The 113,562-nt window shown below is 38.0% G+C and overlaps 9 protein-coding genes across 19 annotated transcripts; 4 read left to right on the top strand and 5 right to left on the bottom strand.

Moving 5' to 3' along the window:
• The first annotated feature begins 9,282 nt into the window (after positions 1 to 9,282).
• Positions 9,283 to 57,852, top strand: LOC124633437 (lethal(2) giant larvae protein). 7 transcript variants are annotated; one of them, XM_047168655.1, is made up of 25 exons: positions 9,283 to 9,367; positions 9,904 to 9,996; positions 36,806 to 36,983; positions 39,084 to 39,330; positions 39,646 to 39,833; positions 40,365 to 40,544; positions 40,941 to 41,029; positions 41,315 to 41,434; positions 41,729 to 41,891; positions 42,677 to 42,866; positions 44,634 to 44,751; positions 44,898 to 44,999; positions 45,077 to 45,181; positions 48,393 to 48,552; positions 49,069 to 49,208; positions 49,754 to 49,904; positions 50,142 to 50,347; positions 51,032 to 51,172; positions 51,705 to 51,868; positions 52,237 to 52,330; positions 52,744 to 52,839; positions 53,226 to 53,354; positions 54,754 to 54,871; positions 55,678 to 55,721; positions 56,130 to 57,852. In XM_047168655.1, the coding sequence occupies exons 2-25, from the start codon at positions 9,913 to 9,915 to the stop codon at positions 56,250 to 56,252; spliced, it is 3,330 nt and encodes a 1,109-aa protein (XP_047024611.1). In that variant the 5' UTR covers positions 9,283 to 9,367; positions 9,904 to 9,912; the 3' UTR covers positions 56,253 to 57,852. The 7 variants fall into 7 exon arrangements, with proteins under 7 accessions (XP_047024611.1, XP_047024610.1, XP_047024614.1 ...); XM_047168654.1 differs by having other exon boundaries at positions 9,322 to 9,476; XM_047168653.1 differs by lacking the exon at positions 9,283 to 9,367 and adding an exon at positions 9,689 to 9,831.
• On the top strand, positions 45,371 to 47,562 carry LOC124633441. The gene is made up of 2 exons (XM_047168665.1): positions 45,371 to 45,741; positions 46,659 to 47,562. The coding sequence occupies exons 1-2, from the start codon at positions 45,659 to 45,661 to the stop codon at positions 47,539 to 47,541; spliced, it is 966 nt and encodes a 321-aa protein (XP_047024621.1). The 5' UTR covers positions 45,371 to 45,658; the 3' UTR covers positions 47,542 to 47,562.
• An 868-nt stretch (positions 57,853 to 58,720) lies between the features above and the next one.
• LOC124633440 (oocyte zinc finger protein XlCOF6.1-like) lies at positions 58,721 to 63,505 on the top strand. Of its 2 annotated transcripts, XM_047168664.1 has the most exons (8): positions 58,721 to 58,935; positions 59,025 to 59,343; positions 59,433 to 59,687; positions 60,584 to 60,782; positions 60,909 to 60,998; positions 61,943 to 62,089; positions 62,500 to 62,687; positions 62,747 to 63,505. In XM_047168664.1, exons 1-7 carry the CDS (start codon positions 58,813 to 58,815, stop codon positions 62,636 to 62,638), a joined length of 1,272 nt encoding a protein of 423 aa, XP_047024620.1. In that variant the 5' UTR covers positions 58,721 to 58,812; the 3' UTR covers positions 62,639 to 62,687; positions 62,747 to 63,505. The 2 variants fall into 2 exon arrangements, with proteins under 2 accessions (XP_047024620.1, XP_047024619.1); XM_047168663.1 differs by having other exon boundaries at positions 62,500 to 63,505.
• Positions 63,494 to 71,771, bottom strand: LOC124633114 (coiled-coil domain-containing protein 40). The gene is made up of 19 exons (XM_047168211.1): positions 71,601 to 71,771; positions 71,232 to 71,344; positions 70,826 to 70,964; positions 70,362 to 70,448; positions 69,905 to 70,037; positions 68,993 to 69,150; positions 68,727 to 68,840; positions 68,462 to 68,592; positions 68,082 to 68,224; positions 67,811 to 67,911; positions 67,543 to 67,725; positions 67,036 to 67,281; positions 66,683 to 66,851; positions 66,191 to 66,399; positions 65,654 to 65,773; positions 65,137 to 65,232; positions 64,775 to 64,978; positions 64,260 to 64,418; positions 63,494 to 63,967 (listed from the first exon to the last, which is right to left on the bottom strand). Exons 1-19 carry the CDS (start codon positions 71,769 to 71,771, stop codon positions 63,602 to 63,604), a joined length of 3,042 nt encoding a protein of 1,013 aa, XP_047024167.1. The 3' UTR covers positions 63,494 to 63,601.
• Positions 70,930 to 79,096, top strand: LOC124633439 (intraflagellar transport protein 56). Of its 2 annotated transcripts, none has more exons than XM_047168661.1 (12): positions 70,930 to 70,990; positions 72,176 to 72,307; positions 72,710 to 72,893; positions 73,248 to 73,303; positions 73,399 to 73,574; positions 74,016 to 74,162; positions 74,394 to 74,517; positions 74,721 to 74,900; positions 75,432 to 75,629; positions 75,966 to 76,121; positions 76,491 to 76,597; positions 78,776 to 79,096. In XM_047168661.1, exons 2-12 carry the CDS (start codon positions 72,299 to 72,301, stop codon positions 78,978 to 78,980), a joined length of 1,542 nt encoding a protein of 513 aa, XP_047024617.1. In that variant the 5' UTR covers positions 70,930 to 70,990; positions 72,176 to 72,298; the 3' UTR covers positions 78,981 to 79,096. The 2 variants fall into 2 exon arrangements, with proteins under 2 accessions (XP_047024617.1, XP_047024616.1); XM_047168660.1 differs by lacking the exon at positions 70,930 to 70,990 and adding an exon at positions 71,969 to 72,065.
• A 1,609-nt stretch (positions 79,097 to 80,705) lies between these two features.
• On the bottom strand, positions 80,706 to 82,995 carry LOC124633210 (cuticle protein 21-like). The gene is made up of 4 exons (XM_047168367.1): positions 82,939 to 82,995; positions 82,123 to 82,347; positions 81,700 to 81,933; positions 80,706 to 81,519 (listed from the first exon to the last, which is right to left on the bottom strand). The coding sequence occupies exons 1-4, from the start codon at positions 82,948 to 82,950 to the stop codon at positions 81,385 to 81,387; spliced, it is 606 nt and encodes a 201-aa protein (XP_047024323.1). The 5' UTR covers positions 82,951 to 82,995; the 3' UTR covers positions 80,706 to 81,384.
• A 5,307-nt stretch (positions 82,996 to 88,302) lies between these two features.
• On the bottom strand, positions 88,303 to 91,371 carry LOC124633573 (sodium/potassium-transporting ATPase subunit alpha-like). The gene has a single exon (XM_047168855.1). The coding sequence runs from the start codon at positions 91,369 to 91,371 to the stop codon at positions 88,303 to 88,305; it is 3,069 nt and encodes a 1,022-aa protein (XP_047024811.1).
• A 450-nt stretch (positions 91,372 to 91,821) lies between these two features.
• LOC124633204 (WD repeat-containing protein 81) lies at positions 91,822 to 109,223 on the bottom strand. Of its 2 annotated transcripts, XR_006984709.1 has the most exons (20): positions 108,950 to 109,223; positions 107,970 to 108,864; positions 107,017 to 107,176; positions 106,577 to 106,736; positions 105,617 to 105,741; positions 105,241 to 105,419; positions 102,418 to 104,922; positions 101,949 to 102,124; positions 101,413 to 101,600; positions 100,156 to 100,231; positions 99,872 to 100,048; positions 99,209 to 99,369; positions 98,498 to 98,761; positions 97,874 to 98,081; positions 97,322 to 97,477; positions 96,409 to 96,543; positions 95,790 to 95,939; positions 95,448 to 95,554; positions 94,640 to 95,078; positions 91,822 to 94,390 (listed from the first exon to the last, which is right to left on the bottom strand). XR_006984709.1 is itself a non-coding variant. In XM_047168359.1 (19 exons), exons 1-19 carry the CDS (start codon positions 109,214 to 109,216, stop codon positions 94,847 to 94,849), a joined length of 6,321 nt encoding a protein of 2,106 aa, XP_047024315.1. In that variant the 5' UTR covers positions 109,217 to 109,223; the 3' UTR covers positions 91,822 to 94,846. The 2 variants fall into 2 exon arrangements, 1 of the variants encoding a protein (XP_047024315.1); XM_047168359.1 differs by having other exon boundaries at positions 91,822 to 95,078.
• A 454-nt stretch (positions 109,224 to 109,677) lies between these two features.
• LOC124633386 (uridine 5'-monophosphate synthase) lies at positions 109,678 to 111,788 on the bottom strand. 2 transcript variants are annotated; one of them, XM_047168581.1, is made up of 4 exons: positions 111,547 to 111,788; positions 110,911 to 111,382; positions 110,362 to 110,828; positions 109,678 to 110,270 (listed from the first exon to the last, which is right to left on the bottom strand). In XM_047168581.1, the coding sequence occupies exons 1-4, from the start codon at positions 111,694 to 111,696 to the stop codon at positions 109,938 to 109,940; spliced, it is 1,422 nt and encodes a 473-aa protein (XP_047024537.1). In that variant the 5' UTR covers positions 111,697 to 111,788; the 3' UTR covers positions 109,678 to 109,937. The 2 variants fall into 2 exon arrangements, with proteins under 2 accessions (XP_047024537.1, XP_047024536.1); XM_047168580.1 differs by having other exon boundaries at positions 110,911 to 111,385; positions 111,550 to 111,788.
• Between the last annotated feature and the right edge of the window lie 1,774 nt (positions 111,789 to 113,562).

The raw sequence follows: 113,562 nt of genomic DNA, 5'->3' as shown, positions 1-113,562 counted from the left end.
CGATATTTCTTTCTGAGAAAAGGCTTCTTATTAGGTAATTATATTTTCTGTTCCTTGTGTAATAATATTCCAAAAAGTTTCATTACTTCCCTGCTTAAGTACTTAATGGAGACTTCGCTAAGCCTTATTAAGTATTTTATAGTCAGCTTCCAGTGCTAAAACGGGACGTAAGTATGTAGGTACATACATCACCTTCTTTATTTACCCCTCACTCTACAAAAAGCTAGTAAAATGGAATACGTAGGAATATAATAGAATACCGATTTCTTTTGTATATTTTGTTGGTGAATATTTGTAGTCTTTGTTGCGTTTGCCTGCAGCGACAAAACTCAAGGGATATACAAATATGATCTATTCCTATGTCGCCACATTGTGTTCATTTAAATTCATCTGAAAATATGTAAAATTCACGCAGGGTGTGAGAGAAAAAATATATATATTTAAGAGTGATCATTACAATTTGCTAAGTCAAATTATGCTACGGACGTTAGTTTCATAAAATACAACTTAGGTATACCTTTGAATGATCGAATACCTAGTAATCAGTACTTACTTATTAACTATTTTCCTTTCCTGGAAATTTTCTAACAATCCAGTATTTCCACTCTTTGTCTTTTTGGTCTACATGAAACGTTCTCTAGAACGACCGACGACGGGTAGTTGGATACCAATTCTCACTTTACTGCGAGCTCTTCAAAGGCTGTAACTAGGAGACCATAAAGTCGTCGTGAAAACTTTTAACGATGCCAGCACACATATCGGAAATTCTATGAAAAGTAAATTTAAGTAAGTAGGTAGTCTTTTTATAGATTTCCTTGGATAAGGGTCTGGTTTATTTCTAACCTAGGAATAGATATAGATGTATATGAAATTAATTCAGGTGTATTCAAAAGCCAACTGTTACAGCCTTTTTTACCGTCCCACTGCTGGGCACAGGCCTCCTCTCACATGGAGAAGGATTGAGCTTTAATCATTTTTGCTATATTAGAATATCGTTTATCAAAACTAAAAGTTCTAACCACAGCCAAAAACAATATTAAACTAACTAAAATACCATCCCAAACGCTAATCCGAAATATTCAGTTCATAATTATTTTAAGCTTCGACGAATAAGATTTCCGTTGAGGGAATTATTCAAAACATCCAGAGGATCACAAGCCAACGAAATTAAATTCCAACATGGCAACCCCGGTGTCTCCGAATAGGCTGTATAAAAAAATATACCTACCTTTGTGTAATCCGGTTAAATTAAATAAAAAACTGTCAATCTTTTGTATGCTTCTCTGTTAGTTAAAAAAAAAATAATTTTGAATTCACATTCTATTTGAAGATCTCTCTAGGCGGCTGGTTGACGCTTCTCGTGACCAGAAGGCTGGCTATTACCTCGGACAAAGAATCAGCATGGCGATCCAACGAGGTAATGCTGCCAGCCTCTTGGGCACGCTCCCAGTTGACAGCGATGGGGACGAATTTTTTGACGCTTTTTAGTTGTTTGTTTTACTAGGATAGTTTTTGATTTTTATTGTAAATATGTATTGTAAATATCTATGTAAATAACCACCCAAGATAGGAAGTGCGTAAACAGCTTCAGTTGTAATATTTTGAATTATGTTAAATCTAGTAAGTATGAAAACATTTGAATACTAGCTGAAAAGGATTTCAACAGTTTAAAATTACTTCTTTTAAAACCAAGTTAACCAAGCGGAGCAAAAGAAACGTGGAATAACTGCGGGCGGTCTAGGAACAACATTTGCAAAGCTTTTACTTCATTTTCTTTTAAATCAAGTACAGCAATTTATTTAACTCAGTTTGTACCAAACGTGGAAGAGTGCTCTCGTGCTGATTGCATAACCCCTTAATTTGTTGCCACTCATAAAGGTACAGAAATTGTCCCCAAGTAATTTGTACTCTGTCCAAGAAGGTACAAAATTGTGTTCTGGCAAATGGACAAACCACATTGTTAGGCAGTCCATCCGGTGAAAGATTAGTGTCAATTATAATAGTGTAGGAACTTTAGAATTGCTTTTAAAACTTTTTCTTAAATAAAACAAAAAATGGAACGTACTTTATTCGCCAATTCGACGTATCCTCTGGATTTACTATCTAAATTCGCGTTGAAATAAGCAACAGTTAGCCGACGCAGGTAATCCATAAACTGAACTAGGTATCTTTAATTCTATCAAGCCACTGCAGCAAATTGGTATACCGAGAACCACATCGAACAGACGGAGGTATGGCAGTATAAAGCAGAGCATTGGAGACCTCCCTTCATTCGGTCCAACAAAGCCTTATTAGGTTGTGTTGCACGATGCAAGATGCGCCCGGCGTCAATCGATGTGGGTAACCATGGCAACGGCCGCCAACCCACAACCAGACAAGCATTTTATACCATACGATTTGGACACGATCGTTGAGACGATTCTAAAATTACAATATGTATTTTTTATGGGAACTATATTTTTTGTCACCAAAAGAAGATGGATCAAAATTGCCCCACGTCCTATAACAATGTGACGTATCTCAAAAAAAAGATAAAAATGTTTAAAAAAATATGGCATACTCTCTAATTCATTTTTTTTACACCTTCATACGAAAAAAATGCTTTAAAAATTGTTCAGGCGCTGTTATGAAAACGTCGTTCATAGAACTATTAATGGACTATTTTATTAAATTATTTTTTTGTTTCATAGAGTTATACCTCACAGGTGGTCCCATAGTCATCAGGTCAGGATCTGATGATGGAAACCCTGAGAAATTCAGGGCAACTTTTGAAAGTTGTAGACATGCGCAGAATAAAAACTTGACTATAAGGTGTATATCTTATAACAATATGCAACAGTGAAGATTTGGAGCTGACCTGATGATGGAAACGAAAGAAGGTCGAGGGAACTCGACAACTGAATATGTGAACTACCTCGTGTTTGGGCTTGTATTATTTGTATTGAATAGACCTTTGCAACAGTGAAGGTTTGGAGCTGATCTGATGATGGAGACCAGAGAAGGGCGAGGGAACTCGACAACTGAATATGTGAACTACCTCGTGTTTGGGCTTATATTATTCGTATTGATGAGAACTTTCCACTTATGCGGATAGTGACAACTGTGCTTGTCAATGAAAAGCCAAAAATAAAAAAAAACTTTTTACAATAAAATAAAACAGACTCCCAAAAAAAACTATTCTTAGGAGCATCGGCCTAGAAGTCGGTGGGGATATAAACTTAGGTACATCCATTAGACACCGACTTCTGAGGTAGTTTACATATTTTGTTGTCGAGTCCCCCCGACCTTCTCTGGTCTTCATCATCGGATCAGCTCCAAACCTTCACTGTTGCAAAGGTCTATTCAATACAAATAATACAAGCCCAAACACGAGGTAGTTTACATATTCAGTTGTCGAGTTCCCTCGACCTTCTTTCGTCTCCATCATTAGGTTAGCTCCGAATCTTTACTGTTGCATAGTGTTATAAGACATACATCTTATAGTCAAGTTTTTATCCTGCGCATGCCTACAACTTTCAAAAGTTGCCCTGAATTTCTCAGGGTTTCCATCATCTGATCCTGACCTGATGATTATGGGACCACCTGTGAGGTATACCCTATCAAACAAAAAAATAATTTAATAAAATAGTCCATTAATAGTTCTATGAATGATGTTTTCATAACAGCGCCTGAACAATTTTAAAAGCATTTTTTTCGTATGAAGTTGTAAAAAAATGAATTAGAGAGTATGCCATATTTTTTTAAATATTTTTATCTTTTTTTTGAGATACGTCACATTGTTATAGGACGTGGGGCAATTTTGTATGGATTGTGATCCGTCTTCTTTATATTTGTCATCAAGTTCTATTCTATTCTATTTTTGTATATGGCAATCCGTGTCGATGTCAATTTCGACGATTCTGCCAATGACAAGTGGGATGAGAAGCAAGAAGTGCTTTTAATTAAAATAAATTTAAAAAAATATATATATATTGATTTAAGATGGTGCTGTGGCCGATCTTGTGTAACTTAATGTGTTAGTAGGACGGCACTGAAACAAACAGAAATATATTTACATATATAAAAACAACAACAAAATGTTAGTAACACGTAACATATAATATATACCACAACCATACAAACTGTGGCCTAAATATAGGCCACAATTTATAATTTAATATTGTTTTGATTAATAAACATCAGCAGCATCTGGAACAGTTCTGGACAGGAGTGGGATAGGAGGGAACGGAAGTTAGTCGGGAGAGGAATTTTAAGTTTTTGGAGACGACCATATAAATCAAAGGATGAGTTGATAGGACAGTCAAAAAATATATGGTCCAGGGTAGCTTCATCCAGTCCACACTCGCAGAGGGATGAATCCTGCACCCGAATTTTGCGCAGAAAGACCGGTGTACAGCAGTGACCTAACCGAATTCTGCACAGGACTGAAATTACCCGTTTAGGGTATTTTTTGAAATTTGTAAACCACGGTTTTGGTTTTACAACCGGTTGAATGGCGAAATAAGAGCTACCCTTCTTTTTGCCTGAGATGTTCCACCATTCCTGCCACGAGGTCTCAAGACTCAATTTAGGGAGGTTTAGCAAGTCATGCCCTTGAAGGGAGAAGTGTGCAAGGTCAGCGGACTCAGATGAACACGCATCTTTGGCCAATGCATCGGCACATTCATTGCCCGCTATACCGCAGTGGCTAGGGATCCAGACTAAGTGTACTTCTTTCTCTTGCCTAGTGCAGGAGAAAAGGGACTTTTTAATATCCAGGACAATGGAGTTTAGTTCTAAAGGGATTCTGGGATAGGGCTTGGAGACAGTGAAAGTCATAAGTGTGTTCATAAGAAGAGTTCATAAGAGAGTATATAATAGAAGTACATAAGAGAGTACATAAGAGAAGTATATCGGTATATGTATATCATTAAATTAAATAAGTCGGACGCCGATCAATCGTAAGGTCTAAAAACTGACGGAGCCCACGCAAAATTGGCAAACTATACACAGATGAATGGGATCGTCGCTTCCAAAGTTCCTGGCTCTGACGTCATTGTTTATTTGACATGTTTCACTATGGTTTCCAGTGTTGTCTATGCGTCTGTTAATCAACAGTACCAGTATGTGGTTTAGAACTTTTAGATACGTTACAAACGTCCGTTTTGTTTTAAACAGTGATAATTATGCTATAAAAAGCACAAGGAACTGCATCTAGTATAACTTTTTTCGAGATCCGTTTATTGAACATTTTCTAAATTTGAAAAAAAATCTAACATTTAAAAAATATAAAACGCTCTGTTTACTTTGCAATCGCAATCAAACCGGAACGCAGCTTATTTTAACGTAGTATTATTTTATTAGTGTTCATTCCTGAATGCTGCTGAAACTACGAAAAACTTACCAAGGTTTTAGGTACTTTGAATGTAGGTAATAGGTATAGGTACCCTACAACAGATGTCACGTGCATGAACATCTACGGAAAATATTGGAATTATTCAACTGTTTTACCCACCAGGGTTCCATACACAAAAATCTAAACAACGAAAATATATCTAAAAGTGAGTCCCTGCATTCTGTTTGCATTTATCTTTCTTTATAACAATTGAGAAAACTTAGATGGAGTGCTTTACTCCTGCTATTATCGAATTACCAATATCATTTTGAACCCTATAAATTGTCGAAACTCATTGGGGGAAACACGTAGTCAAATCCACGCTTGTTCCCATTCCATCCAAATCCCAACGGAACCAGCTTTCAATGGAACGTTCTGGAAAATCTAAAACAATGTCTTCCTCCATCGTGATCATATCTGGAAGAGTCTAATTTGCAATAAAATTTTTAGTATCTTCGGAAAACGTGCACGGGAGTGTACTTTCAGATAAAATATGGCCACTGAAATGAACGGAAAGTCGATATTCTTTTGTAACGAAGAATCGTGTGCTCAGGCATTCATCATTCCGATTTGAGAACGCTAATTGTGACGAAGAGCTTTGAACGAAGGTCTCCAGAGCCTCGCCTATTTCCATTCCATATTTATTCGATACTTATTAACAAGCACAATAAAAATATGCTTTATACACCTAATATTTGTATTAAGAGATTTATTTGATTGGTAAAACATTGCATACCTTATACCTTACCTTCTATATACGGGGTTTATAGCCACAGAGAACATCACAACAACCCAATGAATTAAGTATTACTTTTTTCAAAAAATACTCATTAAGTAAGTTCTTACCTTACCTATTTCAATTTAGCAAACCAACCTCCCCCTGCTAGTAGTGATTTTCATTTGAATCCGTAATAAAGACAGCGTCATTTTACCCCAGTTTCGAATTTCACAATACAAGGGAGCTTTGTCCAACATCATTACTCTGATTACGGGGGTTGCAGAAACAAATTAAAGGGATATTTATTTCGTCTAATAAAATATAGAGAGTAGTCTATTTAGGATATGATTTTTATTTTATTTTAAGTATTTATCTATAGTTTTAATACCTAATTATGTATTTATTGTCATCGATGTGGTCGTAATTGGGGGCGCACACCTACGCTATCCCACTGATCTTTAAGTATATGTAGCTACATTCAATTGAGCAGCCTCTGTTGGCGATCTAAAGCTGATAAATAAGGATAAATTTTACACAGGCTATCTACCCAAATGTATACTTTATTTATTCTTACCTAAATGACAACCAACCTAAAACTAGTTGCTACACAAATTAGGAAACAACGTGAACAACGTGAAATTAATACAATACCTGCGCTACAACAAACGTAGATAAACCGACACAATACAGTGAGTTTACAGAAGAACAATGATAATGGAAAACCAGGAATTATTTCAACTGGAAATAAGTATGTAGGTATGTAGTGCCACTGTTATTTATTTAAATGTTCTCTTCTGAGGTTCAGACGGAATTTACACAAAGCCACCTATCTAGTCTGGTAGATAGCGATGTTACACTACACCGCCATTCCATGCTAAGCAGAAATCCAGGCTAATTTCTGAATTCAGTCGTTATTAAAAATAAAAGCAAACGACAAATGAGTCCGATTGAGTAAGTACCAAAACAAATATTGATTTACCAAGCTTTGCTGCATTCTTTTGCTAATCAAAACGTGAGCTTTCTTATAATTATCGGTCTTTTCTTGCTATTTATTTGGTTCGAAATTACTATCATTTATCCTCCTATACAGATTAAGTTCCTTCATAAATAATTAATTATCATCAAGAAGCAAGTTGAAATGTGGACGCGAAATATTCAAATGCAGGCTTGAAACCGTAGCCATACCGACTTAGGTAATTGTAAACCTCGCAGGTATTATGTTCGCTATAAATTGTTATTCATGAAATCAGTAATGAGCAATCTCGCCATCTGATCATATGTCTGGAAGTTTGGTACGTGGATCAATAAATACTTAACATCACATCACATGTACATGTCGAAATCATTCGGGAGATGTTATAGACTTACGGTCATCATCATTATCATCTTCCGAGCCTTTTCCCAACTATGTTGGGGTCCGCTTCCAGTCTAAACGGAAGTAGCTGAGTACCAATGTTTTAAAAGGAGCGACTGCCCTATCTGACCTCCTCTACCCATTTATTTTACGGTCTGTACTGAAAAACATTTGATATATACTTTTATTATCTCTATTTATTAATTTTAGACCATACTTTTAAGTTATTTCAGTATTATCATTCTCCAGATTGTTTTTTGATTGAAAAAAGAAGCTACAAACGTAGGTAGGTACCTAATGAATAATAAATTAATTAAGTGTTCACAATACCTGTCGTCTTTCTTTACCGTTGCCGTCGATTTACTATTATCGGAAACATCTAACTAAATAAAGTACTTAACAGTCTTCATTACAAGAAAAAGTGGATTTTATTTTTCCCGCGAAGACTTGGATCTTTGAACACGAGCATGTCAAAAAACTAAAAAACAAACCTAAGTAGGCATATAGTCTATACCTATCTATTTTGAAGACATAAATGGACCTTTTAATTCAATACCCGGCGTCAAATATATTTTTAACTTACTTGTAGATAAATACCGAAGCCCTCAAAAGGCAACAATACGCAGCGGATATTAAGAAAAAAAATAAAAGACCCACCCCTCGATATTTGCAGAGGGTGGCAACCACAGACTAACTAAATAGGGAGGATTACGCCGGCTGGCATCGATTGCTAGTGCCTGTCGTGTACATGTGACAAGAAACACCTCTCTTATTTCTCTCTTATTACAAGTTTAAAATGAGTGTAACATCTCTAGAAGAACAGCCTTCGGTGCGTTTAATTAAAAAAGTGCTATTTTCATGCTTTTCACGAATATATTTGGTTATAAAATTCGGTGATTACCACACACCGTGAGAATTGCAATTTGTGCAAGTGTGAGTGAAATATAAATGCAAATTAGTTCTACACATCAGTGACTGCAATTAATAGATTGAAGTATATCATTAATTGTGTGTAGTGTTGTTTGCAAAAGCGCCTGGTAAAAAATAAAAGCAACATGTCACGTTTCATTAAATTTTTCATCACACCGCTTGAACGCTTTGTTTTATTTGTCGCATACCATTACAAGTAAATAATTTCGCAAAATTATTGACATTATTTACAGACTTTTGGCTTTTTATCAGCAACAAAATTGCAAATACCTAATTTGAGCTAAATAAAAAATAGTTTTTAATGATTGGCAATTCTGAATATTGTATAAGCTGTGGGAGAACCGTTCAAATACTTATTATAAAAGTAGGATACTATCAATGCATACGATTAACTTACTAGAAAAATCTAATAATATACGTAATACCACAAATAATAGGTAATAAGTTTCATTGAAAGCTTATTAAAAATGTAAATTATGTAATCGATTTATTAACTCTGGCATTCACTTGACTTTAAAAATTCTACATTAGTTTTTGAACGCACCACAGCTGAATGTTGCATGGGTAAAAATATAAATAAAAATACGGTAGAATCAATCATATTTATATAACCTAAATATATTTTATACACATTCTGATGTGATATTTAAAATAAAAAAATGTTAGAATGTTGAATAGGTTTTTATGTACAAAAACATATAGCTATTTTTTATTCGAATTTACCATTTTACTTTTACAAGCTTGAATGCATTCTTTAAAACTCAGCTATAAACAGCTATTCATCAAAAAACTTAAAATGTAATGAAGTTAACAGTTACTATTGCAATCACAATAATTGAATTAAAGTACTTCTTTCAACTTCTGTAGACGGTTCTTAATTTAATTAGAACTTTGGGGAAAGTGCATTCAATATGTGGCAACACATAAAACCAGTCACGTCACTTCTCGACGTTAGTGTGGGTGCGTTGTGCGTGCGTGCGTTCATGAATTTGTGAGTGCTTTTTCATGTTTGTGTGTTTTTCTGACGCCGTTTGTGACTTGTCTGTCATCCCTCTAATTTTGGATTTTATCACTAAAACCCTTCAAACTGTCGTCTTTGGGTATGTAAACTTTACTTATCTACAGACATTCATTCATAGGTTACCCAAAACACTGTATTATTGTATTGTTAAACGTGTAACCTGTCGGTCAGGCGTTGTCTGCGGTCAGTGGCCATAATTCCAAATAGTGATAGAGTCACTTTAAATTGGGTGTTTTTCGGTATATTAGGCTATCGATCGTGTTATCTGCGAGGCGGTTATCTTGCGATTCTAAGTGTAGCTCGTGTTATTATCTCGGTGCGGGGGCTAGGCGATCGTATCGGCGGGTATGAGCTAACAGCCTATAAAACTCAGTCGGCTTTTTGATGCCGGTCGGTGTACTAGTGTTCGCGCGTCTAAGCATGAAATTATAATGGTGGGGGTAGTGTTGTCTGTCTGTTTGTTTTGTGTGGTGTGTGAAGTGAGCTAAGTGGTTGTTCTGTTGCAGGCCGGCAGGATGCTAAAGTTCATACGCGGCAAGGGCCAGCAGCCCTCTGCTGAGAGGCAGAAACTTCAGAATGAACTGTTTGCCTTCCGCAAGGTATGTACCTAGCATGCATTCATTTGTTTGTGCACAGATAATGCTGCACTTTAGAAAGTCCAATTCAAAAGTTGATTCAACTCTGACAAACTTTCTATCTGAAGCTGACAACAGGTTATTGTTTTGAAAATTAGCAACATAAGTTTCTATATTTATCAGTTCTCAAACAGTGATGCATTATGTCATTAGTTTGATAGCAGTGCATTTTTAAGCTTATCAACGCATACAAGAATGTACTTACTTCAAATCTTTTAGTATTAAAAATGTTACGTTTGTTATTTATCATTGAAAAACATAAAAACAAAAACTATTTTACTATTGAAGACAAGACATGGCTGTTCAAGTCATTTATAGAATTCTACTATTGATAAAATTAATTGATAGCCTAAATAATCCAACCATTGTAAAACAAAGATGAGTGTAGAACTTGAAGTGATAAAACTCTTCAATTAGTGTAAAACACAGCAATGTCTGTCTTAAGTTATTGTAGTGCTTTGTTAAAATGTACACAATAACAACAATGGTTCTTAAAGACATAAAAGTGTATTCACCTGTTGCACTCATATAGGTAATACTTTATTCTTAATTAACTTCTGTTTTATTAAAAAGAAAATAACTGCTTTATTATTTAAAAACAAAAACAATGTAAGTAAAAAACTGATATTAACTCAACTTTTGAAAATTGAAATTTTTATAAAAGAGCAACTTGTATAATCACAATTACCAATATTTTAACTGACTTTAAAATGGACAGAAAAACTTAATGAACTTTGAAAATTCAGAAAGTGCATACCTGACAACAACGTTGAGTCCTTAGTGCATTTTAGCTCGAGTTGCAGCATAAAACAAAAACTCCTATTTACTCTATGACATAATGATTGCACTGTGAGAATTCACGACAATGACCAATTATGACGCATTTCATATTCAATAAATAATACTCTTTGAATATCGAACTTTTTACAATAAGAAATGATTAATGTTTCATGTGTAGCTAATTGTAGTAGCTAATCTACTGTAAGCATGTCTGATTAGTTTGGGTATGTAGCTGTTTTAGCAAGGTCAAATAATTACGGCTTATGACCTTCTATGTACACACCCTGACTAGGTACTTTGTAAAGTTCCTTTCAGTAATCACAGTTACCGTTATAGATTTTAGTCGTGCAAATTAAATGATGCTTGAATTAAATGAACGTTGAAGAGACGAGTTGTGTTGTTGACTTCAGTTTATTGAAATAATTTTTGTACATGAAATAAAGTAAAAAAAAATTGACATTGTGCTTAAGGATACCTTATAGCATATTTATATTTCTAGCATTTTTTAAATAATTGTTTACTTGTAATTCTGTAACTCACAATAATGATAACTTAAAGAAATGAGTCACAAGTCACAGTTACCCATTTAGAATTTAATACTTTGTAAAAATACTAGGCCCCAAATATTACAAAGATAACAGGTCTGTTAGATTATAAAACTGTTTGTTCGTGTTATCGCCCTTTATTATTTGTTTTCTGATTAGATGTGGCACATAATTTTTACAGTTAAAGTACCTGAATTTTGGGCGACCAAAATGGGCCATGGTCGCAGTTACGACATATAGTTATCATGATTCATTAGGTTTGCAGAAACATGTTAGCTTAGGTTCCTATGTAGTAGATTATAGACATGTAAAGATAAGTGATAAGGTTCAGCAAATAATACATTTCAGTAACATTTATAACTATAAATGGCTTGGCTTGGTTTAATTAAAAAGTTATGTGAGAACAAATTCCTGAATTCAACTTGATTTTTTTTAGGGTTCCGTAGCCAAAATGGCAAAAACGGAACCCTTATAGTTTCGTCATGTCCGTCTGTCCGTCTGTCCGTCTGTCCGTCTGTCACAGCCGATTTACTCGGAAACTATAAGTACTACAGTGATGAAATTTGATGGGAATATGTGTTGTATGAACCGCTACAAAAATATGACACTAAATAGTAAAAAAAAGAATTGGGGGTGGGGCCCCCCATACATGTAACTGAGGGATGAAATTTTTTTTTTCGATGTACATACCCGTGTGGGGTATCAATGGAAAGGTCTTTTAAAATGATATAAAGTTTTCTAAAAAACATTTTTCTTAAAGTGAACGGTTTTTGAGATATCAGCTCTCAAAGTCGTAAAAAGTATGTCCCCCCCCCTCTATTTTTATAACTACGGGGTATAAAATTCTAAAAAAAATAGAGGTGATGCATGGTAATTAACTCTTTCAACGATTTTTGGTTTGATCAAAGTATCTCTTATAGTTTTTGAGATAGGTTGATTTAACTGTAATTTACGGAACCCTTCGTGCACGAGTCCGACTCGCACTTGGCCGGTTTTTAGTGATCATAAAATAAAGCGTGACCTACACATTGAACTATAGGTACTCCGATTAAACTAGATAACATAGATAAGAATAAGAATAACTTATTCATTTAGAAATATATTTTTATGCGTGTTTACTTCACGTCAGTTCTATCTTATTTTAAAAAAATGCTGTCTCGAGCAGTCGCTTTTTACCTACTAAAACTCCGGTAAGGACATCCGCGCCATTATTTTAACCGCAACCTCACATCAACAGCACGATCGCAATCGTCCAAAGACCATTCTAAAATGCACCATAACGTTGCAGATTCGCCATCACATACAAGGTCAAATCCAACATTCTTAATTTAAAATTATTACAAAACCAATCACAGTCCCGTTCGTATTGTTTACTACAATGACGAGCAATTCATAAAAGCCATCAGCATTAATAATATTGTCTATTGGACGTTCTCCGAAGCAAACCTCTTTCTTATTGGAATCTATTGATGATGACGGTCCCAATTGTGCGATGACACCATGAATATTGGAATCAAGGTCGACATATTGTTTCGAATTAACATTCAAGTGTTATGACGATAGACAATCTATAGCTTATAGGTAGCTAAACGGGTTTCATGAGTTAATGAACTCTCGAATTGTTTGCTGTGTTGTTATAGTTAGAAAATTTTGATATTATGCTAAAGTGCTGCTGGTTTGTTTTGAGTGTCTAGACTAAAACAGATGTTTAGATAATTGTTTTTTTTTATGTGTGTGTTAATAAAAGGTCGTTATCCGAGAGCATGTAAGTACACAAGTTTGGATGTGTGAAAGATGTTTCATTTAAGTGGTTATTTTTTAAATGACTATACAGTTCTCCTTAAGTAGCTGTTCTATTTAGAGTTCACACTAAATCCTAATCGTTTGTTAAGCGATGTCAACAACCCATTGAATGAGCATGTTAGGGTCAGATAGCAACCTCGTTTAATACGAGGCTATGAAGACTGTCAACAGCAAACCGGTGATGAAAGATTTTTTTGCCCAAAAATTATTCTTGAAATAAACTCTTATGTTCTAGAGCTTGTTACTAATAAATACATAACTAAACAATATAGTAGGGAGCGTTATCGTACTTTATCCGATAGCAGCAGATAATGTGGTACAATCGATATTGTGCCGTTTGTCACCAATGCAGTAGACTTAGTACTTACTACCTATGTATTTTCTTTAGAAGGAATATTTGTTGCTTTCGTTAGGGGCAAAGATATGCTGCTTATAGTTTTTGGCCCAAAATTGCCATCCAGCGACCCTGATCTACATCCTCTCACAGCTCTAGTCAAACGCTACCTTCGAATGTTCAGCACAAGCAATAAAAACGCCTACTACGTACGGAAAATTTACTACTACACGACAATGTTTGTCAACAAAGGAACAGAATCTGTCACTGTCTCAACATGCTGTGTACATAATGTACTATGTAGGTTTCTTTGCCAACAATCATACGTGTTTTCCATATAGAGGCCTCCCAGGTACTCTGTACTGGTATCCTTCGCCAAATGGTGTAAAAAATTAATTGCCTCATGAACCAAGCTTTTGATAACTTGAACACCTGGTCAATTTCGACGACTATTGATTAATGCGTGTGCAAAACGAGTAATGTTGTCCACAACAGTTTGTTTCTAAAATATAATCTGTTTTCATTGTTTGGTTCGGTGAATTTTGATTAGTTTGTTCTCGGAGTCGTGAAGCCTATATCTGAATAACTTTCAAAGTTCTAAAGCCTTATTTAATTAATCTAAAGGCCTTTTGTTTTTCAATTTTCTCTTAAGTGAAATGCCAGGCTTAATAAGACTCGATAGAATCTCTGAAGAATAAAGACATTTGAATTGATTAAATTTTTACCACAACAACATAGCTTGATAAGAACTATAATAATCGTTTAGCACCACTCAATCGTTTAATATCTCCATTATTTGTCCTGGCTTTGCAGTGTTTAGTCACTATCTGGATCGAAGTGCAATAAACGCCGCACCCTTCGCCTGGCCGTTAATTTTTATCGATAACTGATAATAAATATTTATCACCTTTCTAAGAAATGAATGTTCGGTAAATGGGCTGCGTTATTTATGGTGTGAATAATACTCGATATGTATGTGTATCGATATGTTGTGTGCATACCTATTCTTCTTCGTTGCAAGCTTGTTTTGTTTCGACTGCATTTTGTAAACAGTATGTAAATGTTGGAAAAAAATACCTTTTCAATCTGCAGATCCTTTTAAGAGTTGTGTACATTCATGCGTTGCATGCAATATTAATCTTAAGAGACGAATGGCATACATCAGAAATAAGACACCGCAAAATCTTGTTATAATGCATCCAATTTGCGAACATGCAACGCCAAATAAAGTCACATAAAATCCCATTCATAGGAAAACATTCTCCCTTATCGGGGAAGTAACAAGGCACTAGAACTTCCTCGGGATCTCGGAAGACGGAAATTTTAAGTGAATTTCTTCGTCGTACCCCAAGTTCTGTGCACCATCGTGTCCAACTTTGTTATCAGTGCCCGAGCCAGTTTACTTAAACTTGAATGCTAACCGTTGTAGACTTGCATTCACTAAATATAATGCTGAGAACTTTACGATAAGGGTTGCTACTTGTTATGCAGTTTGGAAGTTACTGGAATATATTGTTGTTGCTTAATGTATCGTTTATTTCGTGCGCTTGATCTACTTAAACATGGCAGTCTGCTCCTTTACCCAGTCTCTATGTGTATTGTAAGCCATTCCCATTTATTTTTGCATTACCTCACTGCAGTGTCTCTATGCGAATTCAAAAACATTTGTGCCGGCGTTCATTCAATTGGCTTCCAAATGATCATTTACATCAAAATCGTATATTCTATTAAAGTGAATAGCTCTCAATTTCGATGATACTGAACAAATGGAGTGCAAATTGTGGTTTTAATTAATTGCTGAAATTCCGGTCACGGGTATTAATAAAGCGCAGCTGCCAAAAGCTAGCTGAGCAACCGCAAACGATTTGCGGCCAGATGAAATTATTGACAGTACTTCTCTCAATTCTGTGGCTGTCATTTAGATTTGATTGTTCAGCATTTATTCATGGGGAATTAAATCGTGTTGTTCTTACTGGATCTCGAGTGTTGTGTTGTGTATAATCAGGGCAATACTCTTGTAGCTACAGAGATTAACTCCGTAATCCAATTGTTGACACGACATCGTCGACACCAATAGACATTACTGATATGAAGATAACGAAAGGTTTACTCTTGCAGAAAATACTACTAAACACGGTCGATTAGTTGTACAATGTAACTGAGGTTAGACAAAAGTTCGGAACATTAATGATGGAATTTGACCGAGGCTTTTCCTCAAATAGATGTGACGTAATTATGATAGCCGAATTACAGCTTTCACGAGATATTATAATGCAATTTAGTGTTATTATACCGCTAATGCTTGTTTAGTTGAAACTATAAAAATAATTCGATACGTTTATAACGATAAACAGTATTAACTATGTTTAAACACTTGCTCAGGTTAGCAACTAAGTACTTTTTTGCGCTTTAAATGTATGTTTCATTAGTGGTAACAATTTAGATTTTTTCTTCACGTGTTACCTATAGATTGAAAGCGTAGATTCTTACTGCTGATATTGACTCACCGTGAGAACTGGTTTGACATGCTCTGTACCTGTCACACGTTTAATAAAGGATTATATAATCGACAATCAGGTACATGAGTACTTTAGTTTTTCTACCGCTTCCATACAACCGATGTTTCTTGGAAGAGTAGGATTTGACGTAGTAATAATTTCGTAATTGTGCTATTTCGATGTTCAGAAATGCTGTCTTTTGTTAGCTCGTAATGAGAGCAAGTTACTGTAGGCATCGTTACGAATAAACCATTACGTATGGTGTAACTGAATGCCGATCTATAACGTCATCGAAAAAGGATTTATGCAAATGTCATTGGTCATAGGACTTCCCCTCGGTTTTGGTCCTTTAATTTTCCTTGTATTTTACGTATTTACATGTTATTTTAAATTTGGATTTTTTTATTGTCAAATAAGCGTAATGTCGATGGAAAATTGTATTAAGTACACGGGAACGTGACGTGTTATTTACTCTTGTCAGTGGATGCGAGCTGTAATTTTCATAATTTTGCATGCAAAGTGCCTTATATGAAGCATCAAGTTAATAGCAATTTGAGCTAACATTAGATTTACAACAGGTTCGAAAAACTTAAAAATAAATAACTCAAACACATTCTAACTTTCAAGTCTTGCCAACCTAATCATCGCTTTGCATGTAAGAATATTCACATAAAAGCGAGGTCAGACTACGGTAGACGGTTAGCAACAAACTCGTCCTAGGTGCCGCGCCCTCAAGCTGGGCTCAAGCAATTATGATTTATTATTATATCTAGGTACCTAGGTACGTACCTACGTTGTGTAGGAAAAGCTATGTCTAATTTGCATTGTGCAGCTCAGTAAACCAGTGCATACACGCCATTACAAATGCATTGATTAAAACGTTGTGAACCACGTGTAGCTATGAATTTTGTGTCATAACGAAAGCAGCGTGTTGTGTGGTTAATATGACAATTCTTGTCTGTCTCATGCATTCCATTTCTATAAAGTAATTCATTTACCACAACATTTTAATTTTATGGTTTACCCTAGGACATTATCGAGGTAAACTTACCTACTTGTATATCATAATAGGTACTGTGCAGTTGTATAAATCTGCTTATTCAAATGACCGGGTTTTTTGCCGTGAAATTTTCATTGCACAGATACTTGCATGCCTAATGTATTATTGCACTTCATTGAAGACACGAAAAGTTCTATCTGCCACACTAACCGCTAGCGATCATATCTCACGAAAATCTTTATCGGTCATTCCACGAATTTATTGCATCATTTCCAAATTTCATATTTCCAAAGTTTTTATTATTTTAGGGGATAGTAAGCTATTCATATTTTGAAAAGACTTCTGTCTTAAGGATAATCTTTCGCTATTCTTCACCAAACAATATTTCTACAAAGTTTCGGTCTAAGACAAAAAGCTTTTGACTTAAGGCCGCTATATTCAGGTCAGGCTGTACCCACGCCCCTTTCTTGGAAACCTCGTGGTAACCTTAGGCGAATCCCAAATAACAGGTAGACCCGTTTCGCAAATTCTGCGATCAATATCGCTATTCCTTTTATTTTACGGCTAATGTCTTCTCTTGGGCTTGCTAATTTTAGTACTTCATTTAATTCCGAAAAATATGCTGTTAAAAATGACTTCTTATCCTCCTTTTTTGTTTTTGTTGACACTGTCATCCATTCTTGAATGTATCTTCGATAAAAGGAAAGTCCTACATTTTTGTCGTCTACAGATTAACCTTTCAATGGTCAGGCGATTTTACATTATACTTATATAAAAACCAAGTCTTCTATCTAATCCTTAATTCAATTGGAACTATTAAATCTTTAAATCTCTACACCTCGTGCATCATGGTCAGAAATACTATTCTAATATGTTCAATTATGTTGAACTGACGAAACCACATTCCACGTGCCAGCACAGTTGTTAACCGATGGGCCACGACTTGCTTCTTTTGTACTGTCCGTATGTACTCTACTTACTACTCACTAAATACATGCGCCGGACTCGACCAGCAACATGCTTTCATAAAAAACAACTGTTCGAACAAATGCTTTATCCTATTTATAGGTTGGAAGATCAATATTAATGAGGAACCAATCGTTTGGTTTTTAATGCTCGTTTATGCACGATTTAACTCTTCAAGCAATTGTAAAGATGTATGTAAGTATCACACCAAATAAATAAGTAAAACAGAAGTGTTATGTTCACGATTAAATACCGGTAGTTATAGAGCAGTCAACAAAGTGTCTGATGAAAATATCCATCCACCAACCGGCTGCCAAGCTGGCTTCGGCCGATGATCTGTTCACCTTTCCGAAAGCCACAAATAAATATTTAAAAATAATGCCACGTAAGCTATTGTGTACTTTAGTAACATTTTATAGCTAACTATAGACTTGTGATGCTGTCCAGACGCCGACCATTTCATGATATAGCTTTTGGTATTTTAATTTGATGATATAAAAACTCCGAAGCAGCCACACGCTCGCGCAGGATTGAGTAACAGGCCGACGTCATTATTACATGCATTATTTTGTAAACCATCTCGGACATCCATCGTTTAATATCTCCATTCAATGTTTTTATTTTCAAATGCTTTCTCATGCATAGTATTACTACGTTGTGAATGTAGTATCGAACTGTTTTCCATTTCATTTGTAATAGCACCTTTTGAACTAGCGGCGAACTTTTTATGAACGTATCGTGATGGAACTCTCAATCTTTCTCCCCAGCATTCCACTGAGTGTTCACGTGATAGCAACTCATCCAATTTGCCTGTACATAGTTGGTCCAACAAGGCGCGATGCTCGTTACATGGGGGCACACATCTTAACCTCCATTAAGCCGCGTCATTGCCTGAAGTGCGCGCCTCCCACGGTTTCCTACTTGCTACAGACATCACCAATTCAGGCTAACTATTATAACACACATTTGGAGATATGTTCTTACGACCCGTTCAATTCCCGAGGGTGGCATTTCCTATTTTGGGCTTCCCGTTCTGTTTCTTGATTGGGCGAGCTCGCGAGATACTTCGCCAATTTAGTCTAGTAACCGCAAGTCATTTGAATGACTTCAGTGTATGTACACAGTTCATCTGGTGGGTATTTTTCTTACAATGGATTGACATCTAGATATCGGTGTAACAAATAGATAAAAACTTTTAACATCCGCCTGGAGGATCAACAATGCGCATTTTGGCTTACTTCGATTAAAAAAAATCTAATTCATTTCTACTTACTACAGATATATTATTGAAACATACATAACTCACTTAACTAACACTTAACAAGCTTGTAAGTAAATGTGTTTACTCTAACAGATTACACGTTCCTCATATTTGCATTGAGGAACGTTTCCGCGCCAAGTCTTTGCACGATAAGCTCAGATTTCTGGTTCATTCACCGACCAACCGCCATCGACATCATCGCATTATAATCGCAATATCTTATCATAATAAAACAAATTCTATAAAGCAAATTTACCATTTCATACATATGCAAATATAGAATTCAAATCAGTTTTCGTGGTTTCAATTCAAAAACTTTTTCTATCAATATGTTTTGCATTAAATAAACAATGTAAAATAGCTAACAGACAATTTCATCCCACAAAAATCCTTTTCTGAACCAATCTAAATAATTATCAGCTATGATTTATTCATAAATTCAGTAGAAACCAGGTTGCATATTGCAACAAAAAGTACCTTAAAAATCTATGAATGGATCAGCGTGTGGCACATCGAGCTTAGAATTAGTGTGGCATCTGTCAAATATGACAATTGACATAAAGGTAATGGCACATTGTTTAACCTTGTGTTCTGGCATCACGACGTGCTTATCATTTCACTCGTCAGTGGCAGAATCGTTGATATCGACATCGACAATCTGCCATAACCAAAAATAGAATAGAATAGAACCTTGTGTTCAGTGGAATTATTTGCAATGTTCAAATTCCTCACATTTTTGTTTCAATTGTGTGGTCGGGGCTTTTAGATACGGAATGCAATGCATGAAGTCATACATTTTAAAGTGGTCGAAAGTTTTGCTGTTTTTTTTTTTTTGAATGAGGTACTTTAGAAAAGGCGAGATAGTAACATCCATGGAGAAATAAAATACAACATTGGCTTTTAATGTATAAAGTTGTAAAATCTGCCTTTTAATGCCGAAATGATCGTAAAGATAGCTATTATGCTCATTTGATGCAGTAAAAGGCTTGTTCAAGTTGGTACGGCGCATTAAGTAAGCAATGACAATTACTGTGGGATGATCCCACAATGCCGAGGTTTTCGCATTGTGTTCGTGTATTAATGGTACGAGCGTTTCTCGTATTGCCTCTCTCCATTTTCTCTTGTTTTTTGTCAATGAATAACATTATACGTTTGGAATGTTGAGTATGGAAAATATCTTGTTAAGTAAGTAGCATTTTGGGACTTAAGATTTTTTTAGTTATAAAATATGGCAATTAAGGAAGTGTCTCAATTTGGGAAGTAGTTTTTATTATTTTTTCACAAGCTGAAGACGAGTGATGTTCTCAAAACATTACATTATAAGTAATAATTCGTTTCTTACACTGCCTATAACTATAGCTATACTCATCAAGTACATAAGATTATAAGTACATACGTTCATTGTACTATAATACGATTGATCAATGCGATGTCACGTACCAGACGTGTGGCTGGTTGATACAAAATGTATAAAAAAAATTAAAGCACTCTGAATGAGTTGCTTTTTTTAATAAAAATTGTTTCCTTTCTATATTCGAACACTGTAAGCTTGCCTGTCTAGCTAACGGATGAAACGTTAAATCGAATTATAGAAATTTGACACGGGGCTAAGCCTTTTCATGATTTTTTTCCGCATCAAAAATACTTTTTTTAAAGTCTTTATGGAAGCATTACGCCCAGGATGAAAGCCTAGAAAAATAACTAGTCCTAGTTATAGTTACTCAAATTAATAATTAACATGATTAAACAAGAATGTAAGTGCGTTTTTACAATGTAAAATACACAGTTTTGTTCAACACGCACATTTGCCGACTCATTTAAATTCAGCTCAATAGCATTGAATAACCTTTAGTAAAATGTTCAAAATAAAATGGGCACCTTACATACCATACCTTTCACAAAAAAAATGCTATATCAAATTCATACACTTGTGTATAATCACGTAGCCATCACTTCATACAAAAAATCATCCGTTACAATACATTTTTTACCACTTTATTGAACAAAAAGGTTCATAAGATTTTAACCTTTTTGTACCTCTATGCATAATGATTAAAAAAGAAGTTAGATTGTACTAGCTAGGCAGGCCTTTGTGGGCGGACGATCACCTCTGCGAAGGTCGAGCCTTTATTTATAGCCTAACAATGACATGCTCATCCTTAAACCTGTATGTCTGCACGCACTAATTTACTTCGATTTCGTATAACTGGGAAGTTTGACATATGTTCTTTTTATTTAATTTTAATAATTCTTATTATAACCTAAAGAAGACTCGGAATTTTGTGACATCATGCGTAACAAAGGACCAGAAATATATCTGAACACAATTTTAGTGTAAATCTCAGAGTGGAACAATCAAAACACAATTAAAAGCAAAGCACTTAAAAAACAAAACACTGTCTCAACAAATTGAATCACGTACTCGAACAGACAAAATTGCACCTGTTGTACAGTTGCACAATCTGCAAGGAAGCCTAACAGTAGCCGGGATATCAGGTCCACAGGCTTTAGAAGCCCTACACCAGGTTCGATGCACTCTATCGATTCTTCTGCTAATTACACTATGTAACCCTTGTAAGCACACACATTATAAAGAAAATTGTGTTGGCGCCATTAGACTTTGTTTGAACTGTAAACTTCTTTTAATTGAACCACTTAAAATATAGATTGAACTATCTAAACATTGCTCGAGCAGCGGATTTTGTAGAGGCTTGCCTATTGAACTAAATTGTGATGACTAGGCAATTGTGCTTCGGAGAAAAATTTTACAATTCTTCCATTGTAATGTTGAGTCTTTACAGAGAATTGAATCTGTAGAATTCTCTAATAAGTTCACGTGCAAGTCGTAAATAGAATTCAGGAAATGGTGTGTCCTACTGCAATTTGCTTGCAGTCGGCTAGCAGTCCAGTTTTTCTAGACAATACATTACTGCAAGCAGTAAAAGCTCACGTAGATAGCATTGTCTGGGAAGCTAGACAATGTATCTACATAAAGTGAGACTACCTTGGTAAGGTTCAGACTATATGGATGAGCATTTTATTTTCTCTCTTCATTTGAATAATCTGGGATTGAAGGTTTTGTTTTGTCTACCAGGGGAGCTTAAAATTGAAAAAAAAAATCTTCATACATTACTTTTTGGGTTTAAGGGCAGTCTGGGAAGAGCAGAGATTTTGCTACTTTAACAATCACATAAAACAGGCGTGCATTTCTTTGTATGTGTGCAGATTTATAGAGCTCTTGCATGATGTCATGAATGGGGAAAGTGTTAAACGAGGAAAGGTGCTGACTATCGAGTACAATCTAGACTTCTTTTATACGGATGCTAAAATAAAAGCTAAACATAGTCTAGACTTTGATAACTTTAATACTTTCTTTGATTTCATTGCTTCTCAGCAAACAAACCACAACTCTGAACATGAATTTGCCAACACAAATAAATCAATGTAGTAAAACGTTTGGAAGACTGCGATACCCAAGACCTTTGCGTTCCCTTCGCACAGTTAGATCAAATTCCTTTCATTTACGATTGTTTTACTGCCCGCTATTAGCTAATACGAGAATACACCTCGACCACCATAAAAGTTTTATTATTGACGTAGGAAAGCGTAATGAATGATGTTTCGTGCGTATTTTACTACGGCCTTATGGTGTAGGGGACGTAACATCGATTCCTTATTGGATGTTTGCGTGATACCCTTACAATAGTATTGTTTGTTTACTAAATATTTACCGTCTTATCACAAAAACTTTTAAACGTCAGTTTATGCCTTGTCTAAAAAAATGTCAAATTATGACGTTGACATATGGTTCATTTTGCAGCCAAAATTTTATTAGACAAGTGTAAAACAGGGTTTAAAGTTTTTGTAGTAAGGCCCTTAGGGGTGGTTAATTTGTTGTATCTGTGAAGGTTTGCTCCATTTATTCTTCCCAGATTTAACAATCCGGAACTGCTAAACATTTATGGCCTTACTACAAAAACTTTAACCACTGTTTTACACTTGTCTAAAAAAAATGTGGCTCCAAAATGAACCATATGTCAACGTCATAATTTGACATTTTTTTAAACAAGTCTTAAACTGACGTTTAAAAGTTTTTGTGGTAAGACGGTTATCGTTTTTGGGGTTTCTTCCATTTTGTAATTCCGTGAGCTTTACGAACTACATATTTTTTCTCAGCATTTCTATCACCGCTTAGGAGTATATTCAAAGTCTCTTTCTTCGATAAACCTGATGTACTTTATATTCAATTATAGTTCGGCCATTCAGAGAATGCGTTCCTGACACGTCGCGATTGAACTGACGACGTAACTTTGCAATGGCGTTGCAGTTACGATAAAAATATTTTTGCTGGTTGTTTACCGTTTTAACAATTGAGGAGCATTAAAACAACATTATTATATCAATAATCAATGAATGTTATTACGTCGTCAGTTCAATCGCGACGTGTCAGGAACGCATTCTCTGAATGGCCGAACTATATAGAATCCTTGACGGAACATTATCGTTTACAACATCCGTGAGTCATTTGACTAGAACAAGTGATGCGGCCAACAGTACATATGTACCTACTTCTAAAATTATTGATTGCATCGTTATCGGCCGGAGATAACACTATCGTGGTATAGTATCGACGATTACTCGCCCTTCTTGAAGGAGACCGAGGTTGTCTGGATAAAGGGTACCTTTGGATATAAATCTATTTGTTTCAGTTGTGGGCCTTGAAATCCCACGTCTAGTTCCATTCGTTATCAGAAAAATATAAAGGCATGGGTAAGGGAAAAGGTAAATTAATAACTTGAGGACAATATTTATATAGCCGTTTATCTCTCCAACTAAGCCGTGAAGGTAAAGGGACCGTAAAGAGGTAATTTTAGGGTCCATAAACGATGATGAAGTATTTCCTTAGATAATTTCTTCGGGCGAGCTCCTCATCACATCTTGTAGTTAATTGTAGTTATATATAAACTGGTGCTTACTACAGGTTAATCACGGTCGCTCTGGCCCCCTTAAATATGCTAATTGTTATCACGCTATAAGGACATCTACTGCAAACAATTTTATTTAAATATAATTGCGAGGAAATGGCGGCACAGCTATTGCTATGGACATTAAAATTCATAAAAACATTAACAAGTTCATAATCAACCTTAAATGATATTTTATTTAAAGGATTGTAGATATATAACCAGCTCTCGGTTGTGTAAAATTACCCTCTAGCGACACTGAAATCTGCATTAAAATATTCCACGTTTTCGCTCTGAAAATAAGAACGGGGGGAAAGACCAGCTTTAGAATTTTTGAACATGGAATATGTAAGCACGTAATTCTTACCCCTAGGTTAACAGACATTGCACCCTCGAGAACGCCTTCCAATAAATCTAAACTTGTCCAGTGTAAAATGTGCACGTGCAAACTGGTTTGCTTTACGTCTATTCCAATCTTTTACGCAGTATATCGTAGAACTAGATTTGACAGCACGTTAGTCTGGGCAAATAGGAAAATATTACTCAATATCAATATTTGGACTGTAAATAAAGATATGTTTGTGTAAGATTTTATGTCTAGTAACTTGTGGTAAATCACGCACTATTTGAATGAGTGGCTTTCAAACTTTCATTCTTCATTCAACGCTGTTATTGAATAACACAAATAAGGTCTAATCCACAAGCAATACCTCAAAAGAAGCTCCTCTGTTTGAAAGTTTTAACTCCAATAATTGTGTTCTAATTGAATAGCATTCCATGTACGAGTCCAAGTACGTTCATTAAACTGCCACTAACACTTTTACAACCGAGCATCTAACTCTTGTTCAAGTACACTGACTTAGGCATCGTTCACACCAAACGTATTGTCCGCCGCTGACTGTGAGCGCGCGTTACGCAGTTTATTGCTTTTCCATATATATTGAAATTGTCGTTCACACCGAACCGACTATACGCTGTTACGTCGTCTGTTGTAGCTGACTCTCAGTAGCCGATTATTTTACTACGCGACTATGCACGGCGGACGCGGATTGGCTACGCGGACGCAGTTGCCGAATAGCGCCGCTCCGCCGCGTACGCACCGCCGCTCCGCCGCGTCCGCACCGCCGCGCAGTGATGCCAGATTGGGGGGATTCCCCTCAAATTTGGGGGTATTTTCTGCCCATGGGGGATTTTTTGGGGGGAACAATCCTTTGGGGGGATCAGCGGGAAACTACACAAGAAACTGTAAGAATTTTCACTGTACATGAAATATTTTTATTGAGCCTAAGTTACTATGGACGTCTGACATTGTTCTTTTCGCAATTGTTTAAACGTGATTGATTTGATTATAATAAATAAGTGTTGATTACAGTACAAGTTGTTTTCCTCTTACCTTAAAGTAATTGTCAATCTTTCTTCTGGCTGAATAGCACGTCGATAATTAGTGTCCCTTTTATATAAACTTATACGTATTAAAGATAGTAACTCATCGAATGTTTTTACTGTCATACGAAAATATTTCTTGAACTTATTTGGATAAAGTCTATATTCGAAATATAAAGTATGAAATTGACCAAGAAAACATCTCTTCAAATTTAAGGGATGTACCCACAATCTCTTCTTTTTATTATTTTCGTCTTCCTCTAGAGCTTCGCAAATGGCAACTATCTGAATGCGCATCATTTAATTGAAATATCAGTAAACGTCCGATTTTTTTTTAAAATACACTAGTTTTATCGTATGGGAACCACGAGTGATCTCAGAGATCGTTTATAAAATACTACGAGCAACTTCAAATACTGAGCTCTTTTATGTGTAGAATAGTCGGCCGCTCAGCGTACGCATCTAGTGTGAACCTACACGAGCGTATTCTTTTGTTCACACATGTAGCGCATCGTACGCTATAGCCTATTGTCGGCTTGGTGAGTACGCGTACTGCAGATTGAGTCGACGTTCACACTGAGGCCGACTGTGAGTATACTCACAGTCAGCGGCGGACAATACGTTTGGTGTGAACAATCCCTTAGCCAGGACTACAGTGCTTTACAAAATGAAAAAGAGCTATCACATAAGTTCCCTTTTCCCAGCCTGAGTTGGATCGTTGAACTTTATTTCTGACTACATGTCTCCTTAGATGGCTCAGTACTTTGGAGCTTGCTGAGCCTGGAATGAAACTTCGCAAAGTTAAGCTTCGTAAATAAGAAAGCTATCTAAAATAAAGCTGAATAGGCTCGTAAGTTCTATTTCTTGGAAACTTTTTCGTTCATTTATTGACTAAAGGACTCACTTTATTGAGTCTTTATTAAGTTCCTTAGGATTATCTTTTAAAAGCTATAATGGTGATATAGCACTTGAAAAGATCTGGAGCATAACGCAATCCAAAAATTGGCAACATCTCTTATTAATGCGACTCTGTAAGTCTCACACATAGAAACTAAAAGCTTACCATGTGATTTTATATCATTCAAGATCAGTACCAATCAGACCAACTACATAAACTCGATTCATAGAATCTACATTCGTTTTCAAATGCCTGTCGGTATATACGTTACCCGTCTGCCCCCTCCGAAGGTCGGGCCCAGGTATGTTATCGTAACTCATAGCTGACAACGACCCGTGCCTGAATCTGCATGAATATTTATGATCGTTGCCATGCACCGTGTTTTGTTTGTAGTACGTGGGTGCTCGTGGTCTGATGTTACGAGTATGGGAGCCCGATTTGCAAGTTTGGAAATAGTCTTGCTGAATGATGAATATGACGATTTTCTTGATGGTAGAGGGGCTTGTCGGTAGCTACAGGGGAGTTTTATTGATCTTGCTATGGTTGCGTTTTTTGTAAGTAGTCCTGTGCTATATTAGGATTATACAACACAGAGGTTTCATAATTTGGTCTCATAAATATATGATTCTAGTTGACAATGTGTGCAGTATTCTCAATGACAACCGCGCCTATCGTTCCGCTAGGCGGTATCGAGATCACGCGGCGTGCTCCATTTCCTATTCATTGCATAATTCAATCGCATTGCATACGAGAATCGATTTTCACTTTCGCGTGCATTCGATTCTATAGAAATGTTTATTTTTAATACTTACCCAAGATCGAAACTGACAGTAGGTAATTGTTTATACTTTGTATCAGTAAGTTTATTACAATGTATTGAATTATTTCTGTGAAAATGCGTTGTTTTGCTAAACAGACCTTTTCTATTATGAATATTACGTCAGGTACATCCGTGGTAAATATTGGCACAGGCACATAGCCACATAAAACCATTCAGGAAGACCACCAAGTTGCCTGTCGTGATAGGGTTATTCGCGGTATATCGATTACGTTTCTAATTCGTTGACCCTTTGAGTAGGACGAGAATGAACAGCTGTCATCTCAAGAATTAATTAAACATACAATACTGTACCGTTAACTGTTCATTAACTTATTAAACCGTCAAGTCTTTATTTAGAGATACGTACGCAAACTTATTTACTGCTGTCTCACACTTCTGCCGTTCAAACTTAGGCCTTATTGTTGTAGCAACACGGTGTTCAGTGATTGCATGTATTAATGGTGCACGTTGGAAAGAGGTTGTGATCGGATGTAGGTTCAAATGTTAAAAGCAACGGTACTCCGCCTCCTTGCTGCACGAACTCACGAAGTTTCACCGTATTGAGATCGTTGCATTGTTGCCAGCCTTATATGGCTGGTGTCACCTTTGATGTTTAAGTGTTATACGTTTGTATATAGGAGTTTTAAGTTATTTATTGCTGGTTTAAATGCTATAAATTCTTCATCTAATAGATCCACCAGGTACATAAAATCGAATCTGTCTCCATGGTAATCACTGATGACGTAATACGCCCTTGGATAACGAGCGCATCAGACCCGCACGATCCAAATTGCAAATTTATAGGTTTTGTATCACGATGGGATTTATTTAAGGTCAAAAACATCTGTTTACACTTACAGTACGCAAAGAGCTTGTTCATTTCGAAAGAGCAAATCATAAGACTTTCACTGAGAAGTTGCATGCTAAAAATAGTAAGATAAAAAGTTGAATAAAAAACGTTGAAGGAATGTTGGCCTTATTTCTGAGACACGTAAAAAATCATTAGGCGGTTATGGTTGATGTGAGGTGTGATTAGGCGTAACATACTCTATGACAACCGCCTCACTTATTTTGTGGTTTCAGTTAAAATGCAAATAACCTATGCACCATATTATTCATTGACAGACTTCATTGCAAAAGCATTTGAAGGTACATTGCCTGTCAACAGAGAAGGTTAAGGATACATTTGTGTTTATATAACCTATTTTCCTTTGTTTACGTAATAGTTCTACGTCATTGCTGTACTAAATATATTCATCGTGCCTTCAATTCTTAATGATAAACAATTTCAAGGGAATTAATTCCTCCATTGTATTTGACAGTGATTTTCAAATCTGCTCAAAAACTTCAATTAGTTTTTTTTCCTCAACCGTTGTTGGAGGCAAAGGAAACACTGCAGTGAGCCGTGCACTCGTGCTGAATGTCAATAGGTGTCTGACTCATGCATTCTACGATCACCTGCACGGTCCTCTATGATTGCAGCCCATTATCTACGGCTGTTACACCACAAACTATTTACATTGACGACTTTGTTTGAACGGAAAAGTCAATCATCCCTATCTATCTGTAAACGTATCATGTTTTTTATTTATTTACGAGTGTTCTAGGATACTGTTGATTCACTAGTTTGGTGCTTTGATAATGATACAGGTTATCTTATCCGCAACCTGAATCATATTTCCAAGCATAATCCGTGTTGTATCATGAAGTCTAGGAAATATTGCGATTATGGTCTTCCGAGAAAATTATGAAAATGCCTCATAGTGGAATTTGCAAATATCACAAAAATATTTTACTTAGAAATTATGTGCAAGCCTATTGATTTGCGATACCTACCTGACGGAGTTTCAATGACAGTCGCTTTCTCAGAAAGTAAAGAATATAATATGGTTTTTGTGAATGTTTGCGTTTCGTTTCATTGTTCTTTAATTTTTTTATGACAAATCCCACGTATACCTTAAGTTCATGTATTTTCTGAAGTTAACTTGTAAGTAATTCCACAGTACATAGCGGAAAATAAACTGCATTATACATAAATCCAGCTATTTTTAATTCCAAGTGTGGTTGGGAACATCAATCGCTCCGTAATGCGTCACTATTTATCAATGGGCTCAGTTTACCTTGTAAATCACTGTCCACTTGAAATCTAGTTTGTATACACGCTAGCATTTCACTCACTACTAAAAAAGACTAAACATCCTTTCATTATATGAATGACATTTTGCGAAGCGCCGGCGCAACTCAATGGGGCAATCACCGGCGCATGCGCCCTCCCAGTATAGTCATCGATAAAGGAAATCACTCCATCCATATAAGGTGCGATGCCTATTACTGGTATTACTTAAGCTAATTGAACGCTTTATTATTCAAGCCCAGCCTAGATCGCCTTTAATCGCTATTTATTGCTAGTCAATGGAATTAGTGGATGGATCTTAATAAATCCTTACTTGGAACTACGGAGTATTTACTTGTCAATCTCTATAATTTGAATGGGAATTCTTATTTATATTTAAAGGAATTTTTTACTGTAAAGAAGTCCAGAGTTGTAAAATCTGGCATAACGTGCGGTTATCACGTACAATCGATTACTCACTGCGTACCGGTGGCAACAATGGCGACGCCTGCGCACTGTGGCTGCGGAAGTTGTGCAGGAAGCCAATGACTGACACCCAGACGTAACCCGTCCTACGTTGATAGTGACGTCATTCTCATTCAGTTAGCACGCTCATTTTTTTTGGTAATCAACACATTTCAGAGATACCATAAAGTTATAATTTATAATGTTTTACTTCATCGTATTGGGATTTATTGCAATGATATTGGGACATGTACAGAATTGTACCATTGATCCATAATAGTGGGACGCTATATCTACAATTGAGTGATTCGTAAATGGTTCACGGATTCATTGTTCCAAAGACGCACTTAATTCAAAATCATCCATTGAACCTACAATCTAATCGAATAACTTCAAACTTATCGACACACATCCATTCTGATTCATTGATGCAACAGCAAGGTTGCTGAACTCACATTGATCGATATTTTCCACCAGCCAAGCGAAAAATTACATGCCAACAATACGCAAAGCTCTACGAACATGAACTGATTCTATTTCTATGTCTCACAACGCTTAAAAACCAGACAACCTTTTTTATTGTAACCTCTAGTTTAATTTCTCAAGTGGTTTTGGTATAAAACATCAAACCTCTCGAACGAACAGTCCGTTTGTTTATTGGCACGCTGACAGACCGCTATAATAACAAGTCGGGCAGGAAAAGCTTATTAAAAAGTAATTTAGTAGCTGAGCTAAGCACTTACACGTGTCAGTCTATGGGATCTGTTTTGACAGACACACTAACACCTGCCTATCAAAGCGATTGGTCTACCATTCGCCGTTATGTAGAATCAGTTTTATTAATATCTGTGCTTGGTCCATTCGTAGACATGGCATCACTAATCTAGCTCAGATTTTGTTTCAGACTTACATAAAACGTAACAATAAGGCAACAGTCGATTAATATTTGGGTAATCAAAAACATTTACTAACCAGTAAATATCATCCGAGAATCTCGATTTCAATCATCTCTACTCAAATTCTATTTTTCTTCGTCTTTTCGTCGAAATGTTCATGTCTATCAAAACTGTTGATGGGTAAATACGAATTGACCGTCTCGTTGACCTTCATATTTCAGCTTCTGTAAATCAATCTCTTCCAATCAACTGATGGCTGATGTCATTACGTCGTTTCTTGATGATTTCAAACAAGCATCTAATCTAATTCATTTTCGCTACATTAACCAGAATTACTTCTTGAAAATCAAATTCTATAAGTCTATCAAGTCGAAAAACAATATTTTTATTTCTATTAATATTAGAAGTCGTTGACTTTATAATGCGTACGCTTGGATTCGCACTGCGTCGTCGACAAGGTTTCCGTTTCCTCCCCAAAGCCTTATAAGGACCGTGTGAAGTTCTACAATACATTTTAATATAGTACGGAATGCTACCGAATTTGTTACGAGTTTCACGGAATTTTTCAGACCCAATTTGGAACGTGAGATTTCTTTGCCAACGCTTCTTGCAATTCCATGAATTTTATATTTTAAAGCTCTGTCGGAAGATAGATCATAACATAAAGTTGTTATTAAGAAGTTACGTCCAATTATCTGTAGTAGGGGATAAAATAATTAAAAAACGTTATCTTGAATAAGTCGACTATATTCCCAAGAAAGCCAATTACTGACACCTCGGAATCATCAAATCATGTTGACTGAAAGTCCGACTTTGAATGTTTGTTTTCCAAATATCGTCTGGTAACACGAACATCACGAATATCTAAATAAACTAGCTCTTATCCGGAACAGAGTGATTCATGCGACATTATATAAATATTCCGGGCGTTAATTTATATTTACGCTATCGGCACTCCCGCGTTTACTGTCAAGGCCGCTGTTAGGGTCAGCACCTTTGACTATTTAATCACGATATGAACATAATTACTGCTTCAGCAGGTTATCAACTATCCCCTAAATGATAACGTGACATCTTCAAGGAAATCCCTTAAATCTTAGATGAACCTTTCGAAAAACTATTCTAAAGAGACTGTTACTCTAACCATTCGAAAGAAAAAAGGTTACAAATTCTTAGTCTTTTTGTAATGCTCCTCAATGGGCAATTAGTAATACTCTCGGGACAGCCGTGGCCCCTTATCCGATCGTTTTAAAGTAGCCTCCTAATTACTTCTGCAGTCTTTTTTTTTTATTTTTGTTTGTCTGCTAACTAAGCAACAGCGAGTAGTGCTGTAGTGTACTCAATTATTCTGTTACACTAACGTACTAAGAAGCAGTGTCTTATTATAGACTTATTAAATGCACAGTTTACCTATTTGCTACATACTGATTTGAAATCCCATTAATATTTGAGGTATATACTACTCTACTATCTGTTTCTGGTTTTGTGCCAATCAGGACACATAAGGCAAACACTCGTTGTTTATTGTAACAGAAAATCCACTTATGATATCTGAATCTTGCCAAAAATGTGATTGCGGAAGGACCAAATGTAGAGCGTTACAAACTAAAACAAAAAAATCGACAAAAAGTCCAACACTAGTGTTAATTCGTCCTCATAAAATGACGTCATTTGGCACGAAAGCCGCAGCTGGTATAATGGCACAGTGACATCATTGCAAGGTGCGTAGGCATATCAGTGCAATTTTATGTGAACAATCGCATTACTTCCAGTTAACCGCGGCTAATGTGATATGTAAGTTTACGAGCGAATTGTTCCTCGTAAACTGTGTGTCGGATCTCAAGTACTTGATCATCAAGTGCAGTTATGCCTAGATCTGGGTCTTGACTACGTTTTATTACTGCACCACCTGCACGTTGATTGTCTGATGAACGAGGAATGAAATCTTCTACTGTATCGGATCTTTCTTGATTACGCAGTCTGTTCATTCGTTTTGGTTGAAACTTTTTTAACTGGCATGGTTTGAGCTTTGTATGTTTTATACGTAACTACTTCACAAGATACAATTACTGTAATTGACTTTAACAATTTCTTTGACGTAAAAGTATCAAATTCCTGTATTCAACGTCAATGACATAAGTATCCAGCTCATCAAGCTAAGCCAACAGATAAACTCCCCAAATTACCCGTGTCCTGAGTGGCGTGTAATGACCACAGATATACAAACACACGCTCTAATTGCCCCACATGGTTGGCACATTGATTAAATTCCTCACCCATCATGAATATGAATGAACAATGTCATTTACATTCAAGTGATTATCCGTAATTGATCGATGAGTGACGCTCGTTATTAAATTATGAGCATCGGCTTGTATTATGACATTACAGTAATTTAATAGCCAGTGGGATGTGGATCGGTCCCTTGAGGAGTATTGACGCTTCCTAGCCATAGACACCTGCTTTATAAACATACATTCCTGTGGAAGTGAAGGTCGTTCCCAGAAGACAGTGTCAATAACACGTCACTTCCATTGATTGATATTCTACATAGCTCTTCCTCAGCGGATGTTTAAGGAATGAGGTTATATTAACCTCCGTTCAAACCCGTCGGAAGATTCGCGTAGGACCCTTAGTGTTGTACATTTGTAAACACACAATCATGCTTTCTTTTGACAAATAAGTCCCTTGCAATAACAGTTTCGCTCAAACAAAGATTATCAAAACCCCTTATAAAGCTACATGGAACCTACAAAGCGAATCTCGAATCTCGGAACATCTAAAACAACATCACGTTCATGAGGCGTTGCACGGCACCAAAAAAGCAAGATTTGAGCGATCACCGTGTTAGATCAACATTCCCAACAAGAATGGTCTTTCGTACATTGTAATAATGCCCATGGTTTGAGCTTTGTATCCTTTTAGTTGGTATGAAAGGCAAGCTAGACCCCATAACGGTGAAAACTGCAAAGGCGCTCAAGGTTTTGATTTTTGATCGTAGGAAGATACCTTTCGGCTAACTTTTTAGCTTCTGTCTCAAATGTATCTTGAGCGTCGCAGATGTCAATGTCAAAAACTGCATGATCTCTTGGTTGAAAGCATTTTTATGAAATCCATAATAAACCCTAGATGATGTGTAAGAAAACATGTACACATAGTATCATACATTTCGCAAGCATAAACGTTGTTGCTAGTTTGAGAATCACGGTTGTTATAAACCGGTTCAGTAAAGCTATCTATCGAACTTTGTGAGTGCACGTGCACCAAGCACAAGCGAGTACTGTTGTGCAAGCGGTCAAAACGCAGACAATAGACGGTGGACCCTGTTGTTCTGACTTCTGACCACGTTCAGAACACTGTTGCTATTGATTGCTATAGAAATATGAGTACATATGGTTACGAAATGCCGTAAGACTTGTTTACTTTAGAACGAAGCAGTATTCTCATGCCCGCGGCAATCGTTCATTAGTGGCTCTCCAAACACAGCTGTCATAGCTAATGCGTAAAATTTTCATTAATAAACAGAGACGGGAAAATTCCCACACAAGGAAACTATGCTGGTTCAACAAACATGACTGTTCTTAGAAAAAACCATATGTTTTTAACGAAGATGACAGAATAGTTGTGTGATAGATAACTACGGTTTTGAGGTCGACGGTCACGCCGACTGCCATCAGGAATGCGACAACATTCCGCATTGGCACCCATCGAACTGTGAACTTTTGTTATACTACATCGTTTGCAGTGCGAAAACGCACTGTGACTGTATACACATAGAGTATAATTTTCTATAGCCCATGTCTCTACTTAAAATAGAAATAAATTAGAACTGCACTATTAATAAATGTTGTCTATTAAGAAACGTTATGTTTACTTATTGTTTTTGATGATTCATTCGATAATGTGAACTTCAAACCGTTAATTGGTTTTGCTAGTGTTGTGATTCATCGATATTAATATTTATGTCTAAATGTTTGACAGCCGTGTCAGGAGGCGTCACTCCGTATGCCATTACTATTGTATACAGTCGCTTAAACTTTCACGTGGCCCGAATATACTTTAATGATGGGTTGCTACCTTCATGATAAATAGTCAAATATACAACAAAAGCGGTAATTACAGTTTAAGCTCTTTTGATTTTCGACAATAAAATGTGATGATACATTATGTATGTATGTAGAATCGTTCTCTTTACAATAATGTTCTAACCGTCTGACAGCCAGTTATAAAATTCTATAGATATCTCATACCGATGGCAAGCTCGATAGAAGCCTTTCAAAAATTAAATGGCAAGTTTCGAGAAAATTGCTCCCAAAATACACGCCTAAAATATCACTTTTACAAAGAAAACCTTTTTGCCTAATGGCAGATTTAATACGAATTTTCCTTGAATACCTGTCTGTCGATCATTTAGCACGTTCCATTACACAGGTTTTATAGGAGTTTTGCGTCCGTGTGTGTAATAGGAATTATTATAAGCACACACACTAGTGTATACGCTATAAGTGAATTGATCGTACGTGATTAATTTAAAATCGTTGATATTTGCTACGTTCCAACACTGCATGGCTACTTCGTTGAACCTGTGACAACAATATATAAAATAACATGATGCTTACTGATTTATTTTTGTTGTTATTTATTTTAAAATGACATTCGAAGTACCATTTTGTAATGCTTTACTTTTATTGCCACCAATAGTGTATTTTCATCATGTTTTACAAATAAAGCCTTTTAAAAAGATCTATGGAAGCTGCTTGAATCTTAAGTGGACGTTTAACTTCATTTACCCATTAAACCTATTACAAAATTAACGTTTTTTGCTCCCAGCAAGATGCAACAAGCTCTCGATGTAACTATACCCATGCAATTTACAAACACATAGACACGCGACACGTTTGTCCGTCCGTGTGAGTTCCCACGACCCTTTTCATAGCCAATAACTAAGTGTCATTAATTTTTATCGTCATCGTTTTGATAATAGACAAGTGTTTCTAATTATATGTTAGAACTTGGACATAAAGAGTTAGGTAAAACGCGATGACATCAAAAATAATAATGTAAATACAGATTGAATTGTTATGTATGACTCATTTTTTGTTGATAATTTGTTGTTCTCTAGTGCGGAAACCTGTTACCGTTGCATTGTAATTTGCACAAAATTCCATAGAAAAAGCTATAGAGTGCAGAATCATGCAACTAATAAACTTAGTCGTAAAAAGAAATACCATATTTTCTTTCGCAAAGGTCTCGGCAACAGTTCCCAGAAGCTAGTACTACATAACAAGTACTAGCATGAGTCAGACATCTTTGCACGTTCTCTGACGTCAGCCATTGTATTCGAGGTGTCAAAACGGCAACAAAAAGCCCATTCTATCACTTAATTACCTGCTTATTCACATTTGTCGGTAGTTCATGTCCTACAAATTGGCAATCCTTGGGATAACTTGGGTTTATAGTCTGATGATATTTTTATTCCGGGTAACCATGTAGTACCTAGTAACAAGATGATGAACAATAGTTATTTTTAAATTAAGGATAATACACATACTTGAAGATAAATTAGTTTTTTCCTGACAAATTCACGAGTGACTAAGATGCAATTGCACGCATTGCATCGTTATGAATAAGCATGACTGCATTTACCCGCTACTCGTCTCGCTTGTTCAATATAAAGAAAATGTCACGTGAATACTGAGTCCAAAATAAACAAGCGTTGCGTCCCAACCAAAACAAACATCAGTAATCAACTAATTCGAATATGCTTAAGAAATCAAATCATCATTTCTAATGAGACATATTTCTTTAAATAAGTCTCACCGCTCTCTGTCAGCTGATATTCAGAAACCTGCTCTCCTACTTAGATATGCATACATATCACAACTTTTTTAATCACAATAGCAAATTTTTACATTAAAAGTACAAACCTGCCTTACGACATTATGACTTAAGAAAGTTACTCTGTCGAATTTTAAGAATCCCAATACAACGGAACAAATAGATCCTTAAATACCAAGTCTAACCAACTATATCATCTTTGTCCACAGACAGTACAACACGGCTTTCCTCACAGAGCATCAGCGCTAGCATGGGACCCCCTCCTCAGGGTGGTAGCGCTTGGCACAGCCACCGGCGCCCTGAAGGTCTACGGAAGACCAGGCGTCGAGCTCTATGGACAGCACACAAACTCAGACTCTAGCGTCACACAGATACACTTTATTCCCGGTAAGTAAAGAAACGGATGCACACTTATACTCCATTCAAAATAACATTAGAAATTTAAGTAAACCTTTTTTACTGTTTGTTCAACCGATTTTGACTTCTATTGCGTTAGTAGTATGATTAATAGCGGCTGCAGTAAATACTTGGTATTGTAACCACTATTTTGCTTTCAATTCCGTTCTTTTGTCTACAGAATAGAAGTCAAAATCGGTTGAACAAACAGTAAAAAAGGTTTACTTAAATTTCTAATGTTATTTTGAATGGAGTATAAGTACCACGAAGGAGTAAAGAAAAAATAAATAAAACAGCTTTGCAAAATTGATTTGCATTTTATCGTCAGCTGAAAGATGTCCACTGCTGGGCAAAGGCCTATCCCCAAGGTTCGCCAAATCGCTCTATCTTCGGTAACCCGTATCCACTGCTTCCCGGCGAAATTGGCCAGATCGTCCGTCCGTCTAGTAGTCCATTTTGTGGTATTTATACTTTATCAAGTCAAGTTACGCACGAAAATATTACAAGTGTGCCAATGATGCAATATGCAAGATATCTGTATCATGCAGGAAATAAATTGATATTCCTTTAATAAAGGTCTTGATCTACATAATTAATTTCCCATGTGTCACATAGTTACCAAGAACGCACTAAATCTTAAGATCAGGGTCGTATATTTATAGAATTTAAGCATAAAATAACTTTAATACTTGCCTGAGAGATCAATACGGTAAGGCTCCTTACACCTCACCAAAGAAGATTTGGGGATATTTTAGTTTTGCTCACGGACTTCTTAAAAATGGATATATTCTGGAAATTATGTGTCACATTAATTGGCTGGTAAAAATACTGTATCATATTAATTAAGCACTGGCTAATCAGCAGCAGTTGGCTGAGAAATGCTAAATAAATAATTTTAGTAAATGTAATGTTAGGCATGTAAATAATTTTAAGGTGGGCCCAGGAATGCTTTTATTAGATTAATGATGACTAATTACAATGTGTTGTTATGCCCCTATCTTATGAGTACATCGACATTATGACTGATAAGCATTCAAATAAAATGCTACATGATACATAATTAAATTCAAACAGGTGCATTTAACTCCATAAAAACATCACAGTAATTTCTAAGAAACCATAAACAGTCTTATTAATTTCCAGTTTATTCGTCTTAAAATATAAACAGATAGAAATAAACAGTTCGTTAGGGATCCAGACTCCAGTGCGGTGTAGCTGCGCCCACGCATACGGTTTATTATGAAACGTTTAGTCACGCCCAGTGACTTTGATAACGTAGTATTTTTGGATATTATTCATCTGTGGCATACTTACGCCCTTTTTAGTTCATGGTATGCGAATATCAGACGTAATAGTATATTAACCGCTTTCATTATGGAATGGAAATTAATACCATTTATTTGAAACTATACTATACACTATTAAATTAACATACCTACGTATTTGGATAGACCTCAATAACTTTAAACATGGACATCCCTACTATTCGTTTATCAGAATAAGTTTCGACATTGAAACATAACTCTCGATGGCCAAATACTAGATAAAATATATGATTATGGAGTTTCAATTTTGGGAATGTATGTACCACAATCTATATTATACACATACTACCAATATGTGTAATCATCGATATTTGACTTCAGCCAATTTTATCGATAAGATAAAATAGGGCGGTGCTGATAAGAAAGCAATGAACTTACCATACATTTATGAAATAACTGAACCTGGTAATAATAATAACCTATCCTAAAGTTTGCTAATCTTTAAGTTACCGATTAGCAATATGATATTGCTGAAAAATTATCGTTATTTTATCAGGCGTTAGCAACTCCTAAATATAATATTTAGATGCCCGGAGCAAAATCCTATCTGAGATTGTTTAACATGTAATTCTGAACAAACCTAATTTATTTTGATCGGACACAATGAACAATGCGCCGAATTCAAATAATAAAACTAAGCTATCTGTGTGCAATTTCAAATACAGGTTTCACACGCATTTTTTTCACCTCTGAAAGAGTTAGTTGCCCTAGTCCTAGTTGTATGAACTCATGCACATTATAAAACCAAGCTCTACTTTCTTTCCAGGCACAGGCCGACTAGTATCACTATCAGACGACAACAGCCTCCACTTATGGGAGATAAACGAGAAATCCCTCGTGGAGCTGAAGACATACATATTCGAAGGCAAGAATAAGAAGATATCGTCCCTATGCGTCGAGTCTACGGGGAAGCACCTGTTGATCGGTACTGAGGGAGGGAACATATACAACCTGGACCTTAACACGTTCGCCGTCACCGAAGATGTGATATATCAGGATGTTGTTATGCAGAAGTGAGTGTGTTTTTCTAAAATTATTTTTTAAGATCATCCATCAATTCAAAATCGAACAATTTGAAAAATGAATTAAACTTTAACCACCTTAATATGCTGACTTTAGTGATAGGTTTAAACCATCCTCATCTCGAACAAACTTTTTAAAACAATGGCATGCGTTTAGGTAAAGATTATCGAAATTCAGTAAATTCCCTGGTAATTGTAGAAGATAATTCTAAACAGCTATAGCATTTTAATACTGACAGTTTATTCTATAAGTAAAGATTCTACAAAAAATTATGATCTCACTAACACATGAACTCTCACTTCCAGTTGTCCAGAAGACTTCAAAGTGAACCCCGGCGCAGTGGAAGCTCTCTGCGAGCACCCGAAGGTCCCGTCGCGACTGCTCATAGGCTACAACCGAGGCCTCGTCGTGTTATGGGACCGTTTGGCCGCGGCGCCAACGCACACATTCGTCTCCAACCAGCAGCTGGAGAGCTTGTGTTGGAATGATGAAGGTAATAAAATCTTATTTATTTATTAGCTACTCCAACGACTTTTCACTAGTAAATGGTATATGGAAGACTAATTAGTGGTATAGTTCTTGACAAACTTTTTGCTGTCACGAAACATTGTGCGAGTCGCTGCGCTGAATCCAATTTTAGGTACCAGCAGAGGTCGTTTTAAGCGCTATTGAGTTTTGCGAGAACTTTAACGATAAGAAAAAAAATCTGTACCTTAGACGTTTGGCATATGCGTCACCAGATAAAGAAGCGATAAAATTGCTTTTTCAACCCATATTTTTCAAAAAAATATATTTTAAAAATATTGTGTTTTGCTTCTTGCTGGCTCAGCTACTTTGGACCTTGTAAATACCACATGGAATACATTGAAAGAAGAAGAAGAAAATAAATTTCATTGCGCAACAATAAAACAAACATTCTACCTAAGTTGAAAATAATTACCGGAAACAAACATTAAACCTACTTTTTCCCCATCCAAACTTAAATATTTTTACCCACCAATGTAACACAAACTCTTCCCCCCAGGCGAGCACTTCACATCGTCCCACAACGACGGGTCCTACGTAACATGGGAGGTGGCCGGAGCCAACAGCGACCGGCCTCTGAAGGAACCCATCACGCCGTACGGACCCTACCCCTGCAAGGCCATCAACAAGATCTTGAACAGGACCAGCGTTGATGGCGATGAGATCACTATTTATGCGGGTAAGATGACAATTTTATCTTTATGAACATTAGGTTTTACATAAAAAGCCCGTGTAAACTTCTTCCCGGACCTTTGTAACATTGAGCTTATATCATCCGGGGTTACTTTATAAATGAAAGGAAATGCACAATATTTATTCAATTTGTAAATATGTAATCATTAGGTGCATTTGTATATAAGTAATCATTGAAAGCATTTTTAATCAAATAGGTAACCTACTTAGACGTCAGAAATCAGAAATTTTATTTGCTAGAAACATGGTATGGCATTCTATATCATTATATTCTATATCGTCTATATAATTTAGTTAATTTTAAAAAAATATGTACATCCTGGCTATCTCAAATGGAATTTCTTCAAAACTGAAACTTATCATCAAGACATTTTGTTTACAGGTGGTATGCCACGAGCTTCATACTCCGACAAATACACAGTCACAGTACAACAGGGAGAGAAACACGTCGCATTCGATTTTACTAGCCGAGTAAGTTATCGATTCTCTTAACAGCAATAAATCCATTCTTACAATCGATACTTTTATGACAATTTTAAAGCCCGGTTTCACAGTTTTCAGTTATCTGATGGTATATGCTGTCTGCCAGGGAAAGGATGCTTATATTTCTTTCAAATATTGCTATCCGACACCTGTGAAACCAAAAGTTTATCTGTCAGATAAGTTCCTAATTTATATATTAGGACCTTTATCAGTAACCGGTGACACTGTCCATAAGTATTGCTTCGTTTAATTTTATTTTCATATTATCACTAGGTAATCGATTTCTTCACAACGACCCCGGTGCCTCCGGACGGCGTGCCGCTACAGGAGGACCGGCCCGACACTCCCGCGCAGATGCAGTTGCAAACCGTCAACCAAGTCGCCGCTGCTTTGGTAAGTTTACAATAACATAATGTTACTCATTGAATAATTCTTATTGAAAGAGATTCTTGCCAATAAATTGAGAAAAATATATTGGACCTAAATTTTCCCCACCATCGATATCTTTCACGTAGGCATAGATTTCTCATATTATAATTGCATCGAACTAGCCATTTTTTTCAACAAATAAAAAATTATATCTATACTATAGTAACATGCTGTGCGAAAGCAATAAAAAACTAAGTAGTCTTATTCAAAATTTATATTTACAAACAAATAACATTTTGCTCTTCCCTTCGTCCCCAGGTTGTATTAGCAGAAGAAGAGTTAGTAGTAATAGACCTATGCGACGATCGCTGGCGTCCTCTCCGCCTACCGTACCTCGTGTCTATTCACGCGTCCGCCGTCACTACCGCACAGTTGGTCGACAATGTTGCATCCAATGTTTATGAGAATATCGTCGCTGCTGGTGAGAGATCTTATTTGTTTAAATGTTGATTTAAAATGAGAGAAATTGTGTAATATACAAACAACTGTGTTTTTGTTTCTGATAAAACTGGACGAGTATATTTTATATAGGAATCATGTCGGGTGTATGGTACGGTACAATAAACAAGAAATGAAATCCAACTAGAAAGGATCATGCGTATGTACCCTATAAAAGTAAAGCTATGCCATATGAAAGCTCTTGACGGTGGCTTCAGTACAAATGCTACCAAGATTACCTTTGTAATATTTTAATGTACTCCACCTGCAGTTTTACATCGGGTGCTCAAAAGCATACGCACAAAATACGATAAAACCATAAAATACTTAACTTCAGAATACTCATCATCATCCTCCGAGCCTTTTCCCAAACTATGTTGGGGTCGGCTTCCAGTCTAACCGGATTCAGCTGAGTACCATTGCTTTACAAGAAGCGACTGCCTATCTGACCTCCTCAACCCAGATACCCGGGCAACCCGATACCCCTTGGTTAGACTGGTGTCAGACTTACTGGCTTCTGACTACCCGTAACGACTGCCAAGGATGTTCAATGCCAGCCGGGACCTACAGTTTAACGTGCCATCCGAAACACAGTCATTGGTGTCTAAGATATACTTAGAAAGTACATACAAACTTGAAAAGTTGCATTGGTACTTGCCTGACCTGGAATCGAACCCGCGCCCTCCTACTCGAGAGGTCGGTTCTTTGCCCACTAGGCCACCACGACTATAACTTCAGAATACTAAATCTGTTATTTATCATACCCAGGTCAACAGCAAAGCGAAAACGTCTACTCTGAAAGCGCATGGCCGATCTCCGGCGGCGTCGCGGAGACTCCCGAGCACGCGGAGCGACAACTGCTACTCACGGGGCACGAAGACGGCTCCGTGAGGTTCTGGGACGTTAGCGGAGTCGCCATGACTCCTCTCTACAAGTATACTACGGCACAGCTGTTCAGGTGACCGACATTTTATTTATATACTTTTTATATTGATGATATAAGAGGTGATCATAAAAATAGTGGTGTAAAAGCTAGTTAAATAATAATTATCGTAGCAAACTAACACTTAAAGTCAACTTTTAAATATTTGAAAAAGCTATTTTTAAAGATTTCGAGTTTAGAATTTATAAGTGCAATCAAATTTTTCTAGAGGTAAATAATGGTTTACATAGCCTGCTAAAAGTCATTCATGGCTTGCAATGAAGGCCTCGACACATAGAGGCCATATGGGATAACCTTATACTAAAATACCCATTTATACATACAAGCTGTTGATTTGCATCCGTGCCATATTCAAGGACGTAATTATGCTAATGATTCTCGACCCAAATCAATAAAAAAATTGGTACGTAATTTTTTTTCTTTAATTTTTTTTCGGAATTCCGTAAATGTCATCTAGCCTTATTTAAACTTGTCGCGTATGTTACTGGCGTTAAAACCGTGCTGCACCCTCACACAAACGCAAACACAAAGCATTCGTAACGATCACTCATAAATTTCATTCATAAAATTGGATTACTTCGAAAATACCACGACATTACAATGACAAAAAAAGCAGTGCATATTAGTTATTTCCCATCTACTGTAATTCCAATCGATTATTTATGTATTGTATGTCCTCCTCCTGAACTATGGCACAAATGCAAATCAACACCTTGTATAGAGAATGTTTTGGAAAATAGACGCAAAAGTAGCCATTATTCCAGAGAAAAAAGATTGATGTCTCTTAAAGATATGAGTCTAAGCCAATGTTCACCGACAACATAAACGTGGGCTTTTTCTGAAAACAACTGTTTGCTTTGAAACTTGGAGCTTTCGATTAACTTGGGCCTTAACGAGTTTATAATCCAATATGTGAATGGTAATTTTAATCCAACATGTGAATGGTAATTTTAACGGTAATCTTTCTTTGATGAGTCATGTAAACTTTTTCTAAGTCTTCATCCTAATGCCCTCTGTGTGACGTCGCCTTTACCGTTCGCTAACAATTTGTTCCTCTGCTTATTGCTTGCTCATTACGAAGTGGGCTCAAACGGTCGACCACAAGGTAACAGTTAATGTTGTTAGCATGAAAAATTATTTTATTGCCAGCTGCATGAGTTTTTATTCATACATTTTTTTGTTATGGCAACTTTATGCCGTCATAAGTCATTCTTCAGTAATGCACGCAGAATGGAAGGAAATATTAATCACTTTTTTTTGTTCGTCTTATAAACTGTTACCTTCCTAATTTAATTTGTAGCGTCTCATTTTGCAATGATTTGCCAAAAATATACATAGAATAAAAACATTTAAATGTCTATCATATTCAACATATTCCGTCTTACCACAAAAACTTTTTAACGTCAGTTTAAGACTTGTCTAAAAAAATGTCAAATTATGACGTTGACATATGGTTCATTTTGGAGCCACAATCTTTTTAGACGAGTGTAAATCAGGTGTTTAAGTTTTTGTAGTAAGGCCAATTGTGTTTACCATAAGCTGAAATTACCTTGAATGAACTCACGTATTTTCATGAAACCCATCATGTTTATTCCCCCATATATTTTTGTTAACCAATCTACCGTGTGGTCCCCCCGATAAGGCCACTAATACTAACACATAAAATCAGTAACTTATTTAAATATGCGTTATTTATTTACCCTGGCAACATTATGACCAGCCAGAGACAACATCATTTTGTATTACATACATTTTTATAATGTTTTTTTTTTGTATAAATAGTGGTGAAGAAATAGGCGAGAACAATGACAGTCAGACCGACGAAGAGGAATGGCCTCCTTTCAGACGAGTGGGAACTTTCGACCCCTATAGTGACGATCCAAGACTTGCTGTCAAACGGGTAAGAAATACATACAAAATACAAATACATTTATTTATTTTATTAAATAGAACGGTCGAAGCCAATTTACACTATTTAACTTACACATAAAACAAGAAACATTTTCTTCATAAATTGGAAACTTTTCATGGTATAATTTTCATCAGGTAATCCTATGCCCACTTTCCGGAATGCTGACAATCGGTGGTGCCGCTGGTCACATTGTTATCGCGAGCCTCAAGACCTCATCAAACACTGCTGAAGTTAAGGTAACTATTATAAAAAATAATTATTTAATAATTGAAGTTAAATTATTGATTTATTAAATGGTATTATTCTGTTCCAGTCTGTGACAGTGAACATCGTATCAGATCGCGACGGCTTTGTGTGGAAGGGACACGATCAGCTGACTTTAAGATCAGGATCACTAACATTCCCACAAGGATATCAGGTGAGTGACGAAGTAACAATTCCAATCCTACGCTTGAGGAAATCCCCGCCAATCTTATAAAGATACTGTAGACCTACTTACAAAGATATAAAACTACTTCTTACAAAAGTCAGAGCATAAGGGTTCATACGCACTATGCGGGTAGCCGCATTACGGCTAGCCGCGCGGCTGACCGCAGGATGCGGTTGCGAATGCGGCCAGCCGGATCACGGGCAGCCGCATTCGCAACCGCAACGTGCGGTTGAAGAACCGTTGCGATTTGCGATCATGTCGATCCATTTCAAAGATGGACGTGGAAAAAGTTGCACGTAATGTGTGTAAATGTAGTAAATTTACACACGTTACGTAAAGAAGAAAAAACAAAAAAAGAAGTACTGGGTGCATCCTTATTTGCAAACACGAGATGAGAGCAACCATTTTGCAATATTTTTCGAAGAAGTAAAAAAATATGAAGATAAGTTTTTCGGATTTACTAGAATGAGCATAAAAACGTTTGAAGAATTATTGACACAATTTCGCAATAGTATTAAACCGGATGTAAAGTTAATAATAGTGCTACGGTAAGTAAAATAAATATTTATAATTCAATTTTTATTAAAATAATGTAGGTACACATTTCAAGCATCATCGTCAGTGATGGAATTAAAAAGTTCCAGATAATCACTCTCCTGAGAATTTTCGGAAATTGGCGATTGAGCATTCGTCGGATTCCTATAATCACTCTCCTGAGATTTTTCGGAAATTGGCGATTGTGCATTCGTCGGATTCCTCACAATTTCTTGAGACGTGTCTCGTCCAAACTCCGAAGACTGCACAGGCTGCGTGTAAACATTACTTCCTGAAAACTGTGCCGTTTGATATCCATGATGGGTATTACCTCGTCCAACCTCCGAGAAGTTTGTACGGTGAGAATAGGGACTATTACCAGAATAATGTGACATTTGATAACCCCGGTAAGAATTAGGCCTTGGATAATCAATGTTCGAATAATTGAAAATCTGCGCATCTTTAATTACCTTTAAAATATCTAATTTACTTTGCAATTGCATATGTTCTGGAATTTTTTTAAATTCCTTTACTAGAGACAAGAAAAAGAGGCGATCCGCGTCATCTTCAACACTCTTTCTTTCTAAATTTCTATTTAAGGCCCCGACTAACTCTCTACCGATAAGATCATCACTATTATTTTTCTTGTTTCTCTTTGGTGCCCATGAAGTATTTGATGGAAGTGTTTCTTCATTTTGCATAGCTGTGTTACCATCTTCATTTTCTGTAGTTACATTCCCCGTTGTGCTATTGACAGTTACAGTATCTTTTAAAAATAACAAACTATCGTAGAAAACATATGAAGTCTTTTTTTTTGCCGCTGATCCGCTCTTAGTCTCTTTCGCTTTATGGGCCTTCACAAAACAGTCGCGAATATTTCTCCATTTTTTTTGAATACTCAAACCTAAAAAAAAAAAAAACATTGTTTCAGATATTTGGCGTCAGGCTGTTCATTCGCAGAATTGCATTATATGTTTAAGATTGGAATTAGTACTATCGCCGAAATAGTTCGAGAAGTATGTGCAGCTATATGGTTTTGCTTAAAAAATATATGCCTACCACAACCAACCAAAGATATGTGGCTTCAAATTGCAAATGGTTTCTCTACTAGAGCACATTTTCCGAACTGTATAGGTGCTTGTGACGGAAAACATATTAGAATTATAGCACCTAACAATAGTGGATCAATGTGCTTCAATTATAAAGGATATTTTTCTTTGGTATTGCTAGCAATTTGTGACAGCAACTACAAATTTGTGATGATTGATGTTGGAGCATATGGAAGATTCGGTGACTCAGCAATATTTCAAAACTCAAACTTTTATAAAAAAATTCAAGAGAACCGCTTGAACATTCCTGAACCAGCACCTATTTCAGGAAACAATGCAACTTGTTTCCCCTTCGTTTTTGTAGGAGACGAGGCATTTGCTTTAAGTACGTGCATGATGCGCCCTTATCCGAGAAATAATTTAAATATTACAAAAAGAACATTCAATTATAGACTTTGTGTGGCTAGACGTTACATTGAATGTACTTTTGGCATACTTGCGAATAAGTGGCGCATTTTTCACAGACCAATTAATGTTCACATCGATTTAGTTAGTGATATTATTAAGTCTGCTTGCATTTTACACAACTTTGTAAGAGACAGAGACGGATATTCTTTTAGAGACTCATTAAGTAATCCACTAACTGAAACTATTACTCGAGATAACGTGCGAAGAAACAATAGAACTGCTTTCGGATATCGAGAATCATTTGCAGAATATTTTATGCATGAAGGGAGAGTAGAATGGCAGGATAATTACATTTAAATAAAATACCTATTTTGATAATTACCTAGTTTTTGTTTTTCCTCCTTTGTCAATTCCGTACCGTGATAAATATGCACTAACTCTTCCCATGCTCTTTGTTTTAATATTCTATCAGAATACTCTGGTTATTTGGTGTTCCAAATTGCTGGCCGACTCTGGATTTCGATGATAAATTTTTCGGTATCGAATTCCATTTTACCAGACGTACCACGTGCGTACCACGTACTCACTCAATGGCGGGCAGCCGCAGACTGAACCGCACAGTGCGTATAGCAACCGTCCGGCTGGCCGTCACTCGGGCCGCAGCCCTCCGAGCGACCGGAGCGGTCTGCGGGTAGCCGCATCGCAGTGCGCATAGAAATGAATATTACGTACATAATTGTGCTTGCGGTCAGCCGGACGGCTAGCCGCAATGCGGCTACCCGCATAGTGCGTATGAGCCCTAAGACTCAGGCTTTCTCCGGTTGTAAATACTACTGTGAGGGGGCGGAGACGAGATGTTTGATAAACAAAATTCAGTTGGTTGATAAACTGCTCCGCTCAGCTCCATTTTAGTGGAGTCTGAACTAATCACAAGTGAGGTCTATGATCCTTTACGGGGCGACGAGCCGCGCATAGTTTAAACGTGCCTTGAAGGGTGATAGTAGTGTGCCTAATCCGGGGTGCCGCACGATCTCCCGCTACGCGTGCTCGGCGTGTCCGCAAAAACTTCACTGCATGTTCCGTAAAGAATTGTAAGCTGTATGCAATTAAACTGGAAACTGACCCCATCAAAGTTGGGAAAAGGCTTGGCAGATAATGTTCTACAAAGAATTTTTTAATGTTAACGTTACGACTTATACGTTCTCCAGGCGAGCTCGGTGCTGCAGCTGGTCCCCCCGGCGGCGGTGACGGCGCTGGCGGCGCAGTGGGAGTGGGGCGTGGTGTGCGGCGGCACGGCGCACGGGCTGGCGCTGCTGGACGCGCTGGCCTGCCGCCCGCTGCTGCACAAGTGCACGCTCAACCCGCACGGTAACAACACTCTATATGAACTTCCTAAACTTAGGTACAGGCGGAATGGAGTGCTGGACTCTTACCAGCTAGTAACCGTCGCTGTGTCTCCCTGCACGTGCGCGCAGGGCCGCGGGAATCTGAATTCTTCCACACCTCATCTCCTGCACAGGTCGTGAAGTTTTGAGCTACCCCGTGCATCGCGTCAGGGGCTCGCGCCGACTCCCGTCCGATGTGGACGGGGACTTCCCCATCATCCGTACATGAGGGCAGAAGAAGGCGTTGCCTGCCCTTCTTCTCACTTATGCTCGGTGCCCTTTTTTCGGCCGGAATTGGGAGCCAAGATCTCCTTGTGTCTCAGTATAACTGTAACCTTCTAAAAACCAGACTCAATTTGTATTGTAAAACTGCTGGACATCCCATATGTATTACCCAAACATACCCTTGAATACTTTGATCTTCCAGTCAAGGAGGCAGACTTTTGAATCATCCAAAAGAAGAAAATCGATGTAACAATCCCTTTTATCTTTATAACAGATCATTCCGGTGCTGGCGACACGCCAATTTCAAGAAGAAAGTCGTTCAAGAAGTCCCTGAGGGAGTCGTTCAGAAGACTGCGGAAAGGAAGGTCACAGCGGCGACAGACTACCACGTCGAGCCCCACTTCACCCACACAAGTGAGTACACATAATTACACACATGCTTTTAAATAGCACAGATTACTACACTTGGCAGAAAAATTCCAATACCGATTGTTATAATAGCTCTTACACAAGCCTATGCAACAACGCCATGAAGAATCTCATGGGCATCATCAGCATGTCCACAGCTCTAATTTACTTGTGTCATCACCCTTATTGGTTCTTTATATATACCTACAGTGTCCCCCATGTACAGTGTATACCCTTATTTACTCCTACATACTCTGTTATATACTACCCCTATGTCCTCTTAAGTAATCTCCATAAATATATGCACTCTCATGTATTCCCATAATAAACTCTCTTGTGTACTACTACTATGTCCCATTTATTTACTTCCTCGGTCGCGTGTATAGTTACCGGCACGGATATTGAGCTCTCGGCGGAAGAGTGGGGATCGCTTTGCGCACTGCACACATAAGGCAATAAACCAATAAATCGCTTCTGCGCAGGTGAAGGTCAGGGCTCAATATCCCTGCCGATAACTATATCAGTAAAATCATATTGTTTCTTCCTTACAGCCAATCCCGAAAAAGCCCACAGACAAGGCGGCATCAGACACGGACGCGGAATTAAAGCCCGTAGAGCGGGCGATCGAAGCGAGACCTACGGATGACGGGTTCGGCTCTATGGTGCGCTGTCTATACTTCGCTAGGACATTCCTTATTAACAGTATGTATTACTTATTATTTTAGTTTCACGCAGTGCCTTCTTATTATTTAGTCATTGTTATAGTAGGTATTGATAAGAATCCCTGTAGGCTATAAATGTTTCATGCAAATAAGTAAGGTAATGTGAAAAATGTGTACCACAATTTTTTTTTATAGTCATATGTTTCACTTCGACAAGAACTGTGCACCATTAAAAATTCATCAATTTAGACTTTCATAAACTTCTACCTTTCTCCAGCACAAAACTCAACACCAACCCTATGGGCGGGCACAAACAACGGCACAGTGTACGCGTTCACGATAACCGTCCCCAACACGAACAAGAGGAAAGACGAGCCCGTCACCTGCCAGCTCGCCAAGGAGATACAGCTCAAGCACCGCGCCCCCGTCATCGGCATCACCGTGCTCGACGGAGCTGCCGTGCCGCTGCCTGAGCCGCTAGAGGTAACTATATCTGTGTATACAGCCCGGCACCTGCCAGCTCGCCAAGGAGATACAGCTCAAGCACCGCGCCCCCGTCATCGGCATCACCGTGCTCGACGGAGCTGCCGTGCCGCTGCCTGAGCCGCTAGAGGTAACTATATCTGTGTATACAGCCCGGCACCTGCCAGCTCGCCAAGGAGATACAGCTCAAGCACCGCGCCCCCGTCATCGGCATCACCGTGCTCGACGGAGCTGCCGTGCCGCTGCCTGAGCCGCTAGAGGTAACTATATCTGTGTATACAGCCCGGCACCTGCCAGCTCGCCAAGGAGATACAGCTCAAGCACCGGCCTAGAAGTAAGAAAGAGTATTTGTGTCAAACTTAATGACGGTTTAAAGCATGTAACGCAAAACAGCCCGGAGCCTAGAAGATGGTGATAGATACACCCGCATCGGAGAGCACGTAAATATCGGTCCTGCGCCTGATCTCTCTCTGGTGGTGTCGGATTGCCGTCCCATCGGGCGCAGAGAGTGAAGGAATAGTGAGTGCACCTGTGTCCAAGCAAATGTTCGTGCACTATAATATGTCCTGCGCAGCTGGCTGACATTCTTATATGAGAATAGCCACTACGGCCTTGGACGTATGTTTATAAATGTTGAATGTAAAAATATTCCTGTAACTTAATAAAAATGTTTTTTACCGTCAGGTTGAGCGCGGCGTGTCGCCGCTGCCGGAGAGCGGCACGCAGCGCGTGGTGATCACGTCGGAGGAGCAGTTCAAGGTGTTCACGCTGCCGTCGCTCAAGCCGCACAACAAGTACAAGCTCACCGCGCACGAGGGCGCCAGGGTATGTGTACTGGGGCAACGAGTTACTACTTATACAATAAATCTGCAGAGGAGGGAGAGATCTTTAAATACCCTCGACTTTGGAAGAAGTTGGTGACGCCACGATTATGGGGTTTCGAAAGGTGATTCCCGGCTACCACAGGCGAGGGATTGTGGGCGTTTAATTATAATTCTAGGTGGTTCGCCGTCTGTCTGCCTTTTATTCCATGCACAATCCTCAAAAATAAAGACATACAGGATTATTTGGAGCACATCGCCAACCTTCCAGAACTACGTTAATAAAATCACAAAAAATACTTCTTTTTCTATGATTTTTTAAAATTTATGACATTTTAGATTTTCATACAAAAATAAAAATATTTAAACTGAATGAATGCTGTAATGTCAGGTAATATTACAGCATTAATTCAGTTTGAATATATTTTTTTAATAGAGCAAAAGTTACTGTTCATGATGTAAATAACACACTCTTGAGACGATACCGACATACAAATGACCTATATTCCAAAAATAACCGTCACTCCGTTCCCCAGGTCCGTCGCACAGCGTTCGCGTGGTTCGAGTGTCCCGGAGCAGCAGGCGGGCTGCACCGCGAGTGGTGCCTGCTGTGCCTCACCAACCTCGGCGACTGCCTCGTGCTCAGCCCCGAGCTGCGCCGACAGCTCAACGCCGCCGCCGTGCGCAAGGAGGACATCAAGTCAGTGGATATTGAACTTTACTATAATACCAGTAGGGTCTATTTTGCCTTGTAATATAAGGTCAAGTTAAAATAAAATGTCATAATAATGGTTTTGGGCCAAGACGGTTGTTCTCATACTAAGGAGATCAGCTGTGCAGGACATGCTATTGTGGACAGGCTTTTGCGCAGACACAGGTGCACTCACTATTCCTTCACTCTCATAGCCTGATGGGACAGGAGAGGGATCAGACGCAGATCTGATATTTACGCACTCTCCGATATAATGTAAGATGTAATAATCGTTAATGTGATTTCTGATATTTTGCGTGCTGTTCTGTGCAATGTAATATGTCTTTAACGTAATTTAAATATATGTATTGTTCCAGTGGCATTTCAAGTTTATGCTTCTCGAAACGAGGCGAAGCTCTCTACTTGCATTCTTCGTCGGAATTACAACGGATCACTTTATCTGCTACTAAGGTATGACTGGACTTCTCTCCCTTTGTATACTGCCATACAATATGATGTCAATTTGTATATTACAAAAATAACATTTCTTTGCGAATTTGAACCTTATTCAAAATCAAAAATCAAAATCAAATTGTTTTTATTTCAAATAGGCCTTTGCAGGCTCTTATGAAACGTCAAATTAATTGCACGGTTCCAAAAAGTTGGTCTCATGGAGAAGAGCCGGCAAGAAACTCCATAGACACTCTTTTAAAAAGTAATATTTTCACAAATATTCTATTACATAACAATATTAAGCCGATAAAATAATACAATGCAACTGAAAGGTAAACAGTAAATCAAAACAATCCAAAGAGATATTGAGTTGATAATAGCGTAATTCCTAGTAAAAGTATGGCAGGTAATGGTATGATAATGGTATGCAGGTGACGATAGCACAGTGCCACATAATTCTGTCGCCGTGGGCGGCCGCGCTGCGTGGTGCAGTAGAAGAACCGCCGCTAACGAATGGCGAACACAAGGTTTGTGCTTAAATATAAAATACAAAACTTTTCTATCCTTACACTAACTTTTGAGTTAAAGTTAAGTTCGGAAAATATCAAAAGGCAGGATTGCATAGTTTGTTCCAAAGTGATAAAATGAGTAATATAAAATGAGTGAAGAGTGAAGTGATGATGAGTGACTTTATAACAATATCTCAACTTCCAATAATCTTAACCAACGACATAAACGTCAGTTTTCTTACTATGTTTTTTTTTTTTTTATACGAAAACAGTTATTTTAAGAGAAACGGAAGTTTATGTTGTCAGTGAACTTAAGCCTTAGTTGCCCCTCGTTCTCAAGTAGATCACACAAAACAATTGTTTATTTATTTAATTAGATATTATTTAATTTTGTTTAACCACAGGAGGAGTCATCAGAAGCGCCTCACGACGTGACAGCGGCGTCGGCCGACATCACAGTAGACTCCGTACGCGACCACACGCAAGCACCGCCCGACAACCAAGCTGCGCCCGAACTTAATATTAACTTACAGGTAAAACTGCTTTACATTGACTTAATTAATTAAATTCCAGCAAAAGAAGACCATATGCTCACATCTTCTTATTTACAATATTGATACAGCAAAACTTTTTGTAGATGTTTTAACTCACAAAAGATAAGATGATACTTGTTTGTGTTAATGTTCTTGTACATTGTATGACGTATGACTCAGCGACTTGGTCACTACTGAATGTTCCCAAGACTTTGTAGAAGTGGTACAGTAGTTATACTTCGGCCGTTCAGAGAATGCGTTCCTGACACCTATCAGTTAGTCACGACTAGTGATGGGCACAACATAACACTGAGTTCGTTACCGTTCCTTCAAAATGAACCGCCGCATTATTTTAAGATTATTTTCGTTTTAAATTGGCGGAATCATTTGTTTTATATTTTAGTTATTTAAGTGGAAACCAAAAAAAGGTAATATTCATATAATAAAATTGTTTTATTTATTCTTTGTTACAAGTACATTGAATTGAATGTGCGAACAGAATATTAATCAGACTCCGATTTGCTTGAGGAGGTGGTGTCTTCATCATCATCTTCGCCTACATGTATAATTATATTATTATCAATAACAGAATCAATCCTGATATCTCGGTCTAACAAAAGCCGGGTAATCAAATAAAAACAGATCGAAAACACTTGAAAAACGTGGTCTATGCGCACGAAACGACAACGGACGACTGTTTTAGCGTCACAAAATGGCGGCCCATAACGCCATTTGGGGTTACCATTTTTAATCTAAGTATAAAAATGCGGTTTGGTCATAGTTTTATTTTTATATTTCATAAACGTTATAATTAAGTCTTATAGTCCATTATTTTCCAATTCTTAAAAAGAAAATCAAAACGTATTATTTTATATTATAACTGTATAAGAACAGATTACGATACTTGCCTGTTATTTTTAGCACAGCACTACAAAATATAAACCGCTGACATAACCTTGTAATAGCGCAGTATAGATTTAGAAAAATATTGTTTACCAAGTTATTTGACACTCAGTTTGGCACAAAATTATAACATTCATTGATTATTGATATAATAATGTTGTTTTAATGCTCCTCAATTGTTAAAACGGTAAACAACCAGCAAAAATATTTTTATCGTAACTGCAACGCCATTGCAAAGTTACGTCGTCAGTTCAATCGCGACGTGTCAGGAACGCATTCTCTGAATGGCCGAACTATAGGTGACCAACTTTACGGCTACTGCAATAACCAACAGTTGAACAAGCATCCACGTATATCAGGAGACAGGAAGGCATACCTTTAACTTTTAACTCAGCAATAAGAATAGAAGTATATAATAAGCCCATAATTTATTTCGCCATAAAACAGTATGAAAGAGTTGGAACTATTATACTAAACACTCTATCCCCTAAAACAGAACTCGCAAGTAAACACATCGTCTATGGTAGTGAAGACTACCACGCGCACCACGGTCAGCGATACCAACGGTGACGGTACAACCACCACCACCACTACCAACAGCACCAGCGAGAACAGTGAGTATGACGTCATCGTGATTACGTCACTAGATGAGTAGGTTAGGGTTCAGGCAGAATTAGTAGGAAAAAAAGTAGTGATAAGTCATTATATAGTTGTTGAATGATGTTTGATCAAAAGTCGATTCAATTGTTTATTGTTTTTTTAAATAATTATGTAGAAGAAATCGAGTCACAGTTTTTATCGTTTGCATCTGAAATAAGACGTTCAAGATGAAAGAAATAGATAGGATATCCTGCTCTTTGAAAATAGAAAAACTCAAAATATTAAATTCCAAAAATAGTAACAGCAAGAGTGGAGAATTATATTTAAGTAGAATTTCAATCTTACCTCATAATTAAACATTTCATATTTGACAGTAGTATCAATCTTGTAGGTTATACCATTATACACATTTTTATCCACAGGATTTAAGTTCCCCACCAATAAAAATATAATTTGCATGAAGCGAGACATACGCTATGAATTGGCTTACTTTGTATCCAAATTATGATGTTTATAAAGCAAAGCTTTTGCATTACGCGCAAAATAATATTTTTATTGTTTCTATAATTATTATTTGTTACTGAAAATAACAATTTCCCAGTTATTTTATTTAATGTCGAGCCTGTCGAACAATATTATAATTTCAACTTAGCTTAGTTTCAATCACAAAAGAAATTGTTTGTTTTCTACCAAAGCGCTACTTGTTAAAATTTACCAATAAAATGTTAAGATTTAAATCGCTTCATACACCATTTTATATGTTTATGTTTCATGTTTATCCGTTTGTATGTTTGACGGGCGCTTTGTGTTTTGTTTGTAGTCCTAGAGCACAGTCGCGAGGAAGGAGTCATCACGCGCATCGAGGTACCCCACACTTTGCTTTCATAGTACCTTATGTACAACTATACTTATCTACCTTGCATGAACGCCCTACTCCCTCTATCAAGTATTTAGCTTCATACGCCTTTATTAATAACCTTATAGATTCTCTCGATCCTGAACTATCTCCTCTTAATTAACAACAAATAAAACTAATTTTAAATTGTGTATTAACCAACTAACTCGAAATATACGCAATGTTGTGGCGTCCGTTCGTGTGTTGTTCGTACAGGGGATCATTCACCATCATGACTAAATTGTAGTAAAACAAAATGAGAGTTGTAAACGAGCTCGTATTGGCAATAATCTGCAGTAGACCCTGGCAAACACGCGCGGCCGCCACGAGTTGCCGAGAAGAACGTGCGATGGTACTCATGAAGCGGTGTTACACAGACGGGCACAGTGACGGTCCCGGCCGGCACCGACCCCAAGCTGATCCTCGAGATGTTTGACCGCCAGCGCTCGCCGCTCGCCGTGCCCGTGCCGCCGCAGCCCGCCGCCGCCGAGACCAACTAACCGCGCACAACACCCAACTATGCACTACGCTGCCGGCCCCCATACCGGCTCTATATTCCGCCACTTGTCTATTCCAACCGTATCGTTCAACCGGTATTCAAACCACCGACCCCAGACGAAATACCGGCGCTTTTTATCATTTGACAAAAATTGTATTAAGAGTGACAACGTTTAGTTTTTAATACAACTAGTATAATTTGTAAACGTATTTATAGCGATAAATTTCCTTCTATGCCTAGACAGCTAAAGGTACTGCCATGAATTCATTTCTCCTTATTAACGAAAGTCAATTCGGTTAATCTAGGTATTCGAAAACTATCCAATTAGGAGCATTTCCTGTACATTTATGTATTATGTAATTCCTTCGTGTTTTTAAGGTCTATTTGCATTTTATTATGTTAACTTTAATATTATTTACTATCGGTTTATGTGGCTTGCGTGTTTATATTATGGCGACTACTTTGGATGTAATTTTCTTTGCAATGTTGTGTATTATTTAGTTAAAAATATATAAATAGATGCTTAATCTGTACTTAACAGTATCACGAGAATTTTCTATTAAATGAGATTATGTTAACTGCATTATTTAATTGTTCTTAGTTCTATTTTTAACATGGCAACCCGAGGTAATGCTTGCAAGCTTCAGTATGTAAACACAAGAGCTTCGTCGCGTAGGCATCCAGGCGACCAATCCATAACAAAATGTAACGAGTATGTTTATGTTAGTACAAAATCCGGAACGCCATAGCAACGTTTGTTGTAACCAGCAATACTACAATATAATTGTGGATTGTTTTAAGTAATTTATAGTTAAGAGAACAATGTGAAATTAATATTCTAATTTAGCTCGTTAAGTTAGTATTTCGAACATTCGGAGTGAATGTGATGTGCCTATTTATTTCTTTTTTATTATAATAAAGATTGTATCTAGGTGATAGCATTAGAAACATTTGACAATTAGTAACGACTAGATTATATTTTATTATGAATAGCATTTAGATTTTCCACAGCAAGTTGGAGTGAACATTTTTATTGCCAATTTTATATTAATATTATAGAAAAATTGTTGTATTACCTTGCAGTGTTTCACTTAAATTGAATTGTATATTCAGTAAATATTAATTTTAATAAATTATAATGTTGTACGAATGAAAAGTTTTATGCAATATTTTTTTAGCTTTTTAATCCTTTTATTTTTTAACCAGTTAGCAATTTTATTTTGTACCTTAATTGGAATATTCTGTTATGTTTTAAAAATCAATGGCAGCTAGTTATATCGGAATATGTTTGAGCACATCTTACTACACATCACAATTGTGATCTAAGGGGATTGATTATTGTTTTAGACATATATTTTATTCATAGATATAAGTTAATGTGCCTGTCTTTTGTTGGTAAATTGGGCCTCTTTCGGCCATATCAACAACCATAGTAACATTTACTGTAGGAAGCGTCAAGGGTACTCATATGGCGTCCAAAATGCTTCTATTTATAGTATATACAATTTTTCTCCTTATACTGTGGCATTTTAATAAACATTTGATACGAAATTAGCAATTTGTATCCAACATTCTTACAAGAAATAAAAGCTAAGACTATATGAAATGTAGTATTATTTATTACCCTTCTCCTCGACTACAAAATTATGTTGAAAAATAAGGTAGATGTGATGAAAGCAGAGACGCCCATAAAAGCTTGAGGCTTGTGTGGCTCAATAACACTCTCATAAATACATTCAGGTTGAATGCAGCTATTCACATTGCGGCATGTGAATAATATTGACACAAAAAAAAACTGATATACAAAGTTTATCAAGTCATTTGATTTGTCCTATTTTTTTAAGCAGTTAATATTAAAAAAAAAGCTCTTCAAAATAAATAATATGATGATTTGTACACAATGTACCTACTTACCGTCCAAGAATCGACATAGCACCATCATGAGACTTAGTTTTTTTCTCACTAATGCAATGACATACGTATATTTATTTATTATAGTAAAGACTGTTTTGTCCTGCTTCCTAATAAACTCCCAGACTGTTTTTATAAAAGCAACCTTGGTTATTCGTAGAAAGAATTGCAAACAATTACATTTAAGGTCGCTACACACAGCGGGCGCGGCGCGGCGGGACGGTACGGCGACGCGACACTGAACAGTTGTAATGTACTAGATATTACGGACGACGTCACACAGAGCCGTCCCGCGCGGCGCGACGGTAACTGTCGCGCCACGCCGCCGTCGCGCCGAGCGGGAATACAAGTCACGTATAGAACACACACGAATACAGGCGGGACGGGACGTGATCGCACCCGCAGTGTGACCGATGCCGCCGCGCCCCGTCACGCCACGCCCGCTGTGTGACCTTTATCCATCCACTGTTTTATGCAGTAATAGCAAAGGCCAGAAAGCTAGATCCACAATATAAAAAAAAATTGCTTTCACGTGTCAACTGTCAGTGTCAGAACTATCAAGTTAGTTGTCAATTTGTCATAAGTTTTGAATTCAGGATCATGAATTTCTGTGTTTCACAGGGTTTAGTTTATTAATATAATGCAATAAAATGGATCTGTGTAGAGTCTGTCTTGCAGGCGGATCGCAGAAAGATATATTTAAGTTAGAAAGTAATAAAACTGTTGATGAAAGAAGTTTTGTTGACGTTTTCATGTTTTGTTTGAACATTGAGGTAAACAAGAGACTATTGCCATTGAAAGCCACGCTCTTTAACACTACAATACTTAATTTCTAAAGCAATGTGTTTTTCTCTGTCTCTAGGTTGATCAGGATTCTAAAATAAGTACAAAACTATGTACAAAATGTTATGATAAAATATGGTCATTCCATGATTTCAAATGTTTAGCTCTAAGAAGCGATGTTTACTTGAAGTCTATACAAGAATCAAATGGTGTCAAAAATGAGATTTTCTTACGTGATGATGATATTAAAAATGAGCAGCAGTCTGTTAGTGATGATTCTATGGATGCAACTGTTAAAGATGAACCAAAGGACGGATTTGATGGTGATACCGATGACGAATTCCTAAGTGTTATCAAAAGAATAAAATACGAATATAAGGAAGATACTGTAGAGAAGAGTAAGTCACTGTTCTTTTATTGTAAGTACTTACATTTCGATAAAAACTCCAATATCCAAAAACCTAACCATTAAATAATTTCCTTATAGAACCACCAAGAAAACGAAAACGGGCTGCCAAAACTCCCAAAACCAAAAGTAAGGTGACAAAACGAATTTGCGAGGAATGTGGGAAGGCTGTGAAAGACCTTAAGGCTCATGCGATCCAGCACCTGCCTGCTGCAAGTCGGAAACGTGTTCCTTGCAAACTGTGTGACAAAGCGTTTTCCACTTACAGCGCACGCTATAGACATACTAAAATAAAACATTTAGGTACTAAACAACAATGCCCGTTGTGTAATAAAGGTTGGTAGTGGTTTAGAAATTCTATTTCATAAAAAAATACACTATCATTTATAAATATTGTAAATCAAAAGAAGCTGAAAATCGATCTCAGTGGCGTGCACTTGGAGAGGCCTATGTCCAGCAGTGGACTGCGATAGGCTGATGATGATGTGATGTGTAAATCAAAACAATATTCAATGGGTTTGTGTAAAACATTTTTGCTGTCTGAAAGTGGTGTAGCAAAGTGCATGGATTAGTTTTGTCCATACAGACATTTAAGTGAGTGTAACTTTGTTACTTCCAGTAAGTCTGACACCAGTCTATTATATTCCACAAGGGATATTGGGTTGCCCGGATAACTGGATTGAGGAGGTCAGATAGTAAGTCGCTTCTTGTAAAGGACTGGTACTCAGCTGAATCCGGTCAGACTGGAAGCCGACCCCAACATAGTTGGTAAAAGGCTCGGAGGATGATGATAGACTTTGCTACTTCCACTAAACTGTTCTAAGTTCTGAGTAAGTCTCATGCTGAAACCGAATAGTCTGTTCTATTCACCTGAGACTGGCACAGTAGACTGCAATACATGATGACACAAAGCCATAAAAAATATTCTAGCCACTTACAATATTGGTTGTGGTGCTCTCGAGTATGAGGGTGTCTCGAGTATATCTTAGAAGATATACTTAGAAAGTACATACCTTCTTAGAAAAGTTGAAAGTCGCACACCATCATACTCCTTCACCTTATTGATAACCCCCAATGAAGACCCCCATTGAGCAAGTGTGGTGTTTAATGCTTAATCCTTCTCTTTGTGAGACGAGGTCTGTGCCCAGCACTGTAACAGTTACAATTTGAAAAAACTACAGTCATGTCTAGCAAATAATGCTTATCCTGACTAAAACTCTTTCCTCTTGTAGTTGTAGCCCACTTAAAGCAGCACCATCGTTTGATGCACAACCGTGATTCCCTGCCCTACGGCTGTGTGTCCTGCGGTGGTCGGTTCATCTCCAAGTCTAACCTGGAACTGCACATGACTTCGCACACTAAGGACTACGCCTTCCCTTGTGATTTGTGTGATAAGAAGTTCAATACTAAGAGTCGAATGATGTTGCATAAGTGAGTTTGTATTGTAAATAATGTTAATGTTATTTTTTTAACTACAAAACAATATTTTAGATAGATTATGCTTTATTGTACACCAAGAAACTACATTTATAATTATAATTTTACTATTCATTTCAGACGACAAGTACACGACAAAGAGAAATCGCACCTTTGTCAGTTATGTTCAAAGAGCTTCTTCAAGAAATATCATCTGCAAATACATTTAAGGTATATAGTTATAAAATACAATTACTATTATACTTAGTTTTACCATAACGCAAAATATAAACATACTTCTATTCTCTCCACCCGGAATTGAATTCCAAAACTAATAGGAATGCTTTGTACAGACTAAGCACTTTTACTCACATTAGGAAGGCGACGGATCGCGGTCGCGGATCTACCGTAGCGGGCACTGTGGACATTCCTACAACCCTAATTTACTTGTGATGTCACAATTATTTCTTCTTTTTATATTCTCCCTGTGTACTCCCCTTATATACTAGCTCTATGTACTCCCCTTATATACTAGCTCTATGTACTCCCCTTATATACTAGCTCTATGTACTCCCCTTATATACTAGCCCTATGTACTCCCCTTATATACTAGCTCTATGTACTCCCCTTATATACTAACTCTATCTATGTACTCCCCTTATATACTAGCTCTATGTACTCCCCTTATATACTAGCTCTATGTACTCCCCTTATATACTAGCTCTATGTACTCCCCTTATATACTAGCTCTATGTACTCCCCTTATATACTAGCTCTATGTACTCCCCTTATATACTAGCTCTATGTACTCCCCTTATATACTTGCCCTATGTACTCCCCTTATATACTAGCTCTATGTACTCCCCTTATATACTAGCTCTATGTACTCCCCTTATATACTAGCTCTATGTACTCCCCTTATATACTAGCTCTATGTACTCCCCTTATATACTAGCTCTATGTACTCCCCTTATATACTAGCTCTATGTACTCCCCTTATATACTAGCTCTATGTACTCCCCTTATATACTAGCTCTATGTACTCCCCTTATATACTAGCTCTATGTACTCCCCTTATATACTAGCCCTATGTACCTCCTGTCACACACCTATAGGACACTGACCTATCATTCCTCTACACGCAGTTTTAACATTGATTTCTTCCAACAACCCAGGAGTCACTCAAAAGAGAAGCCGTACGCGTGTCCAGAGTGCGGCAAGTGCTTCTCCACCACGTCGATCCTGAAGAGTCACCGGCTCATACACGAGGAGGGGAAGAACCACGCCTGCACGCTGTGTGAAATGACCTTCAAGAAGAAGAGGTTTGTTTTTTATGTAAAAATTTATAAGAATTGTGTTTTGTACAGCCTTACAGATAATATAGACAGCGAGAAAAACAAACTTCGCGCTTCACTATGTAATAAGTGATTTCATAATTACAAGCATATCTTATAACTCCTTCGCTGCGGGATAAAGCGACGATCAAAAACAATTTAAAAGGGGATTTATTTTTAAAACTCGCCTGCAGTTTCACCTACGTCCTGTGAGAACCGCTTTCCGCACATGGACAAAAAGCCTATATTTTATTCTGAGGCTGCCAAGTTTCATCAAAATCAATCCAATAATTACATCATTTTTACGTGAAAGAGATACAAACATCAATCTATCCATACATACAAACTTTTGCATTTACATTAATTACAGGATAATCAGATGACATTTTCTTCCCCAGCTACCTGACCATCCACATGATAAGTCATACGAAAGTGAAACGCTACCCTTGCAAGTACTGCGGCATCAAATTCGGTCGCTCCGACCACCGCAAGCGTCACGAGTACACTGCACACGAGAAGAACTTCATCAGTCCATGATACTAGACCACGGAGAACAAAATGACGAACAGAGATGTCATAACCGAAAATCTCCTAAGAGAATCATCATCCTCCGAGCCTTTTTCCCAATCATGTTGGGGTCGGCTTATCTCCTAAGAGAATAGGGACGCCTAAATGCGGGTGTTCGGAGAATAAGGAACGTTACTGGCTACGCCTTCTATGGAACCCGCCCATTTTGTATAAAAGCAAAAGTCGTTGGCAGATGTGTCAAGGAACCTGAACACCTCGTTACTTGGAACTACTTGGAACTGTTGGTTTCGGTTTCGCCCACTGTATTTATGTTCTTGTACGTGTGTGTATTTGACCTAGAAGACGCCTGACCTATCTGCCTGATGGCATCTCCGTTCATCTTTCCTTCTTCCGTGTAAGTACTAGATACTTTGTGCTCAAACATTTTTAAAGGAATACCTACGGACATTTAGATTTGGAAAATTATAAAATGGATGTTGTATTTTCTGGTAAGGTTAATCTTCATGAATGAAGGTTGCTTGTTATGTATGTTAGTTTAAATTTTATTATTAAAATTCTATCTAAATAATTATTATTCAAGAATTGGCAATTGTTTTGGCGTATTTATAAATGTTATTTTCATATGTGGTGGAGAATATTGAGAGCAGAAAAGGAAAACAGTATCGTGGTTTTAGGACAATTCTTTTTTAATATTGGCCAGTAATGTCCATTTTTGTAATTTCAGACACATACATAGGTATTGTCTCGTGAGCGAATTTCTTTTTGTTACCTACATAAAAAATATATAAGTTACATTAAAAATATTTTTTGTTAAATCACTGAACATGTCCATTTAAAATATTATTGTAAATAATTAGATAAATGTTAAGTTCAACACAAACTCGTTTTAATCAATAAAATCCAAAACACACACTTATACACGCAAATATTATAGCAAAAAGGCACACAGTTCTTCAAGATCTTCAACGACACTCATTTCGTTTCTTCCATTACATCTAGAAGGCCCAATTCATGTTTAGCTTGTTCTAAGAGTTCCTCATTCGTGAAGTCTAGATCCTTATGCATAAGGTGACAGTCTTCAGGCATCGACAGTTCGGGCGACTCATCGGGAGTATGTACATTCAGAGTATTGAAGATCGATTCTAGTCTGTCCTCATGGTGGGGGTATTCGTTCTGTAGTACTCCTACGAGGAAACGTAGGCGTTCGTTCAGGAACCGTGCCTGGGCGTGGTCGGCGAGCACGTTGTCCTTGGGACGTCGAGAGCGGACGGAGCGACGCTTGATGGCAGTGGTAAGCTCACTGTTGAACCGTTGGGCGCGAACGACGCGTTCTAGAAGCTGTAAGTTATTGTTAGTTTGTTATCAGAATTTTACATATTACATCAACTATTTTGTTGACCTTGCGTCCAGTTTGAAAATACGATTACATGCCTGAGGATATGTTTGCGTTACTGCAGGTTTTATTAAGTGCATGCATGTATACACCACGTACACACCATTTCCCATACAGTGAAAAATATATTATCTTACCACGTATGTACACGCGTGTTTGCTAAGATCCCCAAAATATTGTAGGTAAATAAACCTGGAAGGCATTTCATCTTTGGTTCGAGCTATAAGTGATACCTACATGGTGTTTAGTCCTATCAGTGGCGCGAGTCTCCCTGATGAGGTCAGCGACCTTTTCCTCAAGGTGGACATTCTGTGCGCTAGTCTCCGCAAGCTCCTTGTCCAAACGCTCCTGGTCCTTCATCAGCTGCTCCATCTCGGCCTTCGAGTCCGCTAACTCCTACAATTTACGTTTCATTTTGGGAGGTTCCACTTATATGCAGGAGTGATTTGATTTGATGACGTCAGAAGCAATGAAACGAAGAGTAAGACATATGCATCGCCTAAATGTAGTGTAATGGCAAGAGGATGACGAACTTAGGCATATAGCTGGACCCAAAGTCAGACAGTTCATGTAACAAGCAGGACTTGAAGGAACCTCGCCCAGCTAGATTCTCCTGAGACTCCTTAATCCGGCAGTAATAAATAAGACCGTAACGATATTAGGATAATGGGCAGAACGGCGTTGAAGTAGGTATAGCTGGATACCTATTTTTTGAAAATGACCACCATTTTAGAAGACCATGTAATGTGTACCTTAGTGACCCTAGTAAGGTCAGCCTTAGCGAGCCTCAGTTTGTGATTGTAAGTGGTTTGCGAGGTGCCCACTGCAGTGCCGTGGGTCTTCTCCACGGCGGCGGCGGCTCTCGTCTTGTCCATCGCCGTGTCTCTTCGCGTCACGTACAGAGCCAAGTCTTCAGCTAGCTTCTCACTTGTACGCCGAAGTTGTTCACGACGAACCTACATTTGAAATGTCGTTTTTGAGTATCCAAGACGGAAAGAGAAAAGCGGGTAGAACCACGGAGCAAGTATTGATTATACGCTTTAAATGGTCATTACAGATTTAAGAAACCATACGTATATCTAGCTAGATTCTAAGGATTTCACAGCAATCATACCTCCATTCTATGTATTTCACTCTTCATCAGTCCTATTTCGCCAACGGCTGACTTGGCAGACTTCATATTTTTCTTCAGCTCCACCGCTAATATTCCCTGAAAAAGAAGTCGATTAGAGATCTACCTTCTTTTCGAATGAGTTGCAAGATTAATCATGTAACAAGTCCTATTGTTAGAATTTTCCTAAATTTGCCTGATGGCCTCTAACGTGGAATTATAACAAACGACTGCTGCCGAGTAGCTTTCGGAGACGCCCGCTTTACGTGCCTCCCCCTCTCAGGCACGAGGATGTAATACCACCATCTACCAAGATTGGGGCTGCTTTTTGAAAGTTTCTAAAACTCACAAAGCGATTTCGGCACGACCCGGGAATCACACTAGATTCCTCGTTCACAGCAGCAGTCACGCTATGCGACTACTAAACCAATAAAGTCAAAGACAGTAGAAGTTATAGGTACCATAGGTACACATAATATTGATATAAACTAAATACTGATGATGATGACTAGGTACTAACCTTTCTTTGCCATATGAGAGCTTCCCTCTGAACTCGATCCAGTTCCTGGGTGAGGTTCATCTTGTCTTTATCCAACTCCTCAATTTCATCCTCCAGTTGAATTATTTCCGTTTCTGCATCCTGCACAAAAACCATCATATCTCAGCGTAAACTCACGGTTTAATTTTTAACCAAGTAAAAATTTTGCAGCAGTCCGCTGTGGCCTACCCTTGGTGTAGGCAATAAACAACACACGTGGGCAACTAAAGCAGCTTCTGTTTCAGGCAATAAGGACTGTAGAACTGTAGATTATTCATATTAAATAAAATAAAGTATTTCGGACATAACATAGCTTCGACAACAATACAGAATAAACCGTCAGTCAAACCGGCAGAAAGATCAATTAAAGTAGAAGCACAGATTACTATAATAGTTATTTGGTAGAAGCTTTTTTAAATCTATTGCTCTTTCAACAAGATAAAAAGTGTGAGCAATAGATTTATTTTAATTGACCTTTCTGCAACTGACGGTTAGACCCTCAATTCCCATTGCACTAACCTTCAAGTTAGCAGCATACTCATGTGAGATGGAGAGGTTGGTCCGCTGGGCGCCCTGGTTGCGCTCCGTGGCATCCTTGCGCGTGTGCTCCAGCACCTGCAGGCGCCCGCGCAGAGTGCGCAAGGATCGCTCCACGTGACTGCGCTCTAGGGCAACTGCCTCCGAATCCGCTTGTATGCGCATTATTTTCTGATCGCATATTTGGATCTCTGTAGAAAAAACGTGATGATGTTGGATTCCGGAGTTATAAAGTATAGGTGATCGCCTATCCCTAGTTTTTCTTCCCATTACAGGTTCTAAAGGAACTCTAAAAACTATAAAAATAATTAAGCAGCCTACAAGCTACCGAAGGTTCCGCTATAATTAAATCTTCGCTATAATTAGGCTTAGCATAAAATGTATTTTAAATACCTTTTTTTTCTCAACTGCTAAGACAACATAAGTGCCTAAATCCAGGACAATTATAAAAATCAAGTCCTACTAGTTACTAACGTTTAGCAATAAGGTTTATCTCCGACACCATGAGATGGTGGTGGTCTGCCAGCTTGACGACGTGTCCCTGTTGTCGCAGCCACTCATGCTGCATCACCTCGGTGCGCTCGCGGAGGCACTTGATCTGCTTCTCCAGACTTTCGATGCGACGCTCTTGAGGAGATTTCATCTAAGGATTTTTATGAACTTTGTTAGTTAAAAGGATATTCTCAAGAACCTATTTGATGTTTTTAGAGTCTGTGTTTTACTAGAGATCACGATTCTATGCAAACCCTAGATTTCTACAGAGCTAGTTTTATCTTCGGGATGTTGTTAAATTCAAGAATATGTATTATAATAATTTTGCAGCTCACATCGAAAATCTCCTTCAAAGTGATATACTTCTTCATGATAATATCGAGCTCCCTCTGCTTCCTGGTCTGGATGGACATCTGATGGCTATGTTCGTCCTGCAGCGCATCAATCTCTTTCTCCTTCTCCTTCACCATGGCCTGGCTCTCTTCCAGCACTATTTTGTTCTTGGCTTGACGGTTCCGCATTATCTCTATGTCTAACATTATGTGCGCATGTTGGTTCTCCATTGACATAAGGGATATCTCCTGTGAAAACAATATGGGCATGTAGAAATATACCACATAAACTGTTGATTGATGATGTACTCAGCACTTTGTGGCTCGCAGATGGTAAATTATAGACTATGGTAGAAGAAAAAATGCTGAGTCGATCAAAAATAAAATTGAGAGGCAGTAGTTTGACGAAATCTAAAATGAATGGATCTTGAATGAACTGTTAACAATAAAATAGATTGAAAATTGAATTGTTAAATATGACTGCTTTTTCACCATGTATATTTAGTATACCTGCTTCCTGGACATCTCCCTCATCTTCCGAATGCCATTGGCCATGCTTTCCACAGCCTTATCGTTGAGCAAACAGTCCTGCAGGTTTAGAAGTATCTCGTTCTCAAGCTTCAGTTTATATTCAGCCTTTCTGTCCAACTCCTTCCCAGTGCTCTTCAGAATATTGCGCATTGATTGATTCTCCTGCGAAAATTGAAAAATATAATTATAATCATGTTTTTCGTGTCTTCGGTAACTAATACTTAAGGCGTCAATAATAAATACTTACGGCTCTGATCATTTCATGATCCCTCTCAGTCATTTCGATAGACTCCGTCAGCTGATTAATCTGAGCCTCCAAGGTCTGACGTTTTGCATCTTCGGTTTCGTCTGTGAATTGCGAACAAAGCTTGAGAAAGGGATTATGTTGTGAATAAGGTTGGGATCCATAATTGACCGTTTTCTTCAAGATACAAAAGTAACAAGTATTCGTAAATAAATTAAGGAGATATGTACCGTGTACTTAAATAGGATTCCTATTTTTTTTATAATGTACTCACGCAATTTCATAGCATGCTCGATATCGTAGTTGATTTTGTCCCTGTTCATGGCGATCTCCTTTCCCCTGTTCATCTCCTCCATCAATACCTTCTTAGTGATGTCCATAGAGTTCAGTAACGTCCGGTAGTTATCTTGTAGAGTTCTGTGAATTTTTATGTTATTTTCAAAACCCGTTTTCATATAAATTTCCATACCCTTATTTGCAAAACGAGGTCACGATTCTAATACAGATCATACCTATCTTTCTTTTTCTTAGCTACCATTTTTTTTATCTCGCTGGCAATAAACAAAAAAAAATGATTTCATGTTTCCAAAATAATGTTCTTTCCTGATGATCTCCCTAAAGATATCTCTTTCTTCATAGGTACCGTATACTTACTTGTAATCATCTCTGACGGAATCATACACCTTATCTCTCTGCGTGATGTTGACGATGACAGAGTTCCACAAGCTGACCAGACGACGCTTGTCCAGCTCCAAGTCTTCCAGTTCAGCTGCGTATGCTGTCACCTTGTGGATTTAAAGAAAGCTGGTTAGAATTAAATTTAAACACTGGCACTAAAATGTTGTAAGGGCTAGAAATGTCACTCTGATCGCATCATGCCTACAGGCCTCAATAGATTCAGAAGATATGTTTTTTTTACCCTATCGTTAACTTTCTCCATTTCCGAGTTCTTGATTTCGAGCTGCTTCTTGAACATCTCCAGCTTCGACTCCAGCTTCCAGACCTCATTGCTCAGGCTGAACAGGAACATGTCCTGAAAGAATTAATTTAATTCAGGACAATCTTTTATTCGAAACACACAACCTCAGGTCTTTAGTCTTTTTTTTTCATTTTCATAAAACACTTATCTTAAAAAAATGGTTTTTAAGCGTAATTGCTACTTTTATGTATTTAAAACTATCATACCAGCCGTCTCTTCTCAGCAGCAAGCGCTTGCTTCTCCATTCTCATCTTGTCCGACATGCGCTGGCTGACGGTGAGATCTGACTCCGTCTCGTCGCGCCACGCCGACAGTTGGTGGCAGAGCGCGTTCAAAGCTTCCATTTCTTCTGTCGTCTCACGTTCTGTAGTACAAATATATATTTTTAATAAATTGGAATGCCTTAACGAGCAACTAAGTTCTAAGAACGTAACTAGTTATAAGATTCTTTTGTACCTAGTTAGTTCGCAATAAAGATTTTGAATTTGATATTTTATTGCATGGAACACTTGTGTTTCTTAGGTCTAATTTGTATGGCGCCCTGAGTGGGCATAGCAATTTGGAGCACAAAACATTGTCCATTCCATTCATGATGTGACGGGAGGAGGGGATTTGGATGCTTGTTCGATTACTAGCTACTTCTGCTGGTATTGAGAAGTTACTAGAGCGTATTCTTCCGTATCTTCGCAGATCAAAGTTTGTGTGAAAATGCAAAATCAATAAAAGTCCATGGACTTTGATGTCTATTATTTAACCATTCATTTTTATGGTTCCGTACCACACGTAAAGGGTAAAACGCTACCCTATTGTTTTCGCTCCTTTGTCCGTCCGTTCGTCCGTCTGTCACCAGGCTGTACATATATCATGGACCGTGATAGTTAGAGAGTTGAAATTTTCACAGATGATGTATTTCTGTTGCTGCTATAACAAAAAATACTGAAAACTAGATTTAAATAAATATTTTGGGAGCTCCCATACAACAAACGTGATTTTTCGTCCGTTTTATAAATTATGGAACCCTTCGGAACCCTTCGTGCGCGAGTCCGACTCGCACTTGGCCGGTTTTTTTTCATTATTTGTGAACGTGCAATTGAAGGCCCGCAAAAATAAATACATACCTCTAGTCATATCTTCTTCCAGTTTAGCCTTAGCTCTCTTATATTTCTCGTTCGACTCTTTCGCGCGCTTCTCGGCTGCCTCGCGTTCCATGGTGCGCTGCGCTAGCGTGGCTTCATATTCTTCTATTAGCACCTACAAACATAGGTACAATTAATTCAATCATCACTCTCTTTCAACAATGACAATCATTAAAATGGTTGTCGAGAGAAACTACTAAATAAATTGCAAGAGTCTTTCCAGGTCAGCGGATAGGCACACTCATAAATCAGGGGGCACGATGACATTACTAGACAGATTATAAATCACACCTAAGCTCAAACATCCATATTTTGTTTAATCTATATTCGTAACTCGCTGACCTTTAGTTTAAGCAGCTGAAGCATAAATATGTATAACAGATTAATGAGCGCGCCGTAAATATGTTAATTAAATTAATATAGTTGTAATTACACTTACCCTTTGCGCGTTCGTGTCATGGTCGCTGCGGTAGATGGACTCTAGATCCTTGTCATACTCTTGCTTGCTTAGCTTTAGTTCTTCACGCTAGGAAATACACAAGTAAAATAAGTAGGTAAGTATCATCAATATCTTGACTTTTAATACACGAAATGGTAAAAACTTGATGCTTGCACCAAGTAGATTCCCGATTTCCAAGCTTTGGAAGCTTTCCTACATAAAACCAGCAAAGAATATAACAGAATATTTTTACTTCTGCATCATCATCCACCGAACATTTTCCCAACTATGTTAGGGTCGGCTTCCAGTCTAACCGGATTCATCTGAGTACCAGTGCTTTACATTTTTACTTCAGCATATAAGTACAAATACATCTAAAGTGAGCTCTACAGGTTCACATCTTATAATGTTATGATAAATAGTATACAAAGTTATGGACTAAGTTAGTCGTAATATAAGCTTACCAGATTAAGTATCTCCTCCTCAGCAATAGCGTTCTCTTTGATGAGGAACTGCTTGAGCGTCTCCTGGAACTTCTGCATGAGTGGGTGCGACGCCTCCAGCACTGCAGGCATCGCGCCGATCTCACGCTGGTTGCGCCATCTACATAATTTGTATGAAATTATAATGTAAGTGGTTATGAAACTTAAATATATGTAGACGCAAAAATACCATTAAATATACTCAGACTGCTCAATCGTTAATGAGCATTAAGGTGTTTTTTGGAAGAGGGCACTAACTCCCAACTGCCGATAGCACGTGCATTCCAAATGGTACCTTACCGTAGTCATCTTCTATTTAAAGTCTTTTCATAAGTTGAGAAAACATGATTATCCCTGGTATACAAACTCCTTAAATAAGACAACTTACTGGTCAAAAGCCTCCTTGCCAGCCTTATGGCATCGGCACTGGTTGACAGGGCAGCTGCAGCACAGACAGACTCCATCCTCGAACCCAGGGTACTCGCATTCGCAAGCTGGATCCTGAAACACAAACAAAAGTATTTATATATTTGTACGTTGATTGATCGATAACTTATTATTTTTTTACCCAGATACCAATTTTTTTATGATGAATAGCGCATTCGATATTGAATTTGCTTCTCTGGCTCCCAGTTATTGAATTAAATCATCTTGTTGTACCTTAAATATGCTGTTTCCTGACCTTTTTTGAGCACTATATTTCCGCAAGTTGGAAATACCCACTTGAAAAATGCATAAAAAATTAAACAAAACTAACATGAGGGTAGATCATCTTCTCACTCTTGTACAAGAGGCATGTCTGCTCGTGGATGACGATGTCGTGGTCATCCCGAGGACACTCGCAGTTGATGCTGAGGGTTGACTCCTCAGTCGTACTGTCCTCCGTACAAATGCAGGGCATTGAACCCCCTGACTTGGGTTCCGACATTTTAACTAAATTCTTATACCTTCAAATTATAAAAATTCAAAGTATTTTTAATCCACCAAATAAATCACAAATTCCAAAAAAAATTGTCAATGAGCAAACTTTGTTTGTTGCTAGACAACCGTTTTTTTGTTTGAATTGATATTTTATGGCTGGCTACAAGACGGGTAATCGAAACTGCTTTTGCGATGGGATGCGATGCGTTGCCATAGCAACGTTTTGTCAACAAAAGCGCGGGACGTAACGAAGTAAACAAGATATTTAATTCAATTCTGAAAATTCAATACGTTAACAATGGTAAGCAGTTCTATTATTACGAATTCAATTAGGTACCTAAAGTGGTCAAAAAAAGTTTAGGTATCCACATTTTATATTTGTTAGTAACTAATGCCCTGTTACGTTTGTAGATTCTGTCCCGATCGAAGCCAGCTGGCGAGAATCGTACAAATACAGGCAGCAGTTCTGCTAAGAAAAGTTTCCCGGAGCTAGAAGACTTTATACTGAAAAGAGACTATGTTGGTGCTCTTACTATGCTGGAGGTAACTTTCTGGTATTTACATTCATGATTAATTTCTTAAGACGCAAAGTAATTCTTTAAGTTGCCATGATGCTAAGAGTCCATTCCTATTTGAAGCCCCCATAATTACTCTTTTATATACTCCCTTATATTCTAACCCTGTATCCACTTTTATGTAGATACTACCCTATACGTCTACATGTATGTAGGTACTCCCTTATGTGCCCTCCTTGCAGATACCCATATTTACTCCTCCTGTATACTCCCCCATGGATGCGAGAAGCTGAAAATCGATCTCAGTGGCGTGCACTTGGAGAGGCCTATGTCCAGCAGTGGACTGCGATAGGCTGATGATGATGATGATACTCCCCCATAAACTCCTCCCTTTTGTACTATACTTCTTTAATGAAAACCCTTCTTTTAGTTCCTAAAACACGAAGGTAACGTGGATGTATGGCCAGATGTCTGGGGTGCATGGTGCTGGTTCCACCTGGGCGAGTACCGGCGCGCGCTAGACGCGTACTTACGTGTGCGCACCAGAGAAAAACTAGATGCGCGAGTGGCTGATAATATCGCTATGGATATAGCTGTGTGCTACTTTTATTTAGGTTTGTTGTTGTATTATTCAGTTTTATAGGAACTGTTAAGACTTTCCTCTATGTATTTTTATAGATATAAATCTATCACATCTGATTATCATGACAATATCATAAGAAACAAATCATCAAAAAGAAAAAAAACATAATAACATAAAGAAACAAAACACTGTTCTCTTACGCAAAAGTAAAGGCATCGTAGTCAAGTAAGGACAAATATTATTTTTAAAAGCGAGGATGTATTTTTTAGCTTTTAACTTTTTTTCAATTTTTACTTTTTTGAAGTCTGCCTTGATAAGATTTAGATACGTTGCGACTGTTGATTTTCATTGGTCCTGCAAATGTTCTGACAACAATAATTTTCAGGAATGTACCAGGAATCACAAGAAGCAGTTGAGGAAGCCCCAAAGTGTTCCTTAAAGGTAAACAGAAGAAAACAAAATTAATTAATCAAATTAATAACGTAATATTAAACAATTAAGCGACACCTCTATTAACCATCCAATTTCCTCCTTAGACCCGACTCCTATTCCACCTAGCTCACAAGCTAGGAGATGAGGAATCTTTGATGCATGCGCACGCAACTCTTCGCGATGTCCCCGAAGACCAGCTATGTTTAGCATCAGTTCACTACCTGAGAGCTCATTATCAGGAGGCTATCGATGTTTATAAGAAGCTGTTGTTGGAGAGGCGGTAAGTAGGGATATTGCAAAGTTATAAAATTTACAGTCCTCTCAGAAACTTTCCTGGTTTAAATTGTTAATTTTCCAAAAGTGGGTCCAAAGAGGTTCGTTAAGGGGTTCGCAGAAATTAAAAAAAAAATCTGGTGGAACTTTTAACCATTCTTCTTTGACGCATATGACGCTTGCAGATACAAAAGATTTGACAGAGACGATATGGATTGGATTAAGATGTTGTCTGCTATTGATAGGTAATTTAATGAATATAGATCATGCGTAGGTAGACCAATTTTTGTACATCATACTGTATTTAGGGTACCTGTACTTTACCGTTTTCGTTAGTGTAGCAATATTTCATGTAGTTTTTTAATCTTGCCATTTTCATCGTGTATTTATTGGCAAATATATTTCAGTGTTTAACCAACTAAAATATATGAATGCTCTTTTCTCTCAGCACATACATGGCTTTGAACGTTTACGTAGCTCTGTGCTACTATAAGCTTGACTATTATGATGTATCTCAAGAGGTACTCGGCGTATACCTAGCCCAGCACCCAACCTCTACCGTTGCTGGGAACTTGAAGGCTTGCAATTTGTTCAGGTAAGAGGAGAACAATTGACATATTAACTTTTATCCCCATCATTGAGAGGCTGCGTATCACATCGTCATCATCTTCCTAGGTTCCTACCCTTATTCAAATTTTATTTGGGGTCCTCCTTCCATATTCTTCTATTTGCCATCATCTCACAAGTACCGACCACACTACGTACTAATATTTTGCTAAGAAAGACCTCCATTTAGTGTAGCTATAAGTTCGTATCATATTTGTAGATTGTACAACGGCATAGCAGCTGAAAACGAACTGAAACAAATGACCTCGGATCAGCACACATTTGGACAAGATTTGGTCAAACATAACTTAGTTGTGTTCAGAAATGGTGAAGGAGCACTAAAGGTAAAAACCTATGTGGCCCCTTATTTGTAAGATTCGCATTTACCATATTGTGCGCACTATTTAAAAACTCCCGTCTTCTTTTCCTGCGTCAAAAATAAATCTGGTTGACATAATATCAGCCTTCTCTGGTTTTGAAAGAAGTGTCTGTTTTTTAGGAATTTGTACCTATATTTGGCGAGAAATATACAAAATTATTATTTCAGGTGCTACCTGAGCTTGTAGACGTGGTTCCCGAAGCCCGGCTGAACTTGGCGGGCTATAGACTTCGCAACCGAGAGCCTCTGGAAGCCAGGACCCTACTGGAACCTCTGCAGCCCACCTCACCGCTACACTACATCTTGAGAGCTGTGGTCGCTGTCAGGCTTTATAATGAGACTGGGGATGTGAGTCAGTAACCATGTAGTAAGGAAATACTTAGGTCTAAATACGAGTATATACCTATGCACTTTATAAATCTTCAAACAGCTCGCGATAAGATAGACTTATCTCTTTAATATCGCTTTTTCTTGCGTTCCAACAATTTTGGTTTAATCATGACAATAAATCATTTTAACTATGCCCAAACTCGTGCTGAACAAACTTGTCTTCTATGTATTTTGATAAAGTTAGGAGGAATGATGCTCTGCTATAGTTCGGCCATTCAGAGAATGCGTTCCTGACACGTCGCGATTGAACTGACGACGTAATAACATTCATTGATTATTGATATAATAATGTTGTTTTAATGCTCCTCAATTGTTAAAACGGTAAACAACCAGCAAAAATATTTTTATCGTAACTGCAACGCCATTGCAAAGTTACGTCGTCAGTTTAATCGCGACGTGTCAGGAACGCATTCTCTGAATGGCCGAACTATAGCTCTTTTTCTAGGTTTTCTGCTAACAAGTGACGGTTTGGAAATTTTTCTTCGACAGGATGAACAACTAAAACTGGCCCAGCAAAGTTTCCACCTAGTAGGCAGTTCGGCTTCAGAATGCGACACTATCCCGGGCCGTCAGTGCATGGCTTCCTCCTACTTCCTAGCAGGACATTATGAGGAAGTGCTGGTCTATCTCAACTCAATCAAGAGCTTCTTCGTCAATGATGATACTTTCAACTTCAATTATGCTCAGGTAAATAAATATGATTTTACAGAAGATGGTGATGGTTTCGTTGCGTTATGTTTGAGGATTTAAGAATTTTAAGAAACATAAAAAAATACATCCTGTGTTCTATGGTGTATTCAATCTCTTTTTACAGCACACTTTTCAAATGCTATAAGCCAAGATAAAATGCATCTTCTTCACTACTGCATTAGCTACTTTTGATGCCTTTTTCAAAATTCTGTCTGGATCATGGTTTTACACGCGTTCCAAAATATGCTAAACAAAAAAAGGCTTAGTTAAAATGCTCCTCAAAGCTACGAGTAAACTTTTAGTGCCATCAGTTGTAAGTTTTATAACCTGCAGGCTAAAGTAGCGACGGGTTTCTACCGCGAGGCAGAAGAGAGCCTGCTGACGATACAAGACGAGAGCATCCGCAGCTCCTTCACGTTCCTCGCGTGTCTCTGTAGGTGTCACGTCATGAACAAAGACGCACAACTCGCATGGGAACTCTGTGTAAAGGTAACAAAACTAGGATAATCGGCTCCCCAAAAACTCCCCAAAAAGAAGGAGACTGTCAAATTGGCAACTTGTTTTTTGTTTCTTCTAATTAGCTTTTTCTAGATCTGAGTTCTTCAGTAGCCTTCCCTATACCAAAAATCGAATGGATACAAAACCCCTCGCTGTTTTATGCAAGCTGCTCTAAAAGACCCAAACGACAAAGATTAGTGCAGAAAAATTGGTGCTTGCTTAATAATCGTCTTATTAGAGGATACACCAAAGCAGTTTTTATTACAATTAATAAATAACTTGAATAGCAAAGATCTACTCTGTAACAGATATTAGTCATTTTTACTTAAGATCCTTATGTATTCCATCTGTGATTGACAGTCAGCGGGCACTCCCGACAGCTTCGCGTTGCTGCAACTGGTCGCTAACGATAGCTATCGCATGGGACAGTTCCTAGTCGCTGCCAAGGCTTTCCACATGCTCGACAGGTGAGCTCAATAGATATACCTGTCTCGATTACCTATATGTAAATGGATTGCTGCTTAGTTCCATGTAATCATATTGCTTAACAAAAAAAATAGTTTTTGTGAATTAAAGATACGAAGATAAGGAGGACCTACCCTGTAAAGTAAAATCAATGTAAAGACATAGTTTCCCAGCATTAGTATCTCGTAGTAGTAACCTCACATTAGACATTGTCTTTGTACCATCAAACTTTTATTATCTTACTGATAGGTTCCTGTTTGACCTTAAGTATTTTGATCTTAAGCATTTTCGCATCCACAACTAATACGAAAACAAAGGCACAAACGAAATGTATCCATATTAGGGCTTTCAATACCGGTATTACGGGATCCCGTAATACCGTGATCACGGATATATTTTGGTCTTTTTTCAATACCGCTATTGACGAGCCAATACCGTGATTACGGTATTACAATCTTTTTATAATTATTGTGGTTTGTTGTAATAAGTAGCAGGAAGTTGTATTAAATAAGATAAATAACTACGTATTCGTAAGATGTATGTACTGGTAATATTATTCTCACACTTTACACGTGTGTTAAGCGCCAACTTTTATCTCCAGCATACCTCAACCTTTCTTAAACAACTGATTCCTTAATCGGTCGAGCGAGCCAAACGATGTTATTGTTTTGTTAGTCAGTAGTAAAGAGACATCTCATCACTATATAGGATGTATCGCCAATCTACTTGGCAACGCTGCAGGGACTCCAGAACAGACCAGATTTCAACGTAGTCAAAGGCCTTCTCATAGTCCACAAATGCTAGACACAGTTGAAGTTGAAGAACAGGACGACAACAGTCCTACCTACACCACGTCTCTGGAGTTCTTCCTTCAAACGGGACATCGTTAAAAGCTTCTGGAGCTCCCCCAGTACAGGCTTACCTCCTGCTTTTAATAGCTCTGTTGTAATGCCATCCTCGCCAGGAGCTTTTCCATTTTTGAGCTATCTCAGAGCGATCTCGATTTCGCCACTGCTGACTTCTGGCAGGTCTTCGGTGAAATGGCGTGTTAATGTGGCTCTAGAATCCTCATTTCCGGGATCAGGTCGAGATGCATGCGATGCGTATAGCTGGCCATAGAAGTTTTCCACTTCCGAAAGGACTGCCGGCACCGAAGAAATGACTTCTCCACTTGTTGTGGTCAGCTTCGTCAAGTGGCTTCTTCCAAGAGATTGTACGAACACCTTTGACCCCCGATTCAGCTTAATTGCTCTTTCAATGTCAAGATTACTGGAGCACCGGAGGTCGCGTCGTACGTGCTTGTTGATCTCTTGGTTTAGAGCCCGCTTAGCTGACGAAGTGACAGGCGAGTTTTCACGTCGTTTCTTCATAAGCCCTAATGTCTCTTCCGAAAGCTTTGATTTCTTGCCCTTACGCTGCCTGTTACAGAATCTCGAACCTTCCTCCCTGAGGATCCGAACCACATATTCGTGGTTCTGGTTAACGTCTGTTGTGATTTCCACGGCGGCAAATCGGTTCCCCAAATTTGACTGGAACGTTTCAGATCCTGAAATGGTTTGGAGCAGTGTTGGTCGGAGCTTGGCCTTCATCAGACGGAAACGTTCGGCCTTGAAGTTGATATTCAGAGAGCCTCAGACAAGTCGGTAATCGCTACCGGTATTAAACCTATTGATCACGGAGACGTTTCTATGTGCTTCTTGTTCATTGTCATGATGAAGTCAATCTTATTTTTAGTCATAGTGTCGGGGCTATGATTGGATGCTTTTTTGAAACTAAAGGATTGTGTTTTAAAAGTTTTAATCGATCTAAAATCAAACTCCGATATCGAATTAGACGAATTCGATTTGACAATATTAAAAAATATTTACAACAGCCTTTCTGTAGTCATGTAGTCAAAGTAACTGTATTAGTTTGTAAACGGGATGCCAATTTACTAAAAGTGGATATTGCGCTAAAATGTATGTTGACGAAGTTAGATGGTCAAGCTAATGACGTAAGCCAAAATCTTGCAAAAGCACTTCGAAGACGCATAAAGGAGCGACGACTTTTAATATCTAGAGTATTGCAATATTTGCATGGCCGACAATACCGTGATCACGTGATCACGGTATTGAAATTTTTAATACCGGTATTGAAAAAATCCGGTATTTGAAAGCCCTAATCCATATTATATGCGTCAGGTTGGACGGTGGCCCAGAGATGTGGGAAGGTCTTCGCGGAGCCGTCTGTGGCTGTGCACAGGCTGCTGCAGCAAACAAACCCAATGCTGCTACAGACCTGAGGGATGCCCTCGCACTCCTCAAGGGACCAAGGTCTCACACGAGGGCAGATAACATCGTAAGGACCATCACTAAGTGGGCCCAGCAGAATCGCATCCCTGTGTGATCGGAGACCAAGGCTTGCAGTGTAGCGTAGCCTTGCAAGTAGTGTAGCAATGTATTGAACATTGTCTGTAGGTAAGAGATATGTTTTCAAGTTTAGTAAAGTTATTTAAACTTTCAGTTTTTTTTTTCATTAGAGAATTGGAATGTCTTTTATCTAGTCGTGTTTATCAAGTGACCTACCTGATCATATAGAAAAATCAAAACTTTTAAGTAGAAAAGTAAATTATTGACCAACTTATTATCCAAGAATCAGCGTAATGACATAAACCATTACTTGATCTAATTTAATCATCCATCCATGAGTCACCTCGCAGAAATATTAAAGGCATACATTATTACGGCACACAAATTGAATGACTTGTACTCAAATAACCAGTATCGGACATATCCACAGGTACGGCCTAAATAGGTAGTTATATTGAATATTTATAGTGCCGTAAATTGGCGTTCCTATATGCCAATGTTATTTCTTAATCCTTAGACACGTATCATGGCTGGATTTGGTCTCGCGTGGCCCAGATCTAGAAACTTAATTCACTACTTCCTTTTAATTATCTTAAATGTCCGCGCATGATGCCTTAACGGAGTGGAGAACTTAAATTGGTTGTTTTATGAAATTGTGCCGGGTTGTATGTTGATATACAAGGTGTATAAAATTCTCGTAAAACAGAATGGGGGATTAGTACCCTCTTGTAAAGATCACAAGTGTTTGAAAACTGTATGACTTACTTAAGTAATACGCAAGACATATGTTAGTGCTCTAGCGAAAGATTGCACAAACGCATGCTTTCTATATTATACAATGGGACGATAAATCTAACAAGAACAGAGGAAGATCAGGCTGAAGACTGACATCTACGTGCTCTCAAAAGTATATTCCCAACCCCAACCATGTTGGGGTCAGCTTTCGGCGGTTGATTGGCGATTGTGTTTTAAATATAGATAGTGAATGCATTGATCCAGCTACTTGGGCAACCCGATATTTATCCCTTGATAATAAGATACTTTCATCTTTACCAACTTAACCTTATTACTTACACTCACCGCAAAAACTACAGGGCGTAAAAAGCTCAAATGATATTCTATTTATTTCCAAAATATCTAGATGTGTTATTCCTAGGTACATAAACTATATTGTATGTCTATGTCAAGTCGAACTAGGCGAGTAGGTACAGGACACCGGTTTAACTTTGATGGTTTCGACATCCATCCGCCATTTCCGCTGCGAAGTAACTTGTACTAATTAAGAGTCAGACAGGCTTCATAAGTAATTATCTGGTAGATTTAACAGGAAAACTATGTTTATCTACTAAATAGGAGTTTAACACCGTTTAGGAGTAGGTAATACCTAGTAATATTTTAAGGTTATACAACCACTAGTTAGATTAAAATGTAATTGTATGTATTTGAGTTATTAAATTAGTTGAAGTTACATAGCAGAAAACATAAATGCATATGTATATCAGTATATGCAGTAAGAAACCATTGCATATAGGTCCTCATAACCGATGTAACATAGAACCTACACAATAGGTTTTCATGTTATTTGCACGCCAAATTAAATTAACTTTCTTTATTCCAAGGCTAGTTTACCTCCTAGTTCTAAAATGTTTAAGAGTAGGTAATCTCCTTTTCAGTCTTTTCTTAATAACCTTTCTTTTCCTGATGACTTTTACTCCATTTATCCTGAACATAAACACGAAGGGTACAAAATAAAGACATGAAATGATGCAAAAACTGCATTTATTTATTTATAAAACTACATTATATTTACATAAACGTAAATAATACGATGCGTCAAGATCAGGTCCGTAGGCAACAGTCAAAGCAGTACATAATAAATAATAAGTTACATTAGACGGGCGAGGTCATCAGGCGCGCCTAGTCTTGCTGAACAAACCTCTCTCTGAGAGACTCGGGCCGGAGGGCAAAGGCGAGAAAAACTAGAAAATGGGCCGCGAAACTTTACAACCAGACTAAAAACGTCCAATGTTACATTTTGACGTTTTTTTTTTACATTAAGGAGATATTAACAATCAGTTGAGCCCAGTAACAAAAATATAAACTTCTGCAATAGACAGCTAAACAAACATTACAATTCGCCTTTGCCATGTAGCCGCGGCCTATGATTTCTAACCAAACTATTAACAAAACAATCTTAGTCAAAAATCATTCAACAACCATAGAATCACAACCGTTATTATCAAAATCTCAACAGACTATACTGTTCTAAACTTGAAATGTGCTTAACTCCTAACATCAGAAAACAGTGTTATACTAAAACTACTTTAGACATAGTGACGGTAAATTCGAGTTCCTACACTATTTTCTGCAACGTTACGCTAAAATGAATCTTATGTCGTTCAGCAAGGAGCTAGGTTGCTTTGTAGTCGGTGGTGGTGGGCTTAGCCCCAGGGGTGGGCGACGCCGACGCCGACGTGGGCAGCGGGGAGCGTGTACCTCGCGACTGGGGCGGCGACCGCGACCTGCGCGGGCGCTGCGTACACCTTCGCTACGGGAGCTGCTACTGCTACGGGTGCCTAGAAAATAAGAGCGGATAGAAGATAAATTATATCAACTCCATGCGATACAGCTCAGATTTCCCAAATTTTTCTTAAAGTATCTCAAGCACTAGAACAATAGTAGGTACCTTTGTTACTGCAGAAGGTTTATTAGGTACACAAGCTAAATTATTGTTCCAAACTTCGAAAGAGTCTTACCGCATGAGCAGAAGCGCCCGTCCTCTCAACCACAGCGTTGAAGCCATTGATCTTGTCGGCCGTGTAGGTGACCTTGCGCACGTGGCCGTCAGGCTCCACCAGGCTGTAGGAGCCGTGGACGACGCCGTTCTGCAGCGTCTCCGCCGCGTCCTTGTGGTCGCCGGTCGCGGGGTCCGCCACGCCGTACGAGAAGCTGTACGCGGGGTTCGGGTCTACCGGTTCGGCGCGTACCACCTGGTTACAAAGTTTGCCAAATTACGTAAAGCTAAAAGCTCTTTGCGTGATGATTTGTGGTGGAACTTCGAAGTACGTAAAGCAATGTAAGTTTGTACTTTTTCCAGAGATGGAAATTCTCTATGAATTTGCTAAAAACCCAGAGAAAAAGGATACAGAAAATGTTATCAAATTCACATTGTTCCTTACCGCTTTAACAACTGGCGCAGCATAAGCCGCGTGCGCAATAGCCGGTGCTGCGTACGTGTGCGCCGTGATGGCCGGCGCGTACGCGGGCGCGTAGGCCGGCGCCACCGCGTGCGCGAGGGGCGCGGCGTAGGCGGGCGCCGCGTAGCCGTGCGACGCGTAGCCGATGCCGTCCAGCAGCCCCGGCCGCGCCAGCGCACCGGCGCACGCGCAGCATAACAATAACAACTGAGGAGAATGAAAATATGAATACATACTAAGCTTCCTTAGAAACACACACACCTCATAATTATGTACATAAAAATTACGAATCTTTCTAAGGAATATAGACTCTCTTTTGTCACATTCAGTAGGTATTCAAGTAGAAAACATTGATGTATTTTCTATTTGAATAGGTATCGGGACTAAATCCAAATGATCAGTATTCCAAAATCTAGTTTAAGTTGCACAATGCATGCAACAACCATGGGTGCACACCCATATTATATGCAAACTATAATTAAGATCATAGTACCACCATAGAGATATAGCACTATCGCTGGTCGACCCCATTGATCATTGATTTGATAAGTAAAGGTTAGAAGTTCACCAGATCAATCCCTTTGTGTGTGTTTCTATTGATCTTGCTGAACGATAACCAGCTTGACCTGGACGATTTATAGCTTTTGTTTTTATAAATTGGCAACCGCTTTAATCCCTATGGGAAACTGTCTTATGGACATGAAGTTGCAAAAAGCTTTGTTTAACTTCTCTTTATCGATCACTTAATTTGCTCTATCCCTTAAACACAATATTATTTAACAGATTTTGTTATAATACCTTAGCGAGCATATCTGTCGCGTGCGCACGTCGTGGGGTGTAGAGCACGTGTGTGGCTCCCCGCCGGCGCGCCGTATATAAACCCGCGAGGCTCGGACCACGCACCTCTACACTTGATACACATTTCGCAACAAGGATACTGGCATATGTGTATAACTTAAAGGCTAGCTGTACTTAATTATTAGGTTGGGAGGGCCGTTAGTTTTGGCTGTTTAAGCATGAACATATTACAGTTCTAACTGGAAGGAGGTAATGCGGCGTAGATCGATCGTATTGTTCTTGGAAAGACGTTTGATGCGCCGTTTTTTCTCTCAAAACCTGTAGACCTTTTCAAAGAGAAGGTTGTTAACCCCTTCTTAGAAGTCATGAACCAATTTGAAAAAAAGAGATGGTTTTTTATTCAACTTTCATCCCTGATTATTTTAAATCTTCTCTTGAATAAAAAAACATCTCTTTTATTCAAAAGAAGATTTAAAATAATCAGGGATGAAAGTTTTTGACATTCCAAAATGAAGTGCATTTGGTGAACGAACATTAAGAATCCACACCTTACAATGTGAGGTCGCGGTGAGATCCGGACTATTATACCGATGAGAGACCCTATATAAAAAGCCTAGCAACAAAGCCAAATAAGAAATAGGTAGGTACCTACTAGGTAAACTGTAATTATTTATTTACTCTGCAACTGCCAGACGGTAGTGCAACTCCCTAAATCGAAAGTTCTAAATAGCTGATGCAAGAAACACAAAGTTTTGCGCGTACTGTCAATTTATCAGATATCGTGTATCAATATGGACTTATGGACGTATGGGCTTGGCATAACGTGGCCCCAGCTCTGAGCCAATCTACATGTATGACATGGTTTAGTTAATAACCTCGGGCTATACGTAAAATTGATTTAAGTACCTATGTGTTTAGACTTAATAAATTAGCTATTTTCGTTGCAAATTAAACGTGCTATGCCCAAATGTGAAGAACATGTACTTCAAGAAATAGATCCTCCCTTTGTTCCACAGTTTGGATGAGCCTCCTGTTTTCTTGTCAAAAAATAGGATTTTCCAAAAAATAAGGATCCCTGCTGTTTAAAAATGAAAAAGTTCTGCTATTCGAAAATTCCAATCCTTATTTTATTTTTGTTTAATTCTAATAGGCATAAATAATTAAGATAGTAGGAGTAAATAATTTGTTCATTTAATAAATCTTCCACTTGAAAACCAAATAAAAAATGTACCTACCCACTTAATAACCTAATACAGTTTTACGAGCCTTATATTGAACCTACATAAGTATTTCGGTTCGCCCCGAAGAGAATGCAATAGGCTAGGTGTTGCATGACCTGACTCATTCAATTAAGTCGAATGTGTGGGGGTCGATAATAACAATTTATTGAACACTATTGTAACTGAAGCTGGTATTTCGAGTTAATTATAATAAAGTGATAATATACTATGAACAATAAGCTAGAAAGAAATTCAGTGGGTACCCATTTATCAGCCCCGGATCTTCAATTTTTTTTAGGTGGGGCAAAAACTGAAAAATGCCGCCCCGCCCACCTACCTATCTACTTATGTTTATTTTCACCAACGAAAGTCACTTTTTTGGTAGGTAAAAGACTTAAAAAAATGTGTCCAAATCATTGTAGGCTCAAAATGTTGGCCAGGTCTAAGTTATAAAAGTCGAGACAGATTAATGTAGAGCGCGCCATTTTTTTTATTTTGGGATACAAAAAAAATATAAGTTTTAAAAAGCGCTGTAAAGTAACAAGCAGTCGGAAGCGCAAACTTTTTGTTTTGAGGACTCCATGAATATTTTTTTTTGCTACATTTGAGTTATAAAAGGTAAGACAGCGTGGATTTGACTTATTTACGGAGTCAACTAGGTACAATCTGTGTAATGTTGCGCGAGCGAAGCGAGCGCGAAATTTTTTGAGTCTACGACACCAAAGTACCGGATTAAGTACATTGTCAATCAATCAGTGGCGGCGTAGCATCGGATGGCACCCGGGGCGGCTACCTATTGAGCACCCCAAAATTTCTTTAATGGATTATTTTTAAACGCATACTACATATACCTGCCATCAATACCGTGTGCATTTGTTTTGTAGTTTTTGGGACACAAAAATATCATCCTCCGATCCTCCGAGCCTTTTTCCCAATCATGTTGGGGTCGGCTTCCAGTCTAACCGGATTCAGCTGAGTACCAGTGCTTTACAAGAAGCGACTGCCTATCTGACCTCCTCAACCCAGTTACCCGGGCAACCCGATACCCCTTGGTTAGACTGGTGTCAGACTTACTGGCTTCTGACTACCCGTAACGACTGCCAAGGATGTTCAATGACAGCCGGGACCTACAGTTTAACGTGCCATCCGAAACACAGCCAATGGTGTCTAAGATATACTTAGAAAGTACATACAGACTTAGAAAAGTTGCATTGGTACTTGCTTGACCTGGGATCGAACCCGCGCCCTCATACTTGAGAGATTGGTCCTTTACCCACTAGGCCACCACGACACAAAAATACCCAATTAAATTCAAAGAAACTTGCGTATAGAGTAAAAGCCGCGAGCGCAGCGAGCGCGAATTTTTTTTTAGTTTAAGGACACAATTTTTTGAGTTTAGGGATACAAAAGTACCCTCATCAGTGGCCTTTTACATCTATAAAAGATGATTTAAGCTGCATCCGTATCAAGTTGTTTGGCTTTGGCACTTGCGCTGATGACTAACAAGGCCTATGCGAGAGCAACAGCGCCGATCGCAACGTCCACAAACGAACTAAGGCAGTTAAAATGAAGTACTGCAAAGTTTTGTAGCCGCGAGCGTAGGTAGCGAGCACGAAATTTTTCGAGTTTTGGGCTCAAAAGTACCCAAAGCAGTTAAAAGAAAATACTGTAAAGTTGAATGGCCGCGAGCGTAGCGAGCGCGAAATATTTTGAGTTATGGGACACAAAAGTACCTACTCGAAGGAGTTAAAAGAAAGTAGTGTAAAGTGGAAACGCCGCGAGCGTAGCGAGCGCGAAATTTTTGGAGTTTTGGGTCACAAAAGTTTTTTTTTAACTTTAAGGAATTCATTTAAGTAATCAGTTCATTTATTGTGATTTTGGCGCGAGTGGGGTGTGGCAAGGATGTAAGTGGAAAAGAGAGGGGTGACAGTCGGACTGTGTCACTCCTCTCAATCCCTTGGCGATTTCTCGGGCCGGGCCTGCACTGCGACTGGTAGTGAACCTAGGCTTTGCAGATTACGGAAGCCCTCCGTGAATGGTCCCTTTTGCCCGTGCCATCCTGGTCGTGCAGATATGTGCCGACCGAGATGGCACCCCCCTAGACATGGTACCCCGGGCCGCTACTGCAAGCAATAAGTAGCCGCGAGCGTAGCGAGCGCGAACTTTTTTATGTTATTTGTTTGAAGACTCACAAATTAAACTAGGAATTATGTACAAATAAAAAGAAACCATGATTAGAGCGCGTGCCATTTGTGATCGTTGATTCGGTGCGTCAATAAAAATGATAAACCATCAGAAAAATAGTACACAAATTGTCATTTAGCCGCGAGCGTAGCGAGCGAGAATTTTTTCACTTAGTTGGAGGATGTTAAAAGTGAAAAATAATCAATTAAACAAAGCGAAAGCGACTTTTTAAGAAACTTTGCTTGTCAGCATCATGATACAATGGAACTTCCTTATCAAACGGGTGTAATTTCATCGAAATTTCCTGGTGGTGGGGCGTCCCGCGGCGCCCCTGAGACCGAGACGCCCGGGTTATCCGCACACCCTGCACCATAGGTTAAGACGGCCCTGTAGGTAACTATTATGGTAATCTGTGATGTAGGATTTAAAATCAGGCAGCCGCCTGATTTTGCCGCCCCCTGAATTTGCCGCCCGGGGCATGGGCCCCGGCTTGCCCCCCCCTAGATCCGGGGCTGCCATTTATGTAACTTCCAACATCCACCAGGCGGTTTCCGTCCCGTTGAAACTAGGTATGGTATCGCACCCGGATAAAAGTAGTCCATAGCCTTCCTCGATAAATGGGCAATATTTAACAATAGTGAATTCCTACTGCACCAAAAAACTTGTCCTCTAATTAGTACAACACGGACTAGTTGTGTATTTCTTAGTCCTGTTGAATTATGACCTACCAGAGCCACGCAGCGGATGCAGGTACCTAATTATGACCGTTGATCACATAATCAACTCGATATTGACCATTAAATAAATCACACCATTGCCCAATCATAGCGGGTCGCATAGACCAACTATCCTACAAGTAAATCGTAAGTATCCCACCCATAAAACTTTTCTCATGGCGCAATTATTCGAACAAACTGCGGAGCAAGAAGTCGCATTTTATTGCACTATCGACCTAAATTGATCAGGACCTAGAGCTAATGACACTCACAGACTAGACCCAAATAACTGGCTACAACAATGTCATGCCATATCCGACTAGATAAATAAGTCGTTGTGTGGTCGGTAACGTTACAAAGAATAAGGGCAGCTGGGCCTTTTGTATTTTTTGCTGTGGGTCCACTGCAAGTGATATTCAGTTTCTATCAATTGGAAAATTGTATCGCATATACTGTGGTGGTCTTGACGTTGAATTGCATCTTCAAAACGATAATCTTGGCAATGTGATTATGAACTTTGTGGTTGAGAAGGTTGTGGGGAAAGTAAAAGACGTATCATAACGAAATAGTATGTTTATGACTGTACCTGCCTACAACATTTGGTACATTGTGTAACAGAAAAGTGAAGAACGAGATCAGGATGGGAGAAACAATAACTGCGCAAAACAGAGGGTAGAAAGATTGGTTTAGTTAGTCTATTGGTTCGATAGGATGTTTAATTCAATCATCACCGATGTGTTACCATAGGGTGGACAAAATAATGAGGATGAAGTTGATGAACACACTTAATAAATGTCGTATCTCGCTCGCAGTGTCACCGCAGCCGAGGTGTAGTGCAGTTCAGTATATTCTTAGCCTGCCGCCGCAGAAATGTAATTTGGCGTAATGTAGGTCACATTCGGTCCGCAGTTATTCCGGTACGTATAACAAGCGTACATGTGCAAGCCAGTTTAAAATTCATATCTAGCCGCGCCCTTTAGCCAATGCACGTGTATTTCACATGTCCATTAGAACAGTCTGGTACGAGTAGGTACGTATGTACCTACTATCTAAGAACTTTTGCAAGGACAACCTCTGTGGGGCACAATTTTTCGGTGAAAGCCAAAAACAAGACATGAAACATTGTGGACTGTTGATTATGAAAAGTGGGACAAAAAACTAACAAAGTGCTTAACTTAGATCAATTGACTTCCAACTGAATGTTAGTTTATTTTTCTAAAGAGAAAAAAACATGAAGTTACAAGTTAATAATAAGTCTCAGTTTCCAACCACTTGGAAATATTGTTTCTAATTATATAACGGCGCGTTTCATCCATACAGATCATTAGAATCGAGAATGGACACGCCAAAAAAAAATCATGCCAGGACAGTGTCTCAGTACTGAAGAGTTCATGACACAGTGGAAGGTACGCTACCGCCGTGGCAGCTAACAGATCTATTATAATACTGATGTTCAGCACATGGTTCCTCATTCCTTTCTTCAAAATAGAAATCCTCCTCGTTTTACAAATGATCACGTCCGATATCTGAGTCCAGCAAACAGCTACAAAATACGCTGTATGTGCTTTTCTCTCAAGCTTTTTCCTGTCCAAGTAATTCCATTCACGTCCCAGATTATCCACCACATGTGTCTTAGGTTGTTCCCACTCGTTGCGAACAAATAACAAGCTAGAAGGGAAGAATCCATCTTGAGCGAACACTATGAAATAAGCGTACATTCCAGCGAAGAATTGAATAAGGCCTACTTGAAAATAAGCCATAAACAACAAAACGCCATTCACAAGGTGATCTGACAGCTTACGAGGCGGTATGGACATGATATCTTCCTCCGAGTCTTCGTACGCTAAACTCATTGCTGGAAGCAAATCAGTGCCAACATTGATGACTATAATCAACATGAGAGTTATGGGCAGAGGCATTCCTAGACATGCATACAACACAAAAGGAAGCATTTCAGCTGCGTTTGATGTGAGAGTGTAAGCTATAGTCTTTTTCAAATTGTCAAAAATCCTTCTACCTTCTTGCACTCCTAACACAATGGAAGCAAAGTTATCGTCTAATAAGATCATATCAGCAGCTTTCTTGGACACTTCGGTACCGGTAATACCCATGGCTATACCTATGTCTGCTTTCTTTAAAGCCGGGGAATCATTGACACCGTCTCCAGTCACAGCCACAACATAACCTAAAGATTGATAAGTCTCAACAATAAACAACTTTTGCTGAGGACTGGTTCTAGCAAATGTAATTTCGCCATACTTGGTTTGAACTGCTTTCAAGTCATTAACACTCATTTTTCGTAGCTCGTCTCCTGTTATAACGGCTGATTTGAATTGACTCCTGATATGCGGCGGTACATCGCCAAGGTCAATGTGATGCTCGAACGCGTAATCGTACGCAGTCGGATTAGAGATAGTCCCACACCTACGAGATATAGCTAACGCAGTAACAGGGTGATCTCCGGTCACCATTATTACTTTGATGCCAGCGGACCTACATAAACCAATATATTTTTCTATATCACGTCTCGGAGGATCAATCATTGATATGGCTCCAAGAAAAATAAGATCTTCTACGGGAAAGTTGCGTGCTTGTGTATCAAATTTGTAACCAATAGGATAGTTTTCGACGGGTAATTTCAAATCGCAATATCCAATAACTCGCTCTCCCATATTTGCCATCTTGATGAAATTGGCTTTAAGTTCTTTTTTCAATTGTGGCGTGAGGCTCTGAGATCCTTCATCAGTATGAACTCCCGAACAGTACTCTAAAACGATTTCCGGTGCTCCTTTCATTATTAAGTAGTAAGAATTGGTCGCAGACATACGATGAATAGTGACTTGATACTTGTAAGCTGAGCTAAATGGAATTTCCGCTTCTTTTGGGTTTTCTTCCCGAATCTGAGTGGCTGAGCGATTCATTTCCATGTACCGTAGAATTGCGGACTCGGAAGCGTCACCAAGTATTTTTCTCTTTTCGATGGGTAGGTCCATGGTGTCATATGTGAACTGTGCTTTCAAATTTAGTGAAGCAGCCAAACACAGAGCTGAATACGACGGTTGAACAACGTACGAATGATCATCTCTATCTATTATTCTGAAATTGGTAAACAAATGTGAAACATTCATTTGATTCTGAGTCAAAGTTCCCGTTTTATCGGAGCATATGCACGAAGTAGATCCTAACGTTTCTACTGCTTGCAGTGTTTTAGCCAGACAGTTTTTGCGCTTTAAAGATTTAGCTGACAACGTCATGCACACTGTTAACGTGACTATCAAGCCTTCGGGCACATTAGCCAAAATAATACCGAGCATATATTGAAGCGCTGATAGCCAACTTTTCTGTATAAAATAAACCATTAGGAAAAACATGATCCCAAACGTAAAAGCAACGCCGCACAATAACTTGATAAAATGTGTAATTTCTTTTGCGATGGGCGTTTCTTCTTTTGTTAAGCCAGTCACCAATCCGGCAATTTTTCCTATTTGAGTCATTTCACCAGTCGCTATTACAATAGCCTTAGCAAAACCTTCAGTAATCGGACATCCAAAGTACGCCATGTTTTTCGACTCTAAAGGATTAGAATGTGTACATTCGGGCCTGTGCTTTATGGGCTCAGATTCTCCGGTCAAAGAAGACATATCCGTATTAAAATTAGTGCACGTGAGTATACGCACATCCGCTGGGACTATGTCTCCACCACTCATTTCTACAATATCGCCAAGAACCAGATCAGCGTTGGGTACAGTTTTCCGCAGCCCATCTCGTATAACAACCGCATTGGGTGGGACAAGTTTCTCGAAACCGCTCATTACAGCTGCGTTTTTGGCTTCTTGATAAAAGCCAAACAGACCTGTACCAATAATAGTTCCAGCAATCACGGATCCTAAGTAGAGATACTCTTTTGCAGAGTGAGCTCCATGCTCATCTTTATCACCTCCTGAGTCAATATCTTGCGAACAAAAGTATCCTACGAAATTGACTATCGCTGCAGCCCAAAGAACGCATTGAAACCATCCAAACATATTGTGGCGGAATATCTGCCATAGACTAGTGCCGCGGAGTTCCTTCAGCTCGTTGGGGCCGTAACGTTCCAGCAGTTCTGCAGCGAAGCCGTCCGTCAGGCCGGTGTTCACGTTCGTTCGGTACACGTTCTCGAGTTGCGCTGGTGTGAGGAAGTGGTCTCCAGTATGAGTTTCCTCTTTGAGCAGAGATATCTGGGAGAGCTCGATGGTGCTGTGCGCGATCATGCTCGGGCGCCGCACGCTCCGCAGCGAGGTGATGCTGGACTTCCTTCTGCTGTACCGCGGCATGGCTGCAGCTTCCGATTGCCTCCACTGAACAATAACACTATGTATACGTCAGTATGAACACTACATTCGCGATGACGGTAACTTAATTTATTGTATGCAAATCAGTATCGTGTTTTATAAGACTTCAATATCTACTTTCTGTCATTCACTTTGACATTCTTGTAATCTATTTTTCTAAGTGATTTATTCTTTAGTGAACAGGAAAAGAAAAAGTCAAAAAGGTTTTTTATGGTCAGATAATGAAACGCAATGACTTATATAAAACAACATTATTATATCAATAATCAATGAATGTTATTACGTCGTCAGTTCAATCGCGACGTGTCAGGAACGCATTCTCTGAATGGCCGAACTATAATTATGAGTCTTGCACCGTCACAAAATGTTGACTATGAGTAAAGTAATATTTTTTGATTCAGGATTTTCTTTAACACTGAAAAAAACAACAAACCGGTTACAAAATACTTTTATTACAAAAAAATACCTTTGCTACGATACAGAATATACATATTACATAGTTACAACAGGTTGGTAAAACTTTGAATCAAGGCTGGCCTTACCTTCTCTAATACTATGTTCTACATTTGGATGGTGTCGACGAACATATGACCTAGGCATGTACAATGTATAATATCTCAGAGTTATTGGGCTATTTCAATTAATTAGATAATTATTTTAAATGCTGGATGTGTCAAGAATATATGACGGACATTTGGCACTGTAACTACCGATGAGAATAAAATATGGGGTGGTAACTAAACATGAGACATTCAGAAAAGTTCCGAGTTTCTACATCGAAATAAATATAACGGTTATGGCCGACGACGATACCAAAGAGTAGTGTCGGATTTCTGCTCTGTTACTGCATAATATTGCAGTTTTATTTGTCTTATTTTACACAATGCAAAATCTTGTATCATCTATTTTTCGTCCGTATTCTACATTTCTTCGTCTTTTTTTCTACTGTTGACCTTACAATTAATATTTTGGATTTTTTTCATACACGTACATTATTATACTACAGACTGAAATATCATTTGTTCTTTATATCACTAAAAAAAGTGCTTTAAAATAAAATTATACTAACAAAAGCAAAGTTGCAATTCATGCCTATTTTTGTGACATTATTAAGAACTTTTGTCTTTTTATTCGACGACTAAGAAGGGTTTTATTTTTGCTAAGTTGCGTCGACATTCAATATCTTAGAACGAAAGATTAAGATATTAGGAGTGTTTGGTGCTAGGCGTAAGCTTAGAAACTGAAATTGTGACTTCATTAAGCGCACTACTAATATACACTTTACGATAATTATCATTTTTAGAAGCAAATTACTGAACGAACGGTGTCCCAATGCTCTTTGCCCAGCCGAGGGGTAAGGCGGGGAGTAACGACCATCAATCCCACTATAGTTTATAATATTTTTCTTATTTACAAATTATATTTACCTATTAAGTATGTATACTAGCAACACTACACATTAATTTACTAACATAGAATACATTTAAAACTCATAATGGTAATAAATTGAGCTAAAATATAATAAAAGAATTAAATATCGATGTATAATATTATTGTTATTACATTTACACAAAATCATACATTTTTACATGATTATAATTGGTTGTATCCGCTATACTTTTCCAAAAGTAGCCTGCTATGGCGATTTAGGTAAATTGATCTTTTTACAAGAAGAATAAGGTAGTTGTTGTGTTAAGCTTATTAAATATTACTGGTTTAAATGATGGTACAAATGACAATAATCTCAAAATAATTATTATGATCGAATAACTCTTTGGTAACGACTATTTTGTACTTTTGACACATATGGTAAGGTTATATCGTATTATACAGTATTTATCTTACTCGACACGAACTTACTTTTACTTATCCTGTACACTTATTTCTAACTAGTATCTGCCGAAGAAAATAAAACATTATTTGCGTTGATTTAAGGTCGCATTTAAAATAATGACGATGAATATAATGCGACGATGTTTCTGAATTTTCGACTTTATTTTCACAAACATAATGTTTATATTCGTTCGGCAAGGAATTATGAGACTTATGTGATCCCGCATCTATTACACGTCAATTCATATAAAAAGCCATTTTTACATAAATACGTATAAGCTAAGATCAAGGATTTTTATTACATACTCTATGTATTATATGGATATTAGACAAAAATGCTTAGTTATGAGGAAAGGGCATTTTTAACCCATTCTTCTCTTCATCTGATCATTTATTTATAAAAGGAGTTGAAGTATAACAGTACATACCTACCTCTTTTTAGTATCGATGTTCAAATATCAATTTCCACGTACTATATTTTGTCAAGCATATAATAAATTGAGTAGTAGTCTTTCATTACAGGCCTACAATTTGAAGTTTTTGATCCGGTCAATAACTATCAATTTTAGAAAATACTTCAGGAATGAATAATATGGAATGATCAGTTTTCATTTTGCCTTTTATATTGTAAATCAGGAGTTTCATATGTCGTCACTTTTGGAATGTTTTCAGTACATACTGATTTGAAAAGTATTAATTTTCCATTAACTTAATAACTTTGTATACTTTGGTTGATCAGTTAATATCACCTACTTTTCTAAGAATTGAAATGAATTCAAAGGTTTTATTTAATTATTTTTGTGTAAGAGATCACTAAAAGCGCCGTGATATGGTGCTTGACTAATCAAATAATACTAATTTTAAATAAAATTCCTATCCAACTTTAAGATTGAGCACAGCTCAATTAAATATCGACAATTATTCATATATTTAAGCTTTTCAAAAGCTAGCAAATAGCAAGCGTCTAGTTTGTGACAGAATAGATATATTTAGACGTTTCAACGAAGGACATTCTAAAGCAAAGCATCTCTCGATATTTGCAAACCTTGGCCAAGGACACACATACAAGTTAGAACACACTTACTTATGCAACACAAAATAACATGCAGGTGCCATTTTTGTCGCCAGAAACTTATGTGGCAGTAGCAAATACTGAACGCAGAAATATATACACGACGTGCTTCCTGCACCTCGTGTTGGACGAGAACTTCTGGCCACAGGACGTGGTGTTCCGTCGCTTCCGCGGACAAGTGCCACAGGACCGCACAGATAGTAGATAGTGCATTAAGTGAAGTGCTACTAACATAGTTTTAAGTTTTTATTTACTAACAATTTTGTATAACATATGTATGCTAGTTTTAAGGTATTTATCTATGGGCCTTTGATGCCTGATAATAAAGATGATTTGATTTGATATATATATTTTTTATTTAAAAGCTTTGTAAGTGAATTCTACGGTGACTTGGCAAAGTGATGATGCCATTATCACTGGCCTATGGTTACTTGGCAAAGTACCGGTGCTATTATCGCTGCTCAGCAGCAGTAGCCTATTGAGTGGCAACAAGACGACATGTGTTAATAGATACCTCAGAATTAACTTTAGCTACTGAAAATATACTGTAACTCAGCACAGTAGACTGATAGTACCATTATCACTGGCCAGTAGTAATAACCTATTAAGTGGCAACACAGCCATACACGTCAGAACTCCTCTGAACGTGTCAGACCGTAGCTTAGTGCTGGAAAAGCTGGCGTCTTGTGATAATGACGTGTGAACTCCGATGCGGTTGTTTGTGGTGCCCGATATTAACTCTTTGTAGTACACTGAGAGACAATGGACGGGTTCCGTGCTGCCTCTGTGAAAGGAAATTAATTTATAAAGTTCATACAATTTTTGATATACTATTACAGTATTTTGAGGAATTTTCAAGGGTATTACTGACACCAAATTTTTGGATCCAGCATACATGTATAGAACTATTGTTCTTTAAGATCTTTATCTATACATGTACGTTTATTTGCAAATATGGGTAGGTCAATGTAGGTGACAGAGATGCATTTTAATTGATTTTAACCATATATTTTAGCTATTTTTTGCCATGAAGGCACGCAAATTTTATTTTGTATGACTTAATTATGATGTGTTACAAAGATATAGACAAAAGGACGTACATATCTTGAATAAATCAAGTAAATGTGTAAATTAAATATTTTTTAACACTTACTTGAGATGAGCTATGAGTTCTCCATCGTCAGGCCTCCACAGCGCAGTGACCTGATCCAACCCGGAGCTCAGTAGTCTGTGGTCATCCACTGTTGCCAGTCTTAGCACCTAACATAAAACAAATTGCATTAAAACAAATGTTGCCTGATTTTGAGATTGCGCTAAAATTGCGCATCATATCAATATTTGCGCAAAGTTGCGCTTAAATTGCGCAAAACTTGCAATTTTTGCGCAATTTGATTTCACATTGATTTTACACGTAATGAACAAGAATAAGCAGTTTTTTAACACAAATGTTATCCTACGACAATATCTCATTGAGTTTGTGTGTGTCTGTGTGTACCTCTCCATCATGAGCTCGCCACGTGGCGATGGTGAGTCCGGTCCGCAGGTCGGTGACGGCCACGTGTCCGCTGGCCAGCCCACACGCCGCCCAGCCGCCGGACGAACACACGCACATGCAGCGGATGAAGGTAGTAGCGCTCATTGGTAACTGTAGCATAAAAACATATTAACTAAAACTGTTTCTTTTTGATTGCTCATTAAATTATATGCAAAAAGTAATGAACAAAATTGTGTTTCTGAGGGTGGAGTTTTTATTTATTTTCTATTGTGGACTCATCATCCTCCGTCGGGGTCGGCGCAGCATATTTTTTCCTTCCATACTTTTCTATTCATAATTATTCGGACCTTAACATACTGCTTGCTATAATTTGTTTTGGCATAAGTTTTACAGCCGGCCGCCTGCCTGACGCTAACTCTCCCTGGGAATGCTATTGAGGTGGTTTGTCCGCCACCTTGCGGGTAGCCCAAAGTGCTGGTGGAATGCACTGGTCCTTAGCTCTCTTAGTCGCCTCTCTTACGACACCCACGGGAGAGAGATTTAGAGGTCATTTTAAGATCCGGGACGGTCACGGATGCTTTGTGGACTGTTTACATTATATTGGTAAATATATAGTCACCTTCAGTTCATGCGAGGTGTGCGGCGAGCGAGCATCGATGACCCGCAGCGTGGCGTCCGTGGTGGCCGCCAGCACTGCGGCCGACGGGCCCGCCAGTGTACGCACTATGCTTACTGGGGACTTTAAGGTGTCCAACTGATGACATAAAGGAGGAAAAAACATTTCTTTTAATATTTCCAAAATGTTAACATAAAACCTACAAGTTTGACGCAAAAAGCCAACAAAAAAGACATAACAACAAAGGAGTATTTAAACGAGAAGAAGAAGAAAGAAGAAAAAAAAAATATTGACACAACACAAGACATACATATAATAATAAAAAGTACAAAAAAAAACAACAATAGTAGGTTGCGCCAAATAGCATCCAGTTCAGCATTATGCCAGACGAGCAGCAAAGTCCAGTTGTGTATTTTATTTTTTTTTATTTATTTTTTATTTATTCCTTTATTTCAGGCAACTAGGGCCCATAAAAATACAAATACACATATATCGTACATTACAATACTTATAAACTAATACATAAAAATTCACCATATCAATATATATATACAATACTATATCTATAAAAACTTAAACATACTATAAGTTTTATGTGTATGGATTAACAAAGTTGGCTCATTTGAAGTTGGTCTTGGTGAAGTTATACGCATCATTATTGTAAAGCTATTGAGTTTCTAAACCTTGAAAATGACATGATACTTTACTTCATGTCGTTTGTGAACTGTGTGTGTCTAATATCGTCACCCGACAAATCCATGCCGACTTATGAGTATGGAGTCGGTTGACATTACTGTGCTTAGTGCACATTTAGACTTTCAAAGAAATTCTTCACTAAGGAATGGCTAAGTAACCAATAAATGTCTCTGAGTGCCGAGGTAAGTGTATATGCAAAATATCTCTTCAATATGAATACCTGAGAAACCACACTCTCCATGAACGGATCCCATATATGGACTACAGAATCAGTGGACACCGCCAGACGTAACGACTCTAGGAATGTGAGCGATAGTACGCCTTTCTTGTGGCCCGTGTACGTCCAGTTGCATTGAGTAGTCGCGTTGCCGTCGCCCTGAGGATAAAGAGAAAAGATAAGATTTTATATATATTTTTATGTAGATATGTAACAATGTTAAAATACCCAGGTAAATAAATGAAAAAGGCACAAAAAAGGAAATGGTGGAACAAACTCAACACAATTCTGTCTGTTCGGTTTTAAGAACCGGGATGTCAGAGCTGAGTGTTTTCTTTCTTTTTATTACTTGTTCAGGAAAAATAATAGAAAAATAAGTTTTATTAGAAGTTTGGCACGGTAGTGTAAATATAGAAAAGGCAGGGCCATCCCAAGATGGTATGGAGATTAGAGTTTCATTAGGCCTTCCCGTACAAAAATCAGTAAATAATTTCAGGTTACAATTTTCACAAAAAAAAAAAATACAAACATACATTTATCTCGTAAAAAACCCACCTGATTCCTCAAAGACCACAACCTTACAGTTTTGTCTTTAGACCCGCTCATGAAACTGTTCTCATTATCCAGGCAATGTATACTCTTGACGGAGTGCGTGTGTCCCACGAATGTCTGCAACTTGATCTGTTTCAGGTTGAACCGGGTTTCCTTGTCAGAACGGCCGATTTCATGCTCCCAGTAGATTAGCCAGTCGCCTCGTAAGTGCCTGTGAGGGATAAGGAATACGGTATTGGAAATAAATTATCATAAACAAGGGTATTTTCTCATGAAATTTTTGGATGAGGCGAAAAATTACGGGCATTTCTTGATCTAGACAGGAAAAGTAAGTCAATAACACCAACGAGTTTTTGAAGAACTTTTTTGACAAAATATGGAAGAATCAGCTAAGGGATTTTCATTGAATAAAGTAAAATAAGTTAAAGGCTTAGCAAGTTTTGTAAATAGATCATATTTTATATTATATTCATACCAACTTTACGTAGTGTATCAACACAAATGTACGTACATCAAAAAATAATCTGAAAACTATATCAAGCAGTCCCTTTGTAGTTGACTATCCTATTTTCTTATTATCTCATCAACTGTATACATAAAATGTTAAACAAAAAATAAAAAACTCACCTATTACTCCTCACTCCATTATCAGCCTTATACGCCACGACATCGAACCCATGACCTTGAGGTCCATTACCGACATCACACGCGTCACTAGCGACATCTATCCTGTTACCCACTAGGGTCACATTGGACCCAAAGCTGTTGGAACTGGAGATGTGGTCCATTATGACCTCAGGCTTGGCAGAAGAGTAATCGGTCTTCCGGTTTAGAGGCTCGTCGCTGAATGACGGTTGGACCCGCTTGTCGGGACGAATTTGGAAGGGAGAGCTGTGAAAGGTAAATTATTTGGTATAACGTTTTTAGAAGAGAGTGGAGGTTAATATCGTTACGGTTTTAAAAGCTTTAGAAAATATAGGGGTTTAAAAAAAATACATTCTAACTAAAGTGAAAAGTTGCGGTGTATAATATGTCTTCAGAACGATATATAATAGATTGTAATTTCCACAATCTATACTAATATTATAATGTGAAGAGTTTCTATGCTCGCTCGGACGCGCTAATCTCAGGACTGGTCTGAATACTGGTCCAATTTGCAAAATTATTTCAGTTTTAGATAGCCCATTTATCAAGGAAGGTTATAAGCAACTTTTCACCCCCCCATGTGTGAGAAGTAGTTCCCTTAGGGAATGACTGCAACTTCTAAATATAGGTAGTTAATTTACATTAAAAATAGTATATTGTAATATAGTGAAGTTATAAACCCACTACACTTACCTAACAGCATGACTATGTTCATACTTCCTGCACAACGCGCGTACAGTATCGATGTTCTTGAGGCATCGCTCCATGGTGTCGGAGCCTATGAACTTAGCGAATGTAGTGTACGCTCGATGCGCTAGCTCCTCGTCGAATACCATTAGCAGTTCCTCTTGAGCCTGTAAAGTTTTGAAAAGGAGTAGGTTGGCCATAAATAAAGAAGAGAGTCGGCCTAGGGACTGGTATGTGTCGTGTTTAAGAGTCGGCCTATTTAGTTATATCGATAAAAAGCATTGGTTGTTATAAATGATAAATGAAATCTAGGAATTTATAATTTTATATAATAAACTATACCGTCTTGCACGCGCCATTTTGCCATCGATCCGTCACGGACAACTTTCCTAAAGCCTACATTAAAATGTTGAATGATGCTGGGAGTTTGCTGCGCTTCTTCTTCCAACCAAATAAGAAGTCAACCAAAGATGAAGGGTGGACGTTTTGGAGGATGTTCAAAGCCAAATTTGAATAACTGAATTTTGAGTTTAAATTAATCAAATCATCTTTATTTTCAGGCATCAATGGCCCATAGATAAAAACCTTAAAACTAGCATACATATTTTATACAAAATTGTTAGTAAATAAAAACTTAACTAAACTTTGTAGTTTAGTTAGAATACTGACCGTTAACCTAGTAGTATCATGCGGATGTTCAGACACATCGGGCGGGGTACAGGCGAGGTCGGGTAAGTCCGCTCGAACTACTCGTCCGTCTTGTACGCGCCACTCTGCCGTCGTGCCGTCGCGACATAGCTCTAGGAACCCTTCCGGCTTCGAGTCTGTTGATTCTTGGTCTGAAGACTACAGAGACAAATCAATTATATTAAAATCCAAGTTAATTCATCAAAGGTATACTGATAAAATTCGGCTGTAAGACAAGGTCTAAATGAAAAATATTATAATCATACCTTTTCAGGCGTACTTTCTTCTTGTTTCGGCCAGTTTTCTGTCTTCCCAGTCGCTTTATCAAACGCCAAGAAGAATCTGCAACATTATAGTTCGGCCATTCAGAGAATGCGTTCCTGACACGTCGCGATTGAACTGACGACGTAACTTTGCAATGGCGTTGCAGTTACGATAAAAATATTTTTGCTGGTTGTTTATAGTTTTAACAATTGAGGAGCATTAAAACAACATTATTATATCAATAATCAATGAATGTTATAATTTTGTGCCAAACTGAGTGTCAAATAACTTGGTAAACAATATTTTTCTAAATCTATACTGCGCTATTACAAGGTTATGTCAGCGGTTTATATTTTGTAGTGCTGTGCTAAAAATAACAGGCAAGTATCGTAATCTGTTCTTATACAGTTATAATATAAAATAATACGTTTTGATTTTCTTTTTAAGAATTGGAAAATAATGGACTATAAGACTTAATTATAACGTTTATGAAATATAAAAATAAAACTATGACCAAACCGCATTTTTATACTTAGATTAAAAATGGTAACCCCAAATGGCGTTATGGGCCGCCATTTTGTGACGCTAAAACAGTCGTCCGTTGTCGTTTCGTGCGCATAGACCACGTTTTTCAAGTGTTTTCGATCTGTTTTTATTTGATTACCCGGCTTTTGTTAGACCGAGATATCAGGATTGATTCTGTTATTGATAATAATATAATTATACATGTAGGCGAAGATGATGATGAAGACACCACCTCCTCAAGCAAATCGGAGTCTGATTAATATTCTGTTCGCACATTCAATTCAATGTACTTGTAACAAAGAATAAATAAAACAATTTTATTATATGAATATTACCTTTTTTTGGTTTCCACTTAAATAACTAAAATATAAAACAAATGATTCCGCCAATTTAAAACGAAAATAATCTTAAAATAATGCGGCGGTTCATTTTGAAGGAACGGTAACGAACTCAGTGTTATGTTGTGCCCATCACTAGTCGTGACTAACTGATAGGTGTCAGGAACGCATTCTCTGAACGGCCGAAGTATAATAGAGTAGACCACTTACCTATAGGCCTTTAAAAATAATTTCCTATTGATCTATAAAGTCTCTTTCAAAATAAAATAAATTCTAAGGCTAAGTATTAATATTATTTAGTACCATACACTTAGGTACTAACTTAGGTAAGATCGATAAGATATCGAGTATATACTGAAGCTCATATTTAGCGCCTAACACTCCTACAATACTGACCTCTGCAAAGCCGGTACACACAGATGCCTCCTCGTCATCTCAGGTCCAATCCTGACGGCTAGCACATGTAGGGCGTCCAACAGTTTCCTAGTGAGGGAACACCGTGCGGCCGCCCCACTTGGGTACGAACAACGAGTGGTGGAGGCTAGGCGGAGAGCTGGTTGCAGGATGGTTTTGAGGAATGTGTCCTGAAATATATGAGTAGTGTCAATGTCATCCTTGTATATTTCGAAGATACATATTGACATGTTATGGCGACCTGAAAGAACTAAATTTTAGAATCCTGATGAAACCTCACAATCGCAGGAATCGAATCGTTTGATGTAGTGAGACTGACAGTTTCATAAATTTTGATGGAAAAGATTTCTTAGGTGCGTAAGCCAATTCGTTCGTCGACTAAAAATATGCGATCACTATTAGTTGCTTTTTGCAGAAAAAAAGAAAAGAAAAAAAAAAAAAAAAGCATGTTAATTATAAGCAATGTTTTTTTCGCCATTTTAGCTTTATAAATACAGATTGTTTATTTATATTATTACCTGCAACTGCTCCATAAGTTTAACATCAGACATATGCGGCAGTAGATACTTGACTAACTGCAGACACGCGACCACGCCGCCCTCTAGCGGCGCGGACAGGCGGCGGCGACACGACGCGATCAGCTCACCCATGTGCGGGAGGTATTGGAAGATTATCAGCTGCTCGCCGTACATTGCTGTGTACACAAATATTAATATAAATGCTATTGTAGAATATAAAAGAGCATAAAATCAAAGGTATGTTCCAAATTTATGTCTAAAAGTGGAAAAAATAAACATCTATAAAAATAATCGTTTGTCTCCTAAGGGTTCCTGATCTACTGAGCCAATTTAATAAAAATCTTAACTTTTAAGAAGCCAAACTTATGACATAGTATGTGACCAGGTACGGGATAAAGTTTCCCGGGACGCGGGTGAAACCGCAGAAAACAGGTAGTCATGAATATAACAAAATATTTAAAACACTTACCGACAATAGAAGTGAGGCACTTGATGACCTTCATCGCATTCCTATCTCCCACCACTCTACTATTCACTATCGATATCTCATCGAACTCATCTTTCTCCTCACTATCCCACGGCGCCAAATTATCCTTCCCAATATAACACAAAGTCAACATCTTCAGCAAATTCCTCGTTATATACCTACAAGTAAGTACCGGGCCTAATCTATGAGCCAACCAGATCAAACTCTCCGAGCTCATATCTGATATCTTAGAACTGTTCGGGTCTTTGAAACCAGAAAAATCATCATCATTCATACTTCTAGAAGCTTTAGAATTCTCCATATGTCTCCCTAAGTCCAAGTTTATTTGAGGATCATGAGACTTTCTTCGTAATTCCACCTCCTCAGAATCGTCTTCTTCCGCGAAGTGTAAATAACTCGTGAACATCGGTTTGGTAGGAATTTCTATGACGGGCGATGTTGGCTTGTTAGCCGGTGTTATGGTTTCATGATTTTGATCTTTATTGACTAAAGCGTTGGGTTCTTTTTGCGCTGTGTTGTTCGGCGTGAAATATTTCGCCGATATTGGTGACACATGATCTATAGAAGGCGATGGGGTATGTATATTATTCTCTTGAGTAGTATTAGAGTTATAAGAGTCTATAGACTCAGCGGGAGACTTACTTCTACTGCTCCTACTAGGAAGTCTATCTTTATCAGTTTCGAAGTGAAACAATTCATTTTCGCTTCTATTATCGCTGTCTTTCTCCTTCAAACCTTCGTTCGCCTCAGTTTTTTCGACACTTGGAGTGGTCACGTGTTCCGACCCGTATGAAGTGTCCGGCGAAAATATATCAGTGTTGGACGATAAAGCATTCTTTACATTATCATCTGAATATCGTGGCTTCTTGTTGGACAAGGCTTTATTGTGACATAAATGACCAGGAGACCCGACTTCCTCAGTCACGTCTTTGTAACCACCGACTGCCTCAACTAAATGTTGGGTAAAATTATCTAAGAAGCACTGAAGACCTAATCTGACCATCAATTGAAGAAGGAATATATTGTGATAGAGTTTCACGAACTTCTGCTTATTTGATACACCTCCAGCGAGAGTTAAACTGTCAACATCTGTCAACTTATGCTGATCTGGTTTATCCACAGCAAAATCATCATCTTCGTACAAATTCAGAATATGTTTAAGCAACTTTTTCCTCGTCTCTGCAGGACCTAAGGCTTTGCTCACAGTGTCAAATAAGTACCACGCGGCTAATACTGATGTGTCCTTATTCTGAAGTAATTCTATGTAATGTGACAGGAATATATCTAGCACATCGAACTGATTGTAACAGTTCACTTGGTTTAGGAGAACATCTAGATGTGTCGCACAAGCCTGAATCTTTCCTTCAGCTATTTTCTGATTAAAGTATAATTTTGTTTTATCGACATTTTGGTACTTCTCACATTGAACCCCGTCACATTCGTACATGTATAGTATGTTCAGTTCGGTGCTCGTGAGATCATATTCATGCAACGTATTCAGTAACTTGTATAAAATATTAAAGCTTTGCGGGAATGGTATTAAGTGTTGCATTAATAACGGTTGGAGTAGTTGCGCAGGAGTGGGTGCTGGCAACCCTTTATCGGTAACTAAAATCTTCTTTAATGGCTCCTCCTTTTTGGGAGTTAACTCGTTCTTGTAAGATAAGCAAGGGGGTTGAACGTTTAGCAGTAATGAGGCCACGTAACTAACACTTCTTGGTAACGCATTGAAGTTATGTTTTAACACAGTCCGGCAATTATTGTATCGTTCTAAGAAGTTATCGGTGGGCGTTCTAAGCGGTCTCATGTATGTGTGAAGGAATATTTCTACAATCAAACAGCCTATGACCAACATGTCTTGCCTTCGACTCTCTGTAACAAATTGCTTGTAAATCGCCGCATCTGTGGTGTACCGAGTATTGAAGGACCTATTCTTCCTTTCCTTGAGTACACTTTCTAAGTGAGCATCTTGCGTGAATTTCTTCAGATAACTTTGATCGTAGGACGCTAAAAACATGTGATTCGTAAACGCCGTATCATCGGACCCTTCTTTAGTTGATGTGGTACTATCTTGCCTCATATCTTGCTGTACCGGGTACAGGTTCAAAGTGGTGACATTTTCTCTATGTTTCTCTTTATCATCAGCTTTGGTGAAGAAGCATTTCGTTCTGAAGTTATCGAGGGACTCTATGGCTTGAATAGAGGCTACTGGGTTGAATTCTTTTGGGAGATATATGACGCCTTTTCCTAGTTCTGACCTTTGGACCCTGTAGTGTCGAGAGTGGGAGGAAGCTCGACCTTCGGAGACTGTGTGAGAGTCTTCAAGACCCTGGCTCTTGGATAGGGAACGAGCTCGACTGCTGCTCTTATGTCGAGATCTGACGCGTTGGGGAGGAACATTTAGCCGGGAAACGTGTTGAGGTAAGCTGGTAGATTCTTCTTCGTCATCCGAAATGTCGTCGGAACTGTCGTTTCGAAGGGCTTTTTCTGTGAACAAGTTATGTGTTTTTCAGTCAAATATTTATATGAAAGTTGACTGGATGCAAGTATTAAAACGGAAATAAAATTAACACAATAGCTTTAACTTACAATAGCTTTAACGCCAGAAAAATACTTTTTGGGAATCGCACAAAACTTGTTCTACCTTCTTCAGGAGGTTTTCGATAACGAAACTATCTGTTGATATTCATACCAGAGTAGAATTTTGATATCTTACACACATAGATTATTGATAACTTCTGACTTGACCTTCCATCAGGATCTAGGAAACACAGCAAAAGTTTTCCTAAATAAATGACTACATACTAGCATCCTTAGCCGCAGTCCAGTGCAGGCGGGGCGGCGCGGGGGGCAGCGCGCGGGCGGCGCGGGGCGGGTGGGGGGCACACAGCAGCTGCACGGCGCCGCCGCGACGCAGCCGCGTGTGCCCGTCCACCAGTGAGAGACATACGTTCTTAGCCTTTATGGATGCTGGGCCAGATAGTCTGCAAATGAGGAAATAATATATATAAGAAATAAATAAATACTTTTTAAAAGTAAAAAATGCTAAACTCTAAGATCACGTTCCCAACAGATTTGATAGACCTAAGACCGCAAAGGTATGTTTTGAATGCTAGCTGCCGACCGCATTTGCGGCGACTGCATTACGTCCAGTCAAAAAGTAAGTAAACTTAAAACTCACTTGTATCCAAAGGTAATATCAATCCAATGGTGAAGGTTCTCCGACACATGTGTACTCTCCAACGCTTCCCTGTGTTTTGTTATAAAGTCTTCCACACACGTCGCCCACGATGGAATACCCAGATCCTGGAAATAATACAGATAAATGTTGTAGGATATCGCTAGCAGTCTTCGTGTCAATGAGATCACAGAAAACCGTATCTTGTTTGTGTTATTAAAAATTACTCATTTCAAACTCGTGCAATGTGCTAAAATCCAGAAAGAGTATGTCAAATTTTAATGTGGAATAATGTGTATGGATATAAAGGCAGACGAAAACCAAAGAAAAAATAGGACGTATTTAGTGATGTAAAATGAAAAAAAAAAACGATTTGTTTTTTTCACTTTATTGAAAAAAAACATGAAAAAAAATTTGCATCGTTGTTTTTTTTCTAAATTTGGTTTTTTTTCTAGCCTACGTTTTAGTTCAATTTTCAAAATTTCCCTTTCGTTGAGTTAATATCAATGAATGTTGCCAATATTTTTATGAAATTTTGGTACTGTTTTATCAGAAAAGTACCGTAGATTCAAGAATAAACCTAGGACTCCATTATGTAATCTTAAGTATTAATCTTTAACAGTAAATGCCCTAACAATTTTAGAGTTATTATACTCTTGAAAAAAAAGGCCCAGAAAAAAAAACAGTTTTTTATCAGGTTTTTTTTCAAGGTTTTTTTTTCACATTAGAAAAAAAACGGTTTTTTTGCAACACTAGACGTATTGCTTAAAGCATGACACGAATAAGACAGTGGATGTTTGTGTGACGATTAATAGAGGAATGGAAGCAGAAAACATATAGAAGCTTAAACATAAATGAGAAATAATTAAAACTAATTAAAACTTTTTATTGCAGACCCACGAGTTTAAAGCTTAAAGCTTTACAATATCTTAAGGTACAAAAGAACTTAATAAATGTACTTACCGGCAAATCTTCATGTATGCTCTTAAAAACAGTGGGGTCAGTATAGAACTCGGGTATGCACTCGTCCGGCGTCCACTCCTGCATCCGTTGCACCGACGCGGGGTACTCTGCCGGCACCCATTTGTTCCTCACGTGTTTACATAGGACCTCTTTTGGTGTTCTACAAAAAAATATGAGACTAATAAATTTTATCGCAAAGAAAAATCTCAAGAAACCTTAATCCACTGGTTGCTCAATTTTGAAATACTTAGTATTTCGTCCGTAAAACGATTACCCAAAAATATTCTTTAAAAAAGCGAGACTTGCCCCACCAATCAAAACTATACGAAACAAATGACGATCACCAATCGCGAACAACAAGACTGTCAAATTAAAATAATGTCAACCTATCCAAAAACCAACCCTATTCCCTTAAACTTAAGTCACATTTTTGCACAAACCTGCGCGCTAAATATACGTAGCACGTAATATCGGAGAGGGCGTCGGAAACGTGATGCGGTATCTGATCGGTGCAGCTGCTGACGTCATATGTCATGTCGAGCTGTCTGTCGCCCTTGTTCAGCCGGTACTTCGACTTACTGAGGTCGCGCCAGTTCCTGCCTGGAAGTGGGACACGGGAATTTAATGGTAAATGATATTATGATTACAATATAGGAGCTGTTTTCTTGAAATATATATTTTTAAAATTATATTTTCTAGTAACGGCCGGTTCACACATGTCTCCGTTTTACTGTATCGTGTACGTTTTTTTTTCGTCGATGGCGTATGTAGTTGTATGAGTGACTTCACACATGGCACAGTATTCTGTATACAACTACATACGCCATCGACGAAAAAAAAACGTACACGATAAAACGGGACAGTAAAACGGAGACATGTGTGAACCGGCCGTAAGGATGCATTTGAAATTGAACAAAGCTAAGATTGTAATTGTGGCTCATGAATATGCGAATGTTATGTACCTGGATTTTTGTCATATGAACAGATACCTACATGTGGCCTTTTGTTCTTTTATCCACACTTGAAAGGCATAAATAACAAAGCAATTAACCTAGTAACGGAGTATTATCTACTAGAAAAATGTACGTCCAAATAAAAAGCCCACTGAAACCACATAATTTAATTATAAAATACTAGAAAAATCCCACTAACATAAATTGCATCCTTAAACTGCACATTAAAAGTTTATTTACCTACAATGCCTAGAGATAATTGACAACCATGTGTTCAATAGATAACAGAAGATGAATCACAATACATTCATTTTTATCAAACAAACAAACACATTACTACCTACTAATATTTACCTCAACTCAATGGATTGTGTGAACAATGATACATAAAGATGACAGACTGGAAGAGAAAACAAATGCACCAAGAAACATAGACTTACCACATCTCGATGAGAAATCAGTCACCCATGGGACCATGAAATGAGCTTGGGGATCATTAGCAGATCTTCCAGCTAACATATTCAGGTGTAGAAGATAATCCAGGTTAGATATCCGGCCTCTCACCCAAAGCATACACAGCTTTTCTAACTGGACCGCCTCCTTTCTCCAACACCACTCCTCCCCTTTTTTACTAGGAGGGCCTTGACTGTTTGCAGGAGTAGTCTGCTTACTTCTATTATGCTCAATAATCAGGGAGGCATCCAAACAATGTATGTTATTTGTTATCATAGGCACCACTTGGATCCACAAGTTCTCAGACAAATAAATATCTTCAAGAGTAAGCATGCCTATACTTAATCCTCTGTCGCTCATAGCCTTTGACAAATTCAACAACTGGTACACAATAAACAAACCTCGGCTGTAATTCATGTCTATTAAATTAGGGCTGAAATTCAAACAATCTAGAAGAGTATTATCATATTGACCTCTGTACACTATGAAGAAGTTATTGTCTGTTTCTATAGTAAACATAGCTGCTAGTAGATTGCCATGAGTTTCATACATTTTTAGGATGTGCTTATTAGGTATAATCTCTTTGTACTCTATATGCTTGCCAGTTGCATCGCACTTAACTCTAATTATATTACATCCGTACAAGCGCAGCACGACCTCGGACATGAGCTGGTCATGCTCCAATAGATTCACTATGGTACTTTCCTTGCTGCCTTCATTATTCTGACAGTACTTCTTATAAGATTCTTTCCATAATGTTCTTTGGTTACTTTGTGAGACATATTGCAGCAGTTGAGAGAATGTGAGGGGAGTATCGTTCGTGTTCTCGTTGAGTTTGAATCGAGGCAGAGGAAGAACCTTGGATACTTTTTTACTCAACACCTATAATACAAAAACATTTTATAATTTAAAGGTTGGTCAAACAACAAAATTACGGTTAAAATTATATTATTGATTATGTACATACCCTCATAAATATTTTTCGCCACGGATAAGGTACACTTTCACCAGGCTGCAAGGTAAAATCTACATTGTTTAGCGAGGTATCTATTTCGAGGTTCTTTATCCATTTCTTCAGCCAGCTCGTGTGGACGACGACGGAGTAAAGGCCAGGTGAGGCAGTGGGGAATATATTCTTATTACTTATACCTAATTCCTTAACTATATAATCCATGTCTAAAATAATATATAATGATGTTTTGTTTTGTTTTGTTGCGTACAAAACTGAAGTCATTATCAATTTTGACATTATGTTTATGATTGACGTCTAAGCGATTAGTTGCCAGATTTCATAAATAAAAATAACGTGGTCCAAATCAATAATGTTGCCTGACTTCATATCATCTTTCCCGGCCTTGTCCGCTTTTTTATTAGGCTTGGCATTATGTTTAGCTGGATGCAGCTGAGTAGGTAACAATGTTTTACACAGAGCAACGGTCTATCTGATCTCCTCAACCCATTTACCCTCTTTGTTAGAATTTCAATCTTCTGACTACCATCGCGCCAGTAATTCAATTTACCTTCCGGAGCACATAAGGACAACTCATGATTCACAACCCATCCACAGAACAACCGTGCCAAGAATTATTTAAGGATCTTATAAAAAAAGGAATATGCATTTTTTCCTAATATCTTTAATAAAAGATTGTGTATAACAATACATAGTACAATATTGCTTATTTTATTATGTTTAAAAACATTTATTATGGTGTATAACACCTAGGAATGTTAAGGCACTATTTTGGCTGTTTTACAAAAACAGCACTCAAAATTGGCTATTAGTCTATATATGATTTATGCTTTATCACAACAGTAATTGGTCCTTGTATACAACATTCATGGAATAAAATATACTTATTTCTAACAACAGGCATAAACAACTCAAAACATAATATGAAATAATGAAAAATTGCTATATGAATAATACCTATGTAGGTAATAAATTGTACTATTTTCTACTCAAGTTTTCCGGAAACTCTCTTCAAGTAGCATTTCCACAGAGTATCCTTGTAAATGACTGCTTGAGCTTCTGGACTCTTTGCTGCCACAATGCCTCTTCCTACCACAATGACATCACCACCTTTCTCCAATATCACCTTTTCTGGGGTGTTGTACACCTGACCCAGGTCATCCTTACTGCTCTCCAGCTGAACTCCTGGAGTCAGCTGTATGAGTCCAGGGTCCTTGAAGGTGTCTTTATTTTGACAAACAAATCCAGTAATCAGTTCTGGGTATTTAGAAGCCATTGAAACTGTTGCTTCTCTGTACTCTGGTGTTATAAGGTTACCCTGTAAACAAAAATAAAAAGGTATATTACAATTAGAACAACAACAATCCAAACAATATACCTTAATCATATGGTTACAAAAGAAAATTTACCTCACTGCTCATTTCAGCCAGTAGAAAGACACCCCGATTGACACCATTCGGTGAATTCAAGGCCTTAAGTATCCCTTCACCAGGCAAAGAATGGGCAGTGACACAGTCAGCCCAGTCCGCTACTTTGTACAACCCTTTAGAATACTGCAAAGAGACAGTATGCCCAATATCAGCATACTTTCTGTCTTCTAAAATCAAAAAGTTAAATCTGTCTGCCAGTTGCTTGAGTCTGGTGATGAAGTCAGTGCTGTAGTCTTCAATGATGTCTGCATGAGTTTTTACTAAGCAGACATGCTCTCCAACCTTTTCTAAAAGATCTAGGATCTTTGTGGTAGATGTCATGTCTACTGAGAGGCACAAGTTCGTCTTCTTGGTTGCCATAATGTTGAACAGTTGTTTAGCAACACCGTTTTTGGCTAGTTCTGCACGCTTCTCGTAAGTCAGCAGGATTCTGTCCAATGGTTTATCTGTAAAATTTAAAAAAATATTAGTTAAATGGGAATGTACTAAATGAGCTACTACAAGTATTTGCTAATGTATAATACTTACCAATAACAGGAGCTTGAGTCTCCTTCAAGTAATTTTTAACTTTTCTGACCATTTCTTCCGTAATCTTATTATTCTTAACCAAGATATCAATCAGAGATGACATAGAAAACAATGACTTGATTTGCACATCATCAGCTGCAAGATTATTGCTGCCTCCTTGTTCTCTGTCTAGAATGATGACAGCATCGGTAACAATCAGACCTTCTTTACGTAAATCTCTTACAGTTTCCAGTACACTGGACCCTGAGGTGACAACGTCTTCAACGATGAGGCATGACTGGCCAGCCTTGTAGTGTCCTTCAATAGATTTTTTGGTTCCGTAAGCTTTTGTTTCTTTACGTCTCATGAGCATGGACTTTTTGGTTAGTACGCTCAGTATAGTGGCAATGGGCAGAGCTGTGTACGGCACACCGCACAGGTGATCATACTTCAAATCTTTCATTGCTAGTTCCAGTAAGAGATTCGATATTGACTCCTGGAAATTAAAGTAAGTTTTTAATGTAATAATGTATCAAATAACTTTTATAATACTGTCTCAAAATAACTGCACAAAACGTTTCGATTTTAAATATTTCTATTGAAAGGGTCTAGAATATACGGCAGTGTAAAAAGTAAAAGGTACAACAACAGGAAACATACCATTACATCTGGGTAACTAACTATAACCCTCAAATCAAAATAAACAGGTGTTTTGATGCCGCTCTTAGTCGTAAACTCTCCAAACTTCACGGCATCTATTGAAAACAGCTTAACTGCCAGGTCAATGAGTTTTTTATCGTGAGACATTTTTATTTTGATATTTTATTCGAATCAGGGTAACACGTGAAATTCCTCAAAAACTCGCGCGCGGCCAAGTGCTACGGAGTTTACTTCTATTCTATTCTATTCTATTTTTGTGTATGGCAATCCGTGTCGATGTCAATTTCGACGATTCTGCCAATGACAAGTGGGATGAGAAGCAAGAAGTGCTTTTAATTAAAATAAATTTAAAAATATATATATATTGATTTAAGATGGTGCTGTGGCCGATCTTGTGTAACTTAATGTGTTAGTAGGACGGCACTGAAACAAACAGAAATATATTTACATATATAAAAACAACAACAAAATGTTAGTAACACATAACATATAATATATACCACAACCATACAAACTGTGGCCTAAATATAGGCCACAATTTATAATTTAATATTGTTTTGATTAATGAACATCAACAGCATCTGGAGCAGTTCTGGACAGGAGTGGGATAGGAGGGAACGGAAGTTAGTCGGGAGAGGAATTTTAAGTTTTTGGAGACGACCATATAAATCAAAGGATGAGTTGATAGGACAGTCAAAAAATATATGGTCCAGGGTACCTTCATCCAGTCCACACTCGCAGAGGGATGAATCCTGCACCCGAATTTTGCGCAGAAAGACCGGTGTACAGCAGTGACCTAACCGAATTCTGCACATGACTGAAATTACCCGTTTAGGGTATCTTTTGAAATTTGAAAACCACGGTTTTGGTTTTACAACCGGTTGAATGGCGAAATAAGAGCTACCCTTCCTTTTGCCTGAGATGTTCCACCATTCCTGCCACGAGGTCTCAAGACTCAATTTAGGGAGGTTTAGCAGGTCATGCCCTTGAAGGGAGAAGTGTGCAAGATCAGCGGACTCAGATGAACACGCATCTTTGGCCAATGCATCGGCACATTCATTGCCCGCTATACCGCAGTGGCTAGGGATCCAGACTAAGTGTACTTCTTTCTCTTGCCTAGTGCAGGAGAAAAGGGACTTTTTAATATCCAGGACAATAGGACAATGGAGTTTAGTTCTAAAGGGATTCTGGGATATGGCTTGGAGACAGCTAAGGGAGTCAGTAAAGATAACTCCACAGCTAATCTCATGAGACTCTATAAAACGACAAGCTTCCAATAGTGCCACACACTCGCCTGTAAATACTGAAGACTCCTTCGGACATCTGAATTTCAAAATTATTTTAGAGTTCTGATAGTAAACCGCGGCTCCAGTACAGCCACCATTTGATTTGGAAGCATCCGTGAAGAACTTTTGAAACCCAATCCATCGTTCACCCAAAACCGCATTAAAGGCCGAATTTGCAGATGGGGAGTTTTTGGATATGCCAATGTTATAGAATATTTTAGGGGTGAAGCAAAGTACTTCATAAGGGTAATTAAATAAAGGAAGTCTGGGATGTGGAGCAATGGGGGATTCTAAATTTTGAAAAAACCGATATGCTTTTAGGAATAGGGGGATTTCTTTGTGTTCCCAATATTTGGAGCTGTGACAAAGAGTGTCAAGCTCTCTGAGTTTTGGGATGAGGGGGTGAGATGACTTGGGAATAACCCTGGATAGGAAACGGGAAGCGAGGTACTGACGTCTCAGGGCTAAAGGAGGTTCAGCGCATTCGACCTGCAAGGCGTTAATAGGCGACGACTTCATGCAACCTGAGATGATTCGAAGGCATTGAGACTGAATCCTATCTAAACCGGCCAAGGCACCTTTGTTGCTTGGAATCACCAAGTGTGACCCATAGTCCAGGATACTGCGGACTAAGGCATTGTAGACCAGTTTCATAGTGAAGGGATGGGCCCCCCACCAGACACCAGCGAGAGCTTTTAGGATGGAGATTGCTCTTTCGCATCTTTTG

Source organism: Helicoverpa zea, chromosome 9 (genome assembly GCF_022581195.2).
Source record: "Helicoverpa zea isolate HzStark_Cry1AcR chromosome 9, ilHelZeax1.1, whole genome shotgun sequence".
Taxonomy (NCBI): Eukaryota; Metazoa; Arthropoda; class Insecta; order Lepidoptera; family Noctuidae; genus Helicoverpa; species Helicoverpa zea.
This window is presented reverse-complemented; position numbering and strand designations above follow the sequence as displayed.

What these genes read in the sequence shown, in the direction of transcription:
- LOC124633437 (XM_047168653.1), top strand. An exon ending in AACTGTTTGCCTTCCGCAAG is followed by an intron (nt 9,997 to 36,805) that starts GTATGTACCTAG and finishes CTTTGTCCACAG; the next exon opens with ACAGTACAACACGGCTTTCC. An exon ending in TAGGACATTCCTTATTAACA is followed by an intron (nt 49,905 to 50,141) that starts GTATGTATTACT and finishes ACCTTTCTCCAG; the next exon opens with CACAAAACTCAACACCAACC.
- LOC124633441 (XM_047168665.1), top strand. Translation starts at nt 45,659, where the DNA reads ATGAGCATAAAAACGTTTGAAGAATTATTGACACAATTTCGCAATAGT. An exon ending in AAGTTAATAATAGTGCTACG is followed by an intron (nt 45,742 to 46,658) that starts GTAAGTAAAATA and finishes ACATTGTTTCAG; the next exon opens with ATATTTGGCGTCAGGCTGTT.
- LOC124633440 (XM_047168664.1), top strand. Translation starts at nt 58,813, where the DNA reads ATGGATCTGTGTAGAGTCTGTCTTGCAGGCGGATCGCAGAAAGATATA. An exon ending in GGAAGATACTGTAGAGAAGA is followed by an intron (nt 59,344 to 59,432) that starts GTAAGTCACTGT and finishes ATTTCCTTATAG; the next exon opens with AACCACCAAGAAAACGAAAA. An exon ending in ATGACCTTCAAGAAGAAGAG is followed by an intron (nt 62,090 to 62,499) that starts GTTTGTTTTTTA and finishes TTTCTTCCCCAG; the next exon opens with CTACCTGACCATCCACATGA.
- LOC124633114 (XM_047168211.1), bottom strand. Translation starts at nt 71,771, where the DNA reads ATGTCGGAACCCAAGTCAGGGGGTTCAATGCCCTGCATTTGTACGGAG. An exon ending in AGAAGATGATCTACCCTCAT is followed by an intron (nt 71,345 to 71,600) that starts GTTAGTTTTGTT and finishes TTTGTGTTTCAG; the next exon opens with GATCCAGCTTGCGAATGCGA. An exon ending in GTGAAATACATAGAATGGAG is followed by an intron (nt 64,979 to 65,136) that starts GTATGATTGCTG and finishes TTTCAAATGTAG; the next exon opens with GTTCGTCGTGAACAACTTCG.
- LOC124633439 (XM_047168660.1), top strand. An exon ending in GTGCTCTTACTATGCTGGAG is followed by an intron (nt 72,308 to 72,709) that starts GTAACTTTCTGG and finishes CCCTTCTTTTAG; the next exon opens with TTCCTAAAACACGAAGGTAA. An exon ending in GCTTTCCACATGCTCGACAG is followed by an intron (nt 76,598 to 78,775) that starts GTGAGCTCAATA and finishes TATATGCGTCAG; the next exon opens with GTTGGACGGTGGCCCAGAGA.
- LOC124633210 (XM_047168367.1), bottom strand. An exon ending in CTGCGCCAGTTGTTAAAGCG is followed by an intron (nt 81,934 to 82,122) that starts GTAAGGAACAAT and finishes CTTTGTAACCAG; the next exon opens with GTGGTACGCGCCGAACCGGT. An exon ending in CGGGCGCTTCTGCTCATGCG is followed by an intron (nt 81,520 to 81,699) that starts GTAAGACTCTTT and finishes CTTATTTTCTAG; the next exon opens with GCACCCGTAGCAGTAGCAGC.
- LOC124633573 (XM_047168855.1), bottom strand. Translation starts at nt 91,371, where the DNA reads ATGCCGCGGTACAGCAGAAGGAAGTCCAGCATCACCTCGCTGCGGAGC.
- LOC124633204 (XM_047168359.1), bottom strand. Translation starts at nt 109,216, where the DNA reads ATGACTTCAGTTTTGTACGCAACAAAACAAAACAAAACATCATTATAT. An exon ending in GAACATAGTCATGCTGTTAG is followed by an intron (nt 98,762 to 99,208) that starts GTAAGTGTAGTG and finishes TACCTTTCACAG; the next exon opens with CTCTCCCTTCCAAATTCGTC. An exon ending in TGGAGAGTGTGGTTTCTCAG is followed by an intron (nt 96,544 to 97,321) that starts GTATTCATATTG and finishes TTATGTCATCAG; the next exon opens with TTGGACACCTTAAAGTCCCC.
- LOC124633386 (XM_047168581.1), bottom strand. Translation starts at nt 111,696, where the DNA reads ATGTCTCACGATAAAAAACTCATTGACCTGGCAGTTAAGCTGTTTTCA. An exon ending in GTTACCCAGATGTAATGGTA is followed by an intron (nt 111,383 to 111,546) that starts TGTTTCCTGTTG and finishes AATTTCCAGGAG; the next exon opens with TCAATATCGAATCTCTTACT. An exon ending in GACTCAAGCTCCTGTTATTG is followed by an intron (nt 110,829 to 110,910) that starts GTAAGTATTATA and finishes TAAATTTTACAG; the next exon opens with ATAAACCATTGGACAGAATC.